The 144,179-nt window shown below is 42.3% G+C and overlaps 3 protein-coding genes across 4 annotated transcripts; 2 read left to right on the top strand and 1 right to left on the bottom strand.

Annotated features, from left to right (window-relative positions):
* Nucleotides 1–28,421: 28,421 nt before the first annotated feature.
* PPM1L (protein phosphatase, Mg2+/Mn2+ dependent 1L) lies at nucleotides 28,422–112,854 on the top strand (the record flags this gene model as incomplete). Of its 2 annotated transcripts, none has more annotated exons than XM_080349429.1 (4): nucleotides 28,422–29,332; nucleotides 94,124–94,298; nucleotides 106,917–107,078; nucleotides 112,508–112,854. In XM_080349429.1, exons 1-4 carry the CDS (start codon nucleotides 28,934–28,936, stop codon nucleotides 112,852–112,854), a joined length of 1,083 nt encoding a protein of 360 aa, XP_080205555.1. In that variant the 5' UTR covers nucleotides 28,422–28,933. The 2 variants fall into 2 exon arrangements, with proteins under 2 accessions (XP_080205555.1, XP_080205556.1); XM_080349430.1 differs by having other exon boundaries at nucleotides 28,422–29,336; nucleotides 94,131–94,298.
* Nucleotides 112,855–119,226: 6,372 nt separating this feature from the next.
* On the bottom strand, nucleotides 119,227–122,689 carry B3GALNT1 (beta-1,3-N-acetylgalactosaminyltransferase 1 (Globoside blood group)). The gene is made up of 2 exons (XM_080349908.1): nucleotides 122,677–122,689; nucleotides 119,227–120,365 (listed from the first exon to the last, which is right to left on the bottom strand). The coding sequence occupies exon 2, from the start codon at nucleotides 120,319–120,321 to the stop codon at nucleotides 119,332–119,334; it is 990 nt and encodes a 329-aa protein (XP_080206034.1). The 5' UTR covers nucleotides 120,322–120,365; nucleotides 122,677–122,689; the 3' UTR covers nucleotides 119,227–119,331.
* Nucleotides 122,690–126,436: 3,747 nt separating this feature from the next.
* Nucleotides 126,437–127,681, top strand: ARL14 (ARF like GTPase 14; the record flags this gene model as incomplete). Its single annotated transcript, XM_080349683.1, has 1 exon — nucleotides 126,437–127,681. Exon 1 carries the CDS (start codon nucleotides 127,097–127,099, stop codon nucleotides 127,679–127,681), a length of 585 nt encoding a protein of 194 aa, XP_080205809.1. The 5' UTR covers nucleotides 126,437–127,096.
* Between the last annotated feature and the right edge of the window lie 16,498 nt (nucleotides 127,682–144,179).

Here is a 144,179-nt window from a genome sequence, read left to right as displayed (position 1 = left end):
GCACCAGAGAGCTGACCTGTGCTGGACCCAAAGCACGGATTCTGTGCCAGTTTTGGAAATCACTCATTGAGGAACAGAATACACGCTGGTTGGCGGTGAGTTACTGGTCTGGTGGGGAGTTCTAATAGAATCAATATTCTTTTAGTCTGTTTTACTGCTAGAAGTAGCTCGATTTGCCTTAAAGAAGTTCGATTCAGACTGAGAATAGGTTGCTTCTGTAGTTTGTGTTGAGTTTTGCTCGGGACGTGTCCGCAGGGGCAGGAGAAGCTGCCACAGAATGGAGATGTGCCTGTGATTAACGCAATAGCCCACCTGGTGTCACTGTTCCTTCACCGTGGTGGCCCCAAAACCAACCTGTTCAGAAAAGATGACTGTAAACTGACAAAATTCTTTATGCCGATGTAGTTCTTAGTATTTTCATTTAAGTTTGAAATAATGTAACACCAGCCTAAGGAAAAATAAGACAAAAGCTGCTTGAATGTTGATGCTGAAGGGTTTACTCCTGGCAATCTGCTCCTCTGCCGGCAGATTCACTCCACTCACACTTTGCCAAGGCCTCTTATTTTAGCTGCATTCTCCCGGAATAGTTAAATATAGGGGTGAGACTCATGTGATGGGTTTCCAAGGGGTTTTGGCAATGTTTGCTACAGCTCGTTCCAGAACATAATAATGTTGAAAAGGAATATTATTGCCTTTGGAATTTACTGACATTTTCTGTATTTAACCATCATAAGCTCAGGATGGTTAAGAAAACAGGAAACAGGAGCTGAAGTTTAAAGCTTGTCAGGATCTTCCATGGTGAAAAACAAAGCATAACCCTTAAGAAAGTGACATTGTGTAATGTGAATATCCAGCTTTATGAAATTAAGCAGTCAGCGTGTGACACAAAGGCACAACTAATGTACCTTTTCACAGCAACTAAGAAAATGCTTCAGGTGTGCGAAGCACTGAAAGGGCTTGAAAGGCTGTTTAAAAATAATCCACGCTCAGTGATAAGTTTGTTAAGATAGGTATTTAAACAGTAAATCGTGTGGCAGGTTGTTTGTATACCACTTGGAATGATGAAGTCTTTGTGCTGCAAGGGCTGCAACAATGATGATTAACACCTTTGTTAGGAGTGCAGGTCTCTGTGAATTCGTACCTTTTGTAGAGCAGATCTGAGATATAAAGGGCTGCAATTCTCAACCCATATTTCTGCTGAAAGGAATTTATGCTAATGTATGAAAGCTTGACGTATTTAAGCTGGTCGGAATGCAGCAGAAGAGAAAAGCACACTGAGGAAGGGGATGCGGTGCCCGGTTTCCATCCCGTGTGCTCAGCTCCCAGCTCCAACAGGTGGCCGGTGTTGCCCAAGACTTGGATCCAACGTGACGATGTGTACACTCCAAGCAGCGTTTAGAAGGAATTCTCATTAGTCCAAATCGTGAGGATGTTGAGACAGCTGCTGTTTAACCTTGGCAGCCTCTGAACTGCAGATACAGATCACTCGTTTACCGCAGCTTCCTCGTTCCCCGAATTCGCTCGTTCCCCAAGCCTGTGATCTTCGGCCCGCCACAGGCTCTTGGAAGGATTCCTGTTGCTGCGGCTTTCCCGAGGTCAGCACAAGTTACAACGCATTGGAAAAGCTTGGGTATTCGTAGCTACTCTAAGTTTGATTTGACTTTTTAACATCACTTCCTGTAATACAGACATAAAGCTTCTATAGGTGTCACTGACAGCGGACAGTAAGGAATTTACCGCGCTGTTTTACGTACCCAAATGATGGGTCAGTAAGCAGGTTACAATTAAGCTCTTGCACAAAGTAGTTTCAGCTGAGCGAGAAATTAGGCAGAAAGTTTCAGCCAAGCAGGACTCAGTAATTTCAGTTCGGCTTTGTAAAAGGAAAGAGACCTGCTGTAAACTCAACATTGTCCTAAACAACTACATGCAGGATTAAAAGGAATATGTTCTGCAGGATGCAGAAGCTGTTAAGTGCTGACAGGTTCATCTTAGAAACAGGATTTTCAAGTCAGATAATGAATAGCTAAGATAAGAACTCAAATTACACTCAGATGTAAATAGTAGCATAGACAAAATGTAGTAGCAAAACAATGAAAGTAACAACAAGGGGCATGAACTTCGGCCTCTCAGAGCTGTGCGAAGTAATCGGTAGCAGAGGGGGTAAAGTTCCGCATAGCAAAATCATCTTCATTGCCTTTAGGAAGTTTAAACTATTTGGATCAATAAAACTATGGATTATAATTTAATGAGAGATAAACTGTAAAAGTCCTACAATAATGAACCTTCATAATGAGGATGCTGTAAATCTGCCATTATGTGTTATAGCTGTAAAGATCAAACAGTTCCAAGTGAACAGCGTGAGCAGTTTTATTTTAGGAGATGTTTATTATTTTGTTCTTTAGTCTCAACTCTTGCTGAACCAGCGTTGGTAATTTGTGCCGTTTAAATACGAAATTCAGTGGAGCCATGATCTGAATGGTGCCCCACAACACCCTCACCTTCCTTTTTAATGTATAAGTACCACAGGGACATAAACATCCCCTGTATGAACACAGGGACCAGGAGGTCAGGTCTGTTCACAGAATTGGGGAGTGGAAATGATGTTAGAGCACCAGATTGGTTGCATGTCAGAAATTTTGTCACGTTAAGCCTGCGTGTTTAAGTCTGCGTTTCCAAACCCTAAAATTAATTCCTTTATTGGCAAAAGTCACTAAGCAGCACATACTGCACGTACAAGTGTCTGCTGTGGTCAGCAGGCCTAGGACAGAGCAACAAGCACCTCTTCATCGTGGATCTGATTGCTATTAATCATAAAACCCTGCAAACAGCAACTGCAACCAGCCATCTCTTCTCCCACCCACACACGCCCCTGAACTCCCAGCCCATATGGAGATTAATAAATCCACGTTCGCAACACTTATTGCCGGGTTTAAAACACAAACGTCGTGGCCAGACTGCTGAGCCGGTACGAATGGAAAAAGTCTTGAAAAACATGGAAAAAGAGCGGTCCCAGAGTCTCTGCTCCACAGCAGAGAGCGGCTGCTCGCCCGCAGCTGTGATAGATTTATCAAGCGCCTGGCGGGCTGACAGACACCGATTGCAGCAGCGCTGCCCCTGACCAGATGTTCACTGCCAGATGAGCCTGCCCAGGCCTGACGTGAGCTAATCCCGAGCCACGGCCTTATCCTATTGATTCAATACCTCGGGCTGCTGGGCAGAGCAGCCCAGACAGGTTCGCGTTTCGAAACTGAAATTGCAAGCGGGAGTTTGCATGACGTATTTTAAATGCTGTTCCGTAGAGGAGAGCCTTGGGGACAGGCAGGGGAAAATTGTAACGAGTAAAATTAATCAACAAGTCGTTGTTTTGTGGGTTTTTTTCCCAGCTGCCGCTTGGCCGTTTGTTTATTTCTTTGCTTTTGGGTGCTTTCCTTGCTCTGGCCGATTCGCGCAGCTGAGCTGAGGTCTCTGTGATGGGGAACAGCATGAAGCACTAAACCGGCGTCGCTGTCACCTGCAGACACGGAGGAGCCAGCGGTGCCGCAGGACCTGCCACCTGCGAGCGGGGCAGCTCAGCAGCCACCAGCCTGTTGCACAAGAGACACTTGAGGTGACCACACCAAACACCAAGTGGGTTTGTGCCCGAGAGACGGGGAACGGGCACCGATAAACAACACGCCCAGGGTACCGGTTCCTGCTTCACCAGCCTGATGGCAGATCCCTTGATGTCAACAAATACCTGGGATGGATGTCTACAGCCTTCTGCTGTCGTTTAGTGTAAACATATTTATGTTGGCTTGCTTATCCCCTAGGCTTTCTCCATGGGTGTAGGACGATGCTGGATGTGTGTCTCTCCGGCACGTATAATGCAAAACACTGCAGTGATTTATCTACATCACAGACTGACAGTTTCAAAAAAAAAATGTTGTCTTCATAAATAGGTGAATAATTGACATAACTAAAATCCTATGTTTCCCTCTTCTGTTCCTAATGTTGGTATATACAATATCCACACTAAGCATGAAAACTGCGAGGAGCAAATGCAAGATATTTACTACTTCAGCCGTCATAGTACTTTAATTAAGCATACAACTGGATTGTCATCTGAAAGCATTAAATAGAATATTTTTTTATTAATTTAGAGGTTACTTGGGTACTGTTGAGAGTTCTAAATTTGAGCTCAACTGCCCTCATATTCCTGAATAAACTATTTTCATATCCTATTTTATTTTCCCCTAATTATAAATAGAGAAAGGGAGTGAATCTCATGTTGACAGGACGTCATAATTAGTGTCTTCACTTTGTTTTATCGCTGTCTGTGGCCAAATCGCATTTCATAAGCGATTTGATTGCCACTCACTAATCCTAATCTCTTGGAGGGACGTTCTAGGAGCATCTCTATGCTGGAGAGATTTGAGAAAACTCACTTCAGTGTGGGTGGGAGCAAAGTTGTGTTTATGTTATGTCGTGCGCACCCTCCTACTACTCTGTTCTTCTCCTGGGGTGATACAGAAGAAGGATTCTAGTTGCCAATGTTTATTGTTTGGTTATTTCATCCCTGAGCAGCTCCGGCCCACGCCCGCGGTCACAAGTTGGCAGCACAGGCGTCTTGTTTCTAAGGCTTAAGCTTAAAAAAGACAGACTTTGAAACAAAGGCAATCGCAGGGTGTCCGGCGCATTGGTTACAAAGTTCATGTTTCAGACTCAACATTTAGAGTATAAAAGGAGGTAAGAGATGGGGAGTAAGGAGTTTAGGACAAAAGGGGAGATGTATTTTAGGTAAGATTTTTGTTGTTTTTCAACTGAAATGTCCCTAACACAGCTGGATATGTAGTTTCATGTTCTGTCCATGATACGCAAGGTTTACCAGCCTTCTAAAAAAGTCAAACGAAAATGTTATTTTTTAAAAAAATTCCAAGAAAATTATAATTTCATTATCAATTTTCAGGGAAGCAAATCCCCACATTTTTAATCAATCAACTGTATTAGTTGCTTCATGATGGTGAACCAGTTAAGTAATTCATTGGATTAAATCATTGAGGCAAACTAAATAAATAATCAAACCATCCTGTAAGTACACACATACCAAGCTTAGAGAAGCAGCCTATATTTGCAAAGTATTGTGCAAAACCTTTCACGTACACGTCTCTCCTGTCAGGAAAGCAATGGCAGGCAAGAACAAACGCATGCCCTATAATTTCTCAAGATGAAAACTCTCCATATCCAAGCAGATCTCCCTGGAATAACAAAATATGTAGCATGGTTGATTCTGTACCAAACCCAGCTTGCTAACTCCAGCCAGTCTTTAAAATTGACAGCTCTTTAAGAAGACGGTCAAACGATCAAAAAACAAGGACTGATTGAAATTGTTTTGGCAAAATAAGTTGCTGGCAGAGATTCCCAGGATACAGAAGAGCATTAAGAGATAGTGCAGAATAAAACGGTGTTTGCACACACCCTGAACCTGTTTCTAAACAAAACCAGAGTGTTGAGAAAAACACTTATTGGATCCAAAAGTCAGCGTCAGGTTGGCTGTGTTACTTCACGATAGAAACAGCGTTTTCTTGCTGGTTTCCAAATAAGTGCAAGAAGAACCGAAAAGCCGTGCTAAGGTGGACAGGGACAAAGATGTAGGCGGTGTACAATACCATAACTAACATGGAAATGTTGAAAGTGTAGAAGAGCAGTTTTTCCCAGGGCTCCATGAGATAGCTGCAGGTGATGAGTTCGAACTGGCAGTACAGCCAATACAGATAGCTCTTCATGCTCTTAATATCCATCTTCCCAGTGCTGCTCCTGAAAGCCTCCCCTATTACAGTAAAGGATAGTTAGAAGAACTAGAAACCTTCCCAAAAGAAAATTGTATATAAAAACATCGTATGGGCAGCAACTCCATGCTACTCGGTTTGCTCCTACTGACCATGATGTTTTAAAGACACAAGAGGTCTAAAATTCCTAGATCGCAAGTACATTTTAAAGTATAAAACACAATCAGATAGTAGCAGACTAGCATGAGTCATTATTTTACTCTGTCTTGTAAAAGGCCTCGTTTGTATTCCTTTTGCTTTTCCTACCTCCAGTTCTGAACACAACAGCCCAGTTTAGACCACTCTGGACTGGGCATCATGATTTACCAAGGAGGCTCCACAATATCTCTTTTTTGTCCAGAAACTGGTTACCCAATAATTGTTGCAACCCTGTTCTGCAAGCCAAACTCTGCTTTCCTAACTTTGCCTTGCCTTGGATTATTTAAGGCTTTATTGAAGCGGATTAATTCAAAAAGCACTTTAAGCCCTCTCCCTTTCACCATTCGTGGATTTGGACATAGAACTTGGCCAGAGGTCTGATTGCTGCTGCACTGAATTTTATGTCTTATGGAATGCAAACTGGGACTATCCAGGACACCACACACACAGAATGACAATAAAAGGAAACTATATACCAATTATTGGGCTTCTTCTGCAACAGAGATGAATTGAGCTGTTGCCAGAATGCAAATATATACATTTATTTTAAGGCTTTGTGTTGATATTAATACTAATAATTATTGAGTGTCAGGTTATACAGTTACCAGAATGTAGAACGGGAGAGGTAAAGAGAAAACAAGACTGTTTCAGTTGCTGGTGCTTCCTGGCATTTGGTAAATAAGAGGAGACCAAACAAAAACTGTGATTGGAAAGTTAAGAACTTCTGGTGGTGTCAAGATCTCTGGAAAAAAACTTTTTCCATGGAAATTAAATACAAATTCATAAACTTATATACAATGGGATTTTATAATAACAAAAGACTCTTCTTAAAGTTTTCAGAAAAGTTTTACCTCACCTTTTCTATTTTACTTCCATATCTTCCCTACTTGTTTTCTGCCTCATGGGTGAGATAAACCAGATAATGCTTCTGTAGTTAAGAATTATTCTTAACTACTTTTAGCAATATTCTTACTGTATCTGTCACATTTCAGTACATTACATAAAGCTTTTAATAAATCTAGGTTATACTAAGCTTCTTACCATCAAATGCATTGCCAAGCTACTTTGAGAAAAGCCTTTTCTTGCAAAAAAAATTGATTTTATAAGAAGTAGAACTTACCTGTTTGCTTCTCCCTGATGACCAGATGCCCAGGTGAGAGATGCTTCCTAACAGTTCTGCCTTTTGCAGCCAAGAAGCTCCTGCGCAGATTGAGAAGCAGAAACAATCACCTTTGCTCCTCAATTACAGAGCGTGTCCTCCACACCCCGCCCTCCTTCACTGCTGCTAAAACCTCCCTGGCCAAAGCTCTTCATTATGCAAATACATCATCTGGCCGGGCACCGCGCTCCCATGACAGCGTTCGCTTGGTAATTCGTACAAAGTCGGAGTTGAAGAACAGCAGGTAGGGAGGAATGTACAAGGCTGAAGCACAAAATCATCACAAAATGCTTACAAGTTGTGTCTTCTCCAATTTCCAATCTCAATATCTCTGCTTCTGTGGGACTTCACGATGTAGGCTGCCGAAGTTCCTACAAGGTGCAATTTAATGTCTATGCAATAATATGGGCTCGGAGTTAAGTGGCCACAAAAATGTGGCTCAATTAATATGTCACAGAAAAGTCTCGGGTGAAACCACCACCTCCTGCAATCCTTGATTAATGGCATTTGAGACAGTTCCCAGTCTGCTCTGCGTCGGGATCTCCTCCTGCTCTGCACACACCTCAGTTATCCTCAAGAGTGCAGAGAATACACAGACAAGATTTCTGCAAGGAAAAAATGGTGCGTTTTTCTTAAAAATGTGACCAAAATAAAACCAAGCCACAAATCCTTGAAGCATTTTAATTATCTAATTGGACAAGTAAATTAGGGAGAAGTCTGCATAATACATTATGTTCCAAACTATCTGCCTGCAGTCAAGGCATTTCAAAATATGAATCAGCTTCATTTTAGGAGGATATGCCACAAGCAATGTCTAGGGCGTCTGACCTCACCTTCTTTCTTCCCTTCCTTACCAAGCACACCCAGAGCTGATCCATCAGTAAACACTGACCTACACCCTCAACCTTTCTTTTTCCCCCATAGTTTTCAACAAAGTAAAGTTTTCTGTTTAAAAATGGGCCACTTTTCATGGAAAACTGGAGAAATGGGAAAGCAGTGCCCTTGTCAGCAGTTCAGGGGCACAGGGGAGCGTCTCCCCAGCTGGACGAGCTGCTAAGATAGAACTTAGGTTGGGATCTAGAGAATGAACTCATCCAATGTGAAATATAATCACCCTGGTGTGGTGCTGTGGGATTATTACCTCCAGAGCTTCTCCTTTCAACCAGACTTTTTCAGCTACACATTTCAATGGAGTCGGGAAGGCAGGGATGAGATGGGGAGGTTTGGTTTGGTTTGTTCTTCTGAGAAAATGTGGGTGAAAAACAACGTATACACAGAAGAAACAACATTTGACTAGCACAGTGGCAGGCCAGCATCCTTGCTTCACATTACTCACCTTTCCTGCAAGGTGGATCAGACTTTTCCGAATCCTTTAGTAAGATCATAAAATAGGAGATTTCACAGAAATAAAGGTTGGGGTAGCAGAATCCATTTCCAAGGTGATGCTGTCAGCAGATCTTGAGGTCTGCAAAACCCCCAGGCATCTTCTCCTCTGCCTCTTCTGAGGAGCAGCCGCTCCTGCTGCTTTCCCAGCTTCTACCCCGAGGAGAAATAAGAACTGATTAATACCTTTCACAATTAATAATCAGATGTGTATAGCTTCATCCCAACACAAAATTTGCCTAAAACGCCTACCTTTTAAGCCAGTTTTAGCCCATGTGCTCTAAGATACGTTTCCCCACACAGAGAAGAAACATAAATAGTCTTCACGATTAAAAAAGCAACTAGCAGACAAAACCATATTGCTACATTGGGTAAGATGCTCTACTGGATGACTGTAGATGCATGGAAAAGCCATTTTTTGCAACGATCTTAGTGTGAAGAACAGGAAAGAGACTCTCTGGGGCAGCACTCTGTCCCAGAGGGGCTGGGACCTTGTTTTCGGGTCCCTTGATCATGTTGCCCACACAATTATATTTCAAACCCTCTTTTTACTGCTTCTCACTGTGGTTTCCAACCAAACAAATTCAAACACAGCCATATAAAAGTCATACAGTGACACAGCAATAATTACTCTTAGCATGAGAAACATTAATTAAAAAAGCAAACCAGAAGCATTCAAATTACCACGGCACTAAAGGAAATCACCAGCCTCCCTTTTTTCAGTTCAGTGAGGTTCCCCATATGGAAAAGTGGCAACTTCTGGTTTATACAGAATTAGCTGATTAACTCCATAAGCAGACGTAGGGTTGTTGGGTTTTTTCCCTATTATTTCTTGTCTTACAATACGATCCTCTGATATATAATAAGGTGTAAACCCATACGAAGGCGTTTGCTCTGCATTTGGCTTCTCTACGGTCTAGTAAGAACCATGTGATAATGCTGATTTTACCTTCTTAATCATCTCTTTCGACAAAAGCTGTATCTTTAATTTCAGTACTTCTTTTCCCAATTTAACTGAAACTGCTCATGGGTTAAAAAGTGTAATATGTGGGAGTGCCGAGAGATAGAGGTAATGAAAGAAAATAAGCCTCATTTCCACAGAAGACCAAACTAAAAATGCCTGAAATACCTCTGCCTCACACCTATACACTATGGTAAGTCATTTACCTCTCTACTTAATATTAAGATGCTGCAAAATTATTGAAGCAGAAAGTCATGATCAGGAGAATGTTCTCTCTAACCTACCCCGTCCATCCACACAAAGCAAGGTACAGACAAGTTTGTTTTGTCATGATAGTTCACTTGAGTTTGTTTGATCCCTTTTGATACCAATTGGCAAGAGCGGAAAGAAGCAACGATGAATTATTGACAGGGAGGTGGTGGGAGGTTGAACAAGGAGGTGGTGGGAGGTTGGGCAGGCCGAGGCGGCCCAAGCAAAGATAAGCTCAACCTGCTATATAAATAGTTGTGCCAGCCTCCTCCTCTGAGCATCTGCAGCCTTTGATAATCATCCTCTGACCTCAAGACACCCAAGCACCAGCTTCACAGCACAGGAAAAGAAACTCAGCAATAAGAAATGGCTCAAATTGAGAGTTTTTAGCTCGATTTGCCAAGCTGCACCAAAGAACCGACAGAATATACACGGCTGTTCTTGGAAAGGAGAAGAATTGCTCTGTAGTGTAGAAAGGACAAGTTCTTAGAAAGGCTCTGTTCTGCACGGCGTAAAGGATCTGGCATGCGACTCCACAATCTCGACAGCAGACGACAGGTTTATCCGGAGCGGTATCACACCTGGAATCACTGTACACCACCACGTCACATCTAGATGAGGAAAGTATCTTGATGAGGAATGCATCTTGGCTCCAGCTTACAGGGGCTTGACTTGCTGCTGTTTGTAATGCAAATAACATGTTTTAATTATTACATTGTTGTCTGCAAGAGTCATACGATTTCCCAGCATGCTTCCCCGCAGCTGGCTAGACCAGTTCAGGAACTTTTAAAAATCTCAATCAAGACAGATAATTAAGTGAAAACAATGGAGGCTGGTGATGTCCAAAAGTTGGCCCAGAAGGATTAGGCACAGATTATTTCAACTTGAAGTTAAATACATCCCGAACTGAGCATTTGAGAAAAGCTGGAGAGTTAAGCATGTGAGTTGTAAAGAGCAGTGAACGTAGATCTTCCCACTTGTGACTGTTTCTTATCTTACTACACAGCGCACTCACATAATTTTTTAGTTAGCTACCACTGATGCACAGGAAGCTCCAGCAAAGCAAGTTCCTGCTGCCCACCAGTGTCCCAGCAGTGTATAAAGGACACTCACCGCCCTTGCACGCCTGGTCCCTCACCAAACTCCAGCCTTCTTCTCTACGTGTGGTTCAAATTCACCACGTTGTCCAGCTCCAGGCTGTGCCTCGTTCCTTCACCTGGCAGGATCTCACATCCCTTTCTGAACTGGCGATGGGTCATTTAGGAATAGGAAAGATAAAGGAAGATAAAATTCCTGCACTGAGCAGCTAAGCTCTGCTTTCTGCCTCAACCACATTCACCACTTTGAGTTCTTTTCCCCATTGTTGCCCGTGCTGTGGTATCACTCCATGAAACCGACCTCTATCCAGGTGTAAAGCAAATGCAATAGAAAAATAAAAGCTGCCCGAAGGAAGTTTAAAACCTAGAACTGTGCAGGTCCAAAGTCATGTGAGTCGCGGAGCTGAATGTCCAGCCTGGGACTACGAGCTGATTAATCCAGGAGTTCTGCTCAAACCAGCATTCTGCCATTCTCTAATTTCTAGGGTAATTCTGTAGCTTTACCTTAAAACAGAGGTGATAGAACCCCAGCTATTTTACACACCTTCAGCACACTCTACACGAAGAACTGATGGAAGCAATAAAGAGAAGAAATTTTGTTTGTTTTTCAGTAGAGAAATAGCTGTGGTTCTTTATTTGAGGCATTTTTAAAAGCATACAATACATATGCACGACAGTCATAACAAGCATAGTTCTACCAAATACTATGGAAGAATTTATTAACATAGGACTTGAAAAAAACACAACACAACAAGAAAAGCCTTTATTCAACCGGATTGTTTATTCTGTATATTATTCTAAAATCATGCTTCCTGCCATTAGCCTATTTGTCAGGTATACAGAAAATTACATCAGAATGCCCTGCGAAAAGTGACACCACAGTAGAGTGGCACAGGACGGCAATCAGGGACTTTGCACTAGCAGTGGCCAGGGACGTCACATCTTCCTGCACTGTCACCTCCTCTTGCTTCTTCTCCCTTCCTCATCCAGATCAGAGCTAAACACACCTCTGGTGAATAGTCTGAGTAAAGATTTCAACTACACACCCCAGCAAAATTCCACCATTAATGAAGAACTCTGTGCAGCAACCGAGTCTCAAGAGATGACAAAAAAACTGCTGCAAACTTCAGCTGTGCTGCCAGCAAACACAGTTGTCTCCCACACATGTGGAGCAGAGGGTTTCTATCCATGCGCTCAGGACACCAACATCTGCGGTCCCGATGTGCTCCAGTGATGCTTCATCCCTTTTTCTGGAAGACACTCAGCTGCCTGACTCCGTCACAGGCATTGAGGGAATCCCAAAGCCTTCGTGACTTACCCCAGTAGCAAAAAGGACTCTTCAGCAGGCAACAATTAATTTTAAATCATTACAGCATGAAAACATCCCCCATCTACTGGTGAAACCACAGGAAACAGCGCTGGGTTTGGAATATGCAAACGCTTACAGAGCATCAAAAGGATAATAACTGAGTGCTTGGTTCCCTCTCCTAGGTGTCAACACCTACTTAGCAAGGGCTAAGAATCCACCAGAACTGGTGCACGGTACAGAAGATTCCCCTGTAAGACAAATTAGCATCGGGTGAGGTTGAAGGAGCTGGTTTTCAGGATGAAAGACAAGGAACTGAAGGTGTGTTTGTTTAAGAAAGATGGAAGGATGGCCACAGTGATTTTCTGTTGTTATAACGACGGCAGGTAGTTACCAAAATGAATGTCACTTCCTGAGCAAGAATAATGAATTCTCATTCACACCCTCTTTATTTTCAGCCGTGGTACCTAAATCCTACCGGAAGCTTTTACCACGCCCCAAAAAAAGCTGAAAAAAAGAAGTTCTCAAGGCTGAATTTGGTATTTCAGCACAGTACTGCTCCTAGAATCACAGAACCATAGAATCAGTTCAGTTGGAAGAGACCTTTGGGATCATGGAGTCCAACCGTAACCTAACCTAACTCTAGCACTAAACCTTGTCTCTAAGAACCTCTTCTAAATGCCTTTTAAACCCCTCCAGGGATGGTGACTCCACCACTGCCCTGGGCAGCCTGTTCCAATGCCTGACAACCCTTTCCACGAAGAATTTTTTCCTAATATCCAATCTAAACCTCTCCTGGTGCAACTTGAGGCCATTTCCTCATGTCCTATCACTTGCTGCCTGGGAGAAGAGACCTCATCCAGCCATCAGCAGGAGACAGCCTTGCTCTGAGAAAAAAGCCCTTCCATCCAGGGAAAAAAATACCAACCCAAAAAAAACACCTCAGACCTTGGTTGTTTGTTACAAACCAGGGGAGAAGGGCCACAGTGCAAAATCTCCTCAGCATCCACGGGGCTGCTCCTGCAGCCAGGGCCAAACAGCCCACAGAGGTGCCCCAGACCCCACAGTGATACCATAAAATCGGCAAAGTAACGGACTCTTAAAACCATATTTTAAGGTTTTAAAAGTATAATTTCCTATTTAGTTCCAGGGCCGGACCAGGGGTGTCCCTCCATAGGTCCACTGCCGATCAGTTGGTGACACATGGCTTACCTTGACAGAAATATTACATATTCATTACAATTCTTGACAACCATTAGCATATTGCACTCCTATTCCAACACAAGCTGTTTAAGCAATGCTAAGTAACATTCGCATGTTTCTCAGTTGCTCCTTGGTTACCCATTTTAAAAGAATATGTCGTAAATCTATGTCAATTTTAAGAATAGGGCATGGTTACCCAGTACAAAGATTCTAGAGTTACAAGGTTGATTAATCTTTAAAGGTTGCTACCTTAATATTTTCCTAAACTATGAGTTCTATCATTCCTTAAAATAGACTCTAATAATGAGAAGTACAGGTATCAACATCTCCTCAGCCTTCCCGCCGGCCGGTTGTCCCAGGAGGCGCTGGGCGGGAAGGCTGAGGGAACAAGGGGCAGTGCAGGTTGTGCGCGTATCATGAGAGGAAAATTTCATCGTGAGCGTAGCCTGGGAGGACAAACAGTGTCTGCGACAACGACAGAGTAAGAACAATCACACAGAGCTCAGAAATTCCCCTTAGTGTTGGTGGTTGTTGCTGCTCCAACTCTTTTCACAACTCTTCCAGCCCAGACCCTCTCAGCTTCCCTAGCAGCAGTGATGCTGTGTGAACGGCCTGCGGGGATTCTTATATTTCACTCCACATTTTCCAAACTAGAAATAGTTTTACTTATATGAGCCTCTTCCCTGAAGGACTGTTTGTGTCTCTTACCTCATGTGGAGCGAGCAGTTCCCTGTCAGGACCAGCACCCGCCGGCAGAGCAAAGCGCTTCAGGTAACCCCTGTCCGCCATTTCACTGCTTTTCTTTGCAGCATAGCCGTGTATTTGTGAAGTAAGATCCAAATTAGCTATAGCAAGAGAAAAATACCCATTAAAATCTAATAATACATCTTCCACAGACATCAGAAAATTAATTAAGAGTGTTCTGAGGAAAAAAGAAGCTTCTGCCTTGTGTGAGTGATCCTTTGAAATGGCAAACATGAGTGTATCCTCTGACTATGACAGAGGGGTCTCCAGAGGAATTACAGTACTAAGTATTAATGTCTTTTCTGTAATTGCTTTAAGAAGTACAGGATGTTCCAACATGTATGTTAAGAAATGCTTTCCTTCTGTCCAGGCACAGGTATTTTTGCTGGAGTAAAATGGTTATTAAATGCGTCACTCCCAATTATCTTGAAGAGGTTTTAGATATCTAAATACCTTTGAGCTATAGGTACTGGAGTATGAGTGGAACGGCCATTTGGATACTTACTCTCTTTTAGTGAAAACCTAGTTGGTAAAATTATGCTTGGATTTGAATACATGGTGTAAAAAGTGAAAATGATACAAGGGGAAAAGAGGAGGAAATTGAATAATCCATCCAAATAATACATATTTTTTTTCTCCAAAAGGACACATCAGTCTGTCTATATGTGTTTTGTCTAAAACTTCTTTCAAAAAGCTCTTCATGTCATCAAATTGAAAGTATTTCTAATTTTATTTAGACAAAATTTTCTTTTATTCCTACACTTTTAAACCCCTGTTTCAATCTCTGGTGCTTTATAACTATGAGGACGAAGAATATTCCATGAATGTCTGAAAGGAAAAAGGTTACGTATCATAATGGAAAGATTGCTAGAAGTTTATCTCCTGCTAAGAGATTATCCCAGACTGCCTCACGGGTGCTTTTCATGGGGCGGAAGGTGACTTGTAGTGATATTTAATCTACTGAAAGAGAAGCAGAGAAGACAATTAAAGACTCAGGAATTTTCTTAATTGCTGACTCCCAGGAACTAGAGAAGCGAACACCCTCAGAGTGCTGTGGGAGCGGGGATGTGCCAAGGAAACACTGGAAGAAAACAGCAAACTCTGCAACTTGAGTATCCTGGAGTGTAATTAGAGAGAAAAAAGTGGCCCTTCAGCGACGTTCCACAAATAAGGAACAGGGATTTGCACTTTTCCAGGCTGACATAATTAGCCATTGCTTCCTACAAAAATACAGAAAGCAATAACTAGGCTACTTCAGCCTACCAGATCCTGCCTCTCTGTCAAACCCATACACATGAACATGTTGGAGCTCGTTTTACAGTGCACAGTGGAGACACGGAAGACATTGATGAATCTTGTTGCCCTGTAAGTGCAATGAATGCACCTCAGGACAGGCAGGCAGTTTGAGCAGAAATTTTAGAATTAATTCTGTGTTTTATGAGTGAAATCAGCAGATAAAATCGTTTCTGCTTTAAGACGTTCGTATTGGCTCATTTGAATAATATGAGCCTTCACCTTTGCCCAGAACTCTTTATCAAATTTAGTTTGTACCATGGCACGTGAAGAGGAAAAGGCTTGATTTCAGGGCTAAGTAGGATGGACATAAAAAGTGTTTATTCTTGAACTGAAGAATAATGTCCTATGTGAAAGAGATTTGCAGGCATGAGAGAGTCAGACAGTGGGAAGAGCACAGAATGCAGCAATTTATGTTCAAAATTAATTTCCCTGGCCAGAGGACTAGAAGTTTGTTATTTTAAAAGAAAATCTTAACATCTATAAACATCTTAAATTCTCTACAGAGATACCATATACATAAAATCTATGTCTCTTCTGATGAAAATACACAGAAGTACATATTTTGCTTAACTATGTGACAGTTCCTTGCTCTCCAGGACATGTGCAAGACAGCTTTTCTGAGTTAGCTCTGGCCATCTGTACTTTGCAGTAGCACCTATCGGAAAAGTGGATCCACCTTATATTTTATTCCTGTAATTTCTGAGTTACAAAATCAATTAATCATGAGGGAGAATTCGAGGCAGATTTTTCTTATCTTTACGTATTTTCTATCAGAAAAAAAGTGCATTTCTGCACTGCCAAGATAATCAGTGATGCTGCTTCTTTATTCATATTATTTTGACAGAGGTTCAGACCTTTTCCTCTGTATGAATTCTCTTTATTTAGATTCTTCTTTCACATGTGTCCTAGTTTCTCTAGGACTATAGCATAAGAAACAGGAATTTCTTTTCAGTATAATTCCCCAATAACCACTAACAAAAATAAAATCTGAAGGATAATTAGAAAAAAAATAGGGAAAATAAATGTGTTTGTAGCTTATATTTTCAAGCAAGGTGAAAACAGTCTGTGTAACTTAATACACACGATATGCACATGTGGCAGAACAATACATATTGTGCTAGTGGAACAATAATATTAATTGTGTATGTCTTCTGTTATGAAATTTTTACTTGTCAGCTTTACCAGTATTCCTATAAAACACTGTTTTGTGTGGATTTCCTTAGGTTTTATTGCCATTTTCTGAAAACTATTTCATACTGTTGCAAGAACTCATGTAAGGATCAGCAAAGAGGTTTCTGGTCTGTAGCTTTATTTGCAATATAATCAGGCACTGTCGGAGGGACACTATCTTGTATATACATACCTAAAAGGTGGATGATTCATTAAATATGATACAGTTATTTGCTAAACAAGAACTTAACAAAAACTGGGATCCTTGAGTTTTATTCTTTGATCTGCCTGAGCTCGCTTGGTGCCCCTTTATAGTTGGAAACTGCGAAAGCAGTGGATTTTTGAGCCGGAAGGTCTCATTTTTAACATTTCTCTTTATATCCTTCTCTTATTAATAGCCATTTGTCAATGTAGAATTTTCAGAATTTTAGTATAGATGTAAAAATATCTTCTTTTATACATATTCATCTTTATGATTAATAACAGAAAGGTAGTGAGTGGCCTAAAAAGACTGATTCCTTTTGGAATTATAAAAGGCTTTCATCTCACCTTCTGATGTGATCTTAAATGAGGACATTTGCAGTCCTGGAAGAATGAGGCATTGATACTCCATAGAAATCAAAATCTGAGCTCACAGCCTAATTTAATCACAAAAGGGAAGAACAGTTTTTACTGGAAAACGCAGACATAATCATAGTATCAACACAAGGTCAATGGTAAGTCATATCTTAGAAGAAAAATAAACCAGAGGTTTGCAGATATGAGATTGTATTTACTATTAGCCTTTACAGTGTAACTAAATAGAAACATTTCCCCGCAGGAATTAGTACCCAGAGTGTAGCTTTTGCGTCTTTGTGGATCTATGAACCCCGTTCAATTACATTTTGAATTCTCTCCTCGTACACAACACTTTTATGACCTTTCCACCTATCAAAGCACCATAAAAATAGGACTCTGCCACTCCAGAGAGACCTATCGTTTCAAGACTTCACAGACTTCCTATTAAAGCCTATTTCATGTTTCATAAATTTTTATACCAAACATTCATCCCTGGCTTGCTTTCCTGTCTGAATGATGTACTGGATTTTATTTTAAAGATAAATTAAATCATTTCAGCCATATTTTCCGTATTCCAGACATAACCTTAGACAACCTCTGTAAAATATCATTTGAGAGAGGGAAAATAAAGCCCGTTTTGAAAACAAAAGGCAAAATTATCCACAGTTTCTCTTTGCCATGTATATGTTGAAACCCTACTCCATGTTGCTAATGTAAATGTAATAGTTGATGATCTCCTATCTCTCTTCGCATGCTGAGTTTAACCACTAAATCTGCTTCCAGTGAAAGATATTTAGTAATATACTCTTAGCTTCAAAGGACTAGAGAAAGGGAGAGCTCTCTGTACACAAAACAGTCATTTTAGCTATAATTCTACCACTGATTCTAACAGAAGGCAATGTATAAAGCAAAGATTTAGGTGTGGATAAATGACACCAGCATGTCTTTGTAAGTCATTAATAAATTTGCATCTCATGGAACAGCTTGGATTCAGTTCTCGTATCCATATGTGACATTTCACCTCTATAAAATTAATGCAAGACTCTCTGGTGTTCTTTCAAATTCTTTTCATTTAAAAGGTGGCCAGGGAAACAGGTTAGAAAAAAAAAAATAAATGTAGTTTTCAGATGTTTCAATGAAATAATTATTTTTAATTAAAACTGGAAAACAAATGTTAGTGATTCCTTAAACAGATGTTTATAGCAACTTTGATATTTTCAATCCCCTTTTAAAATATTTCTAAAGGTTCAATACACACAGTTAGATCATTACCCTTACCACCAGTCTCATGGATTCCAGTAGTACATACATTCCCAAGATAAATTCAGGAAAGCCGTATATAGCAGAGCACAGGCAGAAGGTCAGTGAGACTATTTATGTGCTGAACTGCCTTTCCAGAGCAGGGTCACAGTTAAAAAGCCTTTAATTTTAGATTTTTCAGCAGAACTCGGCTATTTGGAGAAACTGAGTTTAAGACACAAGACTTCATTAAATGCCTCTTGGTATCATAGAGGAATAAAGACCAAGTGAACTTATTAACCTTAAGGAAGTAATAGAGCAGGTTTAGAAATGGCAGCTGCAGTTTCAAATACTTATTATTTCACCCCGACATAACTCAGCTGAAGATTAAAGTATATGTCTTCATTTAAAAGGAGGGTTTCTCACTTCTTCAGAGAGGTTCTGCCTGACTTGCTTTCTCACATTGCCATTCCTGTCTTGATGTCTGTCGCTGTGAGGCTTCTCAAAAACTTAAGAACCCATTTTATTGGGGTCAAAGGCCTTGATTATGTGCCACTCAGTCTGCCAGACAAATACTTGAACTCCTGTACGTCTTCTTTTGAATTAAAACTCACTGTAAGGGAACTTTGTGTGGTGTCTCAAAACTGTGTTTTACAGAAGCCAACATCTGCTGTCATTGTTTCTACTCCCTGTCTTGCATTTCTCAGACTGCTCTCCAGCAGCACAGATTTTGCTGGGAGTGCTTGTTACTGGTAGGTTCAGGCAGAAAACTTATGAAGATAAAGAAAAATATCTTTAAAGGCTCACAAGTAATGTGGTTCATGTCATAATCATTACAGGAATTAAGTATACATGAATTTTAGGGTTTTTTCACTTGCTGAAGGAGACTCTTTAAAAGCCACCAGGCTGAAAATCAGCTTGTTTCACTTCCCAACAGTTTTGTGATTTGAGACTTTTATGAATTTTTAGATCTAGAAAGACCAGATAAAGAAAAGCAATAAGAGAAAGAGACATGAATATGCACAGAGCCCACAGATTCTGCAAATTATGCTATATTTTGCTTTTCTATCCTCTCATACATGAGTTCAGGAATTAATTCTTACAGTTCCTGGTTGGGAACATAACTAGTAAAACTCACAGTCTGGCTGGTAGCCCAGTTCCTCTCACATAAGTGCATCAGCCATCTCCTGTTCCATTACCAAATCCATAGCATCATGTATTTTTTACACAGAAAGTACTGTTAATGCTTAGCCAAGCTGTGAAATTATTTCTTGAATACTTTACTTTTTCCATTACAGCAGGCAGCAGAGAGGAGAAACTGTTTTATCTGCACTTGGTTATCTGGTTTCACTTCTAAAGCACAGGATTGATTCTAACATTGAGATGTTTCTACTCAGTTGACCTGCCCATCCTGAGGTACATTCATTATGCTTTAAAGGAGAAATGTTATGAGAGTCTGCAGAGGAGGGGGTGCTTTTTCTTTGTGCTGTCACTTCTGGTGACAGAGCGGAGTGTGTTTGGTGCCCTTTCTGTACAAGTCAAGCCGCAGTGGCCCTGGCCTCCCTGAGGCACCCCAGAACCAAACTAGGGGCAACCAGGAGCGCAGGGGCACAAGGGGAAGCCAGGACCTGCAGCAGGAATGTGGACTGGGCATCATGAAAGGAGCAAACCCTTCCCCTCCTCCTGCAGCAAGAGCATGGGAAATACTGTGTCATCCCTGCAGAGAACAGCATCACTTTCCATTTACTGCAAAGGTCTCCTTTGTAACTCCTATGGGCAACAACAAACAAGATTCATCAACGTCTTTCGTGTCTCCGCTGTGCGCTTGCAGAGCACAGAGTCTCATTAGCATCGCAAGAGGAAAAGGTGACGGGACTCACTTGGACTCCTGACGCATCCCGGTTTGAAAACGCTGACAGGCATTGCTGACCGTGAGGAGCCAACTGTAAACCGCACGTCTTCAGTCCCACGGCACGGGGCTTGACAGCAGCGGAAGGTGGATTTGGTGTCTCTTTGGGGCATAGATGACTCTGGCATTTTCTGTACTGCTGAACCTCGTTACGTTTTGCTGTTGGAAGCTACTCGGGGGGAGCAGAAATGGCAATCAAAGAAAGGGCACAAGCCTCTCTGGGTGCAAACATCTCAGTTCTGTAAACCGAGTTCAAACATGTTAGTGTGTGTGGGTTTGACAGTCAGAGAGGCAGGATCTGGAGGGTGAAATAGCCTGATTCTTGCTTTCTGTATTTTTGTAGGAAGCAATGACTAATTACGTCAGCCTGGAAAAGTGCAAATCCCTGTTCCTTATTTGTGGAGCATTATAAACACGTTGGGCACTGCACAGGCCACAGAGCCAGCACCTCTGTATAAGGAGCTGACAGATAAGCAGCTGATCAGATTACTGGCTAAGCGTCCTCAACTCCTGCATTAAATCAAGTTGTGGTTATTCTCTTTTAATATACCAGATTTACTGGCTGTTTTGGAGAATACTACGTTATTCTCAATGATAATAAGGGAAAAAAGCTCGAGATACAGTAGTTACCAACGGATTCACAGTACAGCAAGAAGCCTTTTTTTCCCTTGTATTTTAGTTTAAAATTATTTCATTTACTCAGCAGAGTAGGTGTCCTGACTTTCAATTTAAGCGTAAAGGTCAGCAGAGAACAATGTTTTGGAGAAGTCATTAGCTATAAATAAATCAGTTCATAACATCTGATAAACAGCCTCCCGCAGAGGGATCTGTGTAAATACATTCCATTCTTTCGACGTGCCCTCTCATCCTTTGTTCACTTCTTTTTCATCAGCTGAAGGCAGCTGCCAGTCATTCTGCCCTCTCTAAACAGATACTCTGATTGTGGCAGATTTTGTGAGCTGTGGGGATGCTGAAAGCAGTTGAGCTCGCAGGGAAGAAAATTGAACTTCATATTGTCTTGCTATCACCAGCTTTTTCCGTATGCACGTGCAGACATGAATCCTGGAGAGCTGGAAGCAGCAGTGGGGAAGCCCGCAGCTGTTTGCAACCCATTCCCACATCTGGTGTCAGCTTCGCATTTTGTTGCCTCAGGAGAGCGAGGACTGATGTGGGAACTGGAGAGAAATAGGAAAAGAAGTAGATATAAAAGAAAATTAAAACAAAGACATAAAATTCTCTTGTAGTCAGACGATTTTCCCCATTAAAATACAGCTCCTATGCAGGAAAATGTGCATTGTAGTGAAGCAGATGGTGCTGCGGTGTGTGTGTGTTTCACAAAGAAGGAACGGAAAGGAAAGGAAAGGAAAGGAAAGGAAAGGAAAGGAAAGGAAAGGAAAGGAAAGGAAAGGAAAGGAAAGGAAAGGAAAGGAAAGGAAAGGAAAGGAAAGGAAAGGAAAGGAAAGGAAAGGGAAAGGAAAGGAAAGGGAAAGGAAAGGAAAGGAAAGGAAAGGAAAGGAAAGGAAAGGAAAGGAAAGGAAAGGAAAGGAAAGGAAAGGAAAGGAAAGGAAAGGAAAGGAAAGGAAAGGAAAGGAAAGGAAAGGAAAGGAAAGGAGGGAGGAAGAGATGGTTCTGACAGCTGAAGGTACCAACCTCTGCAGCTATTTCAGTGCAAACCGTGCCATTTGGATCTCACCAGACATATTGCCCATGAGAAGACGGGGAACAAACAAGAAAGAAATGTGTTTGTCAAAGCAGACACACAAGAAGAATAGATGTCACTAAAAGCATCCTTGTGTAGGAGTTGTGTATGGGAATTATCACCTTGCTTCTTGCATCCAGGTCTTACGAACCAAACTTTCTCGGATGATTCAGTGGGGCGTAGACATCTAAATATCTCTAAGCAGCTTATCCTATTACCCAACACAGAATGTTTTTAAATTCTTCTTCTGCAAGTGTCCCTAACAGTTTATTTCTGGGAGTTTGAGTATGTGTTTGGTTGGTTTGTTTTGTCTTCAGTTGCTGTTGGTTTGGTTTTTGTTGTTGTTGTGCATGGGGTTTGATGTTTGGTCGGTTTTTAATTGCTTTTGTATTTCTTTCTGTGCTTTTGTATTTCTCTTGAAGGAAGGTTATGGCTGTACCCAGTGGACATCAGCAACGCTCCTCCACTTTTCTGTGCCAGCTCTTTAGAGAAAGTCTAAGTCTCTCCCTTTTCCTGCTGCTTATAAAATACATGTCTCATTTCAGACCTAGAGGTACAAATCCTTCATCTTTATCTATCAACAGACCCATTTCAAGCACTGGACATGAATACAAACACTATAATTTAAAAAATGGGGAAAGCCTCACCAAATTCTCCATACCCCAATAAAAAATTCTTCCGCTGTCCTTGTTTGAATATTTCTCTATCTCCATCACCAAAGTTTGGGAAAATAAGTGAACCTTTAGAATTGATTTAAAGGAGCCTTGTCCCTGAGGCTGCATATGAAAATGAAGCAGCCTGTGAGAGTCAATCATATATTCCCAGAGACAAAAGGAACACGGGCTGCCTGCTTTGTGCCATTCAGGCACCATAAAGCAGTCAGAAAACCGATTTACTTGGCTTGCTCAAGGAAATCTTAGGTAGTCTGGAGCTCAGTTATCTCTATCGTGTCTTTTGGAAGTATTTTCAGGGTATATAGAGTATGGTCAAGGGAACGCTTCAGGGTTGGATCACTCCTGCACCTTTGAAATTCACTGTGGTTTTAATTAACCTCTTGAAGAGTCATGAAATGAGTGCAACTTGGGATCTGTTTTAAATTGTGCAGTCAGCCCAGTCCATAGTTCATTTTAGTTTTAGAGCAAGTTACAAGAAATAAAGGCACCTGTAACCTCAGTTCCCCTCTCAGTTTTGGTACAAGCCTAGCTCGGGTGACCTAAGGATCTGGTCCAGAATGCAGCCCATAATATTTTGCATGCAAATGTATCTGAAAAAAAGTAGAAATGCACGGAATTACAATGTATAAATCAAGTTTGCAGTCTGTGGCTTAATGCAAACTAAGTAGTCTACAAAAAAAGGCACGAAACATCTGCTAAACCAAGTAAAAATTAATGAACGTGAAAATTAAGATTCCTTTGCTGTTGATTTTTATCAATTTGTGTTCAAATCTGAGAAAGATTTAATAAGAATGCTGCCAGCTTTTAGCTAATTCAAAGGGATTCTAAATTGCTTAACTTCTGTTTATATTTCCCTTGCATATTTTGGAGTTCTTCATAAAAGTGCTAAGTTCGTGATGCTTTAATTCACCAGCAAACACTTTACAAACGTTTCCAAATATATCTTCACTCAGCCCTGACGCAAAGTTATGCTGCTATTTAAATGAAAGAATACTTTAGACAGCAGCTTTGGCAGTCGGGATCATCTTCAGCTTTATCTGCCGGGCTTTTTTGGCAATATTTCAGTCATGCTCCAATTCTCAGTGAGTTCATCTCTGAGAACTGACAGGGAAAAATGTGGTTTGAATAATTATGATACAGAGGAACTAACCAGGGAAACCTCAGAATAAATCAGTGACAATTGCCAAGAGTACGTTCATGCCCTTGAGAGGTGGACTCAGAATCAAAATATCAATCTGATATTAAAAGTAAAGAAAAACATGTAAACACAGATAAACAACATCCCTTAGGTTACTTGGGAAATTTTTGTTTTCTTGAAATAATGTTAGTTTGGGGTATAATTTACTCCAAATTATACACTTATAATCAGAAATTATATACCTTAGCATTAGCAACCCAGGTCTGGGATTTCCATTCTGATGTTATCCGTCTGCAGATATTTAACCTTCCTAATTCACCCACAATGTTCCTCAGCTCCACAGCTTCACTGTTGGGCTTTGGTGCACACTTCTCCACAGCAGAATCTTACATTTAAATCAAATTTGTTGCTAAAACATGACTGTCCATTTTCCAGAAACCTCCCTGCACCCTGCGACTCCCATTGTCACTGACATTAAGGTCACTTTATATTGCCAGGAAATAAATGAAAATCAGACTTTACACGCGGAGATGTACTATAATGAGGAACGGGAATTGAGAATCGTGGAAAATAGAAAAGAACAAGTTGTGTGGAAAATTGCTATTTTCATTTGACATCTGCAAATGTTCCTCTTCAATGGAGGTGCAAGTTGAGCAAAATTCCAGTAATAATGTTTCTCATGGGTTTACCAGGGAGAAGGCAGAATTTACCTTGAATTATTGGCATTTGCTGCAATATAAAATTCTGGAAACAATATTAGAAAGTGTTTATATCAACTGAGATGGAAAGAAAAAATAAAAACAATTGGCAGAAAACCCTAAAACTTTATTTACCTGTTATCAAAATTGTTGTAGAAAGCTGTTGAGGATATTCTGTCCTGTTATTCCTCTGGAGAGCTGTGTCCGTCATGGCCAAAGAACATCCTGAATAGTCTCAAACTATTTTTCTTTGGAACATCTAAAAAGAAAAGCACAAGAGATTTTACTGCATTGCGGTTTTGTTCCTGACATGCAAAAATACGCTTTTACAGTTCTCATTGGTACTAGTTTTTCTATTAGGATTTTCTATAGGGGCAGAAGAAAAGGGAGATACCTCTGTAGGCTTCTGGGAATATTTTGATAAAGTTTTGGTGTTCTGATCTGCAATGGAAGGAACGACCTGCAGTAACCTGCATTAGTGTGCACTTCTGACTTATGCTACAAACACTGTTCGAACCTGAAATTCCTGAGAAGACTTTTCAAAGAGTCAGCAGAATATAGTGAATAAAAACAGAAGCATGCGTCGCATTTTAGCATCATAGAAAATATTGTCGAACATAAATTTTACAGATTTTGGTAGTATTTTTACAGGGAAATGTCCATCAAGCTAAATGCTTCATATTAGTAAAATTGTGCAGTAAAGCTGATGACGCATCCAGTATTGTATTGTCACTGTTCATGCCCAGGGTAAAATGATAGTAAATTCAGTTTGCATATAGAGTAAATGAAATAATTTTTTATTGTTATTACTATTTATCATTTTAAGTAACTTTACAAAATGAGGCTTCTCACAATCAAAACACCATTGGCTTTCTATTATAAGCAAGCAGTTATAATGCTAACAGTGTTGGTATTGTGCAGACTAGCAAAAAGCAAGTGCTTTTTCCAATATCTTATTCTGTATTTTAATTCTGGATAGCATGAAAATTGCCCATGAATGTTGTATGCTGCTTTTTTTCTCCTAGACCTAAAATAATTTCCAGTTTTATCAGGCAACATACACCCAATTCCTGAGCATTATAACACTAAACAGACGATCAATACATGTTTATTTTAGCGGATTATTTGCTTCTGTAGCCAAGGTATGAGAACAAATCATTCCTTGAAAGCGTCATGTAAACAGTAGGCGGAGCTGTTGAGCAAGAAATGGTTTTCCCCACCAGTTCAGTGTATTACATACTGTGTTAATTATTAAGTTTATTGGTGGAGCTGACTCAGGGGTCGCTTTTCATTCCTTTCACAAATGAACAAAAGTCAGAGGTCTCCCTCCAAAAGAACCCAAAATGAAATCTTTCAATAACAACCGATATCTCAAATGTTTATGAACTTTTTTATTACGTTTAAAAGAATGTGTTGGGACTTTGAAGGTCTGTTTCTCCGCTGGGGAGACTGGCCAGATGAAGCAGGACACGCTCCAGCCTGGCATTGCAGAATGAAACCCGTGAGTGGGGGTTTTGGGCTCACTCTGGATCAGACCGCTGCGCTGTCGCCACCTTACACTTAATGGTACCTTGCTGTAGAACTTGTACTTAATACCTCGATAATTAACATTTAATTAGTGGACAGTTCCATTGCAAGGGATGAATATTTACATGGATTGTTTTGAGATGGCCCCCTCATTATGACAATTGCTGCCCCTTTGCATCTGTTTAGCAGAACAAGACTTTGCCTGTATCCTATAGTTTCCTCCCATTCGGAAAGGAAAATTTGAGACGCCCTGCAGCTCCAGAGTGGTTCAGATCATATTTTCACAGCCAAGATGCTTTCAGAACCAACTTGATTTCTCTTGCGGTATAAAATATGTATAATGCAATGGAAGATAGGCACCAAAAATCATTTTGCTAATGGGCTGCTCCAGGGCAGTAGGGACCATCTTCTGCTCCTGGGGGCATTTAGCACAGGGAGGATCCTGTACATCTTTGGAGAAAGTTGCTGGGCAGTGTACAGATACCAGTTCTTGGCAACTGAAATAACAACGAGGAGATGCACGCTGGGGGCTGGAAGACTGACTTGTGCTCTTTCTGGCTTTAAACAATTTTATTTCACTTTGAAATTCCATAGTCTGAATTCAACTTGCCATCAGTGGAACACAACTTTCATACAAGTCGCTGTTCCCTGCCAGTACATACGTATTTGTATTTCATTAAAGTGAGGATAAAATAACTCATGTTGGTGGTAGTGAGAAGTATTCTCCGTATTTTCACATTTATCTTTCATTAAACATAAAATTAAATAGAATTTAAAGAAGCCATAATACAGTCATTATTATAAACAAATGCAATCATTCCAGAGCCAATTTTGCTCAGTGGCCACATGCGGCTTCCAGGCGGTACAAGAAACAACTCAAAGGGGAGTTGCTGCAGCAGATGGAGCAAAAAGACAAATGGACTGTGCTGGGGGCTCTGTGTTGTAACGCAGGTGTTCCAGATAGAACTGAGGCTCTGTTTAAACAGATCAATTTTGCTAGAAAAGCTCTATGCACAAAACGGGGACTCAGTCTGACCAAAAACCTTCAGGCTTGATGTAGCTACGAAGTTTGCGGAAGCAAAAATATTATTGTGTAGGTGCAAATTATTGCAGCCTCTGTCTGCCATTATTAGTCTCACGTTTCCTGGAAGTAATCGTTAAGTTTGCTGTTCAGGCAGCATCAAAAGCTTCAGATGCTGCAAAGTCTGTTTTGTTACTGTGTTACCAAATTCACCGTATTTTGGCCTTTTCAGGTGAAGATCCCACAGCTCAACTCAAGTGGACGGTGATGATGTGAACACAAAAGTAAGAGTTTCTTCAGGCCTGACAGGTACAACTTTGTATAGTCCTTTGAAATACTAACAAAATGTTACATACCTCTGAGATTTAAAGCAGTACCATCGTTATATACAACATCTGGCATTAACTTCCCTGCTTCTCAGATGTGAGAATCAGACACAAAAAGGCTTAAATCATTAACTTTGAGTTGACAAGGTTTAGGTTTATGTAGTTTACTCTAAACTGATCTTTGAAAAATCTAGCAAAACAATAGTTTATGTACATTTACATGCGATTTCTATGTTACTAAAAGTCCTAAGGAGGCAGGAGATGCTGAAGAACTCGAAGTCAGGTACCTGAACTGTGGTTGAAATGCGGCTTATTACATTTTTCACTCAAAATTTCAGACTGGTTTTGTGGTTTGCTAATTCATTTTCAACACCACTCTTACGTGTTTGACTATTCTATCAGCTGTCATACTTTCTGAGGCTGGTTGATGAATTTTGTCAGTTTTCAGGCCCCCAATCTGCCAGCTGGCTGAAAACCGCTCCAGCTCATGTGCAACTCGGGCTGAATTGCTGATATTCCAGCAAACTTCTGCTCATGCTGTCACAGCGTGTAATTTTCATTGCTTATCAGCCAGCATAAAAACAACAGCTTACAGAAACGGCTCAGAGAAAGCAAATACACATTTTGAGCGGGTTTGGGGGTTTTTCCCCCATTAAAACTGTCAAGGCAAAATCTACTGTGAGTTTAATAATACAGAAATTCTGCTCCGCTTCACCTGTGAATGTAACCGGAGACTGCTTGATTACATATACTATATAGATTATCTTCTAGCAAAACCACTGTTTTATTTCTTAGTTTCCCGGGGTTTTTAGCAGAAGCGGCGAGGGGGATGACAGGGTCACCCCGGCTTTTGCAGCACGATAAGCTGCAGTCCAACGTTTCCACCCCGGAGTGCGTGCAGCAGCTCGGCCTGCGCTGCTATTTCTGCCCCTTCACCGCTCCCCGGGCCCGGCTCCGCGGCCCCCGCCGGACTACAACTCCCAGAAGCCTTCGCGCCGCCCCCGCCACCCCGTGCGGGCGCCCCCGCGCCGCGTAGCCCGCCGGGACTTGTAGTCAGGCGGCGGGGGCCGGGCGAGGAGGCGGTGGTGGCGGCGGCTCCGCCCCGGGGGAGGGCCGGCGCAAGGCGTGGGGGGACACGGCAGACAGGTACCCGCGGGCGGCCCTGCCAGGCACCAGCTCGCTGCGGCCCGCGAGGTGAGCGGCGAGAGCGGCGGAGCGCGGCGGCCTCCCGCGGGGCCCGCAGGCGGAGCAGCGGCCTAGGGACGCCCGCAGCGGGCTCGGGCTCTGAGGGGGGCCCGCGGCCGCGGGGGGTGCGGCAACGGCTAAGCCTTCCGAGCCGCGCCGGGCCCGCTCCGAGCGGCGCGGCTCCCCCCCGCCCGAGGGACGGGGCGCTGCGGAGCCCGGACGCGCCGGTGGCCGCCGGGCGGGAGCGGGGAGCGGCCCCCCCGAGGCCGGCGCCGGGAGGAGGGAGCGGCGGGGAGCGGGACTCGGCGCTGCCCGCCCGCCGCCTGCGCCCCAGCGGAGCATGAACTGACTCGCCGCCTCGGCTCGGAGCCTTCCCAGCCGCCGGGGTGCGCGGTGCATGGTGTGGGGCTGCACGGTCTCGATAATAAATGATAGAGGATACAATGACTTTGCTGTCTCTGCTGGGTCGGATCATGCGTTACTTCTTGCTTAGACCGGAGACCCTGTTCTTGCTGTGCATCAGCCTGGCCCTGTGGAGTTATTTCTTCCACACGGATGAGGTGAAAACCATTGTTAAGTCCAGCAGGGATGCGGTGAAGATGGTGAAGGGCAAGGTGGCCGAGATAATGCAGAATGACAGGCTCGGGGGGCTGGACGTGCTGGACGCCGAGTTCTCCAAGACCTGGGAGTTCAAGAGCCACAACGTGGCCGTCTACTCCATCCAAGGCCGGAGGGATCACATGGAGGACAGGTTCGAAGTGATCACCGACCTGGTGAACAAGACTCACCCTTCCATCTTCGGGATATTTGATGGGCACGGAGGAGAGGCAAGTGCTCAGCTGGAAAATAAAATAAAAGGGCGGTGGTGGGGGAGGCATGGCAAGGAATGGATGTATTCTCACCTACGAGGTTTGTGGGATGATTTTGAGACATTGTTTGGGGGTTTTGTCCTTGCTTTTTTTGGGGGGGTCGTTACGGGGGGTGATGTGTCACTAAATAGGGATTCCCTCTGTCTCTTATCACGCCTTTGACGATCAGCACGGTATAAATGTATTTATACCCCCTCTGCCCTTTACCGTAGTAAAGGTTTAATTGAAGTAAAAGCCGTTGGAGGTGGCTCCTAACGTGCGTAGAATAACGATGATGAGCACGAACTCCCTGGAGTCATCTTTTGTTACAGCCAAGCGTGGTGTGAGATGATTTTGGCACAGAGCTGGTCTCCCCCTCTCCCCCAGCAGTGGGTACAGAGGTGCCCTCCTAAAGCTGGTCTGTGTAAAATGTGTCTTTGCAGTAATTCGCTCACAAGCGAGGAGCAGCAAGTCACTGAAAATGAGTATTATGTTTGTGAATTGCATGTGTTTTTTTCAGTCATTACAACTGTGCTGTCATACTTGTCCCTTTTCCAGGAAAACTGTCATTTTGAAATTTTCTCGTGTTTAACCTCTTAATTTCTTCAGGCAGGGTGGTTTTCATTAGGTTGTGCTATGTAATTAGTATTACAGCTTGATGGGATACTTCCTTTATTACAGATGACAAATATTGAAACCGCAGCTTCCCCTTCCTTTAGGATTGTGGTTCTGCCATGTAGCTTTTATATACCACAAAGCACATGTTTCATAACCGTAGAAAAGGACACAGAATTTGTCCTTGTGTGACAAATTTGCTCTAGCAACTGTTATGTTTGGTATGAGATAACCTTACAGATTTTGCTGGGATGATGGAAGCTGGAGAGAAATGCTGAAGTTTTTCACGGAGCGCTCCTGCCGAGGAGGGTGAGGTAGCTGGGCTGTTCCTGCAGCTGCTTTCACAGATCAAGGAGTCAAAGTCCTTCCTAGAAAAGCTTTGGCGCTCAGCAGATGCTAATGGAGCACAGGGGTGGCAGCTGTGCCCCTCTAAACCTGTAAATGCTGCCTGAAAATTCCAGGCCTTAGGCAGGTAATCAAAAAGCTGCTCCTATGTTGCCTGCAGGGTTGTAAAGGGACTCAGTTATCTGTGCTGCTGCAGTCTCACAGTGTCTGGTGTTTTACCCCCTTTAAACTAACACAAACACTTTGGATATTGAAAACTGTTGGCTTCATAAAAAATTCCGGTGGCGACTGAACCCTGTTTTCCTCTTTGTGTCTGATTTCAATTGGGGCACAGTTGTGCCAACTCTTACTGGCGTGGTTGTGCCAGGTCACTGTTCCTTGGCCTTCGAGGAATGCAGGTAGAAATATGAATGTACCGCAAACTGGGACGTGTCTTCTGAAGGAATATTCGCTCATCAGCATGTTTGGTACATCTGGGTCTTTTGTTTTCTGAGGCTTTGGACAGAAGGTGCTTGTGCTCCATCTTCTGCCTCCTTCCTCTTTGTTTAAACTGAGTTTTCCTCACCTGAACCAAATAGCAAAAACAAGTTTGTGGAGATAGGCGTATCATGTTTTTAAACAGTATTCCGAGATTGTTACAGGTCGAAGTATGATACACACACAGAAGTCGGCATTGTGAAAGGGGGATCTTTCTTTAATTTTGTGTCATATATGTATCTTGCCTTACACTTGATTGCAAACTCAGTGTATGGAAAAAATCCCAAACTAACACAGAAAAAAGCTAAATTGCAGGAACAAGCCATATATATATATTTGGTTTGGTTTTTTGTGGATCTTGGAATGACATCCATAAGATACATTAATGATAATGCTGGGTCTTTGGGAAGCTCATTTGTCTTTTGTGTCCTGATTTGTCAGAGAACTTGTTCTTATTGATTCAGCAGCAAAGTATGAGGCTTTTACATGTGACCTCTTATTTGGAAAGGTTTAGCACATCTCCCTCCAAACCTACCTAAAGTTAATATTTTTAAAGATGTCAGTATCTGGTATCTCATATTTACCTTTCAGTGAAATCCAAGATGTTCTTAGTGGCCTTTAGTCCTACAGAAATAGGTGCCTAATCACAGGGGACAGAACTAGTTTCTAGGTTCAGATTTTCCGTAAAACTGATCAGAAGAACATGAACCATGTGCTGTTCACGCAGCAAAAAATACATTCTGAACAATAGCTTTTAATCTAAGCAGGTTTTCTACTTTTGAGTAGAAAAGAAGGGAGGGAAAAGAAACAGCAAAAATCAGTGCTCTTATTTAATGTGTAGTGGGTAATAGTGAGTTTCAGTTCTCCATTTGAATTGGTGTTCTGGGTGTCTCATTTTATTTTTATTTGTTTCAAAAGAAGCGGCTGTGTGCAACACTTCAGCAATGTAAACAGCTAAACCTTTGTGAAGGTTTAATTTTCCGTGTGGGCTCCCATTAAATTTCTTTATGCATATTTAAAGAACAAAGAACTGCTAATCTCTGACATCACATGCGAACAAACTGTTCTATATGGGGGAAAATCGTTTTTCCAAACGGACAATGCCACAAATGAGATGCAAGATTCATTCTTTCCAGCTATATAGAAGGGAGTCTGTCTCCATTAATTACTTCCTGCCATATCATGTTGAAGTGGAAGGACAGGGAAGTGTGATTCAATATGAATTACTGTGTAATGATCATTTATGAAGATTTCTGAGTTTTGCTTCAATATTGCCAACATTTTGCATAAATTCTACTTTTCTGTTATGTCATTTCCTTTTCCATCTTACAGTTTTAGCCTGACTAGGTTGGCAGCCATTTACTTCAATTTTGTGGCTGGCAATAAGCAAAGATAATTATTGATACTCTGTGTTACAGCTAAGAACCTGGTAAGCTGCTGCAGTTACTTGTGAAAGGCAGTAATATTTCAGAGATAAAACTCGATACATGCAGTTTTCTTCTTATAAAAAGCTCATTTGCTTCTTGAAGGATGAGTAATAATAATAATAATACAAAACAGGTGGAGGGCAAAGTAGAAGACTTGAAAAGTTTCTGCCTGTCGTCTCACTGAATGATCTTGGCCAAAGGATTCTTCAAGGTGATCTAACATAGAATCAAAAAAGAAGAGAAGAAAGTATTTGTCTGTTCTCTCATCAGCATCTTTATAAGGCTTAAAGATGGTTTGAGTGCTTTTTGGGGGGAGTGTTTTCCCTTTTCCTTTAATTTAGAAGTTTGGGACCGTCTAAACTGGGAGATTGAGAAGTGACAAACAATGTGGATGGTACAATAACAAACAATGAGCTTGAAAGCAGAGAGCAAAGGAAAGGATGGATGCTTAATCAGAATGATCTAATTATTTAACTAGCATTTACTAACAGGTTCTTTCCTCAAATATTTAAGGTTTAAGCACTCAGTTTAATGAGATCTCCGTATTAGACAAGAACAAAGTAGCTCAGCTGCCATCTGCACTTTATGGTTATGGCCATGTTGCATATTGGTTTTGTCTTAACCCTATGAGGTGAAGACTTTACAAATAATTATAGTAATAGATAGTACCCTATATGCTGCCTGTGCTTGTTTGCTGTCATAAACTGATGTGGATAATGACAGTAGGAAATTAAAGCTCAGTAACTGTCTCATAAAAAATGTCTTTTTTATTTCTCTTGGCCTCCTTAAACAGGAACAGGGCAAGGCTTGTTCCTTATGACCTGTAGGTGTGGAGAAGAGCATTTCGCATTATATAATTGGGTTTTAGAGTTGCTGATCTAGTGTTGCAGTATGTGAAATACACTTTTTATTATTATTCATAGTGTAGGGAAATATTGGGGAGCTTAAAAGGAGGGAATTTGCTGTATAAATGGCTACGGTTTGTAACCACATACCCATGACCCATACCCATGTCATACCTCGTGTGCTGCACAACCTTGAAATCAGTCGCAAGAACTATTGGCAGAAGTCTCTGGTTACTGATTAACTTGCAAAGACAGAAAGGAAAAGTCAGAAGATAATGGTGAAAGTTCTTCTCGGCTTTGTGTGGGACTATGGAAACGTGAATGCTGAGGTAGGGCCTGGAGCGGAGGGCGCTGTGCCAGCTGTGTTTAAACAAGCCTGCTGTGCATTCAAAATCCAGGGACTTGAAAGTGAGATGAATTCCTCCCTCATTCGTTGGGGTGAAGGCGCTGTCGTCTCCAGGCCCGCAGCAACGAACAGGTCGCGGTGAGGTTAAGTTGGGAAGGAGCTTCTGAACCGCTGCACACCGCGGTGAGAACTTGTGTGTCTGTTCTCCTCCGTTAATGAATATGAGGTGACATAGTCCTTGGTGAAGGCGAACGGCTTAACTGCTATAAATTTACCGAACGTTTGAGGATGTGGGCAGAGCAGCTGTAAATCAGACTGTACACTTGTGCTCATACCACTTAACAGGATTTTTGATCCCTTCACAAACTGAGGACCTGAACTCACCTGGGTTAGGCTGGGCTATGATGATGAGCTTCTTTTCAGGCATCAACAGAGGGAAATTTATTCCATTCAATTGGAGGTGATAGTTGGCGGTTGGAAGATACCATTTGCCTTCTACCAAATATGAACTAATGAGCTAATATTTTTATTTTGATGATCTTTGAATTTTTTCTTTATTCCTTAGTTTCCGATCCTATGAGCAGAAGGTGTTTATGCCCTGTTGAAATAAAAGCAAGCTAGCACTTTTATTTTCTAAATTTAACTTGATCTGCTAATTCTAATTCAAAACCTGTTCGTCTGATACTGAATTACTCAAGCAAACATAGTGACGAAAATTTGTCTATCACACTTTTGCATAAAGGCCACTAAGGATCAATGGCTTGGGATCTTACAAAATAAAAGACTAAATCAAACACCACCTTTCAGGTTTTGGGATGTTATAGCCTCGTTGGAAGGTGAAGTCTTTGTGGCTTTGCAGTTTTTAAAAAGAAACTGCTGGGATGGTTTTCCTTTTATAGTCGTTTCCTTCAGTTTCTAATCTGGAGTCCTCTGCAAAGTGCCTAAATGTTTGGGTAAATATTTACATAGGTGAGGTCATGTTGATATACAGCTCTCAAATCTGCTTATAAATTCCACACCGGTGGCCTAAAATACGAGCCAAAATGATATATAGGAACATTTCTGTCATTTTGTTTAGTTTATCCAAGTTTTTATTCTTGGGTATCACGTTGCAGGGTTATGATTTTCACCCTACCAAACCATGCTTATTTGATTTTTTTAGGTCTACGCTATATGCTCATTTGCTGTTCAAAACTGGCTTAAAATTGATTAAAACGGTGTAAAAATATGTAATTGGAAGTGGGAACTCTTATCGCTGCCATTCACCGCTGTATCATTGGGTGTAGAATTGAGTCTTTTTCAATTTCTATAAAAATCAAAAAGTCAATTAATTTTAAATGTAGTCTGCCGGCTTAGCTTGCATCGGTGCTTCCACGTTTGAGTGCGCAGGCAGCCAACTGATTGCCACTGGTTTAATTAAATCCATTTTGAATTCTTAGATGGTTTCAGATTATGGAAGTCATTTAAGTTTCTCCATGAAGTTGAGTAGCTCAGATTACTCTGTAGGAAGTGTTTGCATACGCGCTCTTGCTCCACAGTCGATGCTCAGCAGCTTTTCCATCGCCGTGGATGGAGAGGGTATTTCATGGCTCCCGAACCGCAATGTTCAGACCGCAGTTGTTTGAATGCCTGGCGCTTTTTAACTTGATACCCTGCGCTAGTGCTCCTGGGGCCGTGTCCTGAGGTACCTCACAACCTCGAAAGATGGATCAAGGCTCGGGAATGAGCAACATCTGAAATGGCTTAAGAATGTGCTGATTTGTGCTTGTGATACTGTTTACTAAAAGCCTGGATGTATAATAAATGTAAATATAGTTTTGGGGCAGTGGGGTTTTGATCGATTCCATTCTGCAAGCAAGGAACTTGGACATTTTTGTGTTTAATAGTGTGAAAGAAAATTCGGATTCTTCTGTCATGTGAGGTTAGTGAAAACAACAGATTGCTCTGGCTTTCTCTTGAGTGTGGTACGTTCAGTAGGTCTGTTGGACCGGAGTAGTGTTTGTCCTTCCTCCCTGTTGTTAGGAATCCGGATGCTTCTGGTGTAACTTGTTCCTTAAAACTGAGTTTTGGCTTCTGACAGTTTCACTTCTTAAACAATCACCTGGCATGCAGACACTTTGTTTTTCGCCATCTAGTTTTTGTTGGTGGCTGCAATTCTCTGCAGCGCTCTTGACCCCATAGGAAGGCCTTTGAACATGCTGATCTCTTTGGAAATCATCACATGCAAGATCGGTCAAGTTTTGTGACCCAGAAGGACGATCCAAAGGTAACAGGCACTAATGTTCCTTGGGTCTCAAGGTTCAGGACTTGCTCTTTGCTTTAAGCACGACATAGATACTGATAGATCTAAGAAAAGGAACAAAATACTTCCATACTCCTTTTGCAGTGCCCTTTGGTTTGAATCTATGCCCTTGAAAGGAAAGTTTCCAAAACTAATTTAAGGGCAGCAGCTGCTATAATTATGCACAGAAAGGCACACGCCTCTGGCTCCGCTTCGTAACTGTCATGTTTGTTAAAAACTTAACGTTCAAGTGAACTCACCCACCCCTTGGGCCTTGCTGCCACCCTCCCTACTCTGTGTCCCTGCAAAGCAAACGTCCTCATGCCCATGTCCAGGCCATTGTGTGACCGTGCTTTGGTACCCGAGCATCCCGTGAACCTTGTACCTTCATCCGATCAGGGGACACCCTACTTCAACAACCTGTGCTCCGTTTGCCTAGACTCTTTTTCTTTAAAACAGCTTTTATAACTCTCAGTTCCCTTTGGTTGCTGACTTTCTCATCAGGTTCACTTATCGTCACCATTCACCACCAGTGACTCTGTTACTGGATACCAGTCCAGCTGGACAGACCAGTTTCTCTGCTTCATGGTCAGCCCAAGAGATCTTCATGAAGATTTAATGACTCTTTGTCTTTATTAGCTCTGTAGAGTTTCAGTTCACCCTAAAGGTAAGAAGACAACAAAGCTGACAGGTAAGGCAAGCCCAAAAGGAAGTTTCCCTCCTGACAAAGATGTACATACAGACAACTCGTGCTTTATGGGCTATTAAAAGTTGTATGCAGAATTAATAGTTGCAATAAGTTGGAGAATTTATTTCTTTGGGGCTGTGTGCTTTTACTCCTGTTGTTGAGCTACTGTTAAACATTTCACCTAATGTTTTTACTAAGTCAGTTTAAAACTTTCTGCCAAGCGTAGAGGTTTCATTTGAAAGCAGCATAGCTTTTAAACAATGTAAATGTCATTACAGTTTACAAGGAAGTGGTTGGCAGATGCCAGAATACTAAGGAATACTTGAGTTGGGGTAAGCAGGGGAGACTAGTGAGAGTGTGTCAGTTGTACAGGGTGTTTCAAAAAGATGAACCTGATTTGAAATCACTACATTTCTGCAACCACGGAACGCCCATGAATGAAACCCTTACCATTTGAAAGGGCAGGGCGTAGAGTTTCGAATGATTAATGCTTGATAAGTCATTTAACCGTTTGTAAGTTTTTGTGTAATTGTAGCGTGTTGCCATTGTGAAATATACCACTTTGAAATCGGTCCATCTTTTTGAAACGCCCTGTAACTTAAATAATTAACCTTATATGCCGTAAGGCCTGATATTTAGATGGCAAAGCTGTTCCTCGTGAGTGAACTGTCTTGATTGCATTTAAGAAATAAAAAGAACAGAAAGTACTTGTTAGGACCAGGCTTACAGATCTAGAGTAATTTGCAGGCCATAGAATAATCTGAATGGAAAAATCTATCTTTCTTTCTACTCTTGTAGAAAAGTTCCTGTGGGAAAGTGGCTTTTGGGTGGTTACATGTGGGATGGGGCTCAGGGTCCCAGTTGTCGTGTGATAAAAGCGGCCGAGGGGAGAGGAAGAATCATCGTTTCTTCAGGCGGATGCCATAATGAACTTCTGGGAGCTGCGTGGCAGCACCGAGTACCAGTCCTGCTGCTGATACAAATTGATTATGGTGCTGAAACATTGCCGGCTCTCATCATCTCCGACCTTGTCTGATTCACAGCTGTGCGAGCAGCTGACATCTCCAGCCAGACAATCAAAGTACGTGTTTTAACTGCTAAGCCACAATGCAATTATCCATAGCACGTCATGTCGGCAAACCTCAAAGCTCTCCCAAAGAAATGAACATTTATTTGCATTTACTTTCAGTGCTAAAATGTTATCCCTTGCAAATTTTCTCCTTGTCATAAATGTTGAAAAGGCTTATTTAAGTTTTTTCAAAATCCCCTTCAGGGGTAAACATTTGATTTTATTAAGTCCTGTTATAATAGCTGAAACTGTCATACAGTACTGCTTTCAATCAATCCACTTTTTAATGCAATAAATCTCTTTACTTTTCCGTTCTCCACAGATAGAAAACTGCTGGAGGGCATAAAACATTTCTTGTGATAAGTGAATATGCATGGCCCATGCTGTAGTTCTCTGGTCTACCACAGCTCGCTTGCACTTTCTTTAAACTTATCTTTTACATGGGAACATGATTTATTTGCAGGTAGTCTATGCACGACCTGTCCCACACTTTCAGTACTTTCGCTGTGTTTCCTCCAAACACACACTAAAACAGCTATTGAAATGTCTGGCTGCAATCGGCATTAAATAAAATGTGTCTCCGAGGGTGCGTGGAAACTTAGTGTTGGAGTAGGAGGAAGGGGAGGATGAGAACTGCTTGTCTCCTTAGTTTTTTAATGTTCATAATCCTCAGCTTTCATCTGCTTTCCTGCATTTGGGTGTGGATTTCTTTTCTAATTTTTATAGGTTTTTGTTGTTTTTTTTAATTGCCCAGGTCTGTTTAGTGATGTGCAGGACACTAAGTAGGATGGTGAAGGTGCTTTTAATGTTGTTGGGTTTTGTTGTTTGAGTGGGGATTTTGTGTGTGTGGTTTGGGTTTTTTTTTAAATCTGCCATCTATGTGATGTGAATTACAGCGGGTTTATTCCTGCTGAGAAGCAGCGAGGTTGGACAAGAGTCTGGATGATCCCATTGAACATAGTGTATTCATTAGCTATTTACTCCTGATCATCCTAAGTTGGGCCCTTTATTGGTGTGGAAGAAAAGGGAAATGACACAGAAAGGAGCAGGAAAATCACTACAGGATACATAAAAACAGTATCTACTTAATGAGGAGGAGAGAAGCAGCAACACTGGTAAGGAGACAATCTCATTAACTGGGAGACACCGAACTGACCGAAGTCATACACAGGATTACAGTGCATGTAATAACTCATGTTCTCCTCTAATTGAGATTAAGCAAGATTTTATTGTGAGAGGCCCATGATAATGATCACCTGGTCCTGGGCCCGTGATGCTCAGACACCTGCTCACAGCTGCTGCCACGAGGACTCAGCCCCTTGTCTGTGGGCAGGATTCTGCTGGGATTCCTGAACCAGGACAAGGAAAGTACATTTTTACTAACTGCTTGAAGAAAAAAAGCTGTCACTACCTTTTCTGGCCATGCAATTGGAAGCATCCAGTGTTCTTCCTGGAATAACAAGGCTCAGGGGCTCTGATGCAGGAGGGGGGTGAGGGAGACGAGAAGGAGAGCATGGGACTTGAAGGCAAGAATGTGAGTAGAGGGGAAAAGGGAGAATTGTGTGTGGTTTTGCATGGTAGCTTGCCTTAATTTTAGATTGCTGGAAGACTGGTTGTGTTTAATAACAATCTGTCCTAGCAAAAATCATCATGCAGCTATAGGAAAACAACTCTGTTTCATTGTACCGTTGTTTATATGAGATCCAAAATGCGAGAGATTTGTGTGTGAGGGTTATTTCCATGGTTTAGGATGAATGCTGGTTTATCTCTGTGCGTGTTTGAAACAGAGAGCACGAGCGTGCGTTTTGGCAGCGTTTCTTCATAGCTCTGGAAAGAGCACTGATGGTTTTGTAACTCGGGGTGCTCTGAAAACTAAACTTTGCCCCCTTTGTTTCTGCTGCCGGTCCCTGTTTTGCTGGCACATCTCCACCGTCCTTATTGCTCGAGGCTTCGAGAACAAAACGCAGGACCAGCTGCCTGTCCATAGCGCCAGTTGGCATCGACGTGCCAGAGAAGAGCTCCAAGCAGCCCCACTTCTTGCCCATGTTTCATGATAAATTGTAATGTGAGGTGCCGCATTAATTTACACAGAGGTTGGTGTGACAGGCTTCTTCATTCTGCAAAATATTTTATGCTTTCATATAAAATACATCCCATAAGTTTGACTTTTTGTTTAAAAGGGACTTTCCTTACAGCTGCTATGACAGTAGCGGGTTTGGAAGGCAAAGTAGAGTGCTTGAATTCTCAGTGGATGAATGTTGCATAAAAGATTTGTAATCTTTGGCAATTAGAAGATTGTTGCTGAGGTTAATGGTGGTATTATTTTTAACTTTGAGGGCAGGAGCAATCTCTTGCCTCCGGGATGGAATTATTTCAATCACTGCTTTAAATAAACACTCACTGTGATGGCTTAAATTAACAAACATTTAAGTCATCAATCTGAATTCTTTTTTTTTGCTTTAGTATTTATTTTAGCAATTATATGCCAATTCACACTATATTTTGCATTGTTTCTGAAAATGAGAATGGTATTTACTATGATTTTTTTTCTTTGGTGCTTTTTTTGGTCATGTTTCTGTGTGGATATGGGAACTGTAAATAAAAGCAGAACAAAAAACTAAATAAGAGGCCTCCTCATGAAGAACAGAACGAGTCTGTCTGGTGGGGTCGTAGAGCAGCTCAAGACAGTCGCTGCGTGCTGGTCACTGTTGCAGGTCTGTGTATGATGATGAGAAAAATACTCTGAGTAAATCAGAATATCTCTTGGGATGTGTCAGGTTTTGTACTCGGCGCTTTTAAGTGGCGCGAGTTGGAGTTTGTGTATGCTAAAGTGTTCATGTAAACTTCGGAGGCTGGCAATGGAGAGAGCTGCTTCTACGGACAACACGGTGATGCCGTGGCAGAAGAGCCAAAAGAAAGTGTATCCAGCTGCATATTGGAATTAGTTGTTTCAAATGTAGGTTCTAAAAGCTTTTTTGGCATGCGGGTTGTGCGTCTCGTTAAGGAAAAACCTGACTGTGAAGGAAGGTGAAAATCATGTTGAGGAATAATATGAAAGGCTGTAACCTCAAACCTGTTATAGTGAAGAGACATATTTTTACTGGAATGTGTTGTTACTGAATTTCCCAGCATCCCAGTTGATAGGAGGACTAACTATATAAAATTTCAGTGACAAGCACCATTTAATTGAGATTTTTTTGTATATACAGATTGAGAACTTAGAACCTTGCCCGTCACAGTGGCTTTAAGTGGCCCTCACTGTGCTTCTGATTCAAAGTATTTCCAAAGCGTGTCACAAAAACATATTATACCTCTGCAAACAGGTGTTTTCAGATCATTTTACAGGCTTAAATTTCTGCTTATGTCCCTTGGCTGATCTGATACAAGTCAGTAACACAGCTGAAAATAGAACTTTATAGTCCCCGTCTCCTCTCCCAGGTGCAACTGCTCCTTTATTCTCTCTGTCAGACACCGACACCGATAACCATGTGCCTTCTCTTATTTAATGTGACACTATCACCTACCTGCTGGGTTTTCCAGCCTTCAGTTTCTTTTCTTAATGCAGTTATTAAGAAAGTAACGGCACCTCAGACCCGGCAGCACCAGTACTTACTTCACATCAGTACTGTGGATCTTGGTGCTTGCTGCCGTGTCCCTGTCCCTGTGAGAAACCCCGATCTGAACTTGGGGCAAGCGCTGTGCTGCTGTTTGTCATGTTTCGAATTAATTCTTTCAGCATTTTGTTCTGAAATGGAATTTTTGCTTTAAAAAGTGATGTAAGTAGCCAGGCATGAGTGTGAGAAGCTGGCCAGCTGTTAGACACCGACCGGCGCTACTGGGTGTGAGGAGCACAGCTGGTTTCTCGCTAAACGAACTCCCGGTGCTGGTGGGTGATTTTATTGCTGAAACTCAACTGTGGACATCATGAACTCATCACACGTGTGACCTGTGAGTCTGATGCTTCATCAGTCATCGCTGGAGGGGAAAGGGGTCCTACCTAACCACGTAACCAATTAAACCCCAGAGCTTCCAGCCCTGTTCTGTGGTGCTCAATAGGGGCAGAAGCTGAACATAATTTCTGTGCTCACGTTCTCTGGAAGGGGAGCCTGGTGTTCCTGTTCTTTGCCAACAAGAGCCTTTCAGCGTAAGGAGCTAACGGCAAGACTTTAAAACTTGGCATAATTTGTCCTCTCTTGAGCAACGTAAAGGAGAGTCACTGCGAACAATCCATTGCTTGCAATTCAACTGCTGCAGGTGTTGCGGCTCCGGTTCCTGAGGCAGAACTCTGTCTTCTCTCTAATTTTCTGGTGTTGAGAGTTAAATAAATGACTTGAAAGACTAAAATCTTCTGGAAGCTTTTGATCCAGGAGACCAACTTCTTCTAAGAGGCTGGAGATGTGAACACAGCAGCCACATGGAAGGCCACCAAATGAAGGTCAAAGTCCTTGACCTGTTCCTATTGTGCAACCTTCCTATTACAAATATGATAACTTTCAATATCTGAGACCATTTGAACCACGTGGAATTAGTAAACATGTTAATGATCTCTCATTTGCGTGCACTTGAGATGTTTAAAGTTACAACTGAATTCCAATGGGACCAAAGTAAGGATGAGTTTACCTGCCTGGTGCACACCTCACCTTCCTGTCAGGTACCTGGTGATCCATGGCCCGTGTTCCTGACAGGGGACGTGTAAGTGCAGGTTTTCTTACCTCTGTTTCCCCCTTTCGTTAGCAGAATTCGTAGCGTGGTGGGACACTTGACAGCATGAAAAGAGCTTGACTTCTTAATTTACAAAAGGATAGAAACTGAAGATCTTGTCGGTCCAAAGTGAGATGTGAGGGGAAGTTTAAAAAGTACAAGTGCAACAAGTATTTTCCCTTCCTTTATAGAGAAAACCAAAATCAATTCATTTGTCTGTTTGAGCCTGAAACAAAGGTTGAAACAAGGATCAAGACGGACCCATATACTGAATTCACTGCTGGAAGTCGGCTTTGTGTGCGCTTGTGTGGAACCATCGCGGGCACCACTGCTCCCGCAGCTCGGTAGCTCTTTCTCCAGGACCCCCTAATGAAATCCACCACCCACCAGCCAGCAGCAGTGACAACACAAAAACATTTATGTGTGTGGAAGAAGCTGTAAAGATAAATTTCTGAGTTTTCTTATGTATTCATCAGCCTCTTTTGTTTCCAGTTGTGTTGTTTCCAAAGCTCTTGATAGAAGCGCTCTATGTGGTTTTGGACAAAAGTGAAAAAGACGGCTATTGTGTGAGCAAAATGCACAGGCTTTTAATATATTTCTGTGTATTTCATAACCTTTGGTATTCCCATATTGACCTGAGAGGTGATATAAGAACAATTCCAAAGCCTTGGGTACCAGTATCTCTCTTCTAATTGCTGTACAGCTTAATAATGTACTTAAGATTTGCACAGAGCCAACTCCTGCTTCGCCATGTGAGTCCTTTATCAGGAAAAAAAAGAGCATCTTGTACAGAAGCCTGAGGCTACAGTGGATTTAACACTCGTTCTAAGTGTTTCTTAAGAAGAGGAGAAACATTGCAATGGAATGCACAATCGGATCAGGGTGTGGGAGTTTGGACCAACGTCACCGCGGTGCCGGTGGCATGTGCGAGCTTGTCTGAAGTAGCCCGAGTGCCAAGTGCTCACTGAGACTGAATAAAGATGTGCAAAATTAGCCCGTGTGGGTCTCCATCACATAACAGCCACATGCGAGCAGTAGGCAAAGAAGCTTTTAAAATTAGCACTTCAGAACACCGGTGTAGATTATCTTCAGTGTAAATATATCTTCTGCTGTCTCCACCAGACCTACTTAATTCCTCTTCATTTTTGCCAGCATCAACATTGAAATGTTTAACTGCGCAAATGAAATATTTGTTAGTTCTTGCGGGAGTTAATACTTGGTATTTGTGCATGAAACTGGATCATTGTTCATTAGGAAGGAATGGGATTTCCAGCTAGTAAGATAGGAGAAAAGTGCTGTTTCATGTTCTACTGTATGAGGGAATTTAGTACTAATTACTCATTCTATGGATATTAAGTTTTGTTATTTTATATACAGCTTTTTAAGTCCAGGCTTTAAACCCTGTCTTGAAAACTGAATTCCAATCTGAATTTGACAGTCTGGATCTCAGTGGGTTTAGCAAATGAATAAGGAATGCTGCGAAGAACAAACCAGCACTGTATCTGGATTTTGTCAGAGTTAGTAATTCCTCTTTATTTCTGGACAAGAAATTTGTGTGCACGGTCATTTAATGAATCAAATGTGGGGAGAAACATTCTGCGTGTTTGGTTATAGTGTGTATGTCAATAGTAGGAGGTCAGGCTCCAAAATGCTGCTGTTCTTTTAAAGCGGAAAGCAGATAATAACCATAAACGTTTCATACCCTGAAAGTATGTTTAATAGAGGTTAATTAACAGCTAAGAGAGGTCTTCTTTAAATGAAATCTGTTTGTATATGTTTATATGTTTAAGATCAATGACGTTTTGCTTTTGTTGCTTATAGGTCCACAACTTGCTTGTGATTTGACTGTAGGAGATGGTTAGGCTGGAATCCTTGTTGTGTCAGTGCAGACTGGATTTATTAGGTTGGTGCAAAAGTGATTGCAGTTTTCAGACCATGAATTTTAAATCATCATAACTAGGCTCAAACACGTCTTTATTGATCAAAATAGGAACCATTACAATCAACACATTTTTGCCAACGAGAAATAAGGCAAAGGAGGAGATTGGAGAGTTTGTTGGAGTAACTTTTTGCTCCCACTTCATGATAGTTGCTTAGAAGTGAAGTTCATACATTTTTTAAGTTGCCCATACAGTAAAAATTGTAGATTTATGTTGGCTGAATAATTCATCTCTCCCCGGTTGTCATCCTGGTGCACCCGCTGCCTTTCCCACTGCAGATCAAAGTTCTCGAGGCTTCTTTACTTGCAAGGCATTCACCTAGATGAAACAGAAACAGAACTTACAGACCAAAAAATGAAAGACTTAATGTGAGTATGTAAGAAAAGAGATGAGGAAGAGCACGAAGAGGATCAGAAGTGCAGCGGTGTGCAGCTGCGCCCAGTTCATCTCTGCTTGTTGTTAGGATGTCCAGGACTGGCGATCCATCCTCTCATGATTCTCCCAGATGGTGCTTTTTGTCCTCCTTTGGCTGGCAGAAGATGCCTTAAGAACCCACTTAACGATGATTTCTTCTCTCTTAAAGAAAAGATGGAGATTTCTTTAGCAAAAATATAAGAATACTTGAAGGAAACATTGTGGTATTTCACCAAGTGAAAAAGAGCAAGAGATGATGGTGAAAATTTGCTATTTGAAGGCTACAGTTGCTCGTCGACAAAATTTACCAGAGCCAAGTGTCGGGAATGGAGAAGTCAAAATAGACTTTGTAGCAGATGAAGAAGGATCTGGGAGCTTTATTGTTGTTTAGGTCGCTTAGTCAAGAGGGTCTTGAAGATTTGTTATTTTAAATTGTTCCAAGTGCAAACACAGGCAGTGGGTTTTTTTGGTGCCTCTGTGAAGCTGTGTTAACATGTCAGGGTTCAGCATTCACTGTGTTTATTAAATCTGCCATTGAAATGGAGTGGTGGTGTATAAAAACTTGTTTCACTCCTTCTTTCATTGTGGAAACCACAATTCGCTTTCACAATATTTTGAGTATCTAGTGTAAACGTGATCCTTTAAAATAGTTTTGTGTTTCCTATTGGATTTATGAGTCCAATCTTAATGCCGTCTTAATAGATGACTTCTCTTTAGAGAAATGATGCAGTTTTAAAATGTGAATATAGTCATGCTCTGAGATTATTTGATCTCCCTCAGGCCTGTAAAGCTTTAGTCTGGTTGTGAGGTAACAACCATCCCATGGTAAATATCGACTCCATTGGTCTCCAGCGCTCAGGGCTCATTTGCTTTTTGAAAAGTTCGAAAAACTGACTTTCAGTTCTTTACATACTGAGGGAAGATAGAAACTTTTTCCGTATTATAAAGGCTCTTAATCTCTAATAACTGCAGCTTTTCAGTCCAAACTTAGTTCTTATTTACTGGGCCAAAACCATGATTATTACATTTTTACATTTCTGAACAACTTTGCAGAAATCATGCAGCCCTTTACTTCTGTTTCAGAGACTATTTCTTCAATTTAACAACTGAGCAGCTGTGTTGCAAGAAAACATCTTCTTCTAAGATAGAGAGACATGGAAATACACTTTTTGGGAATGACCATTGCAGCTGTGGCGCAAACTGAATGACGTTTGCGAGCAGAGCGACTCTGGCTGGGAAAAAGAATCCAAGTAGTTTGGATTAATCTTATTTTTTTTCATAGAAGCAGAAGCTGAAACAGAACTCGCCTGTAACTTGACAGTATTTTGACTGGACAGAAGCAGTTTTCTTCAGTATGCAGTTCACTAAAGGAGTGAAAATAATGGTCTTGCTATTCCAATAGACCTCAAAATATTATACATAGCTACAACAGAAAAAGGAACTGATAAGTGTTGTATAATTAACTAAAATGCTCTAATTTGTCCTGTGACAAAAACACCAATTTGTTTGCAAGGTCTGTTTGGTGACTGAGTAGGAAAAAGATGTTTCAAAATCGAAGTCAAATGCTGAAGCTCAAACTGCTCTACGAAGACTTTTGCGCATGGAAAACGTGGAGCCAGTGGGCAGCGCCGATGAATCTTTGCAGAGTGGTCACTGCCATGGATTCCCCAGCTGTGAAGTCACTCTGGCCTCCCACTACAACACTGACTACAAACCCCTCTAGTTTTTCATGCATAATTTATCATGTAAATATTTTCCGGTTTGAGATTTTCTCTGGGGCAGGAGGTCTCTCAGATGCAGCCTGTTGCAAGCTGCTCTCACCTGAGTTTATGTGATGTTATTCCCCATCTGCTTCTTGTTTTCTCCTCCGTAAACTTTGAAGTGTCCTGTTTGTAATTCGTAGAAAATGTTTTACTATATTTTAGGAACATTTAACCCCATGTAGTGTCCGGAATACGTGAGGGCACGTTCAAGCGGTGGTCACAGTAATCACTCCCCTGGAACTACCTGGCAGGGAAGAAAATTTGCTTTGTGATGCGTTAAGATCCAGTTGGCACTCTTAAAATACATGAAATTAAATATGTATTTCTTCCAAGGTAGGATTTTATATATAGAGATATATAAATGCTCTCCAATAAGTAGTCCTTGCTTTGTCTTATCAGAAAGGTCACAGTTTCTTTTTACCACGAATGGCACGAGTAAATGCAACTTAATTCTTTCTCCGTGACAAAGTCTGTGTGCCCACAATCATCCTCCTCCTGCTGTTCAGTTAGAGAAATGGTGTCTGGAGAGAGGGACCGTCCTGAGCTGTCCAAGCATTACAAGCAATTGATTTGTCAGCTTTCTCAGGTGATGTGTCTTTTCATTTAGCCTGCTAGTCACTAAGACGAGGAGTATGTGTCAGGTACATGTAATATTTATACACAAACAGGCACGCATGCTTGCTTACAAGTCCTAGTCTTTACATACAGAAATAAAAATTCTCAGTGTGATTTTGGGCAGAAAATGTTTCCCTAAGACTTAACACAGCAAAAATTTCAATACTTATTTAGGTTCCATGCTAAATTCAGATGCCATTTGTGACAAGAATGAAAGACAGGAAAGTTCAAAAAGGAACTTGCTATTCCACTGGAGGCAGCAAAAGGTTTCAAGAGGCACAACGGGACATTTGCTTCGGTTTGGCCGTTCTTACCCCATCACCAAGTGACTCGTGAACAGAATCAAACTGTGTGGCTGAAAGATCCATTAAAATGTTACTTTCACAGGAGCACTTAAAATATTTAACAGGTTCTGATTAGTTCTAGGTGCTAGTAGAAAGAAAACTGCCCTAATAATTCTGAATTTTTATGCCGAAACATTTGTCTGAAAGCTTTAGAAAACCTTTAATAGGGTAAATAGATGTATTTTGGTGGCTCTTAGTGGTGTATGTTGTACCTTCTTTAAGAAGAAGATGAAAAACAATTATGATAGAACATTTCTGGGCATGGAGTGAAAGCACTAAAGTGCAGGGAGTGATACCGGCCGAGGTCAGACCAGGTATCATCAGGAAATTTGCCATATGTAAAACCTCCTGCTTTGGATTTAGAGTCAGAGTAGGTTTCTTTCCAAGCTCATAAAAAATAGTTCTAACCAGCGTTCCACAGCCTGTACTTTCTTAAGGCTAATTTCTATGCAGAAGTTCCGGTAGATTGACATCTAATTTGTTCACACTAAATTACTTTGCATCAAGGTACAGGTCTGAAAAATCCTCTAGCATGGGGTGATTTAGACTGGATCTGCCCTTTTAACCAGCACAGGCACCTTCTGCTTGTTTTCTTCTTTTTCTGGACTCTTAAACCATTGGAGTTGAAAGTTTTCTGGCTCAATGTTCCCTTAACTCTCCATGGACTTTGCTTCTTCTGCAGCTTCACTGTGCTAAAAAAAAGGGGGGGGAGGCACATTCCTAAATCTACAGTCCCCCCTGGGTACTGTCCTAATAAAAACCCAGCACCTTGTTGGCCGACCAAACTGAAATGAGGTTGTTTTATGCAGCGTTACTTCTCCAAGCTGAAAGATGGATGTTTTAGTGGGGTTGGCTTTTGTTTATAACCTGCTATATCATAGCAAACAAGCAAGCAAGGAAAATAAAACCCTGCAGAGCTTCTCCGCCACGATGAGAGCACTTTTTCTAATGAGCTGTGTGTTCTTTCCAGTCAAAAAGCTACTAGTTCAAAGCCACCAGCTGGTGCTCACCAAGATCTGAGCCCAGGTGAGCCCAGGCCGGGCAAGGGAGCAACAGACTGGGGCTCCACCTGTTCCAGCCTCTCTTCTCAGCTTGTGCTCACAGCTGCTTCACTCTAAAGGAAAAAATACACTAATTTGTTCCAGCGGGACGACGGAGACTACACAGTGGTTTGTCCTTCTGGCCGAGGCGCACGTAGGGCAGCCCATCTGCTGAACAGCGCGGTGCTTTAGCACAAGGCACCAGGATGTGAGTCGGGGTGTCAGGCTGATCTGAAAGAGGCCGTTTCCCCTTGTTTCTGCCCCGACACTTCATGCACTGTCAGGAGCTGCTTCGGGAAGGTGAACGGATAAAACCTGTATTTTTCAGCTGGTATCTACAGGCGTGAGCTCGCCCTGGGGCCAATGGGAAGGACAGAGGGGACGGGGGGCAGGGATGGCGCTTCCCTGGGTTTCACTGCACATTGTCCTTCCAGGCTCTTGTTTATCTGTGTAAACATGACACAAAGAGCCTGGCTTTCCATGCAAGGGCTTCAGGTTAGGCTCCTTGGGGCAATCTTCAAGTATTTCTGTGACTCACCCTCTGCTCTTTCCTATCTCCCCAATCTTTCCATGTGGTTTTTACACCTGTGTGTTGTTAGAAATATTTTTCCTATTCCTTTTCAAAGCCTCGGCTGCCTCTGAAGACTGGCTTAGCTCCTCGGGCTTTGGTGTCACAAGTATTCACCGCTGACCCCTTGCTGTGTTCTCTTTTTTTCCTTTGTATGTCTGGTGTTGGATATTAAACAGCTTGTGCTTTTGAGTCAGTCTGGGAAGCCACAAGAGGAGTAATTCATTCTTTAGAAACGTTCCAGAGGTGTGGGAGACTAGCAGGGCTGCTTTGCTCTGTGGTTTTATAAAGTACAGCAGGACGAGTCAGCCATAGTTCACGTCTTGCGAAAGAATATATTTCATGGGAAGAAGGCAGGGGAGGTAATTAAGGTGGTTTTGAGTACATGGGTTTGTGTTTGCAGCCATTGTTCTGCACCACAATGAATTGCTTTTCTCTGATATGATAAACTGTTATTGGAGATTTCAAAGTGCTTCATAATACGGGAGGCATAGTAGAAACAGAAGAAATCTCCCCAAAGGCTATATTAATATTCATTACGGAGTTCACAGCATTACAACGCTCCAAAACAGACGTAATATATAGAGAAGAAACTTTGTGGGGGTTGAATCTGAGGACTCTCTGATCTAAAAGTAGCTGCTGCACTTTTGGAGCTGAAGAATCTTGGCAGCAGGAGTAACAGCACTTCTCTCCTTCCAGCCATTAAAAGGCAAGTAAAATATAGCATTGCAAAGCCTTTATATTTGGAGCACCATAAATTCAGTTGGAAAAGATACACAGGTCTCCTGGCACCGACTCCAGGCAACCTGTCACAAAACCCATAGAAACTCAAGTGATGTGCCGTAATCGGGCAGTTCTGGGCTCTCTTAAAACCAACTTGCAGAACGTCTTCTTTGTGAAATACCTCCCTCGATGCGTGTGTGTCGCCCATATTAAACTAAATCTTATATCCTGAAAGCACCGCTCTGCTTAAAAGAAAGCTGTAGTCTGTTTGTTCATCTTGGAATTTGTGCAGCGTTCTTAATGTTAACATGTGCTTTATCCTTAGTGAAGTAAGCAGTGGCTTGGAATGGGAGTTACTGGGGATAAATGAGCTGCAGACAGCAGAGGATGCAGGAGCTCAGGTGGTGCTGCTTCTGTGTGGGCCATGACACATGTGGCTCAGCTCTAAAGTGAGGTGATACCAATAAACTCCCAAATAATCAATAAATAAAATCTACGCCTTATTATATTGTCATTTTTACATTATCTGTTTGCAGAATACCTAATATCCCATACCATATGTAGGTATTGCTCATTTTTTGTTTACCTGAATGCGATCTTGCTATAAATTTAGTTAAGAGGAGCTGAAGCCAGAGCTCCGGTACTGCCTTCATTTCAAGCCCATACTTAAAACATCAGTAAATTTCAGTCTTACTAAAATGATATATTATTACATTTGTTAAGTAAACTTTCCTTCTCTAGGCCTCATTGGTTACATTTCGCAGATTCTCGGTATTATGGTTTATTTTCATTTTGTAATTGAAAACGTGATTCCAAATGGGCTTTTGTGACCTGTTTGCCATCATCTCAGCCATGTTTATTAATTTTTAATTCCTTTAATGTAAAAGCAGGCATTCCATTTGATGTTTTCGTTGTGTTGTCTCTTCAGTATCGCAAAAATGAGAGGGAAAAGTCAAAGAGTGTCTAATAATAGCTGTAAGTTTTATAAATAAGGACATAGACACTGCATTTTCTTGTAGTAATAAGGTGGGTTAATTAGTTTTACTTCTCTGTGGCAAAGGGAACTGAGTGGTAGGTGGCAATCAGCTCAGACCTGATGAGTTCCAGACCCAAGGGACTAAAGCTATTCCATGGTTGATTTGGGGGTTGTTGATTTTTAAAGCAATTGTCTAGGCTGGGTCTTTGTAAGGTGTATTTTCGTTGGTTTAAGTGAAATTAGTCCATGGAATTAGTCCAAGTTACGTGATAGTTTAATAACTGATGCTAAAGATTCCTGGTTGCTTCAGAACTGACTAAAATCAAGCAGAGCAAACTAAAAGGGAAACATTTCCAATGATTTCAATATTAATAATGTAAAAGACAGACAGTGCAGTTCAGATTATTCTATTTATAAATTAGATGGTCCTTCCACAGAGAAAAGATGGGCTGCTCCTCATTTGTGTTTAAATGGAAGTTAAAAACAAGTTCCTAAACTGGCTGAAGGGGAACCATGTTTGCAAACCCCTTTGAAAGTCCTATTAGGTGCAGTGTAAGGTGAGTGTTCATCCCAGTGACGCTGAGGGGTCTGGCACTGCCAGAGCAGAAATTTCCCTCTGTTGTTGGCCCCAAACTGTTGGTGGTGACACTTGCGGCCTCCCAGAGCAACCGCGCTCGGTCCAAGGTTGAAGATTTGTGGCTCTGTACAAGCGCTCGCTTTTTGGCCGCGTCCCTTTGCAAAGTCAGCCAGGAAAAGAAACGCTTCGCATCTCACGAGTTCACTTGAAAATCATCAGGAGTTACATAAATAATATTGTGCTAAATTTTTCCTCCACGTATCTTTAGGCGAAGTGGGGTTGCTGATCCTGCCAAAGGTGGCAAAAAGCTTCTAAACAGCTGAGCAGATGGATTTCTTAGCGTGCTCCATTATTCCCACTTCAGAGCACAGGATTTGCTGCGTTTATGTATCTGCCTCGTCTGTGCTCCAAAAGGTCTCTTCAAACCATTGCTGACAATTAATTTCAAACCAGTGATGACATTGATTCAGCAAGTTTTGGAGGCTGAAGTTTTCTCTCGAAAATAGATTGCACTGTCTGTCTACATTAGAAATATTTAACTCAGGGAGCGTGCGAGGTCCCGTCCAGTTCGCTGCCCAACTAAGTGCTAATGCACCTTTCAAAGGGGAAGAGGTTGCTTATTATGTTTATAAAAATAAAGGTGACTGTCTCTTCTCACTTTGTGTTAAAACAAAAATTGAAGACAATCCTCTGGCAAATCATACGTAAGAGTTTCACTTGATCACCGTTTAATTTGCAGAACTGCTCATGGAAATAGCAGCGAACACGATAAAAAAGACTTTATACTTGTGTTGGTTGAATACCAGCCACAAAAGAGGTATCTTTGTGTTAAGTCCTGTTGGATGGCATAAAGCATTAATTCAAGCTGTTAGTGGGGAGAAATAGATCAACAACTTGATAAGAATCCCTGTAAGTGCTGAAATGGCTTCAGATGACAAATTCGAGGGGTGAAAATTATAACGGCTTTACGATGATAAAGGCTCAAAGAGAGACTTTAAATTGGAGTTGCTATTTTCTTAGAATCCATTCAACCTGGTAGGAAGCCAGCATTTTGGAAGGGTTAAGACAACAAATCATGAACCTCTAATTCTACAATTGATTCCTCGCAAAATCAATTACACTTCAAAGTAACTATTCTGGAGCAAATAGGTTGGTTTTATTAGTGTTGTTTTATAAATTTTCTTTCCAGACCCTAAAGAAACCAATTTTTTTCCCCCCATATAAGCCTCCTGGGAGTATCATCTTGCTTTTAATGGGTTGCTTGTCAATAAGGATTATAATTTGTTGTAAGCATCTTGTTTTATAAAGAAGTTGGAGAGTGAGGGATTAGACCATGTTGCTAAAGCACCAGGAATGAAATAGAGACTGCAGGCACAGGAACTCAATTACATTTATGAAAACTGGTTTGGTAGCTCAGAAAAAATGCTGTAAACGTATCTAAAAATTTCAGTAGGGAAGAAACGCTTTCTAGTGGTGTATTTAGAGATACGTGTTTGTCATCCATTTCTATCACACCTAAGTCAATGATATTCTATATTCTTTAACCTCTCTGTCTCAACAGAGCACGTCAACTGAGTCATCGAGGTTAAAGAATGTGAAGAACATGGAGTGACCTTTAGATATGATTCCTGTGGTTTCCAAGAACACTTCCAGGGATCCCATCTCCTGCCTTGTAGTCCCTCCAAAGCTGATATTGATGATGGAGCTGCCTGTCTCCTGGTACATAGGGCTGTCCCCACAAATGCTCCACACCTTAAATAGAGAGATACTGAAAGTAGTTACTGTCTTCAACATGAGAGGAAAAACAAGTGAGATTCATTTTCATGCGTCTTTTCTTCACTGTTGTGGCCTGTTCCGTAGCCTGGGTTTTCTACAGTTATTTCGATAGCAAAAACTTGTATTCAATTTCAGTATCCTTGTTCCTGTTTTACACGAGTTTTGCAAATGATCGCGTCTTTACCAGCATCTTTCTTCCTAAAGCTTCAGACTCTCTGATCTCATGACCCCAACTGACTCAGAGTTTCGACCTCCTGGTGCTTTTGTCTCGTCGTTCCCTGGGCTCCAGGTGATCTCCTTCCTGTCTTTCACACTTCTGTTTCAGCACTTTTTGTTCTTAATTTTTCTCTCTCCATGTTCTGGGTGAGTCCCTGGAAACCATCCTCTCGGAACTTCTATTTCTTCTTCTACAGCTAAAGGTAAAACGTGCACATTTCCCCCTTTGTTCTCTCAGAGCTGAGATATCAGTGTCCTGGCCAAGTCCCAATCATCTCTCACTGTTACTATTATAATGCCCTTGACAGTTGATATATTTGAGGGCTAAATTTTGCAACACCTTGACATATGCTCATTCATCTCCTTGGACTAGGTGTAGTTTGTCTTTTTTTGTGGTGCAGTTTCCTAGTGGATTAATAAGTACAACTGCTTCAAACTAAATAGTGAGGCACTTTCTCTGGTCCGTTCGTGGTTGTTAATCTGGTCTTGGCTCCCCTGTTTTTCCGGACATGTTGCTAATCCTGAGTTCTCCTGTTTTCTGGTCGAGCTCCTAAGACTGTTGGTCTTGGATCTGCGCTCAGATCCAGCTCATATGGATCCTCTTGTATCAGGTACTGTCCTGCTTTCCCTTACAGAAGAGCTCAACACGGTTCAGAGAACAGGGTCTGATATAGAAATAGGTACAAACAGTAACATAATGAAATTTTTTTTAAAGCCATTGCAAAACGTATTCAAATATTTTGCTTTTTTGTCAGCTTTTCACATTAGCTGTTCACTGTCATAGCAACATCTGTGCTTGTTGCATCCTGATTTACTCCTTTGCTGGGAAAGTCATTATCCATTGCCTGGCTAGATTTACTATACTTGTTTATCACTTAGTAATACAAATATGAAACACAATTTGAGAAGGGGGTAAAAGGTGTAGTTAAATTTTTGGTACATAATGCCAAATGAATCAATCCCTTGTTTCGTAGCCATTTGTAAAGTTTTCTGCATATAGGCAATCTGCTTGTACTGTGCATCCAGCTGTTTCATGTTCAACAGTTCTCAGATGGGAAGAGAGTGTGGAATTGCCTTACAGAGCTTTGACACTTTGTGGATTCTTAATTAGATCACGCCAATAGACTCATCAGCTCTCAGTAGCGCTCTGCTCATTTGATGAAGTTCTGGGCCCCCAGTTAGCTGAACAACTGTATCTCTTTGCGGAAACCACAGGCATTTCCCCAGCAGTCGTGCTTGGATGCAGCGACTGAAAGGAGAGAAAGCAAAAAAGAACAATGTATTATGTGTGTGAAACAAGAAACAGCAAACAGAACCGAAATGCGCCTGCCTGGCGTGGCGTCTTTGTAGAAGGCAATTGTTCTGCAGAGCTTTTCGCCCTCTTCACCTCCTTGTTCTGGTGCTGGAACGTCAGCCCACTCGGAGGCAGACGTGGCTCTTTGGACAAAAGAGCATTTTATTGAATTAGTAGCATTCAGAAAAGGGCTTTGGTTGTTAGATAACTTGTTTAAAAACTGGGTTTAGAGAAGATGAGAGTCAATTCGTCTTAACGTCACTTTTTGTTTGCAGAGTCACTCTCTCCAAGGGTCTGTTTTAATTACATCCCCATATAGAAGCTAAATGCCATCTGGTGAGCTTTGTGCAGAGGTAACATATAGTGACATTCAGTGTTTCAGAACTGGGAGAAAAATAAGTATTGAAATATTCAGGCAGTGCTGGGGAACTGCTGCTCCTTCCGTGGGATCTGCACGTCTCCCTCCTCCCGATCTCCATTACGGGACCAACGTCTTCCGGAGCTTCTGCTGATGTTTGATCATTGCAATTCAGAAAGAATCCAACACAAGTCCAATCAATTCACTAGATTAGGCCCTAATCATTTCAAGACAGATGGGCACAAATTAGATATCACAGGGTTGAGGACCATGTAAGTACCCAGCTAAATGTTTGATGATACAAAATATTAAAAACCAGCTCTCCCTTTGGCAGGAAAATGTGAGGAGTAGAAAACTACCGAGTGACATTTAATCGTGAGCGGCTTCAGGTTGTGAAAAGCAAACACTTTTGGACTTAAATGGTGAAATAAAGCTGCATAATAAGTACAAGACTTTATTCCCAGTCTGGGAATGGATCCTTTCATGGCTTTCCATTTGAATGTGGGTCCTTTTTATATAGAGTCTATGAAATCCTCTGCCTGTGGGGGCGTCAGTGTGGATCAGCGAGGTTGTCTCTGTCCTTGCTGTTTCCTATTGATGAGTGAAAATCTCCATTTCCTCCTGACATTCTTGTTCCTGCTGCCATGTTGCGTTGTTTTTATATTTACATATCAACTCGTTTCCTTTTGTGCTATTAAACTGAAGGAATTAAGTGGCTGGGAGTCAACACTCCCATCCAACATTTTAACCCTAAATACATAGAATTATTTCATTAATTAAACGTTATGTATTATCAAAAGGTTTTTCTTTTTGTAATCTTACAAATGAATAATATAAACACCATTGCTGCCTTAAATTCTTTGGGTTTTTTCTGTTAAACTGTCAAAAAAAGGGCAATTTGGACAAGTCCTTCCCTTAAAGGCAGTTCCTGGGATCTGCAGATCAGGAGTATAACTTCGAGTTGGTAACAAGTTCAAAAATAAATCAAATATAAAGCACAGCATTAGGATAAAAGCTTGCATATGTGCAATAAATCTAATATAAGGCTGTGCATGGCATTTCCTAAATAGATACCTCTTGTAATCAGGTTTCTTCCCACTTTTTAAAAAAGGTTTAGTGTTTCAACTTCTTTGATATGTTTGAAGTTTTAAAATGTTGGAGTGGAGTGTTGTGGCCATTCGACCTCAGGTGAGCAAACCGAGGCTGGAAGGAAGAGAAGTACACAAAGTGATTTTTCAGAAGGAAGAATCTGAGTATTTTATTGTGTTGTATGGGGTATTTTCCCCCAAATGAATTCATTTGTATGTTAACTTTACCAGCCTATTCCTGGTGCATTTATTGGATATGCCAGAGAAGCGAAGTGGCACAGTAATTACACTCCGTTGCAGAGTTCCTGCGTGACCTTGGGTCATTATTTAACCTTTGTCTGCTTCATTTCCCCAGCTTTGAAGCAGGAGGAGAAGCTCTTCCTAGCACTGCAAATGTCTGCATACAAATACACCTGGAGATACTGCAGTCTGGCTTAAAACAAGGGCACTATCGATTCAAAAATTTTAAACTAACAGATTTTTCAGTGAATAATCCAAAATAAGGATTATCTCTCTGTAGTTAACTGCGCAAATGGTCTCATTAGACCTAATGAAGTTCATTTCTTACCAACTTGGAAGTCGGTTTTCCTGTGGGGACATTTGGTTTTAGGCTGCTGAGCTGAAACTGGATTAATTTTTTCAAGAGAGGAACTGGAGAGATTGGTCTTAATGCTCATCAAGTGTTCGGTTCTGGAGGGAGCCAGAACTTTGAATCCGGCTTCTCAGCTTCGTAGCTTTTCAGGTGTTAATACCTGTGGTTTGTACAGTGGGTTGAGTGTGGTTCCAAAAGTACCTGGGACTGGTTTAAAAAGCTGAATTGATATTGCTAACTACAGCCAAATCAAGCGATAAACGACTGCCCAATACATTTTCTTTTGCATATTTTTATTGGAAGCTATGTTTATTAATTAATACTAAGCAAATATATTCTGTGGTAGGTATGGTGAACATAAGGCTGTGGAACAGATCAATTAAGGGCAAGTTTACTTAAGTTTACTTTAAATGAAACAGGATTGAGGCACTAGATAACATACCTTTCCACATAGAAATGAAGCTTTTGAGAATGAAATGCCACTTTATCAATGGCCTTGAAATTCTTTTTACAATTGCCATGAGTTTTAACTGCGTTTGTGAAATGCTCTGGCCTTTGTGCCTTCCTGTTCGCTACAGCCAAGTCCGATCGGACTTCACTACCATGGTGATCCTGGAGGGTCGTTTCTTTTGGATCCCTTTAGTAAACCAGAAATAGCTAAAAGTATGAATATTACATGATAACTGTTCTTCAGCAGGCTGTGCAAAGGCTTAAATGATCAAAAATCAAGCTTTGTATCACTAGGAGTCATTAGAGCCATCTTTAATCACATCATAACTTGTGATTAAAGTAGTTTTGAGTCACAAAATGAAAGTCTTAGTGTAGGATTTCACTCCGTCTTTGTCATTGTCCTGACAACAAATGAAGTGATTTTGACACAGAAATGTCATGGGAGCGAATTCTTACCCCAAACTTCATCTTGACTTCCCCCCACCTGACTGTAGTGAAGTTTCACCTTTTAAAAAGGCTTTTGAAACTTGGAGAAGTGTAGAGAGGAGGTGAGGGGGGAGCAGGGCGATGGACCCTGGCCCAGGGAGAGGTTTGCACGGAGGAGCGACTGTCCCTTGTCATCACCATTAGGCCCCCAGTAGCTTAGGAATAATCCTAGAGAATGTATTTTGCCTAAGGGAATGGGCAGATCCATGTTGCGAAGCGGCTGGTTTCACAACGACCGGACACACCATTTTTTGCAGGTGAAAGCCCAGTTTCGGGCATTGCTGCTTTCCCCCACCTGCCCCGTGTTCTCATTGCAAAGCCCGTGTCAGTCACGCGTCTGTTCCCGCTCCGCAGCCCCTGTCGCGTCTATTCTGGGCAGAACCATCTATGTCACCGTGCGCTTGGGGGGCAGCCCAGCCAAGTTTTGTGTCATTTCCAAAGAGGAAAGTAGGTTGTGCTGCAAATCCCCGGGGTGTAGGTACCAGCAAGGTGTCGGCACAACCTCTGCGGGCTCAAAATCAGGATCTCGTGGGGTCAGGAGCTTTTCTCACTCCGTTTTGGGTTACAGGCAGCAGGACACTGCCCAAGATTTCATCAGACAGCAGGTTTGGGGATTATATTATGTTTATTGATCCTTTAATATATGCTCCTAAGTGGTTTTCGTGTGCAACAGTAAGAAGAAAAATGGGAGGAAGACTCTCATGTCTGTTACCTCTTTTCTAGTGGTTTGAGATTTATTGGGTAGATTCGAATGTGAGAGGTTTTTTTAGCCTTCTCACCTTCCACATTCACAACAATAGAACAGCTCTTGCCAAGGTTTGTAGCGAGTGGTACTTGATAATCGCTGCTCTTCTTTCAGAGAATTGGACCCAACTGAAAAATAACAACAGTTTCAGATTTCAAAGAGGAACTTTTAATTTTAATCCTACTGTATCATCTAAAGGATTTTAAATATGCCTATTTTAACTTCTTGTGTGGATTCATATAAGAGGGGACGAGCCCTATTAGTGCTTTACATTTTGATTACGGTTTACTTAAGTCCTGAATAGATCTGGGTCAGCAGAAACATTAGCAACTAAACCAGCAGATTTTGGGGGTATTACAATGCCATGTTTTAAACACCAAGACAAAACATCCAGAATGGGTGAGGAAAGATTTTAATGTTATTAGAAGTAGTGTCTCCTCTGTGGAGCAGTAGCAGCCAAGTGAGGAGAATGAATTAGTCATGGTAACTGGGTAACATCTCAAACTATGACAGGCTGTGATCTGTGGACACATATATATGCAAATATGAAATCCATTAACGAGACAGTTGACAAGAGTCCCACGTGTCTGTTTCAGAGCTACAACCTTATTCTTCCATCCAGAGGATGAAAGAATCCTGTCGTATCCTGGTAGTTACCTGCCAAGGTAGAAAAGAAATGCTGGAGCAAGGCTGGATGTACCTGCTGGAAACGCTCACCTACAGTAATTACTCATATTGTGTTAGGGTTTTATTATATCTGTTTACTTTAGTCAGCAAATGGCTAATTATTTACTACCGAATTCTCTGGCATGAATAACTGAATACCCCGCAAGCCCTGCTGATTCAGAACAAACTTCAACCTTTCTCTTTACACACTTGTATAACAAAACCACAGACACGTGCAAGATAAATTTTTCTGATCTGGGATACGAGGCAAGAGATTATGGGTTAATATTGTTTGATCTGTCTGCAATCTGTCTCTTTGAATTCATGTGTGCTTTTATTAGGTACTCAAAAGTGACACTGAAGTGTGTGATTATAGGGCAAGCGAAAAGAAAATGAGCAGCAGAAGGGAATGAAGTTATTTCTCCTTCACTATCACCACCAGGAATTAATTATCAGAGTTCTGTATTCAGGGAGATACAGGTCCAATTCTAGAGCTGTTTCTGTAGAGCCCCAAATCCCAGGTGTCCCCATCCTCGGCATCATGCGCTTTCTCTCACTTCTTTGATTTCTCTGTGCCACATCCTAAGTAGTTGTACATGGTTGATTTTATTATTTGAGGGCCTGAAATGGATAGTGATGGGTTAATTTACTTCGGATCACACTTATCTCAATGAACGTTTTGCAATTTAAGTGCAACATCTTCTAGGAGGAAGGTCAATTGTAAGTTTACGGGCTTTTTTTCTCTTGAGGAGTTTACATTTTTTTTTAAAAGAATAAGGATAAAAGCTTTAAAAAGTTGTTTGACAGGAGCTGCTATGAATATCTTCCAGAATCAGCTGAAGCTACAGCTTTGGGGCGGCTTGAGTTATGTTCAGTGAGGTAAACATGCAGTTTTTCTTCACTTTGTACAAACAGTGTGATAAATACAGCCTGTTTTAATTTGCCTGTCTTGATGAACAGCGTTTCAGTTTTTCGTTTACAAATTGCTAGGGCATAGCATGTTGAGTTGTTGGAATAATTGTGGCTTTCAGAAGAAAAGAATAAATGAAAAGAGAATGGCTTTTTAAGACTGTGATTATGCAAAGACTGTGGGAAGCACCATTACTGTTATAGTCCTTTTTGGTGCATCTATTATATAAACGCTCACTATTCTTTAATTTGTTGCGAGTTGAATAATCTGCCTTGTTAACGCTCCCCGACAACTTGACAGCTCAGTTGTACATCGTGGAAGCGTTTAGGTTGGAAAAGGCCTTTAAGATCGAGTCCAACCACTAACCCAGCAGTTCCAAGTCCTACTCGAACCACTGTCCTTCAGAACCTCATCTCCAATGTTCAGCCCTCCAGGGATGGTGACTCCAGCACTGCCCTGGGCAGCCTGTTCCAATGCCCGATGGCCCTTTCCACAAAGAAATTTTTCCTAATATCCAATCTAAACTGCTCCAGCACCTCAAGCTCTTCCTTGTAGCGAGGGGACTAAAACTGCCCCCACAATTTGAGGTTTTCCACCCCAGTGCCTAGTCCAGGGACGGTCACTGCTCTGGGCCTGCTGGCCACACCGGTGCTGGGACAAGCCAAGAGATGTCACCGCTTGTGACCTGGATATTGCTTTCTTTACTAAAAATGCTCACTGAGTTTGGGGTTTTGGGTGTACTCAAAGATATACATTCCTCAGGAACTCCTACAGTATATTTTTCAGCTGCTTGAGTTTGGCATCGCGTGTCTGTCCCGTTGCTCACACCACAGAATCCCAGAATGTCCGGGGTTGGAAGGGACCTGGAAAGCTCATCCAGTGCAATCCCCCCATGGAGGAGGAACACCCAGATGAGGTTACACAGGAAGGTGTCCAGGCGGGTTGGAATGTCTGCAGAGAAGGAGACTCCACAACCCCCCTGGGCAGCCTGGGCCAGGCTCTGACACCCTCACTAGGAACAAGTTTCTTCTCAAATTTAAGTGGAACCTCCTGTGTTGCAGTTTGCACCCATTACCCCTTGTCCTCTCACTCGTCACCGAGAAGAGCCTGGCTCCATCCTCCTGACACTCACCCTTTATATATCTGTAAACATGACATTAATGAGTCCCCTCTCAGTCTCCTCTTGTCCAGCTCCAGAGCCCCAGCTCCCTCAGCCTTTCCTCACACGGGAGATGCTCCACTCCCTTCAGCATCTTTGTTGCCCTGCGCTGGACTCTCTCCAGCAGTTCCCTGTCCTGCTGGAACTGAGGGGCCACAACTGGACACAAGATTCCAGGTGTGGTCTCCCCAGGGCAGAGCAGAGGGGCAGGAGAACCTCTCTGACCTACTGACCACCCCCTTCTAACCCACCCCAGGTACCGTTGGCTTCCTGGCCACAAGGGCCCAGTGCACCAAGTTGCACGTGTTTGCTTTGAGCTTCATTGCGTGACGCAGCACTGCACGACATTTATTCCTACTATTTATAGACTAATATTCTTTGAGCCACAAAGTTCTGTTTCACATGTAAGGAGGCAATTAAGCCTTTGGGCTATTAGCTGTCAATTAAAGCATGACTCTTCTTAAATTGCTTCTAACTAAGGGTGAGTTAAGTTCATCAAGATGAGAAATTCAGCAAGTAACAGGAGAGTTTCATCTTAAAAAGGTGTTTGTTTCCACAGTGGTCAGGCTGTGTGAGATGAAATCAGCGCTATTAGTGCTGCCTGGCATGTGTTTAAACCAGCTCTCCAACTTCATCAGCAGTAATTGCTGAGATCGATACGCAATTATTGCAAGTAAAACAAGTTCCTGATTAACTTGGTGAATCAAATAGGTGTCCAGGTTTATTTCTGTCCCTTTAAAATCAATTTTTCAAGGATATTTTGTCCGTCTTGTACTAAACCAAGTATTTTGTGTTTGTATGTCTACAAAATGATATGGTCTATATCTGGAATACGTATTTACCTATTGAAGTCTCTAAGGAAATTTTGTTTGCCTGTGCTGCTTTATAGACAGACTGAAATCCAGGAAAGGGTGGAGGGGACATGGGGACAACACGGGGTGACCTGGGCTGGTGGAAGCAGCTGCTGCTGGTTTCTCCTCCTCTTGCAGCTCCTCCTGCTCCATTAGCTGCTCTCAGTTGGCCTTGGCAGCTCCATCCCCCCAGCCCTTATGGACAGACTAACAATATGACATGATCCTGCTCGCTCTTGACTTTGGGTGTCGTAATTGGCAGGTATAAAGATATCCGTGAGTTATGAATGAAAAACACCCCCTTGGTATTCTCCATGAATATGGATGTGTAAAGTATTGTATCAACGGAAGCAAATTATCCTGAAAAATGGAGCGCTGGCAACAATGCTATTAAGAGAAAATTATCCAGGCTTACCCTTTCTGAGCAGAAGTGCCCCCAGCAATATCGCTTGTCCAAATTGCAGACTATGCGGTCTAAATTTTAAAAGGCACTTCAGTATTCATAAACTCAGGAATTATTCATAGCATAATGTACACGTGAACTATTTTTAGAATGTGCAGACTAGAGACTATTCATTTTACATGTACTTGGGGATTTAGACTCTATTTTATACCGTGTAGCACGGAATGAGTTCTCTCTTAAAGCGTCTTGTACGCTCAGAGCAGGATAAAATTAGAAAATACTGCGCATTGCTGCTGTTTTCAATCCATACAGGTATTTTGTATGTTATGGGAGAACAGAGATTCTGCTGTAGTCTACTTAATTAATTTTCTCCTTGTTATAGTGAAGAAAGGAATAACCTTGGAAGCCTCAATGAAAGCGTCAAAGCTCCACAGTGATGAGCAGGGGTGAGCACACGGTGTTGCTGCAATTTGAGCGATTGCCTGTAGATGTTCAAGGCAGTTATACAGGCATCTGTATTGCCTTCATCCCATATTAAAAGCATACACATAATACTTGTAAATGGATATTTAACAGTGCCTTGAGCATATTACTTATATTTCCCCTATACAAGCACAGAGGACACTTTATTCATAGTGTGAGATTGAGTGTGGTGAACAGGCTGTGTCAGCAGACAGCGGTGCCCGGAGGTTGAATGCTCAGAGGTACAATCCACCTTGCAAAACCACCCCTCAGAGGGCACTTTTTATCCAGGAGAGAGGTTTCAGACAAATTGCACTTTATTTCCCCAGAATAAGCTGCTGTCCCCACGCCTGGCAGCTTTGCACAAGCGTCAAACCCATTTTTAGATGAGCCTGGAAATGTCACTGAGGAGAAGCCCAAGCAAAGCCCTGAAAATATTTGGTGGAAGAATATTTTAAAGCACTTGTTTAGTTTGAAGTAGCTGCAGAGGAATCACTGGAGTGTTTACTCCCTACTTTGCCATTAATATTTCTCTTGGAGGAGCTGAGAAGGCAGAAAGGCAGAGTGCTTTGGTATCGCTCCATTAGTCTGGAGGTGAGACAGAAGAACAGGTGAAGCCTTTGCTGACCACGCAAGATGCATCTCTGTCAATAATAGAAATGTACGTCTATTTTTGTGCTCTTGAGGGAAGCATTTCTGTTAATGGCTTTCACTGCGGTTAAAGCTGTGATGTGGCTCAGCCTAATGACCGTTCATATCCAGGTCTTGAGAGGGCAGGGGCTGGGGAAGAAAATATCTGGCAACCTTCTTCCCAGCACCAAATTCCTGACCAGATTTCGGGCTGGGATCTGCTGTAGGGTTGCAAATTCAACCCTGTGTTGAGTTTGTGGAAGAATTTGACTCTTGAAATAGCTTATAGTTGATTTCTAAACTATCTGTTCTTGACAAACATCACTATTAATTTGCAGCTAAAGCTGTTTCTTTGAAGACCATTTGTGTGGATATATATAGAGGAAACTTTTCTCATTGGCACTGACCAGAACTGGCTGCTCGTTTAAAGCAGAAATTCCTCTTCTCTTCGTTAGCTCCAGCATCCTGGCAGCAATATTGAGTAGGGTGCAGTGATTATCTTGAAATGAAGTGTGTATCCTACTTTATGTTTTTGGGGGAGAACTATTTCCAGTTCCTATTTTTGGTGGAGGTCTGTCACAAAGCTTCTTGCAGGTCATAAATATAGAATACTCCTTGCATTCACAACTGAGTTGTAAATCTTTGGTGAAGACCAAAATATAGTACATTATTAGAGGCGCTTTCAAGAGGTGTGCCCATAAAACAGAGTTTATGAGTAACTGTCCCTTATTTTTCATGCATGTTTTGCAGGAAAATATGTCTTGTCAAGTTGACCGTGATAGATGAGCATTACTGTGCTATACTGAATATACTAATATATGTTGTCATGTTCCTCAAGGGGAGCAGCTGGAAAAGCACAGGCAGCAGAGTATTTCCAAAACCTGAAGTTCACAAAAGTCTCTTTAAGATCTCCAGGCTTCACTAAAATTATTATACCCCCTTATTTTGACCTTTTAATTATTATTTTAGTTTCCCCAATGATTCTTTATGGGTGGCTGCTGAGAGACCACTATGGTATATACATCTCCATATATTTGATTTTTGACTTTCTATGGTAGAAATACCAAGGGCTGCCCAGAAACATGGAACCTGGATGTAATGTGTGAATTTGATGTTCGTTTTTACCTCTCCCGGTGCTCTCCTTTCCTTTTCTCCCCCGTGCAAACACATCCCTTGCCTGCCTCAGCATTTCAGAAGGGGAACATCTCTTTGTTGGTACCATTTATGGCAGTTTCCAGTCTCAAATTCAATGGAGCAGCTCCGACAGTTGATATTCAGCAAAAATCTGCCCTTGGGTAGTATTAATAGTGTAATTTTATGTTCATATTAGTCAGTGTGACAGCTTCCTCCTGGAAGGACAGCTTCCCACTGCAATAGGAGCTGCTGTCTACACGCTTCGGATAGGAAGGTAGGAGTAAATTATTGAGGTTTGAAAGTTTATAAAAAGTGGCTTAAAGAAGTGACACATCTTTTTTTGCTCTTGACAAATCATCAGCTCTGTGCTGTCAGCAATTACGGCGGTCGGTGTCACTAAAAAATGCATCTTGCTTGTCTCCACCGTAGTGACTAAGTGGTACCAGTTTGAAACGAGTCTCTCTGCTGCCGAAACGCTTTTCGTGAGGCAAAAAGAGCTGTAAGGCGACAAATCGGGAGATGAAGGAAGAAGCAGGAGCCTGCTTGAAGCCTGGAGTTCTGCAGGAAAACCTCCTGCTTTGGAGCAAGTGTCGTTTCAGCAGTTATTGCTCCAACACCTGACGTCTTCTTGGCACCGATTGTCGGTATTCAGAAGATGTTCAGCCTGGGTGCACACGTATTTCATGCCTTGCAAGTTCCTGTACTGCTTGTCCTGGCTGAGGTCTGGCTGGGTTGTGTTAAGGTGCGGAACATGGCTCATTTTTCCTTGTATCGTTTTTCCAGGTGGATTCTTGTTTGTGCAGCGTAATAGTTGCTCTGGTAGGTTTTCCATGTTAAAGGTCTTAATAAATCTTGCTTTTTCTCATAGAAGAGGATGTAGATGAAGGCAAAACACCTTGAGGTTTTGCAATAAATACCCTTCAGTTTTGGGGGGATTTTTGTTGTGAAAGCTGATCAGGGATGATCAGGTTTGTCTTTATCCATCTGGATAGTTTTGCATTTTGCCCAAATTATTGGTAATGTTTTCCATCCTGAGGGTTGAGATGGCGAAGTCATATCAATAATTAGTGTCAAGCTAAGGACTAAGATTATGAAGCTGATTTAATTTCTATGCATATATTGAATAGTGAGATAGTAAAGCCCAATACCAGACTTGCGCTGATAAAGGATTTATTAAAACATATCATGTTAATGTGGATTTATTGTGGATGTGATTTTGTATACATGAAGTTTGTCATTTTTATGTTCCATTTACTGACTTCAGCAACTATATTTAAGCCCATTATTTTGTTTTTGCTCTCATAATGCTGCACAGTCTCTTTCAATGTACTTGTGTAGATTAAAGCCTATCAGTGCGTAATGTTTCTTTCGGTCCCATCAAAGCCATGGACAGTGCAGACATAAACATTGATAGTGAATACGTCATCACCAAAAATGGACCAAAAAAATGGCCTTATCCAAGCGATACTGGTAACAGTTAAGAACGAATGTTATTCTTGAGATAACAAATCGTGTCTTCTGGGCTGAGATTCGCATCAGCCCGCGGCAAGGGCGGAAAACACAACAGCTCCATCCCCCAATTTACCCAAACAAACCGTCTCCTTTTTAGTCCTACTGGGGTGTCAAAACCAACAAAGAACGCTGTTTGGGTTTTTCATCATCAAAAAGAAAGAAGAGCATCTCCTCTGGCTTTTCTGGGAGTAGATGTGCATCATTATCCATAAACAGTTTCTCTTCTCTCTCATTTGACTTTTTAGTTTAAAGAGACAGCAGCTTTTGAAAGGTAAATTTTGTCACAATGTATATAAAACAAGAACTTGTGTAGCACTTGCCTAGCAGTATATTTGCTGAATATTCTGCTGAATATACTATTTGTATATATGTTATACTATATATAGAAAGTGCGTGTGTACATTATAGCGCATCTAAAATACTCAGTGTTAAGATGTGTTTCTATCAGCAGCATCTTTACCAGGTCACTTCTGAGTGTGTGGGACAGTAACCCCCATGTCACCAAATGCCATCGTGGGTGCTCGTGTGTGGGTAGATGGAGAAATCCCGTATTTTGGGCAGGAAACTCCTGAAGCAAGAGCTTCCCCTGTGCTTTGGCTCTGCAGCACGGGCATCATTTTCGTCTCTTTTGATGTTTCTGCCGCCGCTTTCTGGATGCGGTAGGAAGGGCCATGGGGTTGCTGAATCCAGGGTTGTTTGTGCTTCAGGCTACAGCCCAGACCTTTTCTTCCACTTTTTGCTTGCTCCATCTTTAGAATGACTTTATAGAGGGAAAAATTTCATCTCTGGCTTTTAAACATTGTATTGCAAAAGTAGCTTTAGAGAAGTAGCGGGCTGCTATGGTCATTGTAGCCATGGCCAGAGATGCAAGTTGTTCTTGTCTTCCTGAGATGCCTTCATGTTAGGTCTTCTTTAATCTAGGAAATCCATGACTGACATTAACAAAATAAAACCAAAAATAGCCAACAACAACAACAACAAAATCTTCTTTTCACTGTCCTGTAATTATTTTGCATTAAATGGAGATGACATATATTAAGGTAGCAACTGCAAAACCTTGGGTAATAACCCAGACACAGCAAACCGGTGGGACTGTTTCAGTGGATTTCACAGTCTGCATCGATGCTGCTGCAGCGTCATTTCCAGGTGTCGTTTTGGAATTGCGCAGGTAATAGCCGTGTAGAACTATTGTTTGATTGCAGTATGTTCTACGTGATGTACGGGGTTCGTTGTCCTTTGGGAGAACGCGCAGAGCTTGGGCCGGGTCTCTCCGACCACCCTGCCCTGCTGCCTTGATGCCGCCTTTGGGAACAGTCCAGGCTCTCTCCAGACATTTTAACTTTCAAAGCAGAACTGTTATCACAGTTTAGGGGAAAAACATCCAAAATGGGCTTCAAAAGGCCAGTACACAATTTAACCGGTTACTCTGATGTGGAAATCGGTTTCACCGTAGCTAACAAACGGTGACAGCGTGACCCGGAGGCAACTGGAATTTCTTTAGCATGAAGGATTTCTCAAGTGGAAATAAATCTTGCAGATTTTTTTAAGATTCTGTATGTTAGCAGCAGCTGAAATCGTAGTTATGTGGTTCATTCTTTGCTCTGAATTGGCAACACTTTACAGGAGTATCCGCAGCGCAGCCTTTGGGCTCCGTTTATAGTTTATTCACATTCAGGTGTATGAGTTATATGTTCAAAATACTCCATTCTGTATTCATACATGGTTTTGCATTCACATCTGAAGCAAAAATTACATCTGAAATTCAAATCTTAACTCTATTACAGCATCCTTCAGGTCTGCACTAAGGTTTTCATTTTGCTTCTGAAACTTATTAATTAAATATTTATACCATTTCAAATATAGGGAGGAAAACTGGACACGTGAGTCACACATCAGCAGCAATTTGGTCACGTCAGCTTTTGTCAGGAGCAAAACCCCCTAGGATTAGCAATTTCTATACATCGTACAGTATATGCTCAATAAACTTAGCGACTGCAAAGAGGTGTATGCACTCACAAATACAGCAAGCGTAGGAAAATGTCGTTTAATTTCCTATTTTGCTTTAAATGTTCTAGGTTTGTTTATAAAAGCACGCATTCAAGCAGCATTAAAAGATCATTATTAAAGTTATAATCTCCTAAATTCAAAACTACTGGAGTTAAGTTTCCAGTCCTTGTAGTATGTACTGCGCTTCCCCCATACACTCAGCTCCTGAGCGATCCACCCCGTTAGCTGTGGCTTTAGATTTAATTTGGATCTTTCTTTTCTTTTCTGGTGGCAGTTTAAGGTACAATGTGATGCTAATTTCACATTAACAGCAGAAAGAAGTAATAATAATTATATCTGATTAAATTGAAATGCAGGGCTGCGATTTCATCTCCAGCTCCTGAAGGGGAGGTTTAGGGAGGGAGGAGGAGAGGGGACAGCAATGGGACAGGGTTGTGCCCTTGCCCTTGTCACCCCGAGAGCAAATCTTTCAAGTAGTGATATTCTCCACTCTAAATTCACAGTTTATTTCACTATTTTGCCTGAGGTTCAGCCTATAGGTAAACCAGTAAAGAAAACAGTAACGCCAGCCTTTGCCTATAGTAAGGAATACCTCGTGCCAAGCGATTTGTATTTTAATTTCCATAATTCTAGTGATTTACCTTCTGTTTCCTCTGATCCATAAAACTAGTTGTGGGTTAGATGTAAACAATACTTCAACCGCTGTTGTTTCCCTTCTATAATAACCCATATTTAATGAAGCGGAGAAGAAGTAATAAATACCACCTGTTTGCAGATGTGCCTGCTGGAGGCAGGAGAACGTATAATTACTTTTTAATACATTAGTGCCATCGTTGCTGTGATTCGCCAGGAGCTGGTCCAAGGTATCTATAACATGAGCAGAATCGATCCCAGCAGCATCGTCACCAAGATGCATCTCGGCTGATCTGTGGGGTCTCCTTAGGTCCAAACTCGACTTTGCCTCTTTCTCAAGATTTTAATCTAACTCAGAACCTGCTACCCAAGAACTGAGAATTAAACAGCTATTTCATTTAAGTAAGTCCGGGCTTGTAATAAATTCAAAATCCTTTTCCTGCAGTCAGTTCATTAAATTTTAACTCGCACAGTCCTTTTCTAGAAGGGCTTTGGGCAGGATTTTCTCTTTGCCAGGATAAATTACATTTTCCTGTAGATGCTGTAGGTTGTGGTATATTTAAGAATGACGTTACACGGGTTCTAAAACTGGTGAATACCATTATATTTATTGGATTAGCCTCCGAACTTTCTAGTCTTAAAAATACCTCAAACCATCAGACACGAAGCAGACAGCTTTTTTTTTGTTTTATAGCCACAGTTTGGGTATAATTTACTTCATTTGTCATCTTCTGTAATTATTTTTCCAACGCTACATCTACCGCAGAGACAATATGTGAATTTCAATAAGCCGTGGAAAGCTGTTCATGAGGGGAATAACAAATTAGACATGTGGAGGTAGTTACTTGCATTCATTTATTTTTAAATAGAAGTTTCTTTATCCTTCTTATTTTCATCCTTTATTATTAATAATTTTGTGGCTTTTCCCCAAACATCACCGTGGTGGTTGCCAGTTGTACTTGGAGGGCTATTTCTTTTGCTTAGCCTGGATTAGCTAAAATGGGTTGAAGTAACGAGGATGTAATTGAAGCTGCTAACCTGAGCTAAAAGCCGGATTCCCCCTCATCACCTGCGCTAGAACTGAAAGGCAGAATAAACCTTTTTTCCAGTGCAGGGAACCATGGGCGGGGAATAACCTAATGAAATTTAACAAGGGAAAGCGTAGAGTCCTGCATCTGGGCAGGAACAACCCCAGGTTCCAGTATAGGTTGGGAAATTACATATTAGAGAGCAGTGTAGGGGAAAGGGACCTGGGGGTCCTGGTGGACAACAGGATGACCATGAGCCAGCACTGGGCCCCTGTGGCCAGCAAGCCAGTGGCATCCTGGGGTGTGTTAGAAGGGGGGTGGTTAGTAGATCGAGAGAGGTTCTCCTTCCCCTCTGCTCTGCCCTGATGAGACCACATCTGGAATATTGTGTCCAGTTCTGGGCCCCTCAGTTCCAGCAGGACAGGGAACTGCTGGAGAGGGTCCAGCGTAGGGCAACGAAGATGATTAAGGGAGTGGAGCACCTCCCTTATGAAGAAAGGCTGAGGGAGCTGGGTCTCTTTACTTTGGAGAAGAGAAGACTGAGGGGTGACCTTATTAATGTTTATAAATATTTAAAGGGTGAGTGCCATGAGGATGGAGCCAGGCTCTTCTCGGTGGCAAACAATGATAGGACAAGGGGTAATGGGATCAAGCTGGAACACAAGAGGTTCCACTTAAATTTGAGAAAAAACTTCTTCTCAGTAAGGGTGACAGAGCCTGGCCCAGGCTGCCCAGGGGGGTCGTGGAGTCTCCTTCTCTGGAGACATTCAAAACCTGCCTGGACATGTTCCTGTGCGACCTCACCCAGGCGTTCCTGCTCCAGCAGGGGGATTGGACTGGATGATCTTTTGAGGTCCCTTCCAATCCCAAACATACTGTGATACTGTGATACTGTGATAAGGAAATTTAGAGCCTGCTCGGTAGTAAAATGCCAGTAGGACTAAAGTATTGACCTGGAATGGTAGTTTTCTGATGTGTTATTTGATAATTTCCTACTCAGTTTGCCATCACTACACAGCTTTTTAATACTTTTGAATTCCCTGAAGCTTCTTACTGTAAAACTTGGGAATCAGCTTTTACATGAGATTTTTCATAAGTGCTTTTAATGTGCTTCATTTGGTCCTTTGGGTTGGAGACTTGCTGGCTTCTGCACAGCAATAAGATCAGTAAATAAGGTGTTCACATCAGGTATCTTGCTCCAGCACAAGCCTTTGAAAACTCTACGAGGGGTCGCACGTCCCGGTGTTGGAAGGCGGCTGAAATCTCCGCATCTGCCTTTGGCGTCTGGGCTGATGCTCCACCAGATCCGCAAACCCCAGCCCAAGGTTTCGTGGAAGATCTTTCCTCTGGGGTTTCAACCTTCCTTTTCTCCTGCTGGTTTGCAGCCCCCACCATGCAGAGATGTCCCTGGAGCTCTGCAGCTCTCGGTGTAACCGAGCTATTCCCCGAGCTCTCGCAGCCACGGGGCTGAGCCGCCTGCTCTTACATCCCCTCCTTTCACTGCCCTTTGCTGACTGTTCAAGTGCAGCGAGTTAACTGGCTGTGCCTCCATCTCCTCTTGTACGGATTGACCTTTCTAACTGCACCAGGTGACGTTTTCTTCATTTGTTCACAAATCATTTCCTATTCTTTCATCCGAGTTTTTTCCCCTCTGCTTTTTTCCCTAGCGTGGTGCTTTTTTCACTTCTGTCAGCAGTTATATGAAGTTTATACCAGTGTCACTACCCCTGAAATCCTTCCAGTGAGTGAGATAACTGTTTCTTAACACCCGCTGATCTCTTCATATCTCTCTCTCTATATATATATTTATATATATCTCCCCCATTGAAGATCTTCGGTCTCTGGTTCTTGGTTTAGGAGAAACGCAACAACTCTTGTATTAGCACTGGCCTACTGAATGTTTGGTTTATATTTGGTCTTTGATGTTCTTGTCCTTCATGAAGGAGAGGCAGCGGTTGGTAGAGACCAGCTTTGTGAATGTCCTTTAGAAAAGCAGGTATCCATATGTATATTCCATGTTGGAATATATGCCCTCTAAAGCCTATAGCTGGGTACTCTCCACTCTCTAGCTCTTTCCCACTAAGATTCGTGAAAGAAATCTGTGATTTGTTCTTATGTTCTCACTCTGTAAGGAATATTTTTCCACTGGGCAAACTTGCTTTTCTGTGTCTCTTCACATTTCCTTCCAAATCCTCGAGGCTGCACTGAAAGGAAAATAAAGAGAATTTCTAGGTACCGTTCACTTAAGTTGATTTTCCTTCCTATTGCTTTCATCTCATGCTGTATATTGGACATGGTAAGTGTGTAACATACAATGCAACTAAGCAATAATACGCACAACAAAGCTCTGTATTCTGGGTGGACTCAATAAATTAGCATCTTGAAAAAGTACCCGAGAGCAATCCGGTATTTCAGTCCAGCTAATACTTATTTGGAGGCTTTCTTGGACAAAACTACCACTGGCAATGATGATGAAAAGATTTAAGTGTCATAAATTTGCTGGTGACTTGTTACAGAAATATGAGGGCTCTTCCTAAAAGCTGGCAAGTCCCTTCCTAGAAAATACTGTTATTAGAGAGAGCTCTTCATTGGGGAATATTCAGGTTCAGTGGCAAAGGAAATGAAGCTGAAAATAATATTTCCTGGTGCTCAAAGACGATGTAATATGAGGAGCAATAGGGATAATGTGGGATTTGTTAACACAGAACTTTGAATGGTTCCGTCATGAGGTAATGAAGAACTTATTAATGCAGAATGGAATTAATACAGAATCAATATTTGTAAAGAAGGAAACTGAGAAACACCTTCAGAATTCTTCCAGAGACAAATAAATGAGATGGGAGATTTAAAACGAACTTGCTTATTACCCTGATGGGCAGCCCGAGATGCTCTTAAATCATGAGGAAGGACCGAGGCGAGTGGGAGAAGAGCAAGAGAGAGCAGGTTGAAGTTTGTGAAACTAATGAATGTGTAGCACCTGAAGTTATTTTCCCTTAGTTATGCAGATTTAGAATTCACTATTTGCACACACATTTTTTTCTGCATTCTTTGACCATCACTTTTATAACTATATTGAGATGTTTCAGCTGGGAGTCACAACCCCATGCCGGATGGGGACACAACCGACAGCCCTGGATGGAGAAACAGCCGGGGAAGCGACAATGGGTACTCGGGTCGTCAGGTACTTGGTAGCCTTGGGATTAACCCGTTAACCAGGTCACTGATGTGGCTGAAAACCTTGTGCCAGTTCTCCATTTTTCCGATGAGCTTCCAGTCAGGGCTTTCCTCTGTGTTTTATCGGTTACAGGTGGCGCTCCTGTCTCCCCACATCCCTCCTTCTCCAAGCCACCTACAATTTAAGAAGTTCGTGAGTTTGTGATCATTTCTAGCTTGTTCTTTTCCAGTCTTATATCAACGTTGGTCCTCGTGGGCCATTCATGTCAGCGGGACTGTGAAAACCTACCAGAGGCTGGATTTTGGACCAGGAATATTTTTTCCCCCGGTGATGGGTTCAGTGCTATTCCAACTTCTATTCTGGCAGCTCCCATGAAAAGCATGTGTTTTCAACATCAGCCGCTGCTATTTGTTCCAGGATACAAGAATTCCATTTTCAAATACAAAATGTACAAACATCCTGTCCATTTCTGTGATGGACGCCACTTCCAAAAAAAACAAAGTCTATGAAGATAATACTAAAAGGGCTTCATCAAAGAGGAACCTTGTGAAAAATCCTCCCCCATCTAAAATAAACCTGCAAACAAAGCCGTGGATAGGATGTTGATATTAATAATGTTTTGCATGGCTTCCTTGTTGACAGAGGATCACTAAACTTAGGGGGTTTTTAGCTATTTATAAAGCACTTTCTGTTCCAGCAGTTTGAAATACAGTGGGTTTTATTGTGATTTATGAATCAAGGTAAGGTGGACTGACGAGCTGCTTTCTCTTCAGTTCTACCTCCTGCAGCCTCCATACCTGCAGTTGGAAAAGAATTAATTAAATTATGCTGCCCATAATTATTACACTACACCCAGAATATGATACCTCCAGAATAGGGTCCTCTAAACACCTTATTTAGAAGCTATATATAAATTACCCCCAAAATTACATTTTTATTTGTTTATTGTGTTCTGTGCAGTACAAAGAGTTTGTTTCCCCCTTTCACTGAGGTTTAGGAACACGGCAGATATTTTGTTCTGCTCAGGCCACTGCTCTGACCATAATTACTGTTCCTTCAAATACATTAAGTTTTTAATACTGGCCGCTATATTTCTACCAGGAAATTTTTGTTCAAACAGTGCCTGTGATTTAACTACACCTCCTTGGGTTTATCTTTCTATGACCTGATTGATTTCCTTATTTCCTCAGAATAAGGCAAACGAGCCATAGAGCTCAAAGCCAGGCTTTACTCTGCAACATATAACGATGCCACGTAGCCTTCAGACAGGCCAAAATACTCTATTTTTAAATCCAAGATAATTCTTTTGAGCATTTATTCCCGTCAGAAAAGGCAGTGGGATCAGCACACGATATATTTTATTTATGCCAAAGGTACAAAGTTGAGGTTTTCGTTTGGAGATACACAGACTGTGACCTTTGCAGAGATTTAGACCGGAAAGTGGGACTTGTTTGATTACTTACCCATTCCTCAGAAAAACCACTTTTTGGTTTCTTTGTTGGTTTGTTTCTTCGCTGCAAAGGAACAGCTCAGCGCTGCAAAGCAGCCGCGGACTTCAGGATCTGAAGCTATTTCCGCGTGTTAACACAGAATGGAATTTTACAGGGTTCTGGCTGTCGTCCCGTTTGTGGGGTTCCCACCAGTGGACTCTGTGGGGACACTGGTGAGTCTGTGGGGACACTGGTGGGTCTGTGGGGACACTGGTGGTTTCCTTACGCCAGGGGGAACCTCTCACATTTCATCTCTCAGTTCCTTGCGATGCAGAAGCCTCGGATGAAGGACTAGAACAGGGTTTGAATGAGGTGGGTTTCTCCTGTGACGCCTCTGATGGCTGGAGTTGGTCAAAAGATACCAAAAAATGATGAGAAGGTAATGGAAATAATCTCCTTTTCTGTATGTTTATAACATTTGGTATTTTATTAAAAACACAAAATGCCAAATCAGACATATGTTTTTCTGCTAGGTACCTTTAATGAAAAGGCAAACAGTCCCAAAACGGCTGGAGAGCCAAACGTCAGAGATGTGACTGACCCTGAATTCCCGGTCCTATTTATACCTCGAACCATTTTCTAGATGAAGGCTCAGATAAAGTTGCATGGAAATTATTTGATTAGATCCCTTTCAAAGTTAAATAAGTGTTAGTCCTTTTAGAAAGAAACAATCTGCCTGTTATTATGGCAATATTTAGTAAGCGAATAGCAGCACAGATTTTTCTTGTAATTGATTTCATTACAAAAAGTACATGATGCTAAACCACTAGGAGGCATTTGAATGAATGGGTTTCTAACTCGGTTTTTAAGCAAAAGTCACATTATTTCCTGGGCACATATGTTGAAAAGCAGAGCCCATACATTCTACATTGTTAAAGGATTTAAGGAGTTTAAGGAGAATAAAACTAGATGCTTTAAGAAAGGATGGAGGAAGGAATAAAAGTGGGAAAGCTGTGCAAAGAGGCCAAGGGCAAAAGCATGGCAATGAGAAATAAAAATAGCAGGATAAACATCACACTGCTACCAAAAAATAGCCTCTAGTTCCTCATGTGGACGTGGAACTTGAATAGTGACCAAAATAACCTTCGTGGAAGAGAAACGCAAGATATTTACTGAGAAGTTCCCCGGATAACCTGTTTGTGGATAAAGTATCTTATTGTGAAATGGCTTTTTACCCAGCGGAATATAATCAAGCCAAATTTATTTTTGTTTATTTTTACTTTAATAAATGGAATTAAAGGTTTTTCACTTTCAGGTACTTTGATCTGCGGTTCCTTAACAATATAATCTCTCAGAATTGTATCTAATGAAAACACTCATTACATAATTTTGTATTTGCATTCATTCATCCCATCTGATTTCTTTATTATTTCCAAGCATTAGAGTTTATTGCAAAACTTTGTAAAACCAGATTTTGTTAAAATATTTTCTCAAGCGTCAATAATATCATTTTATCATGATTTCCGACAGTCGTTGCTCTTGCAAATTCAATTTACCAGTTCAGTAAAATGCTCTTTTGGAAAACATTGCATCAAGGGAAAGGGAGTTGATGGGCTCAGAAATTGAGATAAGAAGTACAGAAGTAGGCTTGATTAAATTCTTGAGCTTTTTGCTTATATGTTTTGTTCTGACATTTTGTGGAGCATCTTAGGTGGGAAATGCGATGAAACATCTCCTTAAAGCAGCATTTGTGCCTGTGAAAGCAACACGTGCCTTCCGTTCAGCTCGCCACATGAATTTCTTCTCAGATTCATGCGTTTTCATTCTAGGATATTTTTGGTTTTCTGTGTAAGTATCTGTAGCTCTTTCAGGTAAGGCTCATTCTCAGAGTTTATTTTGCAGCGGATTTGCTTCTTTCTATAATAGGACGGATTAAAAATAGCCAAGATTCTATCAAAAGGCCAAGCAAGGCAGAGTAATCTGGTTTTGAACTCCTGAGCTGGCGAATACACCAGGAGAGCGATTGGCACCGGGCTTTTTATGTCTCTTTGCAGCTGGCAAAGCCGCCCTGAACCGCGGGTTCCTTTTTGAGCACAGGCCAGCTTAGTGCTCTTATCAGTGCTCATCCCAACCAAATAAGCTTTTCTCAGAAAACAGGGAATCGATAGACTCCGAGTTTCTGTAGTGACTTAATACCCGTCAGGGCGCTGAATCGTGCCATGACCCGGGGATTCGCCTGCGAGAGTTGGTGATGCTCTCAGCAGCGGCGTTAACTTCTAATCCATGATTTTCTTTCTCTCTGGGGAAATGAGGTGACGTTTTGTATGTCACCGTAGCCTGTGCGTCGATCTGTGGGTACCCCCCTTGCTGGAAGGCATCGTGATGGATGGGTGGTGAGGAGTCAACTGTGGCCGTGTTCAGGCAATTGATGATGTTCTCTCATTTACCAAGTGCCTCGAGCCCTTCCATCTTCTTTTAACCTCTTGATCAAAGCTACCTACGATTTATCTTTTCTGTAACAAGCTTTTTGGTGGTTGGGCTTCCCTTTTTATCTATGTACTTTCTCTCGAAGTAATCTCATTATTCTTTGGCTGCAACGTTATACCACTACATCGGCTCCAAAAATTGGTTTCTCAGTCTTCTACACACCATGTGTCTGCCAGGTTTTTTTTCCCCCAATGTTTCCTGTTAGTATTTTATTTTTCTCTATTTAGATGAGTTTCTGTCACACCCACAACATTCCCAAATCCTGTTTTATGCTTTTTTTGCTTGGTGTTGGCACCATTTCTTTCAGACACACTCAGACGCTGGGATTCTTTCAGATGTTGTTTTCTCCTTCTCTGTTTGTGTCCCAACTCCTGTTGCCAAGAAACAGCCCACTTTTTGGTGCACAAAGCCTTGACTCCAGCACTTTCCTGCCCTAAATTATTTTCTCATATTTTTGTCCCGATCTATTGAGACACTTCAAGTAGCCTATTTTTCCACTTTGCTCTTCTCCTTTGGTTTCATCACAGTTCATCCCTTTAGTACGTACTCGTACTCAGAGCTTACGTGGTGTTGAGAGAGAAGCAACATTGCAGCAGGATTTGGCTGCAAATAAAGTCAGATGGCAGCACAAAGGGTGATCCAGTAGATGAGATCGTGTGATGCCTGGAAGGAACACATTACCTGGATGGGTTTAAAAGCAACTGCATTTTTAGAGGATGAGCTGGAAGAATTGGGAAGGTCTAGACATGGTTTAGTTATTAAGTATAATAAAGTCAGATACCTCCTTCTAAGAATGACACTGGGGTTCTGGTGTCTAGGATAAGATGGTGGGAAGGGGACTTGGGGGAGAAGATTTCAAGCTGTGCTACCACTGCTTTACCCTGCACCACTGTGAATATCCCCAAGTAAACGTTACATTTGTCTGACGTGGATTTGAGTTGAGAAAGCTCTGGAGAGTCCAGGTAGATTGGCAAGTCATCAGCATCAAGATTGCAGCTGCTTTGGTTTCTGCCATCATCCGTGCCTTGGGCAACCATCGTGAAACTCCCGTGGAAAATAACAGGTGGGATGGGAATAATTCTGTGCAAAAGATGCAGATGGAACAATTAGCAGCAGGGGTACATAAAAGAGAGTGGTGTTAAAGCAGGCAAAATATCCATGAAGTGATAGTGTCTGGTGGTGAAGTTATTGCCGGGGATGTGGTTGGATGTCTGGGAAACATGTTGGTAGAAACCTCAGCCCATGCGACCTGATCGGAGTCACCCCCACTACGCCGCTGATCTGCCTCTCTTGTTCTGAGCTCCGTTTTCTTTGGTGGCACCTGCATGGTTTGAAATTTTCCCTTAAAATAAATACATCTGCTTGTTCATGCCTCTCAGCAAACCTATTTCTGCTCTGCAATCTCTACATAGTTTCTTCTGCCTTAAACTGTGCAAACTCAAACATAGGCTCTAAGTATGAGCGATGTGTTGATTTAATACGAGCATTCTGCAGATTAAAAATAACATATGTTTATTTTGCAGGGACTTTAGAAGTGTACAGCAGCGAGGAAATGCACTGCAGGAGAGGTGGGATTTGTGAAGCCCGGGGTTCATTGCATGTTCAGCGCTCAGCGCTGTGTATGCCTCTGGTACCAGTCTAGACTATTAGTGCAGCCTATTTTGGTTCTTAGGTCCAGCTCAGTGTGCCCGAAGCTGTTCTATCTGCCATCACTTGTGTGGCATGAGAAAAACAACACGGGATAGAATAGGGCCTGGCAGATAATGAGATTGGGGAGAGGGAAACCCAAGGTTCATCTGTCCTCAGGGGGGTTAATACTGAAATTAGGGCACGGCACCAGGCTGAGAGACAGAGTAGAGCATCTTACCAGAGAGAACAAGTGCCCAAGAGTTTGGGAAAAGAAAGTTAATTAATACAGAAAATAATAAATCAAAAACCAAGTGACAGCAAAAGGCAGATTTGCTACCAGCTCTTTTTGCTGAGAAAATAATCTTGATCTCACCAACTTGCAGCTCTGTACCTCGGAGGCTGCCAGCTAACTGAATCAGAAAAACATGAGTAATTTATTCACAAGAGGCAGGTATTTCAGGGAGTTTTTGAAAGCGAAGACTGTAAGATAAGCTGCTTGTTAGCCCTGTTAATCTGGTTCATAGCAAACAGCCGTATTATATTTTGCTGTTGCTTTTGATGAAAATCTGAGCAATATTTTTCATCTTACAAGACACGTTGTGTGCTGAAGAGCCGAAAAATGACGATCCAAAAGATGATGCACGTTCCCTGGAGTAAAGGATACACGACTATTTCCGAGCCAGTGACTGCAGGGGTAGCATAACCAACTTTGTAACAATAACTCCACTGCAAATACTCCTGCAAGGAACTTTTCCATCAGTCGTGGCCCTGCACTCACCAAAGAGCCGCAGGGCGATCGTTATGAGTTGGGGCTCTGGTTTCTTAGCTGTGCAACCTCCATCAAACACTGATTTTCCCCATGTCTGAGATGCCCTTTCTGTGGATACGCCACCCAAGGGTGGCAATGGCTCGTTTGTCTTCAGTCGAGGCAGATTCCAACACATTTATTATGCTGAGCATGTTGAAAGCAGTTCCCCAGCTGTACCAGGTGGTTCAGGTTCCTGTGCCTGAGGTCGATGGGTTCAAGCAGCGGTTCAGGTCCTGGGGCTCCGCCAGCACTCGCTGTTCCGCAGAACAGCCATTTCCCCACCAAACGAAAGCACAGCCAGTCTTGATGATTTATTGGGCTTCTCTGAATTTCAAATCTGTTTTTCTTTCAAAACATTGGCTGAGGTTTGCTTCAATTTCTGTTTAAACTCCTGGAAGTTAAACGTTGATTATTTTTGGGGAGCTTTCCAAAATATTAAGCTCTGTTGCGTAAGTGGCTTCGCTCCGTACTCCTGATAAAAAGGTATGTGCTTTTTGTCGTCTCGAGGCTTGCCATGAAATCTGAAAACTTCAGGCTGTGTCCCTTTAATATACAAACACACTGAGCAATACAAAAGGCTTAAAATCAAAGCTGCGCTGTTATCTCTTCAGACCAGGAGCGTTTTCAAGGAGGTTCTAATACAGAAGCAGAATAACTTCCAGTTGCGTCTTTGAAGTTCTTCTAGTGTGATATCATGGACATTTAATCCGTGCTGTGGCTGCTCTTAAAAATAGTGAGAAATTGCAAAGTGAAGCAGTAAGGAAAAGAAGCTGTTTGAACATTTAATCAGTCTCACTTTATAGAGTCTGCTGGCTCTGTCTCCATGTGGAGTAAACCCGGTCACGGCTCTAACTTTAAGTCCAATACTGCTGAAATGTTCCAGTTTAGGTGTAGTACAGTGTGGTGATGTATAGAGATATAAAAACTACTAAAGTGATGACTATAACATGTACTTTAATGTTATCCCAGGGCTCAGAACATGCATTTTTGGGTAGAGTTGATGAAGAAGGCAGCAAGTTGCTGGCAGATGTCTCGGCTCGTAGCAGAGCGCTGCTTATTCATGTCCGAACATGAAGTCACTTTCCTCCCCTTAGCTGAACGCATTCAAAGTTGTACTGAAATGATGTGGCTCCTGTTTGAGGGGGTTTGCCTGTGCTTGGTTTTCTGCTTTGCTCTGCAGTGGCATTAAACTCCGGCAGCTGACGCAGGGACAGGCGTGTTCGCTGAAACACTGGATCCCACTCCCAGCCACAGGGTTTCGGCAACAAGTCATTTGCTTGGATGATTTCCTTGCTTAGCCCCCATTTCTCCACCTAGTTCAGTGAAGAAAATAGCCTGAAATCTACTGGACCGTCTGCCTTGTAGATAAATGTGATTAACAACCCCTTGTCCTAATGAGCTAGAGAAACAAAATTACTGTGGACTATCATATTTAAACTGTGTTTCAGGAAACTCTTATTTAAGCAGTAACACATATTTCCATGGCATTGGTTTTCTCTTTTTCTAACTTCATTCCCCTTTCCTTACCCTTCTCCCTTTAATTAGTATCCATTTGCTCTTTTTTCTTACATCTTATCTCTTTTTATTTTCCCTTCTTTTAAAATTGGGTGTGATTTGGCTGGTGAGGCACTAAAGTGATGTGAGCGATACAGAAACACTCCCGAATGCAGACGCAATTCTGAACGTGTGTGGGCAAAGCATCGGAGCACGATGGAGATCCGGGCTGAAAATGGGAATTTAGGGCTGTGCAGGAGGGGCAGCCACTTCTCATAAAAACCCAAGCGAGCAACTTGGCTCTCCGATGAGGAGTGAGATCACACAGGCAAGAGGAATGACTTCTTTTCTTCTTTAACCACATATATTTTAGAGGGAAGAAATAACTGGCGCCCTGATTGATGCCTCTCCTCTCCAGGGTGCTGCTCACCGTGTTTATGCAGTGAAATGGCCCTCAAAAATGAACACACATTGGAAACTATTTATGGATTCGAATTGGCTGCTTTTCTATTTAATGAAGTCCCTGTCTTTGAGTCTGTGCCATTTAATTAAGTGGTTTATATAATTACTCTCTGTCATCAATTCTGTCCACTCTGGGAGGTTTGTTTTCTGACTGAAGAAGGTGTTTGATTTAATGCTGGTTTTTAAGTCCAACTTGGGAGCTGAAACAGCTCACTGAGATGCAGCAGCCCAGGTAAAGACACTTTATGGAGCAGGATGGACTGAGCTGAGCGGGTTGAGATGCTGCTGAGGTGGTTCTTTTTCTCCTCGGTAGGGATTTCAGAGGAACCTGGTTCTTCTTGAGACTTTACGGGTGACACCTTCCTTCTGACTAAACAAACACCCCTATGTGGAAGACACATCTCTGTTTTTTCCGCCTGACCTTTGCTTTGAGAAAGTGAGACAGGTCTTCGCTGCTTCTGCTGGAACCTTTGGGCAGCTTTAAAATTGCATTTCCTTTTTGTTCTCTTAAACCCCCAGCTGTTCTCTTCATTCTCAAATCCCACTAGACACAGTTTTCCATTAACAATTCCATAATAACTTGGCTACAATCAATCATTATTATTTATACACTCAAGGATTCCAGTAGCCTTTTTAAACACTATGTCATACCATAATCTCATGTTCCAGCTGCTTATCACCCACATGATCACAAAGTCTGACGGGGGCATGAAAAATCTGTTTTCCTGGCAGGCTGGTGTTGCAGCAGCACCCATGGAGAGGAGACAAAAGTTCGCTTTATTCTTGAGTGGCACTGGATTAGTTTTACATAAAAGGTGAATGCGGCGCTTTCCTCGGTAGCTCCCAGCTCATTATTTGCAACGTGGGTCAATATAGCGGCCTTTGCAAAGCCAAAGCAAGGAAAGAACTGAAGCAAAAGAACCATTTAAACAGGGCCCATTGAATCTCAAAGTCATTACCTTCACAAATTTTAATTTCCATATACATCGCTAAAGGAAAATGTCATCAGGCCCCGGCAGTAAATTGTTTAAAGGGCTCCAGGGCCACATTTTCTTCATTAACCGTTTGTGTGCAGGGTTCGCTCCAGCTTTTGAAGAGGCAGCAGGGAACCCCGGTAAATGCGGCTGGAACAAATCGCGGTTGTGTCATCTATTCATTGATCCCTGCGGATCCCTGGAGCGGGGGGCACAGCAGAACCGCCCGAATTAACCCTCAGGCTCCACAGCCTCATGTTTCTTTCTCACACGCCCAAGTGGTTTATGTTGATTCTTATCTCCTCCTCATCACAGCACTGGGTGGAACATGAGGCTAATTATTACTGTGATTTCTTAATACAGAATTTTTCTGAGGTCATTCGTAAGAGAAACAGGGACCTAAATGGAAGTTTAAGAATTGTTTCCAGTCTTCAACTTATCCCGTTTAGTAGAAGCCTTATCACAGTATCACAGTATCACAGTATGTTTGGGATTGGAAGGGACCTCAAAAGATCATCTAGTCCAATCCCCCTGCTGGAGCAGGAACGCCTGGGTGAGGTCACACAGGAACATGTCCAGGCGGGTTGGAATGTCTGCAGAGAAGGAGACTCCACAACCTCCCTGGGCAGCCTGGGCCAGGCTCTGCCACCCTTACTGATAAGAAGTTTTTTTCTCAAATTTAAGTGGAACCTCTTGTGTTCCAGCTTGATGCCATTACCCCTTGTCCTGTCATTGTTTGCCACCGAGAAGAGCCTGGCTCCATCCTCGTGGCACTCACCCTTTATATATTTATAAACATTAATAAGGTCACCCCTCAGTCTCCTCTTGTCCAGCTCCAGAGCCCCAGCTCCCTCAGCCTTTCCTCACACGGGAGATGCTCCACTCCCTTCAGCATCTTTGTTGCCCTGCGCTGGACTCTCTGCAGCAGTTCCCTGTCCTGCTGGAACTGAGAGGCCACAACTGGACACAAGATTCCAGGTGTGGTCTCCCCAGGGCAGAGTAGAGAGGAAGGAGAACCTCTCTCGATCTACTGACCACTAATACACCCCAGGTACCATTGGCCTTCCTGGCCACAAGGGCCCAGTGCTGGCTCATGGTCATCCTGTTGTCCACCAGGACCCCCAGGTCCCTTTCCCCTACACTGCTCTCTAATATGTAATTTCCCAACCTATACTGGAACCTGGGGTTGTTCCTGCCCAGGTGCAGGACTCTACACTTGCCCTTGTTAAATTTCATTAGGTTATTCCCTGCCCAGCTCTCCAGCCTGTCCAGGTCTCTGATGGCAGCACAGCCTCTGGCGTATCAGCCGCTCCTCCCAGCTTAGTGTTATCAGCAAACTTGCTGATAGTGCACTCTATACCCTCAGGACAGGACTTTGCTGTTGGGCTCCAAGGGACAACATCTGGTCAAAGCTTCGGCTCCAGAACAGAACAGGTGACGTGCAGGGGATTTGTGACTATGGAAGGCAAAATAATAGTACTTGATATGTTGACCTTCACAGTTTTTTGAAAATCGTTGTCCATTTTCCACTCGTTAAGATTTCTGAAGTTTTGTAGTTGTGCTGGAATCATTTACATAAATATTCCGTTCAGGAGTGTTGAACTCAGTGTTGGTACCTGGTTCTTGGGGAAAATGAGCATGTGTGGCTGCTGCTGTGCTTCCCATATTAAATCTACCAAAAAAACCCATAACCCCTTCTACATCTGCTATTTAGAACACACGTACCTATCTTCAACACACAGGTTTGCCAAACCTGTGACTGTTACACTGGGAAAAGCAACATCTTGCTCCTTAACTTTGTTCTCTAGATAAATTAAATTATTTGAACTGCTCTTTATTTGTGTTTGCATAAGAAGAATCTAAACTAGAACACAGATTTCTGGCCAGATGGTTGAATTTCGGTGAAATTCTAAGCAGGTGAAAATGGAATCATCATGGTCTCCAGTGTAACAAACTAATTCTTGGAGTGTTTCAGCCCAGACTGAATCTTTCTAGTTCTTGTGATGATTTCTGCTTGGCAGAAAGTGATGGCTCTAAATCAGGAGAGACTATTTAGACTAAAATATTCCACTCTACTCACTTTTTCTTTGCTTGGGGGGAGAGAACATTGGTAAAGCAAGAAGAATGCTTCTTGCTATTTAATTGAGTTTAATAGGCTATAAATACATTTTTCCCTCAGCTAAAGCAGCAGAGTGAAAGGCTCCTGGTAAAAATGGTTCTTCATAAACCATCTTGCTGTTTGGAGAAGCATCTGCACAGAAGCACCTGTAGAAATCCCCTGGAGTGGTTTGAAGGCACTTTAATTGCCGCTGAAGGCTTTCATTGCGAGATGCGCATTGACCAAAGGTTACAGTCGCAAAGGTTTCAATCTCATTTTCTGGGAGGTTGCAAAGACTTGCAGTCATTTTACAAAACTGATTTTTCACCTTCATGTTGAACTCCATGAGCTCAGGAAACTACAAAACGCGGTATTCTTCTATATCGGAAAATGCTTTGTGTCCAGCCTGCAAAACAAACAGTTCGATACTCTTGTAAAGTTAGTTGGTTTAATGACATTTTGACCATTATCTTCAGTGTTCTGCTTCTCTCACTTCTTATTTATGCCAATAGAAAAATAAAGATCCTTCATTGCTTAGGTTTGATTCCAGTAATGTAAGAAAATGTTTCTGTTCATCCTTGGGTGAAGTTTTTCCGGCCGTGCTGGTGTGGCTGTATAGGGATTTATATTTAGTGATCACTTGCGACCATAAATTGTAATTTGGGACCTGATTTTTCCACTCTGTTAACTGGTAATGGACAAGTATTTTCATGCATTTTTAAACCGTTTTTAACATGTCCTAATTTAATATTCAGCTCATCTGTGTTAATAGTTACAGCCAATTAGCATAAAAATTGGGTTAAAACTTGACATACCTATTTTTTTTTTTAGCAATTCATTCAAACGTATTTTGCTTTGTTCCATTAGCTAAATCGTGCCTTTTGGCAAGCAGAGATATTAGTCTCATATGCCAAATATAAATGTCCTTTGCATATGGCCGTGTGGATATGGTATTCATAATTATGGCTTGTCTCTTGTGTCGTCCAGAATTTAGGAAATGCATCACCTTTACAATAAGCTTCAGCTTCCTATTTGTTGAAACTGATGGGAGTGTTATAAAATAAGCGCTTTGTCTGTGGCTAATTTTCAGTTTAATTTGCTCACTAATCTTGATTCTTCTCCTAAAAAGGGCATGAATAATAATTGGCTTCCTAGCACAATTAAGATGCGGAGTTTGTGTCTGTGCATATGCAATTTAATTGCTGACACATTTCCTTTTAGTGGGGTAAGAACTCCTCATGTTCTCATTATTCTTAATATATTTACTAAACATTTTTTGGGTGCGTATATCAACCAGAACAAATATTCTGGGTGGAGTAGCCATTCCGTTGAATTTTCTGGTTATATTTTTAGAGTCATGGAGGGGCTGTGGCTGGAGGTGCCTCTGTTGACTGTCCAGTCCAAGCTCTGCTGGAGCAGGTTCCTCAAGGCATGTCAAGACTGTCTGCAAGGATGGAGACTCCTCTCTGGTCAACCTGCTTCAGTGTTTGACCACCCTCACCATAAGAAAAGTTATTTCTGAGGTTTAAATGGAATTTCTTGTATGTTGGTTTGTGCCCGTTGCCTCTTGGCCATTCCCTGGGCGCCACTGAGAGGAACTCGGCTCCATCAGTTGTGTTTGTCCACATGGACAGGATCCCCCTGAGCCGTCTCTTCACTGGGCTGACAGTCCCAGCTCTCTCAGCCTCTCCTCGTATGACGGATGCTTCAGTCCCTTCATCATCTTCATGTCCCTGTCTCTGCACTTGGGAGGCCAGCACCAGTGCGTACTGGTGACTGGGGTTGTTCCTCCCCAGGGGCAAGACTTTGCGCTTCCCTTGGTTGAACTTCATTAAGTTCATGTTGGCCCATTTCTCCAGCATGTCCAGGTCCCTCTAAGAGGCACCACATCCATCTGGTGGATCAAGTGCTCCTCCTCATTTTGTATCATGTAGCTGAGCGTGCACCCTGCCCCATCATCCGGTTCATTACTGACAATATTCCGGATTTCCTCATGAGTAGGATTCCACTGTATGAAGCGAAGCATTTGATTGTTTTCATCAATAATAATAGTTTTCATAGCGGTTAGTCAAAACTTACAAGGAGAACATGTGTTTTACTGTGATGTACATGCCATTTTGAATACTTTAAAAGCAATAAGGTATGTATGAAAGGGATTAAACTTGGGTTGGGTGATAGACTTCAGGTTAGTTATAATTAGAAATAGTTGAGTGGGTGTATTCACAAGGAGAACCATCGTGGCTCTTAGAATCAGAGAATCATTTAGGTTGGAAAAGACCTTTAAGGTCATGGAGTCCAACCATAACCCACCCCTGTCCCTGCCCCATGTCCCTGAGAACCTCATGTCCGTCTGTCCAACCCTCCAGGGCTGGTGACTCCAGCACTGCCCTGGGCAGCCTGTTCCAATGCCCCACAGCCCTTTAGGGGAGAAATTGTTCCCCAGATCCAACCTCAACCTCCCCTGGTGCAACTTGAAGCTGTTTCCTCTTGCCTTTGTAGCGATTTAACTTAATAATTCCATCAAAGACTGAAGAAGTGATAAATAATGACGTTCAATTAACCACCCAGAGAAATGTGACTGATTTGTTGGGTGAATGCGTGCATTTCAGTGAAATCTGTGTATCTACTACTGCACAGTGTGGGTCATAAAAGAAGATTAAGGGGCTACATGAGCCATACCTGAGATCTGAAGGCAACGGTGAGCATAATGCAAATGGTTAATAAAAGTAAGGAAGTGGGTTTGGTGTTAGTATTTTAAGTCCTCCACCGTGGTTCGTGGCCTTGCTGTGACGATTACCCCTAAAGAAGAAAGCTGGAAAATCTGAGTGTTCAAAGGAGAATGCTTGAAAAGATTAGAAAGGGTTCAGGATAATGTGACTTGTAATAATGTGCCATTCAATGAGCTCCATCTATTGAGTTCATCAATGAGAAGATAATGGGGTGATCTGATCAATTTGCATGTGTTTCCATGAGAAAGAAGAATGTAGGTGAGCAGGCATTTTACTTGATTCAGTGGCTGAAAGTCACAGATAATAGCGGATACCAGTTGGAAAGAATGTGAACATTTTCTGTGGTATGTGAATTTATCCTCTAACAGTACAGATAATTAACTGCCAAGCGCTATGGATGAGCCGCTGTCTCTGAAACAGTCGCCTATTTTTCAAAATGACTTATTCATTCAAACAATGAGCCCTGGAAGTCCTATGGTCCTGATTCAGGATGCCAGACAAGATAATCAAAATGCTCCCCCTTCTCTTGATGAAATTAATCTCTTAATTAGGCACCCAGATTCCAGAGCGCTCCCTGTCACTGTGAAATCTTGGAGAAACCCGTCTCTGCACTTCATTTCTTTCCTTATCTGTAAAATGAGTGACTGCTTGGCTATATCACATGGTTCATTTTACTTCATTAATTAAAATTAGTTATTAAGAAAAGGACTCGTACAGTATTTCACTAACCGCTCCCTCATTGGGGAACGGAAAAGAATTGGTTTGCATGGATTCTCACCTCTCGTAGTCCATGCCCTGTGTTAACGAGTATGGTCCCGACGTTCCCGTATATATTCGCTGCAATGTCACACGTTTCTATATGACTAATGTCGGGTGAAGTGGGAGGGAGAACAGAACATGTAATTTTTCCATTACAAATTTCGTTGACTTCCTCGCTTCTCATTCAAGGACATTTAAATTAGTCTATTTAAGAAGTGAGTGACAAGTGCTGTCTCAGGGAAGAAACTAAAGTGCGTAGTTTAGAGCCATAAATCATCATCATTTTATATTTTTATCCGTTCTGTTTGGTTATTTGGATTGCTCATAGCCATAAACCCACATATAGACTGTGTCAAAGCCGATCAAGCTCTTGGTGCTCAGAGCATGAAGTGAGAGCAAAGCTCCACAACAGATGGTCTTTTCTTTCCATTTCATGGACACCAGTTCTCACTGGGCAATTCATTATTTTCTCCAGTTGAAGCAGCTGTGGATTACTGTAATTATGGATTTAATCTATCTCTGACAAGCCAGCGTGAATACTAATTTGAACTTTATACATCTCCTTGGAATCAGGTTAATTTCCTCATGATTATATAGCTTCTGATTAACGAAAGATGTTTGTGAGGCTAATATTATTCCTGCTATTGAAATAAATTGTGCAGGGCTTGCAAAATAATCGTGATGCTTTCAGTGTTGGGTCTTGTTGAAAGTCCTAGGAGAGAATTTCTGAGTTCCCCAAACGTTTTCAGATCTAACGCTTTTGCTAGTAACCTTGTTTTAAACGGTGCATTTGGCTTTCCTAGGGTATATATTGATCAATAGTGAATTATTTACTTGAATTTTTATTTTGGAGAAAAAAAACCCCATACTTTTAGTGCATGTAGCCTATTATTTCTATGTAAAAGTTTGCCTTACAGGAAAATTCTACTAATGGGTTTCTGTTGGCGTGTTTGTTCCCGAAATAGTTCCTTGCTTTAGAGGGCAAAATGTTGGTCTTGGTGCCATTTGTAGATCTTGTATTATCCTCTGGAGAGCAGAAGATGTTTTGCTATCAGATGTTTTCCTTTCAACCAACTATTCATAGCTTCGTGTCCTTATTCCAGGAGGTTTGCCTCAGCAAAATCCCACTGACTGCAGCGCAGTTATTCGTGGGTCGTGCTGATGAAGAAGAAGCATCTGATCCTAAATACCGAGAGGCGAGAGCGGCGCTGATGTACGGGTTATTTCTCTGGAATCAGCTGAAGTGGCACATGTGGGCCTGGAGGCAGAATTTTGATATCCACTCGAATCAGCACCAGCCGTGCCCGCGTCGCAGTGTCAATGGGCTGAGGAGGTGGTTTGTCTGCACTTAGTTGAGCTCTCAGGAAGGCAGGAACCCAAAGAATGTTCTTTAACTATTTCCTTGCTATAGTCAGCAACCAATTGAGCATCAGGATGCCAAGAAATTACTCTTGGAATGACAATAAAATGGGGACAGATAGTCCCATTGCTGCACTGGGCAGGGGGAACGTGCCCATGAAGTTGTCCTGGTGGCCCCCAGCAGCAGGAACATCTCCACCAGAATGATGTGGGGAGATTGACTTTCAGGTCTTTTATTTATCCTGAGATGTGATTTCTTTAACCTGGCAATCTCATTTTCTTTATATATACATATATATATATGTATATATATATATATATGTATGTATTTTGAAACATACCTTTTTGAAATAAACAGGAAAGCCTCATAGCATTGCTACAAAATTCACTAACAGACTCTCTGGAACACATTTCTTGTCCACAACCTCGTTATGCCCCAGTTTTTACCATCTTGTCGGGAGATACCTACTAAGTAAGTGCACCATTCCTAGAATAATGAATCATGTGGGTGGTTTTGCTTTTCTTTTTCAAGATGTGAGTCCAGAAACCTGTATATAAAAGTGGTTTTGCTAAGGAGGGCGAGTCTAAAATGTGGAATGTGAAATTCCCAATGGGATCATTATCTATTTCAAATAGCAAATCCAGTGGAAATCTTTTCTATGATTGTCAAAATGATTGAGCCATGATGGAAGGTGGGTTGGTGGCAGTGAGGGGCTCCCACCCCCCAAGAGCACCCACACACACGGTGGGTCCGGGGGGACTCTGGAGTCACATCTGAATCCTGGAAGGTTCCTTTAAAACGCTTGATCTGCATGGGGTTCAGCCATCCTGGTTTACACAGGAGGTGATTTCTCTGGGATCCCCTAAGGCTTGAGAGAAGAGCCTGAAAGATTTGGGGGTGCTGATGATGTGATCAATGCTGCTATGACTTTTAAGCACAGTCACATTTGCTGGGATGAGCAAGGGAGCATTTGCTCCCTGGGTGGTGCTTGGTGAGAACTGAATTAGCAGGTCTCCTTCAACCCCCAGAGAACAAACCACTTTGCTCCCCGTGCCTTAAAATCTTGGTGCTTTTCTGTGCGTAGAAATCATTTCATCTTTTATCCCAATTTTAGGCATCAAAGTTAAACTGACTAGTCTGTAATTCTGTGTCTCTTTCCCTTTATACTGTTTTAAAAGTAGCCCGGACATTTGCTCTTTCCAAATAGTGTCTCTGTGAATTTTCAAAGGCAGAGGTCGTTAAAGAGATTGTTTCAGCCCATTACCTGTGTATACCTGAATGAATTTCTTCTGGCCCAGCCAGCTGGAAAATATCTAATCTTTATAAGCACTTTCTAACATGTTCTTGCCCTATTCTGTCTTGAGATGTTGGTTATTCGCCTCTGATATTAGCTTCCCGTTGAATGCAGCAAGGTAAAGATAGTGAGTACTGTAGCAAAAAAAAAAAGACATTAAATACTTCAGCTTTTATGGCATCATCTGTCAATAGCTTTTCCACTCTGCTGAGCAGTAGAGCAACATTTTGCCAGGGTTTTTCTTGTTACAAATGGACTTGTCCTTTTCTTGCTACCCTTACTAGCTCCGAGTCATTTTTTACTTTAGTCTCCATTTGTTTCTCAGTGTTTGTTTTTCTTTGATACTGACATGGAATTCTGAGATGACTGAGCGGCTGATGACTTCACCAGGGTAATTCCTAGGGTGGTTTTTTTGCATTGGGATAGTTTTCACTCCCATCATTTCCCAAACGAAATGTTTGCTGTTCGTACCTTCTTTTCTCCTTTGACTTGCAGCTCTAGGCCCTTTTGTACAGTCAAGCCTCAGAGATCTCGAAGTGTCCTTCCTTTAAAGTCCTTTGCCTTTATGATGTTGTTTTCTCCCTGACGAATTAACCATCACCTTCACACAAGTTTTCTGTTGCCTTCCTTATCTTAGGAGGCTTCTCAGTGCTGGAACATCCCGCACCCACACTGTGGTCCTGGCTACTGCTCCCAACAGACTCCGAGGTCGCTGGACAACCTGTGCTCTCCAATATATTTCCTATAACATGTCTGAGTAGTGACAGCCCTTAATTACATCTGGCACTTCGGTTAATTGTTCCAGTTCCTGGTTACAAACCCCCAACCTCTCTGTTTTTCGTTCGGTGTCTGACGGGCCTGTGCTGTGGTGCTGCCCTTTGCTTCTCTTTTTATGTGATGACTTTGGGCAGGTCTGTCTCCCTTTTACAAACTGGACCCAGAAGAGTAAATGACTCTTCTGATGTGCAGGGCACTTCTTATTTCCACAGCCTCCTTTCTCTGTAAGTTACATCATCTGTATTAGCAATCCAGTTTTATGAGTTATTTACTGAGCCTTTCTTATTGCCAAATTACATTATGGTTTTGAACTCTACTGATTTCCTTCCAGCTCCTTTTGTGTATCCTCCACGATTCTTACAGCAATGTCTAACAGGATCCCCAGGTCAATCCCACTTTACATCATCTTCCCCAGGGTTTCCACCCACGTTCATTTGTTGTACCCACCTCAGGCTTTTATTTGTCGAGCTCACTTGATCCTGCTTAAAAAAACATTTCCCTTGAGATGAATCAAGTTGAAATTGTTCTTTTTCATAAGGTGAGCTCAGCCCTTCATCATCTCTGAAGGAAGAAACTTCTTCTCGTGACCCACGTGTCATTGAAAGGAAACATGGGAAAAGGGGAGGCAGCCAGATGCGATAGAGGGATCGGGATGATTTTACAAGTCCTTCAGTGGGGTGTGTGCTACGCCAGCAACACCACACTCTGCAGCAGATCCTGTATTTTCCCATTGTCTCTGGATGTTTGCAGGTAGAATAAATCGTCTCGAGAGTATCAAGATCATAAACTTGTGCTTCTCCCTGTAAATCGCAGCAATTGGTGCAGAGTACGGGTCTGAGGCGATGAAGGGTTTTTAAAATTGGAAATCTGTGTTTATCAATAATGACTGTTCCAGCTAATTAGATCCTTCGGCTGGCTGATGTGCCAGAGTCCTGATCTTGTCGTGGCTCTTGTTTGCATCCTTGTTTTTCACGGGGTGGTGGAGCCTCTTAACACTTGCTGTCTTCATTAACACGTTTTGTCACAGCGTATTCAGCTCACTTCTCTGGTTACACGTGTGCCCACTGAGGTGTTTGCTGTGGTGAAAACCTCCATTTCGAAGGCTGAGCAGGTTGGTGTAGCCACACTATGGGACGCATTGAGCTGTAGCAGCCTGCAAAACATGATTAAATGAGCAGGGACGCAACTGTCCCCTATGGATGTGGTGGTTTTCCGCCCAAAAATACTCCATTCTGTGTTGAAAGCCTTTCCGAAATCACGCAATATAACTCTGTAAGGAGACTCGTCATCAAGCCACCGCTTGAATTCTGATGCAGCGTCATAAAGAAGCCTTTAATTAACCATTTTAGACCTTTACTTCCCCTCTTACAAAGACATTCCCATAAGGATACACTTCAGAAACATGGGGTAAATTTTAGCAGGCAGTGAGCATGATTTATGAAAAGGAAAAATGACTTTGGATATATGTTTCTCATCAATTAAAAGATGCGGGCAGATTTGGTAGTTATGGAAGGATGCTGGTGGCTTTTGAGGTTCAGGTGGCTGCACAGTGAGGGATTTCACATTTCCCGATGTGATGTTTATATATAGGGGTTTTTTAGTGAATAGAGAAAAATGTGATTGTTTCAGAATAAACTCTCCAAGTATATTTCATTGTATGTAGATATTTTAAAATTCATCCTATATATATGAAATACTAGTTTTCCATGATAGGATGAAATACCCTGAAGTCAATTAAGGTATTAAAGTCAATCCTTTATTGAATTTGGAGAAGGATGCTTCAGCCTGAAAACGGATTAACGGAGGATGCTGCAGTTTCAACTTCATAAAATAAATTGATACTTTCGTGCCAGAAAATAGGAGGTTTTTGTGGCTCTTGGTCTTCGCTTGGGCTGCAAGATCTTTGGGATGGCATGGGATGGGATGGGATGGGATGGGATGGGATGGGATGGGATGGGTGTTTTTCCTTACGTGTTTACAGCCAGTACTATACAAATACTTGACTAGCACAGACATATTTCCAAAATTGAATATATATAGATTCTTCTTTTGTTTTCTGCTCTTCCAAATTGCAACCTTAGGGAGAGGACAAAAAGACCTCCCTTCCCCCGGAGTAAAACCTCTTCTCAACGGAAACATTAAACACAAACTCCTCAACTTGGACTAAAATCATTAGAATACAGTGTATCTTTTGGCTTTCCCTTGGACGTCAGCCACTATTAAAATGTAACATTAAACGTGCTGCACTGCTGTGGAGCCTTAGTTTAGTTTTCGTGGAGTAATTTGATTTGTCTCACATGGCTCAGCTTGCAGAAAGATGGAACACAACTTTAGTGAGATTTTAAGGTTGAGATTGAATCACAAATTGACTTTGGAAAACTAGATATAAGCCTAGAAGGAGCCTGTTGCTCTGTAGAGGTAACTTAGGCTCAGTTCTTGCCCTGAAATTATAACCTTATTATCATTTATTTTTCTCTTTTGTCCCGAGGTTGGCAGGAAAGCTGGAGCAGCGGCCTTTGCTATGATACATCTTCCTTTTCCATGCCAAAACCAGAGGCTTTCTATTCAAGTGGGAGTGTAATATTCCCAAGACAGGGATGCTGGTGCTTAAAAACCAGAAGGCTGCTGTGTGTTTGGCTCTCTGGCCGGGATGCAGGGACAACACCTCTCCAGAGACACACGCTCGTCATATTTCCTACCATGTCCATTTCTGCACAAGGCTCCATACTATCAGCACAACTATGCCACCTTGTGTTAATTTCTGTTCCCTTGTGGCCTTCAGCAGTCAGAGAAAAGAATTAAAAAGAATTCTCTGGGTGTGGATGTGCGTATATATATGTAATTGTTAATGTTCTTAAAGTTTCACTTCTCTCCCTGTCCGAGCCCAGTTATGTATCAACAGCAGGTGAAGCGATTCCACTCTGTCACTTCGTACTTTAGAATAAAGGCATTATATTTCATAGTTATATTTTCCCAGTTGTTAACGATGAAGAAGCACCAAGGAGTTAGTAGCATGAAGAGTGGTTTTTTGTGAAGAGTTACATTTGAGAATGCTTTAGATTAAACAAAACGTCATGGATATGCATAAAGCTTTTCAAAAGAAAATGTATTAATGAAACCTTTCCCTCTTTTCTGCACAGTCGGCAGCAGAATACGTGAAGTCCCGCCTGCCCGAAGTCCTCAAACAACATCTGCAAGACTATGAGAAGGACAAAGAGAATAGCGTGCTGTCCTACCAGACCATCCTGGAACAGCAGATTTTATCCATCGATCGAGAAATGCTGGAGAAATTGACCGTATCTTATGATGAAGCAGGTACATGTGTGTTTCTTTGCAAGTTACATTTTACTAAGCAAAAAATGCTTGCTTGATTTCTCTCAAATACTAGAGCTTGTGCTGCCAAATTGCACTTTGTCCTCAGAGGTAAGAGGGGGCTCAGTGAAATGTTTCTTTCTCCTAAAATCAAGTTGAGACAGAAGATTTTCCACTTCAGTGATTGAACACTAACTGAAAGGACGGTTGTTTTTCTAACAGTGCTTTGGCCTTTGCAATGCGCCGATGTTGATTGATCTGGCCCTACCTCTTTATTGTCTCTGCAAGTGCCGCAGCCTGGTTTCTACTGCTTTCTCCATCACTGATAACTTGGTTTTGGGCTCAGAGTGTGGTGCATCCTCACAGAATCTGATTTTTAAACGTGACACGATGCCTGCGGATAGCCAGAACCAGGTAACGTCTGGAGTGCTGGAGGGATTTTAGCAGTGCAGTGACAGGGGATTTCAGTTTTGATATTTAGGTTTTAATAACGTGGAGGTTTTCTTAGCTGTAGCTGATACTTTTAACTGCTCAGGGCTGAGAGCTGCAACACACCATCTCCTTTCATCCTCAGCCCTACCAACCAGCCTCGGGCAGCCTTGTACAACAGAAACAGTTTATACTTAGTATGTCCCCATTTCTGGGTTTTTCTTAGTCCCTGGTGGCACTTTGTTGTCCCATCATTCCCCTGACTGTATTTGGCACCGTGGGGAACTGAGCTGAACTCAGCTCCAGCTTTTCCTCCCAGCTGTTTTAGTCAGAAGCCTCAAACCCAGACCTGGTTTTTTCATGCTGTTGAGGTTGTGTTTGCCGGACACCAGCCCAAATGGATCCCTCTCCTCTTTGCTTAGGTGGCACCCTGCTAAAATTACCGTCGTCTGAGTTTCTCAACCCAGCTTTGGAAAACCAAGCATTGACCAGCTGGTGTTATTTTGTCCTCTCTGTACTTTGCTGCAGTCCCCTGAAGTAGTTAAAATGCTCAAACTACTTATCAACTTTGTTCAGACTCCTACTCAGACTCCCACTCACTAGCGAGACGATTCTCTTAAGCTACTTTGATCTCAAAGGCGCCCGAGCAACTTAAAATGCCATTTGCAGACTGTGTGCTCTGGGTACTCACAGCGCTGGGAGTGTTAGGAACTTCAAGTAATTACAATGCTCTGTTACTTTATCTATTATATTCATGCACCCACCCCATAAATAAGCCTGATTCTCTTAAACTGCTTTGATCTTTAATGCTCTCGACCCCCGTATGGTGCCGTTTGCAGATACACGTGTCACGTACTGAAGGAGCTCAGCGTCTTGTGAGTTCTCAAAGGACAGCAAGATTAAAACTGCTTGAAACCCATATTTGTGCATTTATATAATGCACTGAAACAATCATGTAGAAATGAGAGGCTACATAAATAGCTAGTTTAGAAAAGTCCCAGCGTATACACACGTTCAGAACAGAGACAGAGCACAGCTTGCTGTAACTAAAAAGCTGGAATTTCAGCTTCACAATTGGGTAGAGACACCTCCGGAGATTAAAACACCGCGAAGGAGCCCACTCGTCATTCTAATCATGTCACTTGTTTACTACAAAAGCAGAAATGGTGCTACCTGCTCTTGAAGTAACATCTGATTGTGAGCAAAGCTTAGAAAACGGGCAGTTAAATACAATTGCAGCAGCTGTTCGTGATCCCAACCGCTCCAGCTATTCAGAGCAGTTGTGTTGGTGACCTTTTTCTTTTATTAGTGTTTTTCTGTACCGAAGTCAATTTAATGAGAAGATGGAGCTGCTGGTGGTGCGTACAGAACGAAGAAAGCGATCTTGAAAAATCAGAATGATGAAAATAAAAGTGATTGTGATGTAAGGGGAAAATACAACTTTGTCTGGCAGGAGACTACGTGAGACATGGACAAAACCCATCCCAGAGAGCATGGCCAAGGGTTTCATTTCTGTAATCGTCAGCAATTGGAATCCTACATGTCAGCCAGGGAAACCAGAAATGTAGATGTTTAAGGTGCGTGATACACGGGGTCAGTAGATCCATGTGGGGAGGCCCTTCCACAGCAAGGGAGCAGAACTTGTCCATCCCCGAAACCTTTCCCATCGCTCCTGGAAAGGCCTTTTCTGAGGATTTGCAGAGTGCTGACCCCCAGGTAACTCCTCTCACCCCGGGGATGTCTCCCAAAATTGGGCAGAACTCAGCTGCATCTGTTTGCCAGAATAAACCAGAACTGCACTAGAATGGCTTGGGCTTCCAGGACACTTTTGAGTGTTCATTTGGCCTTTCTAGCAGCATGCAGTATTAACAACGTGCAGCTTCCATGGACCCGACATCCTACTGTCTTCTTCCCGTTAGGAAACCAGTGTATCAGAGCTACCAAATAAAATGAGTTCATCTAAAAATAGTCAAATGTTGACAAGATCTTTAGTGAAGTTTGACTAAGGAAGCTTTAGAAAATGAAAGCAGGCCAAAAGTGACAGATGGGTACAAATCCCCTCATAATCTTTAAATCCCTTAGTTTAGAAAGTGGCATTCTTGACTAGCTAAGGCTGGGTTAATTTTGTGCAAGAGTATTTTTTTCCCTGCTGAAGCTTTATTGGATATTAATCCTATTCCTTCGATTCGTAACATCTCCAAACATCAGGGGTAGTCAGTGATTACTCTGTGCAAATACAAGTTTTGGATATTTAAAGGCACTTTGTGTTTAACTCTGATGTGCCAGGTAGCTGCAGCCTGATGGAGGTTCTGGTGGGTTTTATACTGCAGTCAATAGGTTTTTCTTTAATGGATGGTCCCTCTCAGTTTCATTATTGTGCAACAAAACAGATGAATTTCATTTTTCCCCGCAGTCATGAGAGATATTGATATTTAGGCACTGCATCCAGAGCCAGGTGTCAGCTCCAAATGTGTTTTCTTAGTGAATATTTGCCAGGGTGCCCTGTGTTTCCTGGAGCCACCTGCAAGGACAAGGGCTGGCTGGTCCTCTATGTGTCCCCCCTGGGGGTGACCAAAAGCTCATGGCTGGACACTGCACCCTCTCCCTATGGGTGTAATTTGCTTTAGATTTCATTTGAAAACCTTTAGATTCCGTTGATGTGCACCATTCCTCGAGACACTCGCTCTCAGCACCGCGGTGTTTCTTACAGCGAGTTTTTCTGCTGGCGATCCGCATCCTAAATTGCCTGAATACGCTGATTCTAGCAACAAAATATGGAGTCTGTTGAGATAACAGGCTGGATGTGAGGAGGGAATTCTTTATGCTGAGGGTGGTGAGGGTGCTTGGCCAGAGAGGTGGTGGATGAACCATCCCTGGAGACATCCCAGGCCAGGCTGGACAGGGCTCTGAGCACCCTGAGCTGGTGCAGATGTCCCTGCTCATGGCAGGGGGGGCGCTGGGGAGCTGGGAATGTCCCTTCAACACAAACCATTCTGTGATTCTATGATAAAATGTGGCTGTTAGCCCCACGACACACTGTCCTCTGTCTCTGGATGAGATGAGGTTTGTGATTTTTAGTAGCTAATGAGTGGATAAGGAATGAAACCGAGTGTATTTCTCTGCTTTGCAGAAGACCAGCTCTGAGCGTGAACCCAAGGCTCAGACCCTCATTCCAGCTGCAGGACCGTGAGCTCGTGTAGATCCAGTCCCGTGAGCATTTGCTGTTTCTGACAAAAGTACAGAAAAGCAAAAATATCCAAGGTTAAACTTCAGTCCAAGAGGTTGGCAAATCCATCGGCTTCACACAAATGCCCATGGTAGTGTGGTCGCACTGGGAAAACATTAAATTAATCATCGAGGGGCCGATGCTGCTCCTCTTTCAATTACCGTGCTCCCTTTCAGGCAGTACAGGCAGGTGTTTCCCCCCAGAGAAAGCAGCGAGAAAATTAAAGCAGTAAGATTGCATTGGAAATACATCCTGTAATTTGGGATAACAAATACTTTGCTGGGGAACATCCTTTTTTCCCCACTGCAAAGAGCTTTACCAGGTAAAGTCATCATTATGTTGCATCGCGGTGAAGATAAAATAAGAGAACGTTGCTGTGATGTTCATCTCAAGGTGGCTCATGCTCAGCAGTAAACCTGCTGCCAAATGTGAAATGACTTGGGCCTATAAAATGGTTGGAAAGCTTTACACAAGTTTTTAGGAGGGATGTAAAGAGCAGGGAGGAAAGCCATGCACTAAATGTGATTAAAACAAGAGTTGCAAAGCAGCGGGTTGCACAGAATATGTGAGGACAAAACCAGGAGAGCCGTAAAGCTGCGAGGAAGAGCCAGAAATGATGTATTTTTTTGAGGAAAAAGCACATACAGGTGAGGGATGTTCATAGTAAATGATGTGTTTCCAGGCTGGCTTTTTGTGAGCCATGGTGAGCTCCCCTGGGCAGGATGGAGCCATCCATACATGTATTTTCTGGTTTGTCACAATCACGTTGACATAGCCGGAGGGTTCATTCTGCAGAAGAGGAAGAAGCAGAGCGCTCTGCGGGCTTTCTGTCCTGCTCAGGTTCGTTTTTAAATGATTTTTTAGCTATTTGATCTCAAGAACATGATTCGAAACATCTCCCTTCTCTGCTCCTTGGTTGCTGCAGTGAGAACTCGGCGTCGCGCTTTTTCCAGAGAATACAGTAGGGAGTTTTTATAGCCAGATAATTACCTCTGAATTATCTCTGCCTTATGCCCAGTGTCTCTTTGGCATATTTAATTTATTGTACACATTACAGCTACATGTTAAACTTGGTCACTCTGTTTTTCTGCAGAGAACCAGCACCCGGAGCAGAAATCCCGGGCAGTCTTTTACTTTTCAATATCTGCATTATGAACATCAAATTCTGGCCAACTTTTCTAGAGCTCCTCGGTGGTCAGTGGAAAGAACCTGACATTTCTACTGTGATTAGTGGGTTTATTTTCAGCATTTCCTTTAGTGTGTGAAGAGCAATATCCTGAAGGCGCCGCTCTTTCCTGTTGCCTGTGAATTAGCTTCTCCTCACTGATAAAATACCAGTCGGGAGCTTAGTTAGAGCTGAGTACCAGCCTAAGGGTCTCTGTATGTGTACACATAAAACCATTTAAATTACATTTAGAATGTAGCTTCAATGCAAGCCATACAACACTCTAATTCCCCACATTGTGGTCTTCCAGCCTCCTAGAATATTGGCAGTGTTTGTAAACAGCAGACATGGATTCCAGCCAGCACAAGCGTGTTGGATTCTCTTCCTCTGCTAAAATACATTTTTATTATTCACATAACTATAACCTTTCAGCAGAAGCTCAGAGCAGAAGTGGCGCTGCGACAGGTGCCTGCTTGCCTGTGAAACATTCTTCCCTTCCCCATCAATTTTTGAAGTGGGTATTTAGCTATTTAAATCCATCAGCTAGCAGTCAGCTTTTCGGAACCATTGTAAATGCCAGCAGTACTTGATTCAGGGTATTTGGTAAATGCATTTGGTAAAACCACATATGTATATATATTTTTCTATACCTGGCAAAACCTCCGTAGGTGCGGTGGCGACTCTGCAGGGCTGTGTCGGTACATTAGGTGTTTCTTTTTTATCAATCACATGAAGCATTTTGTTCCTACTCAAGCATTTGTAACTATTTTCAGTCTTACTGTATACATGCCGTGTACTCTTCCCTTTCCTATTTATACCTTTGTAGTAATTTACAAAACTAATTTAAAGTTCCACCCTTACCAAAGTCACGCAGAAAGAGAAGAAATCAATGCATCCCTGCAGAGTGCTGAGGTTCAGAAGTGTAAGAGAAAATGTTCTTTAAACATTTTAACGGTTTTGATACTAATTATGACTAACTGACCATTTCCTTTCTGGGTACTTGTCCGTTCTGTTGGTAAAGCATCTTAAATGGAAACTTATTTTTAGATGCTGACTTAATTCAGTCAGAAATTGCGATGGAGTTGGGGCAGGTTTGTAAGGTCCAGGAGTTGTTTGATGTCTCCTGCATTTGGGAAAAGTTGCTTTTTAAAGGGTTTTAAAGGGTTTTTTTCCTGCGACACTGCCCGCCTGATTGCCGCTTTCCATTTGTATCTTTGGCCTGATGGAAGGCTTTAATATTATGTAAGCTCTGGAGAATTAAAAGCACTATTTGAGGTTTATTTTGCATGAGTTTTTGTTAGATTTCGTTTGAAAACCTTTAGATTCAGTTGACGTGCACCATCACTGGAGATGGCCCATCAGTACCATGCTGTTCTTCCTCAATCAGGTGCGTGTGTTGCGTGAGCATGAATTTATCTCTTTATTATTATTATTATTATCTATTTAAAAGATAGTAGACAGAGATAGCACTTGAAGACACAGCTTGCTGGAAATCCAGTGTAGGCGGCTAGAGCATCACTTCCAGAAATCCATCCATCCATCCTGGCGAAGGTTTGGCCCTCGCTAATGGACGCAGAGATAAATACCTGAGGGATCTGCCGCGAAGGCACCAAAGTTTGTTCTGCCAACAAACCTGACAGACCCTTTGGAGATCCTGATTCGATTTCCCTGCATCATTACCCGGACAAGCACCAACAGCATTGCTGCGGGCGGACGGAGCGGCACCAAACCATCACCACATACACCTTTACAAAACCCTTTGTTACACCCGCAACTGCTAAATTTCAGTCTTGAAATGAGTATCTTCAGTCTCGCTGCTCCTACTTTTGCCGTACCTCATGTAAAAGCTAATATTTGAGATCTTTTGAAGACATTTTGGTAGAAGAATCGTTGAGAAGAAGATATATCACAATAACAAGAACATGCACAGGATTTATGATCTAAGGATGCTGCTGCCCTTGTGCTCTCCCCATTTGCAGCAGCGTTCAGCTTGTGCTAAGCCCGGCTTTGCATGCACAAAAGCTTTGCACACACAACGCCTTGCACGCCACAATCCATCACTGTTCGCCTTTCCCGTTCTTTCCTGGGCTTTGAATTATACATGGGGAGATGTGGGAGGAAAAAAGCAGCAAGAACAAAAGGAAGCTTTCTGTTCTCTTTCTTAAAAACATGATCCATAATCTGTAACAACCCATTCAGGTAAAGAAGCTGGTCATAAACAAGCAAAAACTGGCTCTTCCTCATGCTATAATGCATTTCTAACAGTGGGGTGTGGGATATCGGTCCTTTTTGCTCCCTCCCTGTGTGTTTTTCAGGCAGCGCTGGGATCATGGGTGTATCCATGGAAAGGTCTGGGCTCCGTCTGCCTGTTGGATTTGCTGATCTCATACCAATTTTCCCCCAAACTGTGCTGTTTTCACCCAGACCTGTGCCAGGAGGTGATTTCCAAGGTGGCACCTCTGCCCCCCAAAAGACAGACATTCAAATGTTTCGCATTTGCAAACGGGCACTCTGGTGACTTCTCCTTCTGTTGATAAAGCAGTTTTGTGATGGAAATTAAACTAAGGATTTCAAGTGATATCAGTGCGTTTCTGAGAATGTCATGTTTCTTTTAATGAAACGTGATCGTCTGCTGCTCTGTTTTATCGTTGCTTATCTCGTAGATAAGCAGCGGGCAATTAGATTTGTTTTGATGGCTTTGGATAAGAATTAGCGGGTCACTTGGAGGGCGCGCGGAGGCGGTGTTTCATGATCTTGATGGTCTCACACCACTTGTTGCCCATATTTCTGCTGACTGGGAAGCAAAAGACGCCTTTACCCTCCCTTACATACTTACTTAGGGTGTTTTTCGCAGTCTTGCCTATTCCACGGATATAATCAAAGTTTTATTTGCATTGTCTGAGGGGTATGTGCAGAGCATGTGAAATAGAAATTCAGGAGACACGTTGCTGGTCTCGACAGGAGAAGCTGAGGTAGATGGGCACAAGGGACAGCTGTATTAATGATAAAAACCTCACATATCTGCCCCCCAAACTACTGGAGTCTGATTATTTAGGATTTAAAGTCCCTGTAAGGCAAGTGGAAATGAATGAAATTTGAAAGAAGCTGCATGCAGTGTGAGTCACTGGTGGAGAGTAAATATAAATCTATGGGGTTTTTTATGCCACTTTTTGCACTATTCTGAGTAATCCTGTTTCCTTCTGGAGATTACCAAAGCTCAAAAATACTAGTTCTTAATTATTGTGTGAATTCAAGCGTGAGCACTGTGGAAAAAAAGATGAAAAGGGGATTTTTGAGTTGGTTTTTGTTCGTTTTTTCGTCAGTCCAGCCAAGTAAGGACCAAGTTCCTTGACCTGCAGTCGTTCCAGAGGTGAGATTAGACTAATTATATATTGCATAGACTTCTGTTTAATACAGAGGTGCTGTCACAAGCCCTACCTGTGCGGGAATTAATGTAACTTTTAGCCCTGTGGGGTTTAATGCTTTTAGGCCAGACGCCAAGAGGACACTGTTGGTCTCTCTGAAGACAAGCATGATGGTCTCTGTTCCTGAGGTCATCCCATCCAAAACGGGAGATGGTCAGTGAAAGCGTTGAGATAAATATCTGCAAAATAGAGAGGCTGATCCTTTAGTGGAGAGAAGAGACCTGCCTGGGATGGAGAGACATGTGGGGAGCACAAGAGACATTCGGCTATGTAGATGGAGATACTGGAGTCAGAAGACATGAGTGAGGTCACCAGAGCATGTTGATGGCAGAAGGAACAGCCGGCACGTGTTGTGCAAATGGGAAAGCAATGGTTGAAATGTAGGAGGGGGGAGTTTCGCTTCTCAGTTTTGTCTGAGAGACTCTGGAGAGCCACAGAGAACGTGGGGGAGGACTAGAAAAAGCAGTGAGAAGGCACCTGTGGGAGCTGCGTTTGCTCAGGAGGAAAAGCCTTGGCTGGGGCCTTCATAATGTAAAAGCCTGAGATAAGGGCAGGAGGACGTGGGAGTTCTCATGCAGGAGGGATGGGCAGAAGTTCAGGGTTGATGGGAGGGAAGGGGAAGGGAACAGGTTGCGTGTGTTGATGACGCGAAGCACGAGGGACTTGGAACACAGAAGGAAAATTCAGCAAATGACAGGGAACTGCTGCAGAGAGTCCAGCGCAGCCACCAAGATGCTGGAGGGAGTGGAGCATCTCCCGTGTGAGGAAAGGCTGAGGGAGCTGGGGCTCTGGAGCTGGACAAGAGGACACTGAGGGGGGACTCATTAATGTTTACAGATATCTAAAGGGTGAGTGTCAGGAGGATGGAGCCAGGCTCTTCTCGGTGACAACCAATGGTAGGACAAGGGGCAATGGGTTCAAACTGGAACACAAAAGGTTCCACTTAAATTTGAGAAGAAACTTGTTCTTAGGAAAGGTATCAGAACACTGGCCCAGGCTGCCCAGGGGGGTTGTGGAGTCTCCTTCTCTGCAGACATTCCAACCAGCCTGGACACCTTCCTGTGTAACCTCATCTGGGTGTTCCTGCTCCATGGGGGGATTGCACTGGATGAGCTTTCCAGGTCCCTTCCAACCCCTGACATTCTGGGATTCTGTGCGATTCTGTGAAAGAGGGAACAAAGGCCTTTTAGCAGGGCCTGTTGTTGTAGGACAAGGGGTGATGGTTTTAAACTAAAAGATTCAGGCTGGACATGAGGAAGGAATTGTGGCCCTGAGGGTGGTGAGAGCCTGGCCCAGGTACCCAGAGAGGTGGTGGATGAACCATCCCTGGAGACATCCCAGGCCAGGCTGGACGGGGCTCTGAGCACCCTGAGCTGGTGACGATGTCCCTGCTCATGGCGCGGGGGGGCAGTGGGGGAGCTGGGAATGTCCCTCCAACCCAAACCAGCCTGTGATGCTGTGAACCAAGGGCTGTGGGGAGCACCTGCTGAGATTTACTGCACATGTTAAATGGAGCAGATGAAACAAGGGCAGGAGGGGAATTTCACCCAGTTTTGTCCATCCGGAGCGCAGGAGCTCTGGTCTCAGCCCCAGCTGCCCAGCGGGTGTTTGCAGCCGGGCATCCATGGGGTTTTAGACACCACACACAAAGCACAAGATCTCCAGCAGCCACAGGCTGAGGTGGATCATTCCTGGGCTCTCCTAACGCCTTTTAATGTATTAATCAAGTATCCTTTGCACTCTGGTGACTTCCCCTTCTGTTGATAAAGCGGTTATCTAAAAACCGATAGAGCCAGTGCAGCCTTGACTTTTACAAGGTGCCTTGTCTGATAGTAAAATACAACACCAATAATCTCACCTGACCGAGGAAAAAAAAAGGCAAATAAATGAAAAAAAACCCCAATCTCTGCAGCCTGTATAGCACAGGTTTTAAATTTTCTGGTGATTTCCTTTGTAAACTGCTCAGTGGGGGATTATTCAGGCAGCTGCATCGAGGGACTAATATAACATGTGTTCTCAATTTTGGACCCTTTATGTTGGGAATTTTTCCATTGTGCAATTGCATTAAATCTGAGGCGGCTGACAAGAGCACCATGTTTTCTAACTCCGCACAAGGTTAAATGACTGAAATAAAAATAGATGGAAAAGAAAACAAAGTAAACGAAGTTTGCTCTCTCCCATAATGGCAGGCGATAGGGAGGTCAGGGACTTACTGACAGCCCAGCGTCCGTCAGGGACCGTCAAACCACCCGTCCTTCCCACATCGCTTTGGAAATCATCTTCTGTTTCAGACCCTCGTTCTCTTGCATTCACACAGATCGTAGAACCAAGAAGACTGTGTTCAAAGTTATTATTTCTATATAAATCATGGTAATAATGACTATATTTGTGAAGCATTTTACTTCTTGAATGCCGGGGCTCTAGGATGTTATTCGCAGTATTTTCCTTACTAGGAAATGTATGATTTGTACTCCTGCCTGTAGGAAAAATACCTGCTGGGCTGGGGTCAGGGAGGGGGCAGCAATCTGGGGGGGTCCCTGGATTCACAAACCGTATATCGGGACCAGATGGCAGCCGGAGGTGAAGCCGGAGCTCAGGTCTTCACAACGATTTATCCACCACTTGGCTGGTGGATCCCGGAGGTTTGTTTTGCAGCCTCGTGGGTCTCGCTCCCTCCGGAGCCGGTTTTGGTTCTATATTCTATATTCTTTGGCTTCTGCCCCCGTTTCACCTCTCCCGGGTTTTGTTTTCAACCCACATTGCAAAGGCGGCTGCTGTTTTTCTCTCCGAAGTTTGGACCGAATGTCAGAGCAGCTTCAGCACGTACCAGCCCTCTGGTCTCCTGCACGTTGTCCTGCTGGAATGTTCCTTAAGGAAAGTTTCCTAAATACCAACAAGGGAGGGTGCTGTTTGTTGCTATAATGTTCTTATGGAAGAAGCAAAGCTTTCTGCATTGCCCAGTTACTGACTTCTGTTCAGGTAGAGAACGAGGTGACCTCAAATGCTAAATCTCATTTTGTTGTGCTGAAATGACCAGCTGCACCCCACTGTAGTGCTTTGTACCCTCTTTATTTTGCTGTCTTTGTGGTCTGGATATTGGTATTTTAACAACAAAGTCCTCTGGGGTTCCATCCATTTACATCTGCAATGTGTCAGTCAATTGCAAAAATTAAGACATATATATATATATAAAAAATACATATATATGCCTGTCTTGCAAAAAAATAGCCCTAGTTTAGATCTGGGAAAGACAGACCATTAAGTTAAAAATAAATCTCCAGAACACAGTGCATCTAAACACAACTTGTTTATTACTGGCTATTTTATTTATACCAGTCATGGGATATTCAACTACTGACATGGGAACAGCCAAGCGTAGTTTTCAACTCTGGAGTTAGACAAGCGGCAGCCTGGAATATTTAACTTTCAGACCACAGAACGGTGATTTATACCCTTATACAGCTGCCCAGGAGCAAATCCAGGGGGGAGGATGCTGGAATGCCCCATTGCCAGTAATATTCATTAAAACTGTGTCTGATTAAAACACCCGAGCAGCGACGTGTTGCTTTGTCTACTTAAAAGGAAAAGAAAGTGCAGTTAATTGTATGGAGTGGCGAAGGGGACTGGAGTGCCTTGTGTCACCATTCTAGGAGCGCTGTGCAATCTCAGCTGAGCGCCAGGCACGTCCCCTTTGCATGTTAATGTTGGTGTAGATCTGCAAACTTGCCGTCCTCCCGTTCTAAAATATAAATGGAATTGTGACATGTGGCCCAAAGGCCGTGCAAGGAAGAGTTGGAGGTTTTATGAACACAGTTTGCACGAGCTGGAAGGGGAAAATACAGAAACGGCGCGGTTTGCTTTGCTCAAATTTGTTCCACTTCGCATCAGTTAAATGACGAAAATTTCTGTGTATTTAAAGATTAATTTAAAATGTCCAATCTTTTCCTCTTTTCAACACAAAAACCTAAAAAATGGGATCTCAGTTCTTGAGGGGAACAAGCTCTGATTTATTCCCACAGGGTCCCCTGCAGTTTCGGTTCATGGGAGCAGCGACCCGGCTCTGGGGCTATTTGTACCTTTTTATGACTGTCCTTGGCCATTAGGAGAAGGAGACTGGGAACCACTCCTCCCACCTCAGCCCCTCTCTGTCCTTATCAATGAAAAGAACATTTTCCTGCTAATAATTTTTTCCCCACCTGCACAGAAGACCAAAAAGTTTGAGGTCTGAAGCTTCGCTGTCACTTATTGTGCTGGTCTGTGTGGCAGCAACCGGAGAAAACTTGCAGTGTAATCGCAAATACATACGTATGTATAAATATATACCCCGCCATATATTAATATGTGTCTTGCCTCCCATTCCCTTCTATTTTTTCCAGGCACAACATGTCTGATCGCGCTGTTGTCGGACAAGGAACTGACGGTGGCCAACGTTGGCGATTCGCGAGGAGTCCTGTGCGACAAGGACGGCAACGCCATCCCCCTGTCCCACGACCACAAGCCCTACCAGCTGAAAGAGAGGAAGAGGATTAAAAGAGCCGGTGAGTCGTTAACATTTTGCCTTTGGATTGAAGGTTCATCTTTTTTCTCTGTCAATAATATAGACTTTTCCCCCGGGGGAGGCTGAAAAGAACCAGGCTGAGGTAGCAGCAGATCAAACCTTCCATTATTCATACAGCACTTTTCAGTGGTGCAGACAGAGAAATGGGAGCAGATTGACCTGTCCCTTAATGAGACGGTGTGGGAGGAAGAAGAGCGGCCTTCATCGTCACCGGCCGGTGACCGTCCCCACCAGCTCCCTTGTGATCTCTGCAGGGAGAAGATTAATGAGCAGGAGCCTTAGAGGCTTCGTCACACCCGAGCGTCCCAGCGGCCTTTATGCGAGAGGCCGGGTCTGAATTCAGTTCCTAAAATAAGCAGAGTGTGACTCTAATTCATCCAAGCTGGTTTTTGTTCCCATATAGCGGCTGCTAACGAGCACAAACATGTAAACTATAGCAAGAGCTTAGGGAAAGAATATAAGAAGCAGAAACCTTTCTGCAGTAAATCCTTCTCGCTTTCATCACTTGTCAGTTTAGCCACCTCCTGGGCTACAAGTTACATTTGGATCATCAATTTTAATAGCCAGTTCTCCGTGAATTTGTCAAATTCTCTTTTGAACCCCTTCCTGGTTTGGCTCCCCGCGGCAGCACATTATTTGATGAAGAAGAAAAGGTTCCTGTTGTTTGCGTTAAACCCAGCGATGCGCGTTGCCCCCAGGGACAGCGCCGCCTCCGACTCTTTGGCTGCAAAGTGGAAAGAACAGGTTTTTCCCTGAATGTAAAACAACTTCTAAACTTGCAGTTTATCAATACGCTCCCAGCAGCGTAAACGCGCGTACGCACAACGTGCCCGTTCCTCTCCATTCGCTTTCGGCGTCAGAGCAGCGGGGATCCCTGCGCTGCCACACACAGCACGGACCTTCCCAAAGGGGAAGAGAAAATATTTATATACAGACCCTGAGCAAAAGGAACGGGAAAATCTTAGTCTCACTTCGCTTCAACTCTGTACTTGGGAGATGTGTTAATAAAATACGGAGAAGAGCAACAAGACCGGGGAAGGGACTTGAGCACAAGCCCTATGGGGAGAGGCTGAGGGAGCTGGGCTTGTTTAGTCTGGAGAAGAGGAGGCTTAGAGCTGAGCTCAGCACTCTCTAGAACTACCTGAAGGGCAGTTCTAGCCAGGTGGGGATTGGGCTCTTCTCCCAGGCATCAGCAATAGGACAAGGGGGCATGGGCTTCAACTCTACCAGGGGACATTTAGGCTGGAGATGAGAAAGCAATTCTGTGCAGAGAGAGTGGTCAGGCATTGGAATGGCTGCCCAGGGAGGTGCTGGACTCGCCGGCCCTGGAGGTTTTTAAGCTGAGACTGGCCATGGCACTTAGTGCCATGATCTAGTCAATAGGCTGGAGTTGGACCAAGGGTTGGACTTGATGATCTCTGAGGGCCTTTCCAACCCAGTCGATTCTGTGATTCTGTAAAATCACTTCCCTCGTAGCCACGTCCGGGGCCGCTGTGCAGTTGTTCATTAAAGGCAGCCTGCACGTAGGAGAAAACAAAGAAAACATTGGGGTATTTCTTTCTGTGTAGAAATGAGTCTTTATAACAGCAACGTGAAAAAGGAACCTGGACTTTTTGCAGGGATTTTCAACTTTGGAGAAATTATTTTAATAAGTTAAAATGATAACTATCTGCAGCTAAACAAGAAATATTCTGTCTAGTGTAGAGACCTAATGAATTCCCTTCTCTGTTACCTGTTCCCCACTGGATTATCATGATTGATGTGGCCTCATAGCCCCGTTGAAAACATACAACCCAGTTTATAGGACTGCCGGATAATTTTACATATCGGAACATCCTTCTTTACACACAGTAAGTGTAAAATGGAGCAAAATGCTCAAACTGAACTACCAACCCTACATTGCTCCCGTGACAAACACACCTGACTTTTTTCCACCATCTAGATACTTTCTTGTCATGTAGAAGTGAAGAAAATGACAATAACCACATCGTTACATTTCAGTTTTCCAGCTGTGCGTCACACCATCAAGCCAGTGCCCTGTAGATAAAGTGATGGCACATTTGTGTTCGTAGGATTTTATTTCGTTTAAAAGTGAAATCCGTATAGCCACGGTTGAGAAAATACCCTTCGAACCTCGGTGTGATATAAATCAATTTGAGGCAGCTTGAAACGGCGGCTCAAAGAAAAGCAGCCCCTCTCTTTTTCCCCATTCCCAGCAACTGTGTGCAAAGTCTTAGTCAACCCACAACCTGAAAAAAATGTCCATTTATCATGTGACATGATATCATTTATCAGTGTGACATGATGGGATCAGCTCAAGGCCCAGGAGCCAACACTCATGTTTCTCATGGGAGTCCCTGCAGCGCAGCAAGTCGTGGGGCCCCAAACCTGCAGCAAATTGAATCAGAGTCCCAGAATCCCCAGTCGAAAGGGACCACAAGGATCATCTGGTCCAACCTTTCTTTTCTGGTCCAGCTGAATCTTACAAGTGCCCAATGCTGGGGAATCCACCACTTCCCTGGGGAGATTATCCCAATGGCTGATTGTTCTTGTTGTGAAATGTTTCCCTCTTGTGTCCCATCAGAATGTCCCCAGGAGTGACTTGGACCTGTTGCCCCGCATCTTTTCGACGTGACCTGTTGTAACAAGGGAGAAAGGGACCTGGGGGTCCTGGGGACAGCAGGGTGACCATGAGCCAGCACTGGGCCCTTGTGGCCAGGAAGCCAATGGGACCTGGGGTGGGTTAGAAGGGGGTGGTCAGTAGGTCAGAGAGGTTCTCCTGCCCCTCTGCTCTGCCCTGGGGAGACCACACCTGGAATCTTGTGTCCAGTTGTGGCCCCTCAGTTCCAGCAGGACAGGGAACTGCTGGAGAGAGTCCAGCGCAGCCACCAAGATGCTGCAGGGAGTGGAGCATCTCCCGTGTGAGGAAAGGCTGAGGGAGCTGGGGCTCTGGAGCTGGACAAGAGGACACTGAGGACACTCATTCATGGGGATCAAGATGGAAAGGGTGAGTGTCAGGAGGATGGAGCCAGGCTCTTCTGGTGACAACCAGTGATAGGACAAGGGGTAATGGGTTCAAACTGTAACACAAGATGTTCCACTTAAATTTGAGAAGAAACTTCTTCTTAGGAAGGGTATCAGAACACTGGCCCAGGCTGCCCAGGGGGGTTGTGGAGTCTCCTTCTCTGCAGACATTCCAACCCGCCTGGACACCTTCCTGTGTAACCTCATCTGGGTGTTCCTGCTCCATGGGGGGATTGCACTGGATGAGCTTTCCAGGTCCCTTCCAACCCCTGACATTCTGGGATTCTGTGATTCTCTCTCCATCTTCTCCATCACCATCCTTTACACACATGGTGCTGAGGTCTCCCCTCAGTCTCTTTTCTCGAGGCTGAACCAGCCCAGTTCTCTCAGCTCACACGGCAGCATCCCAGTCCTTGGACCATCTTGGTGGCCCTTCTCCAGGCCCTCTCCAGCCTGTCCACGTCTTTTTTGTGTGGCGGGGACCAAAACCCAACACCCTATTGCAGGTGTCATCCCACCACTCTGACCCGCTCCTGCGGGACGTGGCCTGCACGTCCTGCCACACGAGGATGCTGGTTTCCCAGGAAACACAAGGAATCTCCTTCTGATCAGCAGCTTGAGCGATGTAGAAATTATAGTATCAGGGTAAGACACTGGCCTTGAAACAACTGTGGTTTGGGCTTGCGAAGAATCACTTGGTTGCAGAGCCGCAAGGTGATTGTCACTGACAGGAATTTAAGTCACTCACCTTGAACATAATCCTCTGAGCTCCACTCTCGCTAACGTGCAAAATGTTTGTGCGGTTGCTAAAAAGCTTCTGTTTCTTTAATGCCTTTTCTTCTCCGGTGACAGCCCGTGCTGCAGAATGTTTGCTTTCCCATCAGCTCTTTTATGTATTCTTTGTGATCAGCTTTATAAAACGATGAGAAGTGCCAGCAGGCACATCAGCAAACCGCAGGAATTCAACTCGTGCCGTTGGCATTTCCAGGTGCCTCCGAAAAGTCACTTTGTGTGTGTAATCACAGCCCGTGCAGACGGGAGCGAGCGCGTCGCTGCAGCTGCCACCTCGGCAGGAACAGTGACGGGTGCAGGCATCGCTGTCCTCTAATGGCGTGTAAAATATCCACTTAAAACTGCCTCTTCTTAATTGCATTTTGTCATTCCGATACGTACACATTATTACACTGCACTAACCATGGGCCTCATCGCTGTGTAACCTCCAGCCCAGGCGCCCTCAGAACCTTCAGCAGCAGCTGAACGAGGTTTCCTGGAAAAACACCCAGCTAAAAAGTTTTGTTTCTGCTGGGCTTACAGCAAATCACGTTCTCGAGCTTTAAACAACAAGGAATCGTTAAATGAAATGGATTTCACCTGGAAACAGAAGGAATTTGCAGATTAGATCAGCCAACCAGGAATGGAAACGCTGTCCTGAGGTTTAGGTGACTGACAAATAGCACAGCTAAAACATCCTGATAACTATTAATACAGAGAACAAAGACATTTATAAGAACACCAAAGCAGACACCCTGCAGATATCATTTTGTTATACATCGTAATGTTCCACGTTTGCAAATTATTTGTCCCGAAGTGACTTTTCGTCCAGGTTGAGGTGACAGGAGCAGTGCGGCCGGTGGCAGCGGCTACACAGGAACTGAAGGTGCCTCAGTTTTACTCTTTACCCTTGAACACCATCCAGTTCCCTCCCTGGTACGACCGGACCTGTGTCGGTCATCGATCTCAGTGCAAAACCTCACTGTAAGCAATCCCTAAATAATATATTTGCAGCTAGAAGTGGCCTTCATCCTGCTGCTTGTAAAATCAGTCGCATTTTTCTGACTTGAAGTAAAATTTCACGATGGGTTTGTTCCCAGCGGTTTTTTGGCCCGTTGTGCCCCAGCTCATTCAAGGCAGTTGGACAGAAGAGCCTGTGAATGTTTGTGCACTTGCTTCTTTTTATGCCTCGAGGTGAGATGTGAGTCCTCCCGCAGGGTGTTTTCAGTGTTTCCTTCTCAAACGGGCAAAATGTGAACTACACAGAAAAAGGAGGCGTTTACTAACACAAGCATAGAAATATTGGCTCTCAGTATTTTTATCCTCTTCCTGCACAGGGGTTTGTGCAGCACAGGAATTCCTGTGTGCGGTTGGTGCTGGGAGGACGGGAAGCACCGAGCTGCTCCGATTGAATGCGGAGCCATTCGCAACTTTGCCGCTTCAGCGGCCGCAACGCGGCTCATCCCGCAGCGCCCGGCCCGCTGCACCTCCTGCAGTTTGAGATCCGTAACTCACGTGCAGCACAGCGGGGATTTGGGGGTGGGTCTGGCAGGAAGCCGGAGAAACGCTTGAACTCCCGAAAGAACCGTTCTAAACGTTGCTGTTTCTCTCCAGGTGGTTTTATCAGCTTTAACGGCTCGTGGCGCGTGCAGGGGATCCTGGCCATGTCCCGCTCCTTGGGGGATTACCCTCTGAAGAACCTGAACGTTGTCATTCCCGACCCCGACATTCTTACCTTTGACCTGGACAAACTGCAGCCGGAGTTCATGATCCTGGCGTCGGATGGGCTGTGGGACGCGTTCAGCAACGAGGAAGCCGTGCGGTTCATCAAGGAACGCTTGGATGAGCCGCACTTTGGTGCCAAGAGCATAGTCCTACAGTCCTTTTACAGAGGATGTCCCGATAATATCACCGTAATGGTGGTGAAGTTCAGGAATAGCAGCAAAACAGAGGAACAGTAATTGCAGCTGGGGCTCTGCCGCACTCTGAACTTAGAACAAACTCGTACATTTTAAACGTAGTAGAAAGCTCTAGTAAATGCCGTTAAGATTCTACACAGAAGGAACAGATCCCTCTGGTCTTTGTTCCCTGCTTAGCAAAAGGAGCAATACAATAAATACTTTCTGAGTGATGATAAGGATTCAGTTCGTTCACATGTACCTGTCGCCCGTGACCTTCCTGCTCCTTAGAAACTAAAGTGTAACCTCCCATTTCAGAGTTTTCTTTACAAATCTCATGTAGACTTTTCGTTTGACTCCTTGCTTCTCATTTGTGGCGGTCGAAGGTTCGCGCGGAGGCCCGAGCGACGGGGACGCTGCTGCCGGCGCTCGCAGGCGCGACTCCAGAACGATGCTCTCGCGTCTCTCATCTCTTTCCTTTTTTAATCTGCAGTGCTCAGGTTGTACAGGAAAAGGTTGGTGATTATTGACACGAAGGAGGAAGAGGAGCCAACTCTTAACCTGCTACCACAGAACTGGCTCTCGCTTTGTTTAACCTCCCGCCCCTTAAGTATTAATAAACCCCCGCCAAGCATGTGATGAGGTAGAGTTACCGAGTTACCTGAAGCCACATGTTTATTCAGTCTGTGCATTACTCGAATTTAAACATCTCCTCTATGCCATATTGTATTCAAACCAACTAATGTTAAACTCCAGCGAAATATCCTGATCCTGACACTTCCTATATCAAAACCTCGGTCTGCTGGGGTCGAGGAACATGTCATTCACCGAGATTCAGCCCTTTATCAGGTTTTTGACAAGGACTTTTCACAGGCTTGTACAGAAAGTGATGCGAGATAAAGTTCATTTCATTAATGATTGTCTGGAAAACAAAAGAGGGCGTTCCTTAGAGCCACCTAGATGGAAGTGAAGCCTATCGAGAGACTTCCTCGTGCTACTGCAGATTGATTTCTGGTGTTAATGAGGGGAAGACCACTTAAAAAATGTTTTTCAGTATAACATGTAAATGCCAGACTTAAATGCTTCTGTTAAGTCTAGATAAAAAAGTGTTTAGATCTAACTTCCAGTATTTAATTGAATTTTGGAATCTGTGACTACTGTAAGTTTACATGACGACAGTCTGTTGTTGGAGGTTGGGATTTTGGGTGGCTCGCTGGCCCGTATCATGTCGTACAACAATCCTTGGGGTTCCCTCCCTCAAAACATGGTCCCGGACAATCCGCTCGAGTCTCGTGTTTTCAAGGTGATGGAGTTGTCGGTATCTGGGTCCCGAGGTGAATCAGGGATAGAATGCGTTAACCGCCCTTGTCTGGGTTTTGGGTAAAGACACAATATTCCTTAGTTTAACCGTTCCCTGGCTCTCATCACCCACCTGCAGTGGTTTTGGGCAAGTGGCTGGTCCCTAAAATACCAGCACGTGTTGTGGTTGTGCTGAGCGGGCAGGATGTCGCTCCAGACAAAACCGGAAGAGCACAGATTTCTGCTCGAGCAGGAATCCCCATCTTAGTCACTTTTGTTATCTTTCCCCCAACAAACTCCCCTCCTTTAGTTTGTTTGGAGAGAATCATGACTCTTAATTGGATATGTTGCTATTACCAGTGCTGTTCAAACCGTGTTTGGATCCTTGGGCACCTCTTCTCATCTCAGACGCCAGTAGAGCCCCTTGACTCTGAGGAGCAGCCGAGTGATGAGCAGAGAGATCCAAGTGTCTGGCGTCCCCTGCTCTGGTCCTTCAGAGGGTGGCAGCTTGTGGGCTTTTAAAATCTCTCCAACAGTGCATTCGGTGAATTTCAAATGCAACTTTGCAGTTAAATTGAGCAGCTAACAGAAAATGTTAATAACTGCAGGTTACCTTATTTTGAAAAGGTAGTTGAGGTCAGAGCGCTGTGAAATGAAAACCTTGTGTGGTATTTCCATGGGAGCGTTTAATCACGTCCTCAGAACGCTACGGCAGCAGGATCGCAACTGCAGGCAGAGCTCAATGGGATGTGCGGCGTTTGCCTTTCCCTTCTGCTTCACAGGTGATGTTTCTGTCCTGCTGGCTTCGCTTGGTAGGACGGTGTCTGGGTGTTTGTAAAACAGCTGCTCAGGAACAGGAGGATTTGCCCCAGCAGCCTCCAGAGCCCTAAAGCAGAGGACACGTACAGAGCAGGGTCAGCAGCACGGGATTTAGGAGAACACACCGTGCAGAGTGATGTGGAACTGTCTGGCGGGCTTGGCAGGATATTTATTCCAGGATTTGTTTACTCCGCCACTCACAGGCCCATCCAGTCAGCGCATCAGCCCCATTTCAACCTTGCACTGTCTGCACCTGCAACAATTGTTGGTTTAGCACCTTCGGTTTTCTTGGCAACACCCCCGCCTCGGCAGCAGCTCCCTCCTGGCCAGAGGCATCATGAGCTCTGGTAAGGTCTTTTGGTTATATTAATATTACTTTAAAACACTAGTTGCAGCCACGTTAGGTTTAAAGGTGGGCTGCTGGAGGGGACGGGCCCGTCTTCCAGGTGTGCGGTGCCGACCTGTCCCCTGCTAGATGTCTCCAAGAAGTTTTTAATCCAGTTCTAGACACCTGTAGCTTCCCAGTCATGTTGATCTGAGCCAAATTCCGTCGTGATACAAAGAGCTGTTGGATGACAAGATGAAGCAGTGTATGTATTGGTTACACAACTTGAATGATCTGGGTCTGGTCCTCCACTGCTGGAACGTGGATCCTACATCTGGGAGGAGCTGCCGGAGCAGGAACATCCCCCGGCGCTCGAGCACAAGGTGCTGCAGCCCCCACTCCATCCTGGTCCTGCTGCCCGGCCCAGCCACCTCCCAAAAAAAGGGGAGATGCCTTTTGGTTAAAGTGGCTCATGCACATCTGAGAGCTCCCGAATTCCTGCCCTGTGTATTTGTGGAAGTTTTTTGTTTAAGCCAGAACAGCTCCATCGGCGACAGTTCATCCAGCAATGATGGTTTATAACGGCAGAAAACTGATATATTAAGTTGCTGCCAAAGAGCATCTTTCGTATGGTCTAATAGGAAAAAACATACCTTGTAATTAGTCACCTTGAAAGTACTTGAAAGGACTTGGGCTGTTCCCAGTGGTGTTGTAAACTAACAGTTTAACTCTCCTGTAGCGCACATTGAAGGTTTTCCATTCTGCTCATGGACTAGCAGGTGGTTTATCACTGATTACGAACCAGCGGGTTCCGACAAGGCTGTTTGTTCACTCCTCTGACAAAAGGGCTTTGACCTTCACCGCTGGCAGCTCCTGCCAGTGACGGGATCCCGGCTCTAGATCCCGGCCTGGTTAGGCGGGATCACAGCTCCGTCTAGTGGCTGGCCTAAGCACCATAACCAGCAGGATTGGTAAAGTTAATAGTGAAAAATGTGTGATTTAAAGTCCCCCTTGCACAGTTCACAATTTTAAATGAATGAGCCAGTTTTATGGACTGTTTAGATAAAGTAAATACCATTTGACATCATGTATTGTCTGCTGACATGTGGACACAAGGTCAGTACCAAAACTACTGCTGATGTGTTTACATTATTTTATCATTGACACGTGGTAAACTTAAAAAAATAATAGTGAAGTTTTTAGAATAAAGAAATTAGTACTAAAGCCTGAACAACAGTGTTTGCTACACAAACACTAGATTTTGAAAATAAGGGAGTTTTGTTGCTTCTCAGAATACATGCTTTAAATAATCATAATATATTGCTAATGCAGCTGATACTTATTTTACAGATAAACATTTAGTAAGTGATTATACTAAAAAAAACCCTCACCAGCCTTTCATTTTCCTTAGGTAACGAAGTTCAAGGTATCAGTTGTCTCTTGTTCTATACAATAGGCCAGATGCTCCTTTAAGCCAAACGTGCAGCCGAAGTCCGTCTAAAGCCATCAGTAAAGAGCCTCAAATCGAGAGCAATTCTGGACTAAAGAGTTGAAACCCAGTTTTGTGAGTAGGTCAGCTCAGTGTTACAGAAAAGCTCTGACTGAGTTGAGCAATAAGGAAATAAAGCACTTTTTTCTGCGTTTATATGGCCAGCCCTATGCTCCTTTGAGCCTGTGGAGACGCATCGGTGCTTCGAGGGAGGCAGATATTATTCAATATATTCATCAATGATTTGGAAGAGGGAATAGAAGATAAACCTTAGGAAAATATTGCAAACCGTCTATGTCTTGTTAGTACTGAACCGGGAATAAATAAAGCCCCTAAGTTTGCAGCACGCACTATTTCATGGCTTCTTGTGAACCTGTTTGTTCAACGCACAAAACATATAAACCTTTTAACTCTTCTGAAATACCATCCAGGTATTGACAGTCTTGACATCCTGCCCTGTAAACCCCTTTTGCTGCCCCCCTAGCTGTGGTTTCCAGACATCGCTGACCAAGAGATTATTATCATTATCATTATTATTATTATTAGGCTTTTCAAGGTAGAAAGCCCCACACTTTTCACATCCAAATCACAAGCGCTTGGAGTCCTGATTTAATTTGTCTTTCTGAACCACTTGCCTGCACAAGAACCTTTGGATTTAGGAACATCTCAGCCTGTGATTGAAGCTGCATCCTCAGTACAATATTGTAGGCAGACGCAATAAAATTTGGGCCAACTGCCGACTTTAATGCGAGTTCACAGTCTTTGCATGGCTGCTCACACAAGAAACTTCCCTGATACTTGCTTTAAGCGGAAACATTAGCTCAGTTATGAATTGTTATGGTCTTTTAAGCAATAATAAGGTCAGACTCAAATATGAACGCAAAAGCCTTGAAAACCACGATCAGTGTTATCGTTCTGGGGCACAAATATTAAAAGCACCTTGTTTGGTGGTGGGTGCATTTTTCTTGCAGCCCTTTTGCTGTAATACCCGGTTCTCATTCCCTCGCCAGGAGCACTGGGTTCTTTCATCAATACATTTATTTGACACAGCAATACAAGCCATGCTGGACTATCAGTGTTCTTGCGAAAATAATGTATTTCTAAACACTTAACATGGCAAACGTATAAAAAAGGAAGAGGTGGTGGGTTTTTTAAGGTGTACAAATGATCAAAGAGCAGGTGAAACATCTCTCCCAGAGTGCTCAGGGCATGACAACAGCGCAGCAACCACATCACAGATCCCAAAAGCACAGGAACAGCTGGAGTTTCACCCGTTTCTAGAACCACAGCAGCATTCTGCCCTCAGTTATGCAATACTGGACCTTTAGCTATTGAGTTTAACGAAATAAATCTATTTTTTAAAAACTTTGATCTTCTTAACATACATTCTTAGACCGCTGACATCTGAAATACTTATCTAGAGAGAATTCTCCCCAAGACCGCATTTTTAGATCTAAAACCAAATACCACACCCCATAATTCCATCACAAAACCAGGTGCAGTTGTTGTAAAGAGCAAAATTCAATACTGACCATAATCACAACGTAAAAAACACGGTGAAACCTCCAAGTTGGTCCTGGAGGTTTCTGCACCTGGTGTAATTTGTCTCTAAGAGACGACGTGAAGAGCAGCCCCGTGTAAATACGGCACCGGCCCCGCTGGAGCAGGAGGTGGCAGCTCCAGGAGGTACCTGTAGCATCTGCGCTGTGTAGTGGACGTGTCAAGAATAATCATGTTAACGCAATTGCCAATTCTGTATTGTTGTCTATTAGAAGTGTAAACTACTGAAAACTCGGCCTTGCAGATATGAATAAAGTGATTAAAATACCCATCTTTACAGATACAATGAAGTTTGTCCTCTTCAAGAAACACAAACCTTAGCATTTCTTTCTTTTTTCATTTTAAAATTTGAAGAGAACTCTTGTAGAAAACAGTTGTAAAGTCACAATGTAAATGCATCTGTTCTGATCTTCCCTGCGTGGTTCCAGCGCTCTCAGGGGCTGTGCACAGATCGTTTCCATCATCCTGATGCATGAGATGTCTGATAACTCCACCGTTCACAAACTCACCCCGCGAACATTATCAGACACCCAAGCAATTTTATTTTCTACATTCCTAGATACACACCCACAAAGCGCATCCCATTCGCAGAATATCCCATTGGCTTCTGCAGACCCCGCAGGGTCCCCAGGTTTGTAACACTCTGCAAACATTCCAGAGGTGTTTGGGTTTAAATTCGGTGCCGTAAAACCCTCGGGAGGATCAGAGGTGATATTTTGAACAAAGGAGGTTGTTGGGCAGAGAACAAACACCTAAAGGTGGCAAAGGATGATTCAGTTGCAAAAACAATAAGAAAAAAATCCAGTTAGTAATTTGGGAATTATCTTCAAGGCTCCTTTCTTGGCATAAACATTCTTGCTCAGTGACATTTCACGTCAGGGCAGGTACATGAGAAAGCGCATTGTGAATGCTCAGTATTTTTATTTAGGAACATCCCAGGGCAATTCTGCCGTTGGGTCCCATGGGCAGCGCTGGGTTTGGGTTGCGTTGCCCTGGACTTTAAACATCTTTACACTAAATAGGTTGAAGTTTATAGATAAATACAGAATCAAAGGCAAGTAACTGAAGTGTCTGCTGATAAATCCTGCCAAAACCTGATGATTTCGCTTGGTGTAAGGCCATGTACTGCAACCAAATGTCGATACTTACAGATATCAAAATCAATTTTATAAAGAAAGAACTTATTATCTTCTGGAATACTGATGTTCACTTTAAGCATATTTAAGCAAATTCCAACATAAACATCCTCAAATTTAATGGGTTTGACATGACTCATCAGTTCATAAATCCTCAGAGCCAGTTTTCCATCCAGTATATAACCCATCCCGCTGCAATAGGGAGGATACACCTTGAACGGATATTCATCATAAGAGATGTACATCTTTTTGGAAAAGCCTCTGTAGGCGAAGTTATCTACAAAAGGATAACCAATAAAAACATTTTTTGAGGAATTCAGCTTCAGAAGAGATTTGACCAGGTTCGGGGTGTTGATGAAGACGTCGCTATCGGTTTTCATGAGGAATCTCACGTTTGAGCAGAACTCGGTGACCCACCTGAAGCCCATGATCGTTTTCAAGGTGAGATTGTCGTAAGTGTCCAGAAAATCCTGGCGAATTATGTCACCGTAGAGGATGTTTTCGTCTTCTACTGACAACACAGCAGCATCATCTTCTCTTCGAGTCTCCTGCCCCAGTAAGAACAGCGTTAGAACTCGATGTCCCCACCACGAGTCCCGAGATCCCCACGTTAACCTGATGGCCTGTCTTGATTTCACGTCCTCGGGATGCGAAGTCACCAAGATGACCAGGAACGGATCGATGTCTTCGCATTTCAGGTGCTCCCGCAACGTGAAGAGGTAGCGTTGCTTGTAAACTGGCTCGTATTCATAGAAATACATCAGGTTTGTCTGCTTAATCCCCCAGTTGGGGGGAAAACTTACGTACCAAATTGTTACAGCAGAAAATACAAGGAGAAACAAAAAAATCCATGTTAGCGCTCGCATATACATGACACTGACTAGAACTTTGCAGAAGTGCATCAGCGACCTCCAAAATCTCTACCACAAGTCCTGCAGCATGTCTCCTGCTGAAAAAGAAATGAAAAAGTAGCATTCAGAAGGCTGTTGTTCAAATATTATATTTTTCTTATCTTGTCCAAGATCCAAGACTCGCTGGCGCAGCCGTTACAACATCCTGTACCCCACGTGTCTCTGCTGTGTCACAGAATGAGCACAACGCTGAGCTGATGATACTGATTGAAACCGTAGCGGTTTCGCCTCAGAAATTTCCCCTGCACAAACGCACCGTGACCCCAGAGACCTCCACACATCATCTCCGACTCCGCTCAGTCTCGAGGAAGGAACATTGTGCACAAAATCTAACGGCTACCAAAGTGCTCAGCAAATTGATGTTCAGAAGTTTTGATTTAAAGAAAGGAAGTCCTAAAAACTAGTAGTTCTTATAAGCTGGAGCAGATCAGCCAAGAAAACAGGCAGAAAGAGAAGTACAAGGCAATATTTGGTCCCTCATGTAAGGGTGGAATGGCTCCGTGTCCTCAGTTTTGACTGAGCACAAGCAAAGCCACATCCTGACAGCAGCGTCGGAGCCGCAGCTGCAAACACCAACGTGTCGTGACAGACTCGGCTCTTGCGCTGCCCAGAGAAACAGCTCCTGCAACGCGCAGCATGATACGGCAATCGGGTAATAGACACACGTTAGAAAATAAATCATGTGATTGAATAAAGGGGCATCGCAACTGATTTTGGCACAACAGCGTTACAGCTGACAGAACGGGAGCAGCGGGGAATCCGCTGCAGCAGATGAGCTTCGAATCTTCAAGAAGTTTTGTAGATTTTTCTATTATTTTCCATTTTAAGCCAACAAAACGCTACAGAATCTTCCTGCTACTTGCCATCTGTTTAGGTTTTAAAGAAGAAGGGATCCCACCCGCAGTGTTTTCATGAAAAGCCTTACCCTCGGTGCATGGGAAAGCGACGTGCACTCAGCTCCATCAGCAAAGCCAGGCAAACTGAGAGCAGCCGCGGGCACCAGCGATGGAGACGAGGCAGAGCTGCTTTTTGGCCTGGGCCACGCACCTTGGTCTGAGCCCAACCCCGTGGCGTCCGCGCTGACGATGGTACCACGGTGTCAGGACTAGATATTCAAATCTATACATCATTCCAAAACCAGATTTAAAAAGAGAATCGCAGTCCTCTACCTCCCATTTGGCAGCACTTGCCTTTGCTGTATTGCTTTAAAACTACATTGGCTGTGAACATAATGTACCTTTAAGCCAAAATAGTTACAAAATAATTAAGCTGTCACTGTGGGAGCTCCCAACAATTTCTAACGTTTGCAGTATTTACCCTGCACTGTAAGGTATCTACAAAGATACAGGTAAGGATGATGGAAGGTCCCATTTCAAAACACAATTAATTACTATTGAACTTATATTTTAAATGACCACTGCAAGGCTTGTAAATGTTTTACATTTTTTTAAATAAATCCAAACCCCAACATCACATGTTAGAAATCAGGAGAATTTAAATTGCCAGAGCCCACTTGCCTTGTATTTCTGTGTACAATCTGACTTTAAATTGACGATGCATTAAGGGAAGCATTTGGCGCACCCTTCACCAGTGATATAGAACGCATCACTTCAAATGCATTTAAAGCACTTTTACACAAACAGCTACTGAAATAGAAGAGCTGATCCCTTTCAAAGCTGCGTGGCTCCAAAAATGCTCCATGGCAACACGACTCAGTCCTAACAGGATTCACTTCCTAACGTGACCAACGTCCCGTCTTATAGACACGTAAAACCTCCGAAATTTTGGGTTGATCCACTTCTTTTTCTTCACAAGAATCACAGTTAGAAGAGAAGATAAATTTGGTGGGTGCAGAGAAAACTCCTTGGATGTGCTCAGATTACATTTAGGAAAATTGACTATAACCACAAAAAATCAGATTTGCAATCTGGTACTTACTTAAAAAAATTAAAATGCTCCGTTTTTCTCTCTATATACCAGCCTGGCTTTCAGTGAACAATATGAAAAATACACACTGGAAGGAAATAACCTGAGTTATATATCAGTGCTTATATATTTGATGTTATATAAGTAGCATTTCTCAGTGTTCGATGATCAATTTAAAGCATGCCAAAGTTTGATCAGTTCTTGACTACCTAATGGAAGAATAATCCGATTAGAAGGACCTTGATTCTTTATGGACAGAAAAGCCATTTTGAAGACCAGAACTGGAGATCAATGCCTGATCTGCTACATAATGAAAAATCTGAGAATATTCAAAATACAGGCAGCAATCCTCCACTGTCACTAATCACAGAACTTCAAACACACAGAGAATAACGGGAAAATTAAAGGGGAAACCCTCACCACAGTCCTTATGGGAAAATCCTCTTTTCTTCCTCTTTCAAATGCTTAAAGTGATGAGGCTGAAGGAGTGAGGTCTGAAAGTCGAGCAGGCACTTTAGCTTGGAGATGCTGCAGCTGCAGAACTCCAGTGATGCCCAGGACGGGTCCTCACGGCTTCCAGGCTTTATTTCCCAGCAGTTTTTGGCTTCCAGTTGCACTCAGGCAAGAATCGCTCCTTCCAGGGAAATGCTGTGATTTTCCTGCAAGCTGGCGGCTTGCTGGAACCACACATCAAGTCTGAGATTGTGCTGACAGATGAAACCGATGGACTTCTAACTATAAGAAGGCGTGTACTGAGCATGTTCTAGAACGTCAGATCCATTTCTCACTCTGCTAGAGCTTGGGAATTCCTTGACAGGAAGAAGGTGGCAAATTCTCATTATCATTAAAGTCTAATAATTATGATAGCTAATGAATAGTCTAATTTAAAGATTACTACCATATCTATAATGTTAAATCATAGGAAAAAAAAAAAAGCTACCAGCAGAAACAACTTGGAAATCTATTGCTGTTCCTGTTTCCTCATGTTCTTTGCCTGGGTTACTGCCAACGAGAACCAGAGGAATTTCTGCAAGGTCCTGGGCTGTGATGGCCGAGAACAACAATCCTTTTAAGGTTATTTTCAATAGCCTTTAAAAGTGACTTTCTCTCTCTTCAAATTGCCCAAACAATCTTAATTCTCTGCTGCAGGAAACCTTGCACAACGTATAGATTAATTAAGAGAGCACAGCCCAAGAGGTCGAATTCCCTAAGAGGAAATCTGCCCGTTGCAGAAAACATACACAAAAATAAAAGCCGTGTAACTGTTTGCTGTTTGAAAAGAGAAAAAGCGCTGACACAATCGTGTCCACACGGGGCACCCCGGCGGCCGCTCCAGCCCCCGACCCCCTCCACACCCCCCGCCGTGAGCAGCCGCGCTGACCCCTCGCCGGTACCGTCGCTGTTGTCCCCGTTGTCCCCGCGGCTTCCGCTGCCACCGCCTCCCTCTGTCGCCCGGTGGGGCGGGGCGGGGCGGGGCGGGGCGGTGCCTCCCGGCCGCGGCCCCTCCGAGCGGCGGCCGCCTCCGCCCGCCGGGCCCGGCCGCCCACAGGGCCTGGAGCGGGAAGCGGCGCTGGCCCCGCAGGGCTCCAGCGAGTTCCCTTCTTTACACATCCCAGTATTTGGGTTCCAGGGAAGAACACACCGGCGTTTTCCAATTCAACTTGCTCTCTTGCTGCAGGTTCCAGGCTTGATCGTGCTGAGGGTTCACCCCCAAGCCTCCATAAATTATGACATTAATTATATTTTGTAACGTTACAAACTGAATACAAACTGAAACACAGGAGGTTCCACTTAAATATTCATCGATGACTTGGATGACGGAATAGAGTGCACTATCAGCAAGTTTGCTGATGACGCCAAGCTGGGAGGAGCGGTGACACACCAGAGGCTGTGCTGCCATCAGAGACCTGGGCAGCTGGAGAGTTGAAATAGAACAAGGGCAAGTGTAGAGTCTTGAATCTGGGTAGGAACAACCCCAGGTTCCAGTATAAGTTGGGGAATGACCTATTAGAGAGCAGTGCAGGGGAAAGGGACCTGGGGGTCCTGGGGACAGCAGGGTGACCATGAACCAGCACTGGGCCCTTGTGGCCAGGAAGCCAATGGTACCTGGGGTGGGTTAGAAGGGGGTGGTCAGTAGGTCAGAGAGGTTCTCCTGCCCCTCTGCTCTGCCCTGGGGAGACCACACCTGGAATCTTGTGTCCAGTTGTGGCCCCTCGGTTCCAGCAGGACAGGGAACTGCTGCAGAGAGTCCAGCGCAGGGCAACAAAGATGATGGAGTGGAGCATCTCCCGTGTGAGGAAAGGCTGAGGGAGCTGGGGCTCTGGAGCTGGAGAAGGGGAGACTGAGGGGTGACTCATTCATGGGGATCAATATGTAAAAGGTGAGTGTCAGGAGGATGGAGCCAGGCTCTTCTTGGTGACAACCAACGGTAGGACAAGGGGTAATGGGTTCAAACTGGAACACAAGACGTTCCACTTAAATTTGAGAAGAAACTTGTTCCCGATGAGGGTGGCAGAGCCTGGCCCAGGCTGCCCAGGGGAGTTGTGGAGTCTCCTTCTCTGCAGACATTCCAGCCCGCCTGGACACTTTCCTGTGTAACCTCATCTGGGTGTTCCTGCTCCATGGGGGGATTGCACTGGATGAGCTTTCCAGGTCCCTTCAAACCCCTGACATTCTGTGATACAAAAGCACACAGCATGGTGGCATATCCTGCCCAGACAACTTGGGAATCTACATAGTTTACATGAATCTATGCAGTTTACGAAAGGGTTCTTGTGCAAAGTTTGAGTTCAGATTAGTTGATGGAAAATCATCTGAGTTCTGGTTTATTGCTGTGGGTTTTTTAAACCAAATGTATAGGCAAACCCTGCACAAGTAAGATAGCCTCACCCAGCAGAGCAAACACACCTTTGGACACATCAAAGGAAGACTTCTCGCTCTTTAAATATTCACCTCTTGCTGCAAATGGAGATGTAGAACCAGTGTGAGGAAGGCCGTGTCCTGCTGTATCTTGTGCAGATGCGGACAGCTCTGTTTCCATCTCATGCTGGTAGATAAACACCGAAGTAATGTGGGAAATCGGTGCTGGAAGCGGCTCTGCATCACAAAATCATGCTCTGAACCAAACTCATGTTTCACGTGGGTAGTTAAAAACTGCAAAACCATGGAGTCCTCAGAAGGGAGCTGTTCTGCCCTGGAAATAAATGTAATTAGCTCATAAAAAGTCAAACATCGCTTAATCATTTTTTTAAAGTTGAGCCCATGAATATCGAATACAGTTGGAGCAAACGTTTAGAGCAGAGAACTGTGAGTAATGGTTAAATGGTGGCGCTACATTATTTATAAAGAAATGCAAATGCTTTATTCCCTCATTTAATACATTATGACCTGCTCCTGAAACAAATCCTACTTGTAATCTATACACGTTATTAAACATGAAAAAACGCACAAGAGTGAGTGTGTCACTGCCCTCTTCCATTGCCCCCAATTAGTTCTGGTCTAACCCTTTAAGCTTCAAGAGAAACCAGATGATAACTTGTCTGTCAAGACTGACGTTCGTTTTATGCAACATGTGTAATATCTGAGCAACCAATGTCGCAATTATCAAAATGATTACCCTATCAGTCAGCGGCTCACTCAGCTAGAAGGTCTTTACGTCTTTTTTGCTGATTATGTGCTTTCTGAAGCAAAGACAAATGGCAATAACTAATACTAGTGCTTCTGGCTATAAGGGCAAATAATTATTGCAATATTCGGTACGAGTTGGACCAACCCAACGTAGATCTACTAACTGTCCAAAAAATTGAGATTCGACATGAATTAAATAATATTAGACTAAATTTTCTACATCCTCTGTTTTTATTCTACTGTTTAGAATGCTGCCCAAAAAATGATCTTTTGATTGAGGCTCAGTTATTTCCCCCCTTCTTATTCCTCTCCTGAAGGAAATCTTCATCCTAGATCAGTGGGTAACAACAGAATAGAGCATAATGAAGCTAATTTTTAATTTCAAGTAGCTGAATCACAGTAATGGCCATATCATAAGACCTACATTTAGTCTACACCATGCAGAGTTACTCACCGAGTTTACAACTTGGCATAATCAAAGCAGACAACTTCATGCATGGGTGAGGAGGAAGAGCAGCTGATGGAGGCCGAGGCAGTCAGAGCAGAGCACGTTTTTCAATGGCGTTCGCTCATTGTTTTATTGAGTGTTTGTTCCCATGTAGACTCACATTAGAAACGTCCTGAGATTAATTTGTTGCTGGGAGATGAGATGCACCGATATTTCAGATACCTCATCATTTTGCGGATTGGTTAAGTAGGGACAAACCATAAGATTTCTCCTGCATTTATATTTCATTTCTTTTCCAAAGCAGATGCAGTAATAAAGGGATCTTTTCTCTCTGGGGACACACTGAAACAGGGGACATGGCAGTTCCAAGACCACAGCATTAGGGACCATAACCAGGTACACACGATTTTACAATGTAAAGAGCTCTTAAACAGTCACGTAAGTGTGGATCGATGTTCAAACACGTTCAAAGACTGTAACCTTTGCGCTTGTGACCACTTGGTACGTTACTCATCGTTGTTCCGCCCACAGGCTTGGCACTGAACATTTATAAATACTGTTTGCCTATTATCACGTTGATAAAAGCCAGCATGTGTTTGTACAGAGCTTTTACTTACTTTTCATAGCACAAAGCTGCTGCTTCTTCTTCCTGGCTCTTTGTGCTGCATCTCACAGGGGAAGAACAACATTTTTCTGGCAAAAACTGGCGTGCCGGAAGGCGGTGAATTCCAGTTTGAAGGCTTACCAGAGAGCACCACGGCACAAATGGGCCTCCAGAACACCAAACACCCCAAAGTGAAGCGAGCCAACATACCGATGTTGGGACTCGATTCTGCGGGGAAATCCACGCTGTTGTACAAGTTCAAGTATAACGATGCTTTTCTAACAATTCCAACAATCGGCTTTAATGTTGATATGATTGAAATGGGGAAAGATTTCACCGTGACGTTTTGGGATGTTGGAGGACAGCAGAAAATGAGGCAGGTTTGGTGTGATTTCCTGGAAAACGCAGATGGATTGCTCTATGTTGTGGACAGCTCTGATAAGCGACGTCTGGAAGAATCGAAGAAAGAATTTGAACTCATTTTAAAGAATGAATTTATAAAGAACATACCAGTCATCGTGCTAGCAAACAAGCAGGATTTGCCTGGAGCTTTGAACGCTGAGGAAATAACCAGGAAATTCAAGATGAAGAAGAACTGCAGTGACAGAAACTGGTACGTCCAACCCTGTTGTGCTATCACAGGAGAAGGTTTGGCAGAAGCTCTCCACAGACTCATCACATTCACAAAACACTCCAGCAGATCAAAGGAGACTTGTACAGCCTTTAAGGAAATCAAAACACCCTAAGAATTTCTGTCATCAAATTCTGGTGAACTTCAATCAGCGTATTTTGTTGGACAGACTAAATCTGAAAATACTGGTAAACTCTTATGAGTAAATATTTATAAAGAACTTGGACAATATTTAATTATACTGTTATACCTGCAGATGCTTCTGAGATACTACTCTGCAGCATTTTATTAGTCACAATATACTCGGGGAGATTCAGCTCAGAAGCATCGTTGTTGAATGATGAAAAAGGTGGACGTGAGCTTCTGAATTTTAGCAAGTGCTAAAATAGGTGAGCAGTGCTTAAAATGCTTAAATCGAGTATTTTGTCAAGACGTAAAACAGCCAAGTCATTCATTCAGCAAGGCAAGCGAGAGATAAAATGTTTTTCCGTAATAAATGCTCCATGTATGGTTTTCTCATGTGAAAGTATAGTCGTTTTAGAGCTTAACCTCTTAGTTATGTACAAGAGAACCTATGAATCTGAAATAGTTGTTGGGTATTATCACATTCTAGAAACAATTACTCCAAATAGATTTTAACAGACAGGATCTGCTCTGCCACAGCCGAAGCTGAGAGCTAGTGCTGTGTGTAAGGTGTAGGTCTGATGTCCCTTTGTCACATATGTCTTCATGTCTGTGCTGCTGGATTCGATCCTCAGCCAAGAGCAGAGGGATGGACGCCAGTGTGGGATCAGTCCAGCCAAGCGCTGATCCGCGTTGGTTTTGGGTTTAGGGGAAGGAATGGAGGGGATCGGCTCCTTGGTCATTTTTCGTTATCGATTTTGATGGATCCTGTTCTGCCTGTACTGAAGCCACCTGAAATTTTGTTCCTGATAAATTTAAGTGTGATTAAATTTGACATGTGGCACAAAACTGCTAATCGTATTACTACAGTGTGTAGAAAAAAAAATTCCAAATGGAATTTCTGTTCAGATTTCCTGATTCATGAAGGAATGAACTAGCATTCTGAATTACATTAAAGCAACGAAGGTTTGATAACTAGAAGATTAATTGAACTGTATTAACCATAAAAACTGTTTAAACACTAAGGCTGAAAAGTTAATAGGGCCTGTTCTTTTAAAAGCAAGAGAAAAGAGACCATCTAATTATTGGATATACAGTCCCAGAAAATGCAGCCCAGTTATTTCTGCCTTCCTGAGTAATGTCTGCAGAGGTAGGATGCTCCAGCAGTTAAGGTGCTTGCTTAGATAGCTGGATTTTTATTTCTCCCAACATCTATGACCATCTTTGACCCCAGACCAGTCATTTAATGACTTTGTGCCTCAACAGTCCCTTGGCAAAACGAACTTCCCAGCTATGCCTTCTGAAAAAGTTGTGACAAGGGGCAGCTTGTGAGCCCTTCTCCCGTGACAAAATGATCATGCCAAGTAATTAACATAAAACATTTACATTTAGTTCTTACTAATAAACAGGCAGGAATTTCAAGTTATTGAAGGATGAAGCAGCACAAGAAGCACCCAGACGTACCCTGGTGTCTCATGCATATATTATTCAGAGACAAAAAATCATCGGGTGAATTTGCTGAAATAGTAAACAAGGGAAGGTTTCTCAAGAGAAGCTGTTTTTAATACTGACAGTCATTACCATGGGCTAAATCCTGAGTCATGTTGAGACTACATTTCCAAAAGGAGAGCAAGTATTTAGACTTGTCCTTGCCTCGTCTGATGATTTAGGCTCAATATAAAATACTATCTTCTGTCCCAGTTTTAAAAAGTCTGCAAAAATGAACACATTATTTTCCCAAACCAAGCAATTCGGTGTTGAAAGATGCAATATTTCAGATCAATACACTTATCAACATTTGCATGTGTATGTTACATATTCTCCCACTAGTTTAATCTAATCATGTGTCTGTTATACATCTGAATCTAGTTCACTGGCCTCAGGACTTCCTCAGGGAATAATACTCCTTGAGAGATTTAATGAGAGTGCACTGGGGTCTCTAATTAGACAAGAAGCAAGTTCTGAGGGGAGAAACAAAGTAGTATAATAGACCAGCTCATATAGCTGAAAAAGACAATAAGCTTTCAGGCACACAGCCCCTTCCCCAGGTTATCAAAGTAGATTAAATGATACTTATATTGACTTGAAAAAAATCTTTTACATTATGCTTCAAAGGAAACAAATAAACTCTATTCCATTCAATTTACAGAATATCAAGTATTTAAAAATTGATTTTTCTAAGAGCTTCATTTCCTAAAGAAATGTTCAGGGAGACCCCTACCATTTTTAAGCCTTAAAACAAATATCAATCAGGTTGGATAGAGGAGCAGGTTCTCAAAGGAATTATATGCCTGAAGTTTAATTACAAAAAATCAGTGAGACAGAGCAAAGTGACCATACTGGTGCCCCCCAGGAAGGCAAGGCTGCTAAGGTACAGAAGACTAATCCCGAGGAGATAAATGTTTCATTTTAACTGCAGGAGAGCCTACAAGAGGACATAAATCCACAGAGCCCGGATTTAATTAGTTTCTCTACTCCTGGAGCTAGTTGGTCGTTTTCTATAGGCACGAATATATAGGGGGGACTTTTTTAGGATGAGGAGTTAGAGGATTTGGAATCCACTGCTTAAAATTTCTTTCCTACACCTGGAGTAAAGACTCTCCGTGTCTGTTCCACGTGTTTTGAGAAGGATCCCTGAAAAAGCGTATTCCGTGGGCAGGAAAGTGTGGAGGAAGTGGAACTTTTGGCTCCGTTCTGCAAGAACTGAAATCAATAGCAAGAGAGCAATAAACACGTTTTACAGCTTCATCCTCCTATGGAGGGTTTTAGATCTTTTGACTGCTTGGCTGAACAATGTAATGAGCAGAATTGCCTTAATGTTTCAGAGCACAACAAACTGGAATTCTACTTGAGCTAAAAGTACAGTCCACAGTTGTAAGGATAATTTATTCCTGGATACATTTTGGTTTATTTTATTATATTTATATAGGTTGCTCACTAAATGAAATTTTAGGATTTTTGAAGCATTTGGGGTGCTTTGAGAAGGTGAGAAATCAGAATATTAAGAGTGCTGCCCCCCTTGGCATTGGAACCAAAGTCTATGAGTTACAGAGTTTGCACGGGATAAAAGACCTTAAAGAGTTTGGCACCCCCCTCAGCTGTTTATATTGCTTCAGGTTTTGGAACTCTTTCACTAGCTTTCCTAATAAATCACACTCTGATCACCCTGGTGTTTCTTGCACTTTTTATTGATGCATACTGGCAACTGCAATGAAGTGGCAGAGGCATGACAACTATATTGTAGCTGAAGTGTGGAAGTCCTCCAGTGTCTGCTGCTATTTCTTACCCAAAGTTTGCTGTCACTGATTTATTTCAGACTGCTCACGACAGAACAGTCATCCGTGAAGAAATAAATGTTACGTATCTGAGATTGTGAAACACAAAGGGTAGGATCTGGGAAACCTGAGGCATGCTGCATCCTGTGCCTTATCAAGATTATCGACTGGGACGTGTTTGGATGTGACAATTTACGAGTTGACAAATGCAGAGTATGCGGAACTGTCCTTTTGACCATTCATTGATAAGACCATGATGAGCTTTCTAAGTTTTGAAATGGCTGTCACAGAGCTCACAGAACATAGTTCCTGATGAAATGCTATTTTAAGGGAAGGTGTGGAGCAGCATAAGAAACCATTGCAACTTGGGATAGTCCTTTGCCTGGGAGACAGCTCTCCCAATAACTGAATACTCTGCAGAATCAAAGGCAAGTGTAGTGTACGAGGAATGCAGGACAAGCCTTTTCAAAATCAGCTAATGTAGAGCTGGGAGAGTTACTCAAAATGTCTCTGTTGCCATCTCCTCCTCACTTCTAACACGCTAACTGAAACAAAGACTTGCATATATCAAACAAGCTCTAAGTCTGCTGCCAAGGAAGACAATTCTTTGAAGCACTGTCTGCATATTAAGCTGCACAAAGCAGGCTTTCCTCCCAAAGTAAATGACCCATGCTGAGTTCTGTGCTGCTGCAATTAGACTTTTTCCACTCATAATTAGATCAAGTATTCCTGTTCAGCACAAGCATAAGGATTCTGGACATACACCTCAGATCACACAGGCTAGATTAAACAAGTCTCTGTAATTTAGGATGTAAACTCTGGAGGGTGGAGGCCGTCCTTACAAAGCACACCCCAAATTTGCAAATACAAATTCATAAAACAGTTAACAAGTCCAAACACACCTTATTTTGAACGCATGTAATTTTAACAAATTGTGCATTAGCTTGTGTTTCATTTTTTACAATATTCTGCTTTTTAGCTGTGACAAACGTTCTTGTACTGTTCGTGTTTGCAGTGTGCACATCTAGTGCTAAGTTGGGCTGCAACTGAGAGACACCTCCCTCGCCCTGTGTGATCTCTGTGTCCCCCTGCCCAGCAATATATTTACACCAGCAGCTCTCTACACAGCAGAGCTTTCTCGCTTTCCTTGTCCTTCACCAGTTATCAAAAGGGTGATGCCAGTTTTCCCAGTCTTTTTATTAGATTTTCATTGAGTGTTTTCATGTTTGCTCTCACGCTGCCCCTTATACTTGGAACTACCCAAGCATGTTTGCAAAACCGTGTCATTGTTTTCTTTCAGGTCCTTCCTTAAAGCGCTCCTTTCGTGTGATGTATGCAGAAATCCTGACAATAGCTGTTAGTTTTATGATGAGGCTCCGGCTCATATCTTTTATTATTTCCTTGTTCTCCCTATATTTATTCATCTGTTCCATTTTAGCCTTAGAATGTGCTTTCCTTGGTGCAAAGATCATATTTGTGTTCTGCATTTCATATACCACCCGACCGATGAGAAGAGTTCTAGACCTCATCCTTCCGCTTTAAGTAGCCCAAATCTCATGGAATATCTGGTAAAATAAGTAATTTTGTGAGCTGAAATAAACCATTTAGCTCTGAAACCTGAGCCACGCGCATTCTTTCTTTTTAGCAAATATAGCTGGGAATCACAGCAGTAATTTCATTGATCCAAACAAAGGCTAATCTCCCCTAAAATTGCACTTGACTGTTAAAAGATAACTGCCTTAATCAATAGTTTTCATTAACTTTACCTAATGCACACACATTCACGACTAAAGAATGCTAGTCTCTCAACGTTTTCTTAACTGATTCATAGTTCTGAAAAGTTATGTTTTAGTTTAGGACCATCACAGGTTCATGTGAAAATCCCTCTTCTTATTTGGGTGCAAAACAACATGTAAAGGCATTCTCTAAACAGATATATATACGATAAAATGTTAGGCTCCTCATCAGTTTGGTCTCATGCCCAGACCTCCACTGCTGTATTCATACACAATGCAATGGTTTTTCACGTGTTTTTTCCTTTGTTGAGGATTTAGGTTCAGCCTAAATATATATAGCTGTTCACAATATGAATGCTTATGTACTCATCAGTTATTTACACCCTGCTGACCAACATGAGTGCATACAAATCCAGATGGAATTACTCTGGTTTATCTACAAAAGTAAAGCAAAATAAGAAGTAGTATGCTACAGAAAATGTATATAATGAGTTAAGCAGGAGGGGAAGTGAGGGAAGATAAGCTACAGAAATACAATGGAAAATGATAGAGAAAAGAAAAACAGGTGAGGAAAGTTCTCAGGGCAAAGACAATACCAACTGTGTGCAGATACACAAAGTAATAGGAAGAAAAAAAGAACATGTTCTGGCCCACAACTCTTGAGTGATTTTTGTATTCCCCTCTGTGATAATATTGTGTTAAGAAGCCTTCTCTTATTTTAAAATAAAACATCTAACATCTTACTTGTGCTTACATATGTAACTTCATGTGTATTCTCTCTGAACATATATTACATACTAAAGGCAACTATTTCATAGACTTTAGTAACATTAGGCCTCAAGATAGTGTAACCTTAGAGAAAATGTTATGCAAATAGGTGGCTCCTTATAGTCACTGTAAACAATATTAATCCTGAATATGAGTAATTGAAAATATAGAACATCTTATTAAAACCAAATGTTGTGGAAATTAAATATAGTAGTTTAAATAGTTCTACCATTTAACCTTCCTAGGAAGACATGTTCTTAGCTCTTCACAATTCTCAGCTATCACCTGCTCGTTAAGGGCTATACATTGCTCCTTTCCCTTTTGAAGATTAAGATTTTTTAATGAGCCATTTGGTTCACTGGCCATTTAAAATAATCATTTATTGCCTACGCGGATGGGTAAATTTGTATACCCTTTTCTTTCTCATGTGCTCCTAAAAAGCCCCTGTCAAGTACTGTGGAAAACTCAAGCCAAATACTAGAAAATCTTTACCTCAATGGAGTAATATTATAAAAACACTTGTATAAAGTTTAGCACTTCCACACTGAGACATCTTGTGGCGTAGAAGACATACTGCAGTTAATAAAAATGAAACTGTCGTCTTGTATTAGAAATTCAAATGAGGACAACATGAGCTTGAGAACTCTCTGTTCTGAGAGGCTTAGACCACATCGCTAAAACACTTTTACATCACTTTTCAGACCAAAACTGGCTAATTACAACATTGATGTGACTTATTTTCAGATATTAACAAATGTGACAATAACAATTTGTTACATTTAAATTTCTATATTTCAGGTAAAATCTACATTTGTTTTCATTCCACGTAAAGATCAATGTTTCAAAAGTACAGTATTTTGCAGACCAAAATAGTGAGTGATGTCAAAACTGCTGTTTCTTTGAAGTGTGTCAAAGAAATGCATTTGCTTTAATACTGCATTTATCTGATTTTTTAAATGCTAGTTTGAGTCACTTAAAAAACAAACATTCCAATTCAACTTGAACCTCTATGCAATTAAAGAGTTTCTAAAAAATCAGAAGATTTCTCTAAAGATAAATTATTTTGAAAAAATTGACAGATTACTCTGATGAATACATCCTTCTTATTATTCTGTTAATTTGTACTTCAGTCTTTGGTTTTTGAAAAAAAAGACAAAATATTTCTAGATGACCCATAGTTAAATGAGTACTTGTGGCTCCTCTGCTAAAATTGTTTAGCTACTAAATCCAGTCAGTATTGCGCACTGAAGGAGTCCCTCACTATGAAGAAGGTACCAGAGCGGTACAGCCTCTGACCTTAACTTTTTCTTCTTTTTTTGGATCATTTCATCCTTTCACAGCATTTCCAACTCACTGGGTTGACTGTACTACCAGAGAGGAAAAGGGGCTGACACAACTGCCTCTGAACAGGGAGACCTTCCATATGCAATTATTTACATCAGGACCTCACTCTCCGTGCTTTTTCTCCTGCTTTGGAGGTCTTGGTATTAGCAACCTCACTAAGCGTAATTAAAAACCCATTAAATATGTCAGCAATGTAATTCAAATATACAACAAGTCGTACTGAGTTTTTCCTATTTCCTTCACAGGGTTCTGGTTTATTTACAGCATGTAAATGCTGAGAGGATTAAAAACTGTGTTTGTACCTCCTGGGAATCACTCTGCAATTTGCTCTTTAGAGGGACTAGAGATTTTCATATCATGGGTAGCTTAAGATGAATAATGAGCCACAGTTAACAAAACAACAAGCCTGACATTTACTCAAAACATCTTTTGAAGTTAATGAGAATTGAACATAACTTTGGAGAAAGCTGGGGATAATGCTGGACTGTTAAGCCAGTGGTGCATGGTACCATTTCATGTTAGTGACTTCAAGATCAATTCTGTAATGGCACCACTGTGACCCATGACCCCCTCTGACAGCAGCCAAACTTACCTCCCCAGCGCAAGAATCCTCGTGCTGTCATGCTCAAGCCCCAGGCGGCTGTTATGGTGGGTTCTCAAGGGCGAGTTATCATTGCCACCAGCGTGGGAAACACCCATTCTTTCCTTCTTTTCCCTGCCTCTTGCTTGCAGCCGTTGGTTATACTAGGGGAAAAAACAGGCAGACAACAGTCATTTCAACATTTGATAAGCATAACCCAGTAATATAGGTGTCCAAAGCTTAACAACCTGTCAGTGTGCAACAAATGCCTCTGATTAAAGTGTGCTCTGGTCAGCACTGAGAGCACCATAAGCTGGAACAATCCATAGTTGGTTGAGAGGATCCTAACAAAAACCACCTCGATCCTATGGGAAAGGTTCTATGAAGGAACACGCACTGCACTGGAAAGGAGGCCAGGGGAGGTAAACTGGGGTCACTTGTCTTGCTTCTCCTCTTGGTTGGCCATGAGGAGAGTTTTCCCTTTCCCTTCTCCCTCTTTTTCTGTCCTTTCACTTTTATTTTTACGAAAAAGCAATTTTTACCATTCAACTGAAATGTACACCATCAGCTATAGCTCAAGAGTATATCTATAGGTAGGTAAGTCTGTCTCAACATCTTCTGTGCAACAGATGGGAGTGCAAGCCACCTTTACACCAGTTTTCTACTTCCTAAGTTGCAAGTGAGTGTTACTCGTAGTCTACTCAAACATATCATACTGTAAAAAATAGCCTGTCAATCCTTACAGCATCAAGGATGACCAGGCTGCCATTCTCCTACATTATCCTCCTGCAGGAACACTACAAAATTCCATCATATCTATCTCACAGGCTCAGACTACCACAATGGAGAAAGGACAAAAATTACCCCATAGTTTATTAGATTATAGTTATGCATTCCTAAACTGGAATTGCCATTAGCCTTAAAATGTGTTGCTTTTCACATTAAGTTGGTAGTGATTTATAACAGCCCTGAATACCAGTTCAGAACCAAAAGGAGATTGTAACATAACAAGAAGTAATTGACATTAAAAGAAAGGGTAGATGTGGGTGATCTGACAGAGGCACAGAGTTCCTGAACCTACAATGATACTATATATTTCAGGAAAATTATGTGGCCATTATCCTTCCCAAAAAAGAAAAGCTGAAACAGAAATATTATACTTTATCAGACATCAGAAAATCAAGGAGAGCTCAGTCAGAAATCCTTATGAGAATGGGCCTCGTTAGCGCTGCTGCTCAGAAGTGCTCATTTTCTTCATTACAGTGTAACAAAGAGATATGCATACTTAGGGTATTTTCACATCTCTACTCAATATCAATCCTTCAGCCTTTCTAAATTCCTTATTCAGTCATGTATTCCAGTTTCCCTGCAAAATTAGCCTGAAACACAGCATTCACAATAGCAATCTGCATCTGGACATTTACATTTTTGTTGCATAAAAGATGCATCTTGGATTTGATGCCATTTTAGATGCTAAATTCTGCTCACTGGCAGTGTTAACAGCCAGAAATAAGGCAGCTTAAATTTTAGATGCTTCTGTAAATATCTCTGGTTTTGTGATCCTATTAGTGTTTCTATGTACAAAGTGAAACACGTATTACCTAACACCTCATACTAGCATTTAATTATCTAAGCATATTGTATATATTAATTGCTAAAATACAGTTCTGAGGATCTTCCTTTCATTTGAAAGCCTGAGGAACTAAGGATATGAGGGTGAGTGACTTTTCCTTCTGCAGACAGTCAATTGGAACGGAATCCAGAATATTGGAGTTCCCGGGCCTGTCACAAGACGTGAAGTTTTCCTTTCCTTTTAGAAATATTGTGGAACTCACCCAAAACAAGCAGCTGCGAAAGACAAGTTTTCTGTCACTGTCTTACCATCAGTGGTGCTACCAGAGGATGACTTTGTCCTAGGGGCTTCTTAAGAAGATTTTTTTTTTTAGCATGGAAACAATATATTCCTGAATCTCGCAGGGAACACCGAAATGGGTCATTTTACTATGCATTTCCTCACTTTTTTATCTCAAATGAAATTTTCTTCCCTTGCCTTTAGGAGGAAATTGTTCTGTTTGGAAGGTAGAGCAGCTAGGACAAAGGCAGGAAAGTGCAGCTCCACAATCTGCTGATTCATGATGGATTCATATCCTTGAGCTGTTTGCAGCTGATGGATTTTGTGATCAACTCCAGCTCCAGTATCAAGAAATGGTTTTGGCAATGGTCTTTTCATTATATATAAATTTGTCTGCAAAAGGTCTGATCTAGTACATTAGAAACTGAATGTATACAGGCTCAACTGCAGAAAATGTCACCAATGTAAATTAAAAGCAATCCCATAATCAAAGGTTGTATTAAATAAAAAAGCCATATTAAATCAGAATAACTGAGATCAGAAGTAGGCTCATGTACTATTTCAGAGAGAGCTTTAAAACTGATCATAAATTTTAACAGCACTGCCTCCTGCTTAGTGTTTGCAGTCATGTGGGAGCCCTCCGTTTATTTTCTAATCACAGGAGCAGATGTTCAGCTGATGTGAATCAGCAAACGGCCGCTGAAGCCAGAGGAACTACCTTTAATTTGCACCATCTGGGGATCTGTTTTGCAGTCTCTACTTTTGAAGAAACAGAATACTGTGCATTATCTTATAATTAATCATACAGTAGCGTCCAAAAAATGAAAAAGAAAAATATCTAGAGCTCTTTAAGTAGAAAAAAAGTGCTTGTTATGTGGTGTTTCAAATTCCAACAGGGCTTGTGGGAGGAGATCCTCAAGGCATCTCTAATACTCAGGCCGTACGTAAGCACAGTCTGGTGAGGGACAGTGTTAAACAAGTGAGAGCACTAAAACTAAATTGGCCTAGTGACATCAACAGGCCTTTGGCTTCATTAACATCTGATCCAGGCTGGCCCTGAAACCAAGATCAAGAACACCTCTCAGTAATTTTAGTGTCTTGTACAACATGATTACAGTGCTATAAATGGAAAGGCATTGAATCCTACTGTTTTGGACACTTCGAGATATTTTAGGCTGATTTTTAATTCTGTGCAGGTCATTACTCTGTGAAACTCTGTTGCTATAAAGTACCATTTCAACTACAATGTATTTTTTTTCTGAATACAGAAAAGCTAAAATACAGTGTAACCAGGGGTTCTGAATGGACACAGGAAAATAAAGGAGACACATGCACTGCAACTCTACAGCATTTGAACGCAACAGCAGTGTCTCACTGCACAAGAGAACGACCCGAGTGAGACTGAAGGCAGCCAAAACATAACTGACCCGTTCAAGTGTTTGTGGTCCAAATCATTCTTCCTACTGTCAGCCAAAAGATTTGAGCAAACTTCCATCAAAAAGCAACTTTAAACCAGTAGGTTAGGGTAACAATTTGAAAAACAAGTTAAAAAATAAGCTGAAATTATTGCATATAATTTTTTTTTTCCAAGTTGGAAGGGAAGTGGGGTAGAAGGCTGGATGTAATTTATGAGTTAATAATTTATCCAAGAAGACAGCAGTATTAATATGTCTTTCTGGCTCAAAAGAGATGACATGCATCCACGCCAGATGTATCGTCAATGAATGGTCCATCATACTGCTGTTTTTACCTGCCTCTTGGCACAGAAACAGTCAAGGAAATGCCAGCAAGCGCACAATTTGTTGTAGATGCTGCACATCCTCACTGTACAGGCTCTTACTACAAAATGGCATGCAACTGGAGCAAAGCATATTTGAGCAACTAATTAAGAATTGGCTAACAAAGTAATTGCTCAGGAAGGAATTTTAACTTTGTGGGACCATTCTCTGAGAGCGAAAAAATTACTGTTTGGCTCCAGAAGTTCAAACAGGTAAAATAAGAATACAGTTGAAGGGAATATAGAGGCTCGGGCAAAATCAAGTGCTGTACTAAAAGGTGACATCCTAGAGGCAGTAGCTGCTTAATGACGCATCTAAAAATTATTCTAACACCCTGACATAAGACTAAATGCAGGAATAGTGTTCAGATTTAACCTCAAAAAAAGAACTTGAGTTGCTTAATGGAGCCCAAGAAAACCACGGTGCTTTACTTGGATTGGTCCTGTTCAATCTTTTGTAGGTTACCTTTTGTAATAACGTCCCTTTTAAATCAAAGTCCCTGTTATGTGAAGCTCCGTTTTGTATATTTACTATTTGTGTGTGATGTTTTTTTATGTCTTTTTCACCTGTCACAATATTCACAGCTGACCCCAGTTTAAGTTTAGGTATTATTTGATATGGCTGTTCCAATGTCCAGCAAGTGCAGTTGGATTGCAGACTTGGAGACGTTCTGCGTAAAATGAAAACAAATAGCTGTGTTTGCATACCAGATGAAAGATTATCATAAAATATCCTACCAGCGGTCTACTTTTTTGTTAATACTAGCTATTTCATTTTGAGTCTGAAAAAGCAGATAAACCCCAGGATTAATGAGAATTTTTCTATGCACAACACAAATCTTCTCAGCTTTACATAATATTCTGTTTCTTATAATAGGGAGATAGGTTTACTGGCTAGGAAAAGCCATTTGCAGTAACTCATTTTACCTAAATGTATGTTTAGGACAAAATATATTAGTAAAATATTTCAGATCAGTCTTCATTATTATTTGAAAGAGATTTTCAAGATAACTTGACAATCACACCTTTTCTAATTGCATAATCAAGCACAAAGTTCACAAATGATGAACATGTTACCTGTTTGCATATAACTATTTGTAACGCAAAACTATCAAGCTGCGTGTGTGTATATAGGAGGAACAATAGAGGCTAAAATAATTTCAAATTTACATATTCTGCGTTTGTTCCTTTTTTCTTTTGTAGAGATCTAAATGGTCCTTGAAATAAGAATGGCCTCTCTATGATGTAGCTGCTTGGCAAGCCACAATTTTTATATGCCTAAGCACAGTGCCCATGCAGCATATCCTCTGTGTCCGAAACTTTGAAAAATTACAAAATTGGCTTCTTACACCAACTGGAAACTTGTATTGTGGAGAGAAATTCCTCCTTGCCAACTGTATCTCCTTTCTAGTACCTACACATGGCCAGACAGCTCAAATCCTACATGAATTATAACTACCTCAAGCTACTCTAACTTTAGGTTCAGGAGCAAATATAATTTAGAGCCACTCCTTAATGAGAGGTTAAGACATCTCTGAGTATCTTTCCTGTTACTGCTTGAAGGATTGGAAGGTGAGCAGAACCTAATTCACATCTTTCTATTTGCGTCACTATTATTTTCCAATCTGAGAAATATGCAAAACTATGAAAAGATACAGAGATCTGTACTGCAATAGCATGTGAAGTTTGAACATTATCATACCAAGAGAATTTGCATTATATGCATAATTTATTATGTTGTAGGCACCTACAATTAGACAAAACATCCTTCTAGGAGAAACTACTTTAGAATAAAAAATATCTGGTTGTTTTGTTGGTTTGTTTTTATTTTTAAGACAGCCCAATGGCACAAAATCATGAATTCAGAAGGGAACTGGTCTGTGCTTCAAAATTGGTCTTCCGAGCGTCGGCAGGTAAAATCAAACCGGTACAAAAATAACATGGTAATTGTTCCTCTGAGAGCTAAACAGATTAGACTATGGTTAAACAAAATGCACTTCATTAATCCCTGATTATGTCTTGACTGAAGTCACACTCTAAATTATTCTTCAGATGTTACCAGATGAGAAAGACAAATCAAAGACCATTGAAGGATAGTCTTCCTCTGAAAATACATAATTAAATAAGAGCGAAGTATGTTCTTGTATTTCATATGAAGGTACAGAGTAAGGAAACGGTGCCTGCCAGAATGGTATATTAAATCTGATGATGCGGCAACGTGATTTTAAGTCAAGTCTGGATTTGAAGGAAGATCACAACCGTGGTGATTTTCAGTTATTTTCAAATGGTTACTCATAAAATGACATCACTAATGCTCAGGCCCTTGTCTCTGTCAATCGTTTTCCAAGAACACAGAGGGAAGGTCAATGGAGAAATGATTTCATTGAAAGGTCATTGTTACTTGTTAGGGCATTGAGTCAGTTCTGGTCGCTGAAGAATGTGCTGGCTTTCCGATTCCATCCTTCCCAAACCGCACACTACATAGTCAGTACTACAGGGGCCACAGTGGGAGGTGATAGAGGTGGGATGTGCACATATATGTTTAGGTTAGCAAAGATATGGAAAAGGTAGCTATGAAAAGTGCAGTGATGAAACAAAATGTTGTTTGGTTTTGTATTTTTATTTCCTTTCATAAACTTCTGGGTTGAGACACGATATAGTTTTTTACCTTTGTAGCCTGATTAGTTATAATCTCAAGATACAGTGAGGAATGTAACACGCTAGTACCAATGTACTAGAGTCCAATTTCATTATTAAAAACTACATTCTGCTGAGGCAGAGCTTCAGTTGTGCTTTAACCAGACTGACTCACAATGAAACATTTTTTGGGGCCACAAAATTCTAAAACTCATTCTGAAAAAGTGTTTCTCAGGGACACTAAAATTGTTCTTCAAATGAAGTGATACTACAACTAACCAGCAAATTATTGATAGAGCTATAAAATATCTTTTAATTTTGAGACCAATGACTTTATGTCATTATGGAATAGTCACTTTTCAATACTTTTATTTGTATTTGTACATAAGATTGCACAGCAATTTTACTCATTAAAATTCTCATCTTTCCTCAAATTGGTATGTAACGTCCTCAGAAGGAGCTGGACTTTAAATGTACAACTAGGTGAGCCAGTCAGAATAACAGATTCATAGTGCCACATCCTGAATTTCCATATCTCATGAAACAGTTATTTAGTTAAACCTTTGTTATTTTTAGGTATCTCTTTCTGGATTTCATACCCTCGTTATGTAAAAAGCTGTGGTTCAGCAAAAAGTGTCAGAGCGTGGTTGGCAATGTAATGCGATTTCCATCGTATCAACTGTGTGATTACAATAGGTATGCTGGCAATTTCAAAGATGACAGAGAACAAAAAATATGAAGGATTTTGCATTTCCCTGTGAATCAGACAACAGAATCTTTAATCAGAAAAGAAAGCAGCTTTAAAATATGCCTGAAAATTAAACCAAAGTAGGGAGTTTCACTTCAGTTAACTCAAAGCATTCAGCTGTAAATACAGGGTTATAAAATAAACTCAATGTAACAAAAGCCATAGTAAATATAAGAGATTTCCAATTTGGTAATGCAAAATATTTTACCTGGTGATTATTTCCTTAAACAGCAAGTGCAGAAGCTAAAAGCAACAAGAATCTACCTGTCAATTATGTTCAATGGATAAAAAAATTGAACACACTGATAGAATTTCTTGTTTCCCAGACTTCACACACTTCCACTTTTTGTACATTTTAAATTTTTCTTGTTTCTCTACCAAAGACTTCCTTCTGAAATGACAGTATCAATTTTACATACATACAACGGTAGGATATTGGCATGGCTGTACACTTATAATACCTGGTTTTCTTAAGGCAGCTGTGCTGTGAGACCAACCAAAAAGAAAAAGAGCACTAGTGAAAGAGATACTTTTTTACCTTTTTTCCCTAAGTATCTTCTAAAATATTGTCAAATGGAAATACTGCCTTTTTTGTATATCCAGACTGCAGTGTGAAGGGGTTTCTGTACCTACAGCAGCTCTGAACAAAATGGTTTATATATTGGTACACCAGTAGCTATGCCTACATGGAATACCATCAGGACTAATTAACCCTGACTAATTTACCCTGTCCATATTGCTGTGACTTTGCTACTACACTTACACAATAGATGTAGCTGTCGTGACTCGGATTTCTGCCACTTTTAGCTGTGGCGAGAAATCCTTCTATCTAGAATGGACTCTCGTCCTCTGAGAAACCTCCTGGATATAAAACACACGGTAGCCCATAGTCTGAAAGATCATAATTTTCACAAAGAGCTAAATCAAATTCTTCTTTCTGCTATTCATAAATCTCTGAGTGATTTAGTTTACGCACTTGATAGACTGCACCTCCCATCATGACTTTTGACTTTTCTCAATAAATATAATGCAAAGTCGTAACACTGTTGATGAGACCCAAGCTCTGTCAATGCACAGGACTTAACAGAGAGGACTCTCTGCAACTCCTGACTTAATTTGCCAATAATTAAGAGTCAGTACAAACTACACACAGGATCGGGACAGTGTGCATTCCATTGAGTGCTTCTAGTTATGAGCAACGGTCCTATTTTCTGGATCGAGCTACCAAAGTAGGAAAAAAATGTACCACCCCTCTGCTCTGCAAGTATATCTATCCATTTCTTTCAATACTCTTTACCACTTTTCAATAAAAATGAACCAGGTTAGCTTAAACACTTTGGGTAGCAGCTTTTTTTTTCTCATATTCTAGAAGGCTGGAAGGCACAGGTACTATTCTGAGCATATTTTCCTCACAAGCTAAAGTTGTGTCCCAAATGTCCCAGACACTACCAAGGGAGCTTTGAGAAGAAAAAACACTGGGTATTTTGTAAGGAAACGACTTTTTGTCCTGGAAAATTGATGATCTCTCTACCTTTCCAGAAGCTTTCTGTAATCTAATCACTAGAAAAGCTCTAGAAGTGGCAAGTTTGTCTGTCCGAAGAGCCACTGTCAAAAGGCAATAGTTCATTAGATGTGAGTTCCCAATAAATAATCTTTTGAAGGTAGGATTTACCTGAATTAAGACAGGCACATATTCCGATAGACACAGTATTCGGTGTAAACAAAATGTCTCGGTCTACGTTCAAACAAAGCACATCTGTGGAATTTCCATGG

This window comes from Nesoenas mayeri (genome assembly GCF_963082525.1).
Source record: "Nesoenas mayeri genome assembly, chromosome: 9".
NCBI classification, from domain to species: Eukaryota; Metazoa; Chordata; class Aves; order Columbiformes; family Columbidae; genus Nesoenas; species Nesoenas mayeri.
The sequence above is the reverse complement of the archived record's forward strand: the minus strand, read 5'-3'. Positions and strand labels throughout refer to the sequence as shown.

Coding starts and splice junctions, on each gene's coding strand:
- B3GALNT1 (XM_080349908.1), bottom strand. CDS start 120,321: ATGCACTTCTGCAAAGTTCTAGTCAGTGTCATGTATATGCGAGCGCTA.